The sequence below is a fragment of the Lepisma saccharinum genome, chromosome 24, assembly GCF_977018435.1.
Source record: "Lepisma saccharinum chromosome 24, izLepSacc3.1, whole genome shotgun sequence".
NCBI classification, from domain to species: domain Eukaryota; kingdom Metazoa; phylum Arthropoda; class Insecta; order Zygentoma; family Lepismatidae; genus Lepisma; species Lepisma saccharinum.
The window spans coordinates 57,013,095-57,157,273 of record NC_139252.1 but is presented as its reverse complement, the minus strand read 5'-3'; the positions used below and the strand labels follow the sequence as shown (position 1 = coordinate 57,157,273).

The following is a 144,179-nucleotide window of genomic DNA, read 5'->3' as shown; positions in this document are numbered from 1 at the left end:
AGAGATTCATAAGCCAAATAATTGACTGATGTAAAAAGTTGAAGCCCTGATGTACCCTAACCCAGGGGTGCCCATCCCCCCCAAGGCCAATGGCGCAATCCCCCCCAAATCATGTGGTAATCCACATGAAGTATTTCATTACGATAGCGTGTTTACTGAAAGTAACGTTTTTTTAAGCTTTATTGAACACGATACTTGATCTGCCCGTTCTTATACAGAGGTTTCCATCCCCCAGCTAGACCGTGGATGCAAAATCAAAATATTTTGGGTGAATACGTAATAACTCTTTTTATTTGACTACAATAGCCTGTTAAACAGTCCATATTATTTAATGGTTCGAATTTTCGAAATAACGGAAAGCTCGCAATCTCAAATGTCATAATTACATAAATATGTATTTAAACAGTGTTTGTGGTTGGAGAACAAGATTTTAATAATCCACAATTTGGGTATTTAACACAAAGTCTTACACAACTTAAGGTCGAGAATTACAGAACCATAGCTAGAAATTCCTAGGGCCGGGACGAGAATATAATAATGTCTCTCCTTCAAAGAACTCAACCCCTCTGCTTGGGGTAACTACATTTTTTTTAGTAATCCATAGCAATAATTGCATGAATTTCATCTTCAGTGCAAATTTCACTTGTTAAAGCAAAATTACCCTGCAACAATAAGTTAGAAATGCGAATTTGATACTACTTATTTTCCTATTTTATCCAGTAATGTGCAAGGCGTTACTATGAAGTACACAGTTAGTACAACTATTGTAACATAGCCTACAGGGAATCAATAATATTGCTAATAGAACCATAACATCAAAATGACTCACCTGCTTTAAATTAAGCGGTATACCGACACTAAACATCATATTTTAAGAAATTATATTATTAATAAATATCGAGAATATTGTTTGTCTTGTAATGCAGGTACAGTATAATTCTTCACAATCGTCTCATCAAAATGCAAGACACGCACTTTTGTAACGCAAAATTTCGAGCGAAGCAAGCAAGAAAATTTTTATATCAATTTCTTTGCAGGCTTGCAAGAATATTAATTTAATGGGGCGTCAGTACTTTCATAGAATCCCTCGATATTTACTCTATTCCAGCTACTCTCTTCCCATGTTCAGCACTGAAGCGTGCGCATACCATATCGCTAAATATAGTTCCCAAATATAATGTTCGAACCCTAAAGAAATCCCTGACAATCTAAGATTTTACACTTTATTAAGAGCTCCATATCTCCTCGCCTCAAATTTAATATTCAATCCTCCAACCAAAATTTTGGACTTACTGTTTATGTTGAAGAATACCTAGATATTACCTCCTCCAAAAGAAAAATCTCCGTCCACAAACCACATTTAACGCTACAATATCAGACGTAATATTAATATACAAGAGTTGTACAGGGAGGTTATTGCAGCATGCCACCGCTTCAGCATCGGCCGCTTGCCGCCCCAGTCAGGCAACAGGTGCCGGCAAATTGCGTAACAGATAGCCCGTAACAGAAACCGCTTGTTTTGTAATGTTTCCACTTTTCACAATTACAGTTACAATTACAATTGAAATAAGCACGTACCTTGTCGCACGGATGCAGGAAAAGGTGTCCTCCCAAATACAAATATTTCTGGCACCTTATTTCTGACGTCTAATCTTAGATTAGTCATCGCTACTTTATTCTCAGTTGTCGCGACAGCGCCTGCAGCTTATCGGGGGTTGGGTGAGTTGTCAGCCGCGAGATGGCGCTTCATACTGCACGTGTCGGCAGTGATGCCAACCGTAGGGACATGTCCCTACGCATAGGGACTTTTCACTAAATTTCGCCCGCGTAGGAACGTAGGGACAGATTTTGCCAAATGAGGGAAAACGTAGGTACTTTTTTCAATCTTGGTAAATTACATTTTATGAATTAGTTTATCTGGATACTTTAGCGAGGAGGAGAAAAAAGAACTAACTAACAGATCTCCATCAGAATTTTGGAACATGTTATCGGTTACCAAAAACTTTCAAGGCAAGTTCCTTTTTGAAAACATTTCCACTCTCGCGAAAATAGTGCTAACATTGCCGCATTCTAACGCGGAAACGGAAAGAATATTTTCAATGTTAAGTGATACAAAAACAAAAAAGGGAAATAAAATGGGACCAAAATTGTTAAAGAATGCAGGAAATACAGCATCACCAACCAACATCTATCTCTTCACAGCAGCAGCATGTATGACTTCAAATAACATAATCAACAGTAAACGACTCAACGTTATTCATTAGGGGTGTGCTGGATTCTTTACTTTAAAAAGTCGTTAATTCTCGACGTTTTCTGCCTTGTAAGTTTCTGGAACTTATCGAAAGTTGTAAGTTTTTATTCTAGAAATGCAAAAACAATCACTTAAAGTGAAAATGACTTGTAAAATTCGAGATTTCCAGTGCTTCGGGAAATTTCGAACATTTCCCGTCCAGAAAATTTTCCGACTTGGTCGGGAAATTGCAAATTTTTCAGTCCCGAATGTCGGGATTTAAAAAAATTACCGTCCCGATCCCGTCCCGACCCAAAAAATTCTGTCCAGCACACCCCTATTATTCATTAAGGCAAGAATTTACAATACCGGACCCTTCTGTAATTTCTATGCTACGTCTTATACTCACGAAATAATTATTCGTGATTATTTATCTCAAGTTAACATGTTGGGGTGAGGGGGAAAAAATGTCCATTAACGTGTAGAAGTTGTAAAATAAGCTTTTCAATTCTCGCAATGATTTTCCGTATACAAGTATGGTAGCCATATTTGTTGATATGAACAAATTAAAATTAGTTACGCTGTCTACAGCGTTGCCACACTGTTGATTTCATACTTGGAGAGCATGGATCGTGTAAGAATGGCGGAAGAGAACAGTAAAAAAGTTGTTAATGTTGTACAGATTGTTAGGTGGAGTGTGCAGGAGGATGGCTGTGGGCTAATTAATAAACTTATGGATTTCAGTATATTGCCCAAAGAACGTGCTTACATGTGACAGCGACAATCACGATGTAGAAGAACTGATTTGATTACAGGTAAATTTGGCAACAGTACATCAATCATAAAATTGCAGGATACGAAAATGGCGTCTTCGATGATGAACGTTTGCCGTTAAAGTGCTACGAAAATAATATTTTTTATCGGTTCGTAATCACAATTACCGCAAAACCATTCAGGAATAGCCCCACTGACCATTCTCGGTAAGTTTAGGTTAAGTTAGGTTAGGCAAACATAGTTAAAATTTGGGCTCGAAAAAAACATGCACGGGTAGCCCAACAAACCATTGACGGATAGCCCCACGAACCATTCAGGTACGGTTAGGTTAGGTTAGGATAGGCAAACATAGTTAAAATTTGGGGTCGTAGTAATATCAGGAATGTATATTTCGTTTTTTAAGTATTGGAAACACAAAATCTTCCGGTAAATAATAAGCAATCGTGCCGATCGCGGACCACTCAATGTCACTTATTTTGCAATTTCTACACGTGACCCCCCAAATTTTAACTTCAAATTCGTGATTAGGAGGCCTCAATTAGTGAGTATGCGAAATATTACAAAAAATCGGGGAGAGGTCCTGTATTGTAAATTCGCTCCTTCATTAATTGTGGAAGCACCGAGCAGAAAGATTTGGTAAGTAAATGTGTATATTTTATCTTCTGTTTGCATGCTCATGAGGTGTTTTTTTTTTTAGTCACTTTACTTGGCGTAGGGACATTTGGTCAGTTGTAGGGACATTTTGACTACGTCTGTAGGGACATTGCCGAAAAATGGTTAGCAACACTGTCGGCTACCAGACAGTGAGTCTACGCTCATTCATGTTCACTTCTGTTCGCGTTTATCAGTACGCGTTTTGTTTATACTGTGTTATTGAGTTGGTGTGCTAGTGCTTTATTGTGTGTTAATTGTTATTCATTCATTACTTATGTCGTTAAACAAATATAGTCTTGAACATAGAGTTTTTATGTACGATAATTACGTGAAAACGAATTCTTGCAGAAAAGTGGTCAGGGATTACGATAGACAGGATCTCTTGAACCTAAGAAACGTGTTGTATTGCTGTTGAAGGAAGTCATTTTCAACATCTCTTATAACACAGGAGGTTAGTGATCATCATTATTATTACTTTTAAATATCATTTTACGCTTTCGGTTTGCTTTATGCGCCGGGATGCTGTCTTCCCTTTCTGTCAACTGAGGATAAAGTAGCGATGTCTAATCTAAGATTAGATGTCAGAAATAAGGTGCCGGAAATATTTGTATTTGGGAGGACACCTTTTCCTGCATCCGTGCGACAAGGTACGTGCTTATTTCAATTGTAATTGTAACTGTAATTGTGAAAAGTGGAAACATTACAAAACAAGCGGTTTCTGTTACGGGCTATCTGTTACGCAATTTGCCGGCACCTGTTGCCTGACTGGGGCGGCAAGCGGCCGATGCTGAAGCGGTGGCATGCTGCAATAACCTCCCTGTATATCCCCCAAATTTAATGCTCAGCCCCCTAACTAAAATTCGCAGGATAATCTAAGATTTAAAACTGATATTCAATAGTCTGATATTGCCCCCCTCCCCCAACGTTTAAAATCCTCAATCCCCCACCAGAATCCACGTGTCGATTTAAGACCCAAGGTGTAAGAGTTGGATATCCCCACTTCCTTAATAATAATATTACCCGTTACGATTTCCTTGGCAGTCTAGAAATTGCTATTTATGTAACAACAATGGATAGTAAATAACGTAATTCAACTTGTGACAAATGCTGTACTGTTTCACATCAAATTTCCATCGCAAAAATTCGTCCCACCCCCCCAAAAGAAATAAGTTGCTTGGATATAAAGAGTCCACAAACCCACCTGTGGGCATCGCTACCTCAAAATACTTCATTTTCTTCATCTAATGGATTAAATATGGTGTACCTAAGGTGTTTATATTTATTTTGGAAAAATATATAAATGTTAAATTTTATATTACAATAAGGAAAAAATCCCTCCCCCAAAATTTCGATGTCGCAGTCTGCGCCATAATCCCCCCCCCCCTGTGGACACCCCTGCCCTAACCAAACTAAACCTGTCCATATGCATTGATTTTGGGAAGAGTTTATACAGTGTATTTGTTGTAATCAAATTATAATTTTAATTTATTTATTTATGTTTTAGATAAGGATTTTAGCGCTTGTTCATTTATGAACAGGTTGGATACGAGAAACTATTCGTTAAAGGCGTCATTCGACTGGAAACTATAGGAAAATCAAATTCTCAAACCATAAATAATGGCTATGCATAGGTAAGAGATTATTGTTGCCCTATGTTGTGGAGTTTGTTACGAATGAATGTACAGTGATTGACAAAGTACGCATAACTTTTGTACGCCTGTTTTTCTGCCTACAACTGAAGATTGTCTTATCTTTATGTGGGTATATTCAGGAAAGTATGAACAAAAGATATGAAGCTTTTTAAATATGAAATTGCAGGGGAAATTTGCTCCAAATGCAGAATTAAGTTGGGAGAATGGACGATCTTTCACATCGTAAGTTACGCTTCGCAGAGAGAAACAGCTTCCTATGCCGCTTGCTGTTGCTTAACTTCTCTAAAAAATGTCACAGTTGCGTAATCTTTTCGCTTCCAACTTTGCATTTTTCTCTGAATTCATGCTCTTATTGCTCTGGGAAGTGGAAACTTACGTCAGATGCTGCAAAAATGCACCAGAACAATTTGCAGTCGTCTGTCCAAGTTTGTTTTATCACGAATTTTCGTGTGACATACCTGAGTTCCGTCAACCGCCCGTTCACTTAGTACAACCTGGGCTGCATTTTGCAGGCTAGCGAGGCTCTGGTGTCTGGACTCAGCCAGTAGAATGTGGTTGCGTCGTCCCTATATATTTGTAATCATCCCTTTGTCCATCTAATGTTATCGCTAGCCATCCTCATCTTCGCGATTAGAAGTATTTTCTACTGTTACGGCGGGCGCCCTATGCTGGCAAGGGAAATGTAGAGCGGGGAATACGCAGAGACCAACCTGTCAACAGCAGTGGCACCGAGAGTTAAGATGTCGAGGGGAAGAACTACTACGTGCACCTCGTTCTACAGGCTGCTGCGTTTCTTATCGCGCTGTATTGGTCGCTTCCCCGCTCCCCACTTCCCTTGCCAGCATATAGGGTGCCCGCCGTAAGACTGGTTAAGATCTAACTTAACTCACTCGGTGATCGGTTAGTTCGTATGAACTTTACAGCCTGATCACTACCAGTGCGTAGTTAGGAATCGGCTAGTTCATTGAACTCCCCAGCCTAATTATTGCCTATTTTTGTGGTAGCAGGAAAAGGTTTATTATCCATTTTGCCTTGACTCATCTCACTCAACAGGTAGCTAGGTGCCGGGGCGTTGATAGCTTCCTGAAGATGAGGCCTTGCTCGAAAAGGTTTTTTTTATCCATATCCTGGTAAAGATCTATAGTCAGAAACTGACAGATAAGCGAAGTAAAATTAACTAAATTAATCAACTGCTGTGGCATCTAACTGTTTGTAAATAGTTTATAAACCACCAATCATTCGATCGTATAGAACTTTTCAAGTACTTGTACACCCAACGGCGAAAGAAACAGTAGGCGAATTGTCCACCACCATTTTAATTCGGTCTGTATCACACAATGTGATTACAATGAATTGAAATAAAGACGTCAATAAGCAGAGAACAATGCCAGCTTCGAACCAACATAGTTTCATTCCTTGAAACAACACAGCATGTAGAATAAAAAAGTAATAAAAATAGCGGTGGTCAATTTGCCTACCATTATCTTTGCTGTTGACTGTACAAGTGCGTCACTCTTTTTCTCTGTATGAGAAACTCAAGCGTAGATTGTAATATGCATCTAAAGTATAGGTGGGGTATAAGTAGAGACCTTCTGATAAGGCGCCCAAAAGTCAACCTCTCTTCTACGTAGTACACCCCCTGGATAGGTCAGGGGATGCTTGTATGGATCAACATGAAGAAGGCAGGGGGATTCTAACTAGGGGATGCTTTTTGAACATTTTCTTAAGTGTGGGAAACGTTGAGATGGTAAAGGTAAAGTGCTCCCCTCTGCTTTGCACTACGCCATGAAGGCGTATAGGGGATGTGGAGTTAGGGCCCCACACTTTCTTGATCACGGTAAGGGTGATGTGATCAGCACCACGCTCCTGGCCGCCTTTACCCCACAGAGCTTCCTCCAGGTACCCACTTTATACGACGCTGAGTGGGCGCCGAACCAGCTTGAATAGGTGGAAAAAATCCCGGTTCTCCCCCGCCGGGGATCGAACCCGGGTCTCTCGCATGGCAGTCACACGACGTTGAGATGACCTAAAGGCAATCGATAAGGATTGAAAAGATTGGATTGATTTTGCCCAGGATAAGGACAGATGGAAGGCTTGTGTTGCTGCAGCCATAAACCTTCGGGTTTAAGAGAGTTAGTTAGTTATCGGTAATTCCTAACCCTAATATAATCATTGTTTCATATCGATATTTCTCACATAACACACTCCACGTAGTACATACACCACACTAACAAGGCAGTGGCGTCTGGGCCCACGACCAGGATTATTCTCTGTGGGACTTATAGGCTGTCCATGTGTATTTGTGTTTGTCGCTTCATCTATTTCATCTCATCACCATTCAGCATCTTCGCAATTAGCCAAAAATAGCAGAAACGCGAAGCACAATAAATCCATTCATTCATTCATGTGACACACAACGACCAACCAACTACGGAGGGGTTGGAAGGTGCATTATTTACTATCCAACTTCGTTTTCTAGCAAATGTCTTGTTATTAACACTCCAACACACTTTATTGGTAAATTTATGTTACTCTATGTGTTTGCAGAATAAATTGCCCATACACTTGAAATCAATATCTGGGATTGGTGGGGGAGATTGGGCAAGGATAGTTATTTTTTCTCTGTAGACAAGGCTTAGCATTAAGAGGCCATAAAGCGGGGGCAAAAAGAGTGGGGGGGGCAACTGCCCCCACCCTCCTCATCGCCGCAACTGTTGGAAATGAATAAATTATGTGTAGTTGTTTTGAATCAGCTGTACGAAACCATGTTTATATGTAAAATAGTCTCTGAACCACAGAGAGGAGAAATAAAGGAAAGAACACGGAAGTTTGAATTCTTCTACAGCGATTTTCGGCGGGTCCGGATATTCTCTATATATACGCCCCTGTCTCATACCCATCAATACAATAAAACAGATGAAATGAGTTTTTTTCTCTCCGATCGAACATGTATCAAGGCTTTTGTCCCCTAATCAGAGGGTCTACGCACGCCTATGACAACGACACTATATTCCAGCCGTTTTTTTCAGGACAGTGAACACAGAGAATAAGTGTTTGTACCAAACATGGCGTTTCCTCATGACTATAGCTCGGATTTTGATGACCTTAAAATTGCCAAAAAAAAGATCTTTAAAAGATGCAGTCATGACCTAATACATGCAAGAAAATGCCCTATAAACTTAGAAAAATGACCTAAAAATTCTGAAAGATTTGTAGAACAAATTTATAAACTACCAAGAGAAATTCAAAATACAAATTAACGTTACAGTATCTATCACATGTTCATTGCGTATGGTAGTACAAGTAAGAAAGTTCACTTTTTGTCATCTTTTACACTTTAAGTACTGAGTTGCAGTACACAATGAAAATCATATGCAAATTTTCAAAAGTGAATGATTGTCGGTTGTTTGACAAGAGAATTGAATTGTTACACAACAGCTTGTATCAACAATATTGGACAGAATTTATTTGTTTCTTTAAACACAGATGTTCAGAACTGCGCTGAAGGCAATGAGACGAAAGTCGGGAACCTCTCTACTTCAAAGGGTTACATTTGCATGTAAAATGCCCCTTCTTTCACCAAAATGTAGAAAAATGCAAAAGATGACTTCTAAAAGACCGTAAAATGACTTAATCGGTTAAAAAAGTTTAAAAAATGACCTTTACTTCAAAAATGGTCAAAAAATGCAAAAAAATGTCCTAACAAAGGCATCCCAATTTATTCAGTTACGTGTTTATACACGTTCCTATCTACTTATGCAACGTTTCTGCCTTACCAAAAAAAAATATGCATTTGCATCAAAATCCTAGCCCTGTTCATGACAGAGAACATTCAATGCATCTATTCGGGTGTGACTCTCGGAACACAAGGCTAAACCAAAAAATCTTAGGAGTTAATAACAAAAGTGAAAGCGAGCTTTATTGTATTCAGGAGACGAAGGACGCCCAATGACCACTTCCCATTGGGAATTAAAATGCCAGCCCAGGGTGTTCCCTTGTGCCTGCCAGTCGGGGTGGCACTATCTGCTCGCTTGGCTCTCACTGCAGGCACATTCGCCAAGATAATTGACGCCGCAGAAACATGTCATTACGTAACAAAGGAGAAATTCTCCGATCTTGCTGCCAGTTCCTACAATTTGTGGCTTCGGAATCGATGCAACCTCAGTTTTCCGTCTTTTAGAAAGTCGTTCCTGAGTGCAACTGTAGCCCTTTGCATTTGCACCATAGGATTGTAATTGTAATGTTTTCTCGTTCTGTGGACTACATTGTTGATATTTCTATCTACAGTAGTATAGAACACGTCATCTCGTTACTTGTAACATATTTCAGTATGGTTGCAGTACAAATATATCCACTTGATTACATATATGGGATGCAGATTCAGCATAATTAAAGTTACAATATGGACCGATGGCGCAGCGGTATCGTCGTCGCCTTGTAGTCAAGGGGTCCCGGGTTCGATTCCCGGTGGAGGAAGATAGTGGTTCGGATCACACTTTAAACTGTAGGTCCAGTCCCGCCTTAAAACACCAACCCAATCAAATAAAGTTACAATATACTGTATATGTATTATGTATATATATTGCATTGTTTTGGTAACTAAGCAAATATACAATTACTAAAATAATTTGGTTCTTCTGGAGAGCATTTATTTGTCTGTTGCCTCTTTAAACAAATATTTGGTTAGGAGGAACTATTTTTTTGTTATTCCAAAAAACTTTTCTCTGTGTAACGAGGATCTGGCGCCTGGAGTCACAGTCAGTATAATCCTGTGCGGGGCTTGTGATGTGTGTCGTCCATGTAAGGTGAAGTTCCCATGAAGGCACATTTAGGGGATGTGGGGGTAGGACCTCATATATTCATCATATCGGCCATTTTGAAGGTGATGTGATCAGCACCTTGCTCCGGCCGCCGTTACCCATGGTTGCGCACAGGTAATAAGCAATGATTTGAGGCTGAGTGAGCCTCAGAGCCGCTTTATGAGGGGACAAGACCGGAAAAATTCCGACCGTAGATCACCCACCCCGGGTCTCCCGTCTCCCGGGTTCACCCTATCGACTACACCACCGCAGTCCCGTCCATGTGTGTTTGTGATTGTTCTTTCATCCATTCCATCTTACTACTTTTCATCCTCATCTTCGCGATTATCCAAGTGTCAGAGAATAAAACAAATAAATCAATCAAGACTCTGGTTGCGAAAAGAAAGCTAGAAAGGCAAACTCTGCTTCAAGTAATTATGCCAGTCTCTTTTCGGGGTGTAAGGGTTGCACCTTTCTGAAGATACCTAAATGTCAACCTCTTTTTCACATACTACACCCCCGGACTGCATTGTTGCAGACTAACAAGGCTCTGGCGCAAGGGCGTAACTTGATGCCTAATTTTGGGTGGATAGAATCGAACTTTGGGCTTAACTTTGAGGGGGCCGAATGAAAAAGTTATCCATCCCATAAAAAAAAGCATCCAGGATTATTTGCTAGATAAATGTTACATTTGCGAAGTCATAAATATTACTATTTATTTGCTTCTCGGTCTCACGGCGTTAACAAAAATACCGCTAACTTGTAATAAACCTGGATTTTTTACGGGGAGTGTCCCCCTTACCCCCGCCAAGTTACGCCTAGACTCTGGCGTCTAGACGCACGGCCAGTAGTATAATTCTCTATGATATTTGTGTGTTTCTAATTGTTCTTTCAACATTTTAATCCTAATCTTCGGGATTAGCCAAAAGTGGCAGAAAGGCAGTTAGGTAAATCAACCACCTAAATCAATCAAAGCCAATCCTTTTCATTTTGGTAGGAAATGAAAGGTAATATTGATTTCGTTTTCCTTAATAGACGGGGGAAAAGCAAAACCAAACGGAACTGTTTGCACAATGCACTGGCTTGTGAGTCATGGCACGAGCGTCGCTGCTGAGTTTAGTTAACTTTGTCAACCGTGGCGAATGGACATTCTTTTCTCTGCGAGCGAGGATTTCGATTCTTCAAATTTTATGCCTTTTTTTCTTTATCTGTCCGCAGGTAAGACACTCTCTCTTTTATTTTCTTTTTAAAGATCCATCCGCACGGCCTCCTTTCTCTTCACTTTCGAGACGACGCATGGCTAGGAATAAGGGAAGCTTCCTCTATCAAGACATGAGAGAAAGTCCACGTGACCTTCGAATACTGCGTACGGTCACAGATAAGTTATTAACTTATCTGTGGTACGATTCTCAAACAAGAAGGGTCAGTACCCTACGCAAGATTTTGTTTTGTGATGGGGCTGAATCTGAAGCCCAATATAACCTATGTAACGGTTGGCTAAGATTTTCGAGTACAAATCAATCTTCAACCCCATATATTAGTTGTGTGCACAGTGCCGTGCCCAAAAGGGGTTGGTAGTGGTCATACATCCTGCCCCTTTGGTCCAGTGTTCCTAAATATATAAAAGTACAAAAATACTAAAGATGGAACACCTGTGTTCAACAGTGATGATCTGTGAAGCACAAATAATCAGTTTCTTATATGGAAATATTGTAATTGCCGTTTGAGTGACATGAGATCGTTGCGATTTCGTTGCACATACAAATGCGCACCAAAAAGATTCTCAAAAAAGTATTAGATTGTGCTTTTTTTGCAAGCTGTCATGGAAAGCAAAATCAATCCTGATGCATTTTGCATTTAATACGACAGAAGTCTCCCAGAAAACAAATATACCTGTTTTTTGAAGGCCCGAATACAAAACAATGGAACAATAAGTAGGTATAGGAAGACGAGTTTATCAAAATAATACACGAAGCTTTAATACAGTTATTAGGGGTGTGCGGGATCCCTAAAAATGGATACGGGGATCGACCAATCAAATTCCCGTCCCGATCTCAACTTTTCAAGGTCCCGTACAGTCGAGAAGTCCCAAATGACTAATTCGCGTTGTTTTTTGCGTTATAAATGTCTGAAATATGTTGAACATTACTGTTTTTAATTCCAGAAATGCAAGAACAGTCGCCAAGATGGAAATAGTGTAGAATTCTAGACTTTTACAGTGTCAGGAAATTTCTAACACTTTCGGAAGGCGTTCAACGGTACAGGTTTTACATATTTTATTTTTTGCATGCTAAGTTGAACTTTTCCTGTGTAGACATCGAGAAATGCAATTCTGAAACACCAAGTGTATTTAATTTTGCACCACACCTTTTAAGAGTTACAGCGCTTGCGTCAGATTATCGAAACGAGAGGGATTGCATCCCAATTTAAAAGTGGGCCATGCATTTGCTGAGAGCATAACTCTCATTGCAACGGTTGATTCTACTTCCGGTATTCGTTAACCAGCATATTTATGTTTTTCCTTCTTTTTTTACCTCATTCTCTGCGTCTTCTTCCTTTTCTGCATTATCTAACGCCCCGTTCCCTCTTTACATTAGGTCATGAACTATAACTGGAGTTACGAGAGTTGAAATATCCAATTTGCTGCATCATGAATGACCTGAATGATGTTTCTTAGGCTTTGGTTTTTTGGAAAAGTTAAGCAAGCTGAATGGTGATACAAGTATGGCCCGAAGTCTGTCCTTGCAAATATCCTCTTCTCAATTACTAGTTGTCAATCGAGAAACTCATTGAAGACCAATTTCTACATCATAGGATATGATGTTCCTACTATTCTTAGGCCAGAGGCACCAGAGCCAGTACATCATATTTACACTACATACGGGGGAAAGAGCCCACCTTCACCCGTATGCTTTCGGAAGTATACGCGTATGCCCTGGTGCCTTTTATTAAAAAACCTGCACGCCATTTCCGCGAATTTGTTTCCCCGTTTTGTATGTACTTATTTATTGACTTAAGTAAGCCATTAGCCAACCTTGTTGTCAAATTGTTATACAATTTGACATTTGATACACAGACTTGTTCTGGTTTACAATGTTGGAATTTGTTGTGGGTTTGTAATGTTATTTGTTTAATAGATTACTCCTGGTGATTAGAAGATGTGAGAGATAGTGATGTAGAGTTTTAGATAGTTGTTTAGGTAATAGTGGTGTAGATTGTTAGATAGTTGTTTAGATTTAGGTAATCCACAATTGATAGCACCTTCACGGAAGAAATTTTGAAAGTGGTGGCATTTTACATTGGCATAGAGGTGGTGACGTGTGTGGCTTTGTTTATTCTCTGCAAAAATGTGTTGACTATGGATCTATCGTAAAAGAATGGAAGGAAACATTTCCATAACTCGAATTTTTCACTTTTTGTTGTGGAATAAATGGCATAAGTCTTCGCTTCTTAATCTAGATTTTCAGAAGCGATAAGAAATCAACCTACAATATGACAGGTAAAAACGTAACCGTCATCTTCATTCACACCAGCATTGTTCTGACATAAACAATAAATAATAACAGGCACAAGGCAGTGAGTGACATTAGCGAATGCAGAACTTGACAAGTTCGCCTCTTTCCTACCCATCGCATTTTCCACAGACTTCGCGGATGGGAAATTTGCACATTAGATTGCTATGTTCTGCAACAGCGCCGCGGTGGGAAGTATGGGAACCACACAATGAGACACGTTTGGTCAATGGACTGATTCGAATGGAAACAGAAGCCGAGCCGTGTTTGCTCCACATTTTCGGTGGTTTGCACGCCGAGAACAGCGAGAGAACATTCCTGTGGGTGTGTCGGGGTGTCTTCGCAGGGGAAATACGCAGTAATTTTTCCCACAAATCACGTCAAGTGGTTGATGTTCAGAGATTGTGATACAGTACGCAGTCCACATTACTGTGCGAAATCTTCCCATCGCAGCGATCGAGTTTAGAATATTACATAATACGTGCACACCTGAAACCCAGTGACCGACTCCTCTTCGACACTGCTACACGCACTTGGACCAGCTTCGAGACAATAATGCATAATTCTTTTCGCATCGTGTATGGCTGCTGGCAGGTGTGGTTGCCAAGGGCTACTGACCGGATTCCGGAACGACGAATGAGAAATCGTGACAGCTCACTGTGGGGAAACGAAGAAAACGTCTGTAATATCAATCACCTGAGCAGGTTGAACGACCTTTTTACCTGCCGACCCCACCTTCTAGTTTTCAGAAATCTCAACCGATTTCGCAAGCAATTTCTTAACGAATCTTTATGAAACAATCGTTTGCTGATTCAGTTACCATGATTCATGTAAAAAATATATATATTATTATTTTACGTTGCTTTTCTATTTGTTCAGGTTAATTGCGAAAACAATATATCGAAGCAATATTTTGAAAATTGACTTATAAGATAATCAACTTTTTTTCAGCTACTTAGTTTCAATTCCTCCCTACTGATATGTTTTACAATATCACACTGCCCATACCATCTTTTTTTTTTTAAAAAAAAAAGTAGCATTACATATATATTTGTATATATGTATGTATATACGAGGGGAGAGTGAAAAGTTTTGAGCCTCACATGGAAGGAGTGATGATGCTAGGTAGTTTAAATTTTGGAGGATGTAAAGTTTGAGTTTTGGGACACTCTGTGTGAACTCTTATGAAATTCACATGTTTTATTCTATTTTTTTGTCAGGTTGGAAATGAATGAAGTATCAGAGAAGAGAGTAGCCTACAGGACCGTGATTCGGTACCTCTGTCGGCAAGGCCTCACTGCACAGGCTGCTTTGGTCGAGTGTGGCTTCCCCGCACTTCCCAATCCACCTTATTACCCCGACCTGCCCCCGTCAAATTTTCATCTTTTCCCTGCTATGAAAACTTCGAGGACGTTACTTCCACACGGACGAAAGCGGTCATTCAGAGGTGTGAGACTGAGGACAAATCATTCTACCAGATAACTGTAAACAAATTGCATCACAGAATGCATAAGTGCATTGATCTGGGGGGTGATTATGTGCTTATGTAGAGAAATCATAAGGAGAAACTGTAGCTCAAACACCCCTTCCCTGTGAGGCTCAAAACTTTCCACTCTCCCCTGTATATATATACAGGGTGACTGGTAATTAGATGTATTCCCTGAAAGGGGTTAAAGTAGAGACAATTTGCAATAAATTTGACCATATGATACCCCGTCCGAAAATTAGTAGTTTTCGAGATAATCGAATTTCAATTGTTTTTTTAAAAAAATGACAATTTTCCACATAAAAAGATGAATTGAGAAAAAACTGCTTATTGTATGGAACTTATTTCAGGGTTTTCTGATAGCTAACAAATAAGTGGTTCGTTTAAAAGGAAGTTTTTCCCAAATAACAATCACATGTAAGTAACGGGTGGGTCTAAACTTACAAGTGATGATAAAAAAATGCACTCTTAGTTTATTTGGCAACGTATTAATAACAAAAATGGTATGACACGAAGCGTACAAATTACTTAAATTATTTCCTTGTGTCATCTGCTATCCAACAAGGTACAAATGTTGCTAACATTCACATTTGTGTACAAGAAATAATACTTCATTCATCTTCATGTGAAAGGAATCAATGAACAATACAATTAAAGAACATTACACTTCTTGATCAAAGTGGGCACCTCCATTACGAATGCAGGCACACAGGGTTTTAGGAACATTTGGTCTTTTAACTTGTGATGTGATGGTGTCTTTGATGTGTTGACCAGCTGTTGAGATCCTCTCCCTGAGCTTTTCTTGCGAGTTTACCGGTGTCTTGTCATGTGGCTCCAAATGTAAAAGTCGTAAGGCATCAAATCGATCGGAGGATCGAGCTGGGCAGTCATCATGCTGATAAATCATGTCACGTCTTGTAGCTAGAGGCACATCCTCCAACAACAGTGCCATCCCGTTCCTCAAAAAATGTTCATAAGTGATTAAGATTTAAGATTTAAGATTTGGGGCAGGAAAAATGGCTCGATCAAATGATTGTTGATTACGCCCATCCATACTTCTGCCTGGGTGTGCGACAGTGGCTGGGTGAATATTACCCAAATAAATGGATTGGCCGAGGCGGCCCGATTCCCTGGCCGGCTCGATCCCCCGATTTGTGCCCTTGCGACTTTTACATTTGGAGCCACATGACAAGACACCGGTAAACTCGCAAGAAGAACTCAGGGAGAGGATCTCAACAACTGGTAAACACATTAAGGACACCATTACATCACGAGTTAAGAGACCAAATGTCCGTAAAAACCTGCGTGCCTGCATTCGTAATGGAGGTGCCCACTTTGATCAAGAAGTGTAATGTTCTTTAATTGTATTGTTCATTGATTCCGTTCACATGACGTTGAATGAGGTATTATTTCTTGTACACAAATGTGAATGTTAGCAACATTTGTACCTTGTTGGATAGCAGATGACACAAGGAAGTAATTTAAGTAATTTGTACGCTTCGTGTCATACCATGTTTGTTATTAATACGTTGCCAAATAAACTAAGAGTGCATTTTTTTATCATCACTTGTAAGTTTAGACCCACCCGTTACTTACATATGATTGTTTTTTGGGAAAAACTTTTTTTTTAACGAACCACTTATTTGTTAGCTATCAGAAAACGCTGAAATAAGTTCCATACAATAAGCAGTTTTTTCTCAATTCATCTTTCTATGTGGAAAATTGTCATTTTTTAAAAAAACAATTGAAATTCGATTATCTTGAAAACTACTAATTTTCGGACGGGGTATCATATGGTCATATTTATTGCAAATTGTCTTTACTTTAACCCCTTTCAGGGAATACATCTAATTACCAGTCACCCTGTATATATATATATATATATATATATATATATATATATATATATATATATATATATATAATGACCCTTTCAGAAGTTTCCTAAATGTCAACCTCTCTTTTACATAGCATAACCTGCACAGCATTTTGCAGACTAATTAAGCTCTGGCGTCTGGACACACAGCCAATATTGTTGGCTTAATTGATTTGGTTTATTTTACTTCGGTTTTCTGCTACTGTTGGCTAATCGTGAAGATGAGGATGAGTGATGATATTTATTCAGGGACACTCACAAAGAACACTGATGCCCAGGTCGGGATTCGAACCCAGTATTGTTGACGTAGCCTGATTTTTAAAGTAATAAAACCAGCATGGCAGAGCTGTGTTCATGCACTATGACGAAAATTGTGTGTATCAATTATGAATTTACGTAACGCCTCAGGAAGGGCCAACGGGGTGACTTGACTCCCCCTTTTTTCAATACGGAAATTTGCTTACTTATTGTTCTCTTCTCTCTTTTATTTGACCTTTTTATCTTTCCTTGTACCTTCTTTCTAGCTTTCGATTTTCTTTTCTCAGTTTTATCATGTATGTATGCTTTCGTGCTTACTTCCTCTCTATTTGATCATTTCTTTATTTCTTCCTTTTTGTCTGTCATTTGTTTTTATCGCCAGTCTTTCTCTCTGTCTGTCTCATTTGTTTTTATCACGTTTCTCTCTCTCTCACTGCCTCATTTTTATCAACTTTCTCTGTCTGTCTCATTTGTTTCTATCATCTCCCTTTTTGTCTCTGTGTCACTGTATAAGTGTTCCGTTCTTTCCCTTTCCCCTCTCTCACTTGATATAGCTTTCTTTTGTTTCATTTTCATCTTCCACGTCTTTATTTCTCTCTTTCTCTCTCCCTCTCTCGGGATTTTTTTTTATTTCTCTGCCTCTATCTTTGTCCTCTCTTTACATTTTCTCATTCTCTCTCTTCCTTTCTATAATCCTCCTCTTGCTTCTTAAATATCTCGCCCTCTCTTTGAACCGTTTCTTCCTGACGTCGCTATATCCAACTTAGGTAAAGGTACGTTAAAACTCAACGCATCAAAGGCACTCGGCCATTTGTGAAGGTGATGTGATCAGCACTATGCTCCGACCGCCTTTACCCGCTAAGTTTGGCCCCACTTACCCATTTATTAGATGCTGAGTGAACCAAAGAGTCGCTCCTTGTACGTACATTGCTGGAGAAATCCCACCTGAAAACACCCACGTCGGGAATCGAAACCAAGTTTTCCGCGTGGCAGTCGGTCCCCTACAGATTGAAGCACCTAAGGACACAAATTTCGAATTTGACAACACTTGAAAAGTTTCCTCTGGCCGCCCACGTTCTTTATTTCTTATTATTATTTTTCATTATTTATATATGTACAGTGGGATCCATGAGTAATACCTTGCAAATTGTCCATCACCATGTTGGTGCACTTTATTTGACGCAATAAGAGCTTCAAGAATTAAAAGAAAACTCAAAACAAGCTGTTGACAACTTCTGCACCAGCATACATAAACATCCATAGCTTAAAAACACATAGGATGTAAGAGAAAAATTAATGAAAATAGTCATGGACAATTTGCACGGTAATACTCATGGATCCCACTGTACCGGTAATAGCACTGCATAGACAAATCGAAAATTCTGAATTGTATTGTATTAACATTGTAAATATGTATCGGCAACGTAACATTCCCCCATGCCATGTAGTACAGTATTTCACGACTCGGGTTACGTGGCAAAATAGCTTCTGACTGAACCTCGGCAAAGCAAATAAAGAATTCGAACTTGTATGACCATGTAGGCTAGTTCTTTCTTGAGCCAACACGGGGCGCACCTGTATACGGAAGAGCTTCATCTATCGAGGCAAGCCATCTTGATATTTGTAGTCTGTGGTGAAACAAGAGCCTGCGATTTAAACCAGTTCTCTTTCTCTTGTGGTTCGATTTTCGAGACACTGGGTTCACCGACAGAGAAAGTATCTTTCCAACGTCCAGTGCAAATAAACATGTGTGCTTTGGACGTAAGTGGAAAGAAAGTTACGTCGAAGAAACTGCATACCGCAAATTATCTGCACTAGAGAACCCGTTTTCTATTGACAAGGAGTTCCTTTGAGTAGTGCTTAAAGCAACGCTACGAGACTGTTTCACTTTTTCCCTCCACACACAGAGGTCGTTGACGTGCAAAAGAAAGCGAACGAGATTGGCGAAACATCAGTTATCAATCGTGGTATCGAGACACGCCTCAACAGGTGGCTGCACTGTTACGTAGATTTTGGAAAAAGAAAAATATCTACACTCCTCAGAAAAAGTTTGGAATATTTTTATATTAGGCAATAGGTGATAGGTAGGGGCATGCATATTTCGTTTTTAACAAAAAAACTAAATTTGAAACAACGTATTGTAGTGTTAATTTTTCATCTTTTTAAAAGGTGAGAGATGCATTTTGTGACCATATTTTGTCACGAAATAATGCGAAATGAACTGCAAAAAGCGAAATTAACTCTTAAACACGAAATTCAGGGTTTATTCACCGACGCGACACCTTCTGAGGTCTGAATTATCCTGAGAGTTATGCAATTCCCGGAAAATTAATTAATTCTGCTGTTAATATTGGAGAAGCAGAAATGGACTCCTTTACACAGAAATAAACTTAAAACTCTGATAACTACATAGATGTGCTATTAGAAGTGAAATGTTAATTCTGTGGAATAAGTGTAGTTTTTAAATCAAATTTAGGATTATATTCACAATTTTAAAACCAATACGTCTTTCTATATACCACTTTTCATCCATTTTTTCACCGCTATAACACCGATATTTTATTTTATTTACCGCTTTTGAACCCGAAATTGGCTCCGTTTTTGTACCGAAATTTTGCTTTTTTATTAACAAAAATATGTGCCTCTAGTGATAGGCAAGACCTTGGAATTCAACAACACATGGTATCTGTCTGCTGGACTTTCTCGTGCTTTCGCTCGCCGACATATATGCCATCCTGCCTATCACATATCGCCTAATCGTCGTCACCTTGTAATCAAGGGGTCTCAGGTTCGATTCGCGGTGGAGGCACATATCGTTCGGATCCCACTTTAAACTGCAGATTCAGTCCCAATTAGCTTTACTGTGCATCAAGTAGACTTAAATCACCAATCAATCCAAACCTGTCGCCTAATATAACAATATTCCAAGCTTTTTATGAGGAATGAAATTAATAGGCTTACGGTTGGTCTTGAATGTAATAAATGTGTGATATTTTTTTAAAAAATATACTGCCTTGAAAATAGTCTGGTTTCAGTGAAACTAGTATTCTAATTTTTTAAGAATTTGCGTCACTTACCCGCTACTTCAGCTAATTATTAAGATGAGGATGAACACTTACAAAGGAACAATCATGTCCAGAACTGGTATTCTGAAATTGCTTTATTTTTTGACAATATCGAAGTTAAAGTCGAAATTTTATTCAGGGTTCGAGTGCCACCTGGTGGAGGGCATGTGCCTGAATGTATGGAGAACAGATGAGAGAATAATGCATAATAGCTGGATTTAATTAGATTGTATTGAATTGAAATTCATTAAAATGTGTTCAAGAATCAAAGTTGTATGTATTTTACGCGCATATGCTCCACTGCGAGGCAGATTTTAGACCGAAGCGACATGGGGTTTCACACCGAAGTGACAAGCGACGCGGACGCCTTTAAGCAAGCGTTCACCGTGCATCCGCGAACGAGAGACTGAGGCGACATGACGCACGCCATTGAGGGAAAAGGCCAGGTCCGACACGTGCAACATGTCGTGTCGGTTCGGTTTGATAGGTTTATTAATGAGGTTCATTTCAAGGCGACACCTATCAGACCGAAGCGACATGTAACAGACGATAAGGGACAGGAGCTTTCTCACAGAAGCGGTAGGAACTTGGCGTATTAGTTGCTACAGAACGAGTGCAACTTTCAACCGAGATTTTTCGACTTTCCTCTGGCTCCTAACCCTCCCTCCCTAAGCTAAACTGGAATTTCACCGTCAAGCCAACGTCGTACTCTGGGCATTAGTCACTATGACCTCGTTATCCCCAAACCTAATAACAAAAAGTTGGTCGGAAGGGCAGAGGTCTTCAGAAACAGGCGACGAAGCATTTCAAGTGAATTTTGCAGCCGCATGGCAGATACAGAACCTCAACAACAAATCCTTCTTCCTTCACTTCGCAGTAGACTCTGCACCGCTCCTGCTAAAGGTTCAATGGTTGTCTTTTTCAAGAAGAATTGCATTAATTCTGGAGCAGGTGCCAGCTCTAGAGAGGGACAACTCGGGGACCCGCGTGAGACCCAGCGCTTCAGCGGTTTTGTTTATTACTAAATCGTATTTGCTGCAAGATTACCATGCACGGATTACTCGTGAATATAGGAAAATTGAATAATCCAAATGCATGCACATAATTTCTTCGTGGCAGTTCAGTGAACATTTTCCGGTCTAATAAGAAAGTTAACATTTTATTTGTTATCGATTTGTGTATTACAGTTAAAATATTATACCTGAGAAAATTTACTACAGTGTTGCGAAGTACGGACTGTCCGAAGATTTTGCGCCGCTCTCATTGGTTTCGTAATGTGACGCGCCGATTTCGCGATGAAAGGATATAAACCAGTTTTTAGATAAAAAATATAAACAGGGTGCGACGATTATACGGTGAAATACGGTAATTCTTTGTATACTGTTTATTACGTGTTTATGGGACGCTGGTGCTTTCAACAAAGTAACTAATCCGATTTGTACTAACTTCATGGAATGTTTTAACATACCCTACTTAAAAATAACTATCATTACTGAAATTACATTCTAAACAAAGTACGCTAGATAAGAATCGTGTTAAAAATTTATATCAATAATAGTTAATATGCACTATTCGTTTGATTATAGCCGACCTCCGTGGTGTAGTGGTTATTTCACCGCGCTAAGACGCCACGGACATGCTGTCCCAAAATGCAGGACTTTAAGTCAAAATGCAGGACACACAAGATTCACAATAAATAATACACATTTCCAGAACATATTAGAAAGTAATTTAACATTTTCAGCTTTTTTAAAAATATGATTTCTTAATGAATTCTTAAATGCAAAATTTCCAAACTTGCAATCAATACTACACAATACACTTCTTACTACTTGACTTAACTGACACTTTTCAAAGGAGCCAATTTTTACCAAATTTAGTCAGTATATATTTATGATAGACTGAACAGTCAAACTCTTTGAAATTAAGCTGAACCCCAGTACCAAACTTTTTACAGGCTTTTTGAAAATATTATTTCTCTCATGACTCCGTTGTTCTGATGGTAATGAAAGTACTCTCTCATTATGAGCAGAAATTGCAAATAAATATTCAGCAATTACCATAACTTGAAATGGTTCCATAAATTTCTTCTAGGCCCTACGGTAGCTTTTAGTTCAATAACTTTGTTCTCTATAACCCCTGCTTCACAATAAAGTCTTGAATACAAATGGGAAACACCTTGTTCTTGTTCCGTCAGTAATAAACCCCAAGACAAGAAATTCCACTCACGCACTGAACAGTGACATCATCAGAATGTGGTCCCAGTGTTCTAGCAGAAACCTTTATTTTCTTTTTGGGTTATGACTGAATCAAAATAAATTTCACTATTGAGTTTGGGAGTGCAGTCAATAGACACTAATTAATATTATGTAACTCCCAAAATGTAGGACATTTGTGATATTTTTCAAATTCCTCCCGGACGCTGGACATAAGGCTAAAATGTAGGACACGTCCGGGAAAACCCGGACGTCTGGTAATCCTAGGAGCCCCGAGTTGAAATCCCGGCCTGGGCAAGGGTGTTCTTTGACAGTGTCCCTTCATCAATTTCATCATATTATCACTCATCCTCATCTTCGCGATTATCCAAAAGCGGCAGAAAAGCGAAGTAAAATAAACCAAATCAATCAGTCAACCAATCAATGAGTTACGTTGAAACCAGGGTCTTTGGTTTGCCAAACACGCTATTTCAATCGCTAAGTCACAGAGGAAAGAGGAGTTTACAGGATTCTTGTTGGGAAACCTGATGGTAAGAGACCTGTAGGAAGGCCAAGACGAAGATGGAGGGACAACGTTGAGATGGACCTAAGGGAAATCGGTAGGGATGGAAAAGAGTATATAGAACTTGCTCAAGATAGGGAAAAATGGAAGGCCTGTGTTGCTGCAGCCATGAACCTTCGGGTTTAAGAAGGCTAGGGAGTTAGTTAGTTAAGTCACAGAGGACACACTTTGCCTTGCGTGTCTTAAGAGGGTAAAACGTTTTAGTCACACTTCCAATAGAACGCATAAGTTAACACTATATCACCTTCCGGCATTTTAAAACCAAACCACAACGCATTGCCTTGGGGTGCAATGAAAGTTTTGTGAAGCAGAATCGTCGACCTTGAATCATTGCACGAGAAGCAGCCTTATAATAGTAATCAGTCATACACTGGCTTCTTTCAGTCCCAATTCAGGGACCCTGCATTTGACCTTTCCTCAGGAATTTAATGTGAGGAGTTTCTAGTACATGACGTCACGATAGCCACAAGCTGTGGAATTCCTTTTCACCCAATGTGCTCGAAATTCCGTTAGAATTCTCCACCCGCTTCAAGGTAGCTTTCAAGCCGAAGCGACACCTGTATCTCAGAAACGAACCTTTAGAAATCAATGAAACCTTTCTTATCGAAATCACACAAACTGCACGGCGCTCGGACTGCGCCTCTTTCTCGATCTGTTGGGAGCGCATGCGCGGAGAATTCTTTACTACAGAATGGATGGGGATCGTGTCGCTTTTCGATTGGCGCTTCCTCTTGAAAGTTCGCTAGATCCACTCTCTGCTGATGCAGGCTAATCGGGACTGGTCCTACAGTTTAAAGTGGGATCCGAACTACTGTGAAATGTAAAGCTACCATATTTTCAGAACGTGAAATCGGGACGTTTTTATTACTCTATTCCTATGTGGCAATGCATGACCGCATGCGCCTGCACATAAATGATACATATGTTATTAAATAATCAAAATAAACAAATGTTATTACGCAAAATATGTAATGGAACAAGAACAAAAGCATATTACTGGAAATGAAGAAAAAAGGTATCCTGAAATTAGAATATGGAAATGTAAATGAAAAATTTAGAGAGCAATATTTTTACAAACTGTTCGTGTAGTTTAATTCCAGATTTCATTCGATATGTTTGAACAAATTAAAACTAGATGTAAAATGATTGTTAGTAGTGAATACATGGCACTTACATAATGACAGAGTTATGTTCAACATCTGATTGGCCAAACCTTGCACGCAGTAACCAAATCACAACTGCATATGCTCAACCTCTCTCTACCCCTCCGCCTGACTAACATACAAGAAACCGTTTCTTGCATGTTATCTTTTTCTTTATCTTTCGCAATCAACAATGTTTTGTGGAAAATATGCTTTTTTTCTGGGAAGAAAGGTTCCGATACTCTTCAACTTGGTTTGTTAATGTGTTGATCATAAGAATGCATGGGCTTCCGCAGGAATGGTCAAAGGAGGAGTCGCTTGAACCCTCTTGTTAGAAAAAGTGCTTACTTCCTCTTCCCCCCTCCCTTTTATTTGCAGCTCTATTGTCTCTATCTTTCCTTGTATCCTCCCAGCTTTCGATCTCTTCTCAGTTTTACTACCTATTCGTTCCTGTTTACTTCATCCCTTCTAAGTTTTCGCTTCCATGTTCTGTCTGCTTCTGCTTTATTCTTTTTCTGTATCAATCTTCTGTTATTTCTCTCCCTTCCCTTTGTGTTTGTTTCCCCTTAAATTTATCTTTTCCGTCTTTCTCGCTTTTCTCTAGCGTATTTTTTTTTTTTTTCTCTGGCTTATCTATTTCTTGCGTGTGTGTATTGTATCACTTCTTTATTATTTCTCTTTATCTGTTTCTAGCTTTCGTTTCCTTTCTCTTTCCTTTTCTCTCTGTGTGGCATCTTTAATTCTCTACCGCTACTTCTTTCATCTCTTTTTCTTACCTCCCTTAAAACATTTCTATGATGACATGTAAACGTGATGTCGATTTTGACACCACCGCCTTGTTCATAAATGATTGTGTATCCATGTAGCTACACGCTTGCGTGTGCACACACACGCACACGCATATTTCTTTCGTTAAAATAATACGTTATTAGAGTGTGCGTCAAATCTCCTGCATACGGCCTTGAACGGCTGAACAGCACCAGCGAATCGCAGACGTGCAGCGTTGCCGTGCTCTCCGTGACAAGGCGTTTCGCCCAACCACGCTGTCCCTTTTCCGTGTCAGATTTCGACATGGCACCGCTGCAGTGCGCTGCTATTGGCTATCGCCATATGCAAGAGATTTGACGCGTATTCTAGTTTTTAATCTCACCTATAAAAAATATACCTTTACGGCGTACTGTTGCGTACCGCCAGAAGAAAGTACTGCCTATTATGAAGGAGAATATTATTTAAGCAAGGCGATGATTAGATTGGAATCATGTGATCTTAACTACACTTATGCTAGATAATGAATACACGCAGTTATATCTCTATTCTTACACTGTCTTTTTACCTATTCATGTAATAATAATAACAAAATTAACATATGTTAATAATTAGACCTACAAATTATATCAACGTATTCATTATAAACATTTATATACTATTATTATTATTTCTGGGCCACTTGGTTCGAACTTTTCCCGAAATATATTTCTAGATAAGTTCCTGAGTAGTAGACGCACAGAAATATTTTGTTACTTTAGCTATACAAAATTTGTACTTCCTTTTAAAGGTATGATGGTATGTTAGGGTGTTTGAAGTGTTAGCTCATCAAAAATATTTATGTTAAATATTGTGTGTTTATAGAAGCAATGTCATTCATCTGCACTAAAGATGTTTTAAGAAGTAAATGAAATGATTTAATATTGGGTTTATAATTAATTAAATATATTTTGGTTAAGGAGTAAAATAAATTTATGTCTGTTTTGTATAGCGAATTTTTGAAGTTGGGATGATGTTGAATAAATGTACGAAGCCAATTAGGAGTTAAAATATAAGATAATATTTTTGAAGCTGTTTTTATAATTATAAAATTTAAATGTTTTATTATTTTTGAGGTGTGCAATAATGCAATTATGTTTTTTATTATAATTATAACAAAATTTAACAAGTATTTTTTTAAAATGCAAAAATTGATTGTTTTAAAATTACCAAAATTTCATTGACAATGTTGACAATTTTTAATTGATTTTGTTTTATATTTTGTATTTTTTGAATTATATGATGTTCATTGGCTGCTAAAGTTTTAACTGATTGCGATAAATGATTAATTGATATGGTATTGAAAATAGAAAGTGTTGCACTAAACAAATTTATTAAATTGAGATTTTTTTGTGAGTATTAGTAATGTTTGTAATAGCTACTTGTCAAGAAGTTCAGAAGCAGAAAAAGTTTAAGCAAATTGACGATTCTACTAGACCGTATTTTCTACGGCCTGCTGTAGTATACAGCATTTTAGAGGTAAGAATACGGACATGGAATAGCTAAATTCTACACTTGGGTGTACCTTCCTGACTCTAGATAACTGAAAGGGAAGCTCCTCCCCGAGTGATAGCCCTGACATATTGTCAATAGGACCATTTATGGCCTTCGGAGGGTCTAGCAGTGATAGAAAGTAACATTCTCTTGTTGGGTGTTTCAGGCGTAACCTACAAGCAAACAAAGAACGGAAGAACGTGTAGTAACATTAGGTTGCAAGTTCAATTGTAGATAGCAGACATCGTGGTTTCGCCCCCTGCCGTTCTATCTGGTAAATTCATCTCTCCCACGGCTGCAATCTTGCACTGAACAAATGACGTGCTGGGTTCTACGGATAATCTGGGACGACACACACCTTCTTAATGAGAACCTCACACCTTTATGAGATGCTATGGAATATTCATTCACTTTATATTTTCTCAGAGATTTATCCAAAATTTTCCATCGCAGATGGGGCGTAACTTCATAATTAGGAGGGGTGTATGGTGCTCGAAGTGCGGGGGTGCGGGGATAGTTTTGCCCCAGCTATAAAAATGTTCGCAAAGCATCCCCCCAGTTGTTTCATCGTCACCATGGTAAACAATAGGAGCATCAATCACCCCACCTAACTTCAAGGCTCGACCAAACATCCCCCCCCCCCCAGTTAACATTCCACTTCAGGCGCTGGCTGTGTAAAAAAAGAACCATAAATTTGACCTTTGTGAAAAAATTAAGGGTGTTCAGGAAATTTAGGTGTGTGTGGATAAATCACATTATTATACTTTTGCTGCTCTTCGCAATCTCTTCTTGAACTTCCATTGGTTATGGTCCAGTGTATTAATTTACGGGAGAGGGATATTGGAGGGACAACCTCCCAACCCCCAACTGCTACCTTAACACATCTCTGGCATATGTGGTAAATTCAGACCTTCACTTTCAACAACATATACAATAGAGAATTGCAAGAGCTGTCCATAGATCAAGTAAAAAGGTAAAGCTGTCCTTGTGTATTGCACATGCCTTGAAGGCGCATAGGGAAGGTGATGTGATCAGCACCACCCTTCGGCTTCCTTTACTCCAGGGTGATTTAGAGACTGAATAACATGCATTACATTGACAAAGCACAGTTTAAAATGCAAACGTTAGCAATATGTGATGAACAATTCATGTCTATTGAAATCCAACCTCACGCATTGTGCGAGTTGTTCAGTAAAACAGCACTGTTACTGTTGAACAAGATAGAGTACACAGAGAAATATTAGGAAAACCTAGAGGTTGCTGTGAAAATCCTGGGTAGAAAACAATGTGTGAATAAATTAATTATTTCACCATCAAAATGTCGCATTCTACAAAAAGGTCGAAAGGCCTTGATATCAAGGCTCATGCAAATTTCCTAAAAGCCTACCTTTTTCTTTTCTAAAGCCGACGGAATGATAGGTTTCAGAGAAGGGCAGAAGGTGCATGCCAACGCGGACAAAATGTTGGCTCTTCACTTTCACTTGGCCATCTGCACAAGCGAAAGTATTGTTGACAATCTTTGGGCGGTGAATACACAAGCACTCATTCTTGTATATCGACCATTGAAGGAGTGCAAAGATTTCACTTGTAGCTCAGGACACACAAGGAGCTGTCGTGTTGGATGAAAACGTGTTCTAAACGAAGGGCATTGACTGAAGTGAAGATGCGTTGCAAAACAGCTCGAAGCTAAACAGTACTTTCACGTTCGTTTAAGTGTTGCTCATTGATTGCCCACACTGTAAACTGATAATAGTAATAATAATAATAATAAAAGAGCACTCTACAAAATATTTTTTGGTAACTTTGTTGTCAGGAATATTCTTTGTAGCACAACAAGTTCTCTTGTTAATCAAGCTTCTTAACAAGAAAACATTCTACGTGGTTGCAATAAAGTTTCTAGATGACAAGGGGGTCCCTCCAATGACACCGTGGTAACGCCATCGCCTTGTAATCATAGGATCCCGCGTTCGATACCCGGTGGAGGCATATTCGGATACCACTTTAAACTGTAGGTCCAGTCTCAATTAGCCTATCTGTGCACTCGTCAACTTTATCTTCGCCCTCGGGAAGGATACCCGGTCGTCAGAAGGGTAAATAATTTACTTAAATTCTGGTTTAGAATCTTATTTTGATAGTTTGCATAATATATGATGAGCAGTTACCCATTATTAAACTTTTGTCTTCTCGTTTAATATCTAAGAAATTAAAAGTTAAACAAAACAGTAATTTTTCCTGTATTATTATATGGATGATGGCGCCCCCCGTGGCGGAGTGATTAGCACATCGCGCTACGATGCCAGGGGTCCCGGGTTCGAATCCCGGCCTGGGCATGGATGTTTGTGAGTGTCCAGTCATCAATTTCATCATGTCATCACTCATTCCCATCTTCGCAAATTAGCCAAAAGTGGCACAAAAAGCGAAGTAAAATAAGGCAAATAAATAAATAAAATAAATATTATATGGATGTGAAACGTGGTCCCTTACATTGAAAGAGGAACATAAATTGAGAGTATTTGAAAATGAGATCATTAGGAAATTATTTGGACTTAAAAGAGATGAGGAGACAGGTGAGTGGAGAAGGTTACATAATTTAGAACTACATAATTTGTATTCATGTCCAGATATTATTAGAATGATTAAATCTAAAACACTTAGGTGGGCAGGCCATGTGGCACGAATGGGAGAGGAAAGAGGAGTTTACAGGATTCTTGTTGGGAAACCTGACGGTAAGAGCCTGTAGGAAGGCCAAGACGAAGATGGAGGGATAACGTTGAGATGGACCTAAAGGAAATTGGCAGGGATGGAAAAGAGTATATAGATCTTGCTCAGGATAGGGCCAGATGGAAGGCCTGTGTTGCTGCAGTCATGAACATTCGGGTTTAAGAAGGCTAGAGAGTTAGTTAGTTACCCATATATTAAAGCTAAGTGTGTAAAATTATATGAAAAAAGTTGGTTTACCGACGGTAAACGCGGTAACATGAATAATACGCAACTGACTTACAGTTATACTTTCAAAGTGCTAGTAACTAAGTTACTTTTAAAAATTAGTAATCGTAACTGTCACTCAGCACATTTTTGAACTAACTGTAACTGAGTTACTTAAAAAAAATACTTTCCGAACACTTCAATATTATAGAGATGTGATAATCCATACACGTAAGTATTACTTCCGAGTGAAAAGAAAATGCACTCCAATTTAATTTGGAACCGTTTCAAGCCGGAACAAAAAAGAAGCGCATAAGGAATGTTTCCTATCCGCCAATAGTTTTTTTTTTTTTTTTTTTTTTTTTTTTTGTTTCCAAACGGACACCTTGAGGGAAGGCGCTGACACCCGGATTCTTGGCTTTCTCCAGTCTGGGCTCCTGACCCACAATCCTCCACTTTCGAGCTTATCCGACCGCAATGCGGGTAGGTGCAAGGGTTTTTGTGCCGACCACTTTACCCGCAATCAAGCCTTCAACAATAGATTGAAATCACGTAGTGCATGGTCGGTCAATAACCAGTTTCACTACCGGTTATTATGGTCGGAATTCAGGTAGAGGCAAGAAAAGTCATTGCGGTTATGCAGAACAGCGAAAGGAAGGAAAACTCAACCAATTTTCATTTATGAATGCCAAGTCAAAGGTAAAAAACCAATAAAGGCACCAGATAGTCTCGAATGTAGCTGTATTGCACAGATCAACGCCACAGATGATGCGCTTCAGGCAGGCACATGTCTAAAAATATATTTGGGGAGGTGGGTCCGAACCAAATGTCTATTAATAATAATATAATGATGATGACAATAATAATACAGTAAACCCTCGTTAACACGAATCCCAAGGAACCGAAAAATTAAGATTTCGTGTTAAAAAAAAATTCGTGCTAATCAGGGACTCAAATTTTATTGTTGCAACAGAGTTCTTTCTACACATTAACCATTTACAATACGTATTATGTATGTCATCATAGAAAACACTACTACAGTAGTACTAGTGTTGCCAACGAGACGAGACTTTGGCCTGTCTCGTCTCGTGGAGCCTCGTGGAAATGCTGTCTCGTCTCGAAAATATTCGTTTGTCTTATGACACATGGTCAATCTCGTCTCGTCTCGAATTTTTAAAAGCCTGTCCCGTCTCGTCCCGTGGGCAACACTAAGTAGTACAGCAATACTGTTCATCAATTGTCGTTTTGTTGAATGCACCACGGTCTACTTCCTCTAGGATTTTCAGTTTTGTTTGCAGATCTATATCTGTCTGCTTCCTCTTGGCCATGACTCCCATCATACTGCTTGCAACTATACCTGATGTTACTCGTATTGGCTATGTTTTAAAGAATAGAAAAACACATTTGAACACATTGTTGATCTGAATCTGTTGGTTAGAATACTGCATAAGGTGATTTTGACAAGATGAGAGAGATTGTTGACCGATTTCTTACACACCTAGCAGAGGAACAACAGAAACAAATTATGAAAAACTTTGAAAGTCCATGTTAAATGAGATCTAATGACGCAACGGACTAAAAAACAGTTCATAATTCGTGGTAACCGAAATTCGCTTTAACCGATAAAACTTTCTATAAGAAAGGGACCAACATTTTGTTCTTGTTAACCGAGTGTTCGTCTTAAGCGAGTTTGTGTTAACGAGTGTTTACTGTAATAATGATGAATAAATTAAAATAATTATATTTATATGCAATTAATTAAATAGTATTATTGAAAATATTCAAATTAATTAACATTATATTTTTATTGCATGAATAGGTAAAAAGACGGTATAAGGATAGTCATGTAACAGCACGTATTGACTATCTAGCTAGCGTGCAGTTAAGGTCGCCAAAATTTGAAAAAAAAATATCAACCTCTGTGAATATCAAAAAAGGATGTTAGATCCAGTTGACGAAACGTAAAGTTTCTGGTAGTATTTTATGCATGTTATTATAAGTAGTGATACATCTTGCATAAATCTTCTTTGATACTGTGCTTCAAAGTCGTATGATTCCAGTGTAATCCTTGTCTTTCAATTAGTTCGGCGGAAATAAATAACTGTTGATTAAACAACATAAACAACAAAAGTATATTTTCATTATTTAATTTTAGTTATTTTCATTACTTAAGTTTTGTAATTTTTAAGTCTTTCAAGGGAGGGGGTCCAGACTCTCTGGACCTCGTTCCCTAAATACGTCATTGGCTTTATGCTTTTTCCTAAGAAGTCTCTTTTGAAAGTGCGCCATCTAGTACGAAAGTGCAAAGTACGGCAACAGCGTATCTGCAGTCATGTGACTGAGACTCCACGTGGAGTAGACGAGCAGAATGACAGCTGCGCCCATTGGCTGAAGGTTGAGTGTGATTGGACGAAAACAACTCGCCTGCTGTTTATCCGCACCCACGTTCGTGGCGGCGGCTTTCTTCAGTTCTTCGACGTTAATGAAATAAACGCGTGGACTATAGAACCTTCCACCGGCGTCATTGGTGAACACGGGCAGAGACTGACCCAGTCTAGAGTTTCGGTACAGCGCCTTGAATAACGTAGTGTGGAAAACGACCCAAGTAACTGGTTCCCGCTACTGATGAGAACATAGATGGCAGTGCGATCAGAATCGGTGCTAATTTTCTTATGAAAGTAATGCAGCTTTGTTAGTTTTTGGAATATATTATGTAGATTTGTATGTCTTGAAAGGCGGTACGTGATTTGATGGAAACAGTTATATTTGTGGAGTGATTTGCAGTCACAAAATGGCATTAATTTGGAAAAAAAAGTAAAATAAAATAAAATGAATAAATAAATAGCATGCGTGCGTAACACAAGAAGAAACATCGCAATGTGATTCAGGACGTCAGGTCTTGGACTGTGTATTAGAGTTTATTTTTATATGTTATTAGAATATAAATAGTATCCCGAGAGATATTTCATACCGGGGGGACAAACCACCGCTTGAAAGCGAGCAGTCGGTAATCAATGCAGCCTTTCGAACCGTAGGAACACAAGCTCTGACTGCACCGTTTCCCCAAGGAGATTTTAGACCAAAGCGACACGCGACAAACGATACGAGGATTTCACACCAAAGCGACACGGGTTCCATCCTTCTTCCCATCTGGGCCTTCCCACTGATCATTTCCCTCCAAAACTTCCTTGCATCACCTTCTTCAGATCTTCGGCTTCCATCCATCCTGATTACGTGTTCTGCCCCAAAAAACTTGCACTTTTATTGGTCCAAATATTTTCCTCAATATTTTCCATTCAAACAAGTCCACCATTTGCGCTTTGATTAAAGGTCCATGTTTCACTCCTGTATATCATTATGCTGCGAATTAGGGTTTTATACAAAGTAACTTTGGCTCTATGGTTTACTCCATGATATTTAATCAATGGTAGTAATGAGAATTATGCTTTCTTGGCTCTTTGTAATCTATTTCTTACTTCTATCATCTCATCCTAATTCACTTGCTCAAAACTGAGTAACTTACTTTTCTAACATATCTAAAAAGGTTTTCTAAATTCATCACTCACCATGGCTGAGACTGCTCTTTTTATCTGCTTGGTGAAGTATAAAATTTGAGTTACACTTTCCAATATACAGTAAAACCTCGTTAATCAGGGCCTTGATAAGTCGAACTTCGCTTCACAGGCAAAAGAAAAAAAAAGCAGAATGCAAGGTTTTAAGTCTGTCGGGCACATCTTCATAATATGGGTATCGCGTATATACGTACTACATTGTTGTTTTACTTTACATTTTACTGTACTGTATAGTGTATTTAGGCCTATGCCCTTTAAATACACCATAATAAACGTGTTTGGTTGCTATAAACAGAGTTTTAATGCACTTTCTATGGTTCTTTTAGGTTATTTCAGTTAATTCTGACTTTAATTAAACCGGTCAACTTATCCCCGTCCGGATTAACGAGGTTTTACTGTAGAAGTATATTTTTTATTGTCTTTACAGTTTTTAACCAAGCTTGGAATGTAGAAAGACAAAGATGTACTCTTAGGTTCTACAGAAACACACACACACATATGTAACAAATAAAAAAGGAGAAAGATTCGTCCCATCTTTCTTTCTTCATCCGAGTGATGCATGGCTGCGAAAATTTTAATTCATCCAAAGTCTGGTGATTTTTCTGTTTCTTATTTGTTATTTAGCGCTTGTAGCCGCATTCCTTTCATCAACTATATATATAAGGAAATAAAAAACGCTCACCAGAACACTCCAAGTCTTCATACACCAGTCACCTGACACCCCAAACTCAAAAATATCCTGGTCCACAATACCCCACTCATGAGTTTCAACAAACCTGGTGAGAGAAGGGGTTCCCACACAGTAACGTAATGTCTCATGTGTAATAATAGTAATAATAAACTTTATCAAGAATGTTTATTTATATTATTATTATTACATGAAAAGAAAAATGCAGCCACTGATTATTACTTCTATGCATATTATTATTCAGTGGCGTATGCTGGGTTCAAAACCTGGGCTATCTCTTTTTATCATAATGTTCAAATGGGAGGCTCTTTTTCGTTCAATTTCTTGGATTTTAAGGTGATGTGACATTGCGATTAAAATACATACATTACAATTTACTAATAATTATAAAAATAACACTGTTCCATTAATATAAAAACAATAAGGAAAACATTTCAAATATTTCATGGTTATTTATAAAATATAGAGGCCCACATTGTGAAATATTTATGTAGGCCTATGTGTGAGAATAAAATATACGCGTATAATAAACTTCTTACCTTGAATATTTAATTTGGACAGGAACTCCATTCTTCTCTTAGCAACCTCTGTGGTAAAATGGTTATTAGCACAGTGCACTATGACACCAGGGGACCCAGGTTCAAATCCAGGCATGGACATGGGTATTCTTTGTGAATGACCCTTCATGAATTTCATCGTATCGTCACTCATTCTCATCGTCGCGATTAGCTAAAGTGGCAGAAGAGCAACTCAAAATAACAAATCAAATCCATTCTTCTCTTCTTTGCGATGCCCGAGGCCTGCATATCTTCATGATTTGAAGTTTATCCTCATGCAAAAGCTGAGTAAATTGTTTCGGCAATAGTTCGTTAATTATGTCATTCATTTTCGTTCACTACACGACGCAGCACAGATCATTCAAAACATATATGCGTAGTTCACTCACTCAATACACTTAAGAAAATCCACACAGTAAGAGACCTAATTTTCTTAAACTTCCTTCAACGTGATTTCCATTCGCAAAATGCCCTTTGTCATCTCCGGCCAGTCAGTCTACCCCAGCCAATCATAAACAAAGCAGCAGAGAGGTTGAAAACATCGTAAAGCGTGGTTTGTTGGTTGAAGTTCTCCATGTGTTCGATGGGACAGTGTTGTTTTGGCCTAGAGGACAAATTCCCTATCACATACCAGCCACTCTTTTCCCGTTCCTGTAATAGTAGTTTAGTTTCAAAATTTCCCTTACCTGGGAAAATCCCATGCTGGTTATCGCATTGGCATCGCTGTAAGGTTTTACCGCCGTTGTAAAACGAAGAGATCCCTGTCTAAGAAGCCACTACAAATACGTCACCGACCGCCTCCAGGCGCTGGTCGGGAAGAATTTAACCGCTGAAGCTTGGTGGTAGTTTTAAAGGAAAGGAGTCCATCCCCATGTATAGAGCGAGCACAAGGAAAACAAACCTTGGATGAAAAATCCTCTCCTCGCGGTAGTACGGTGCACAGGAGTCGCGGCTTTTATACTATCATTTTTTCCCGCGGTCGTTGTTTGAGAGTGAAGCATCAGTCACATTTGATAGTCGATTATTTCCTGTATTTAACCCTTAGTCCGCCCCCGTAACACATATGTTACAAAAAAAAAGTATGTCCCTTGTAGCCACTGTAACACATATGTTACAAACAGCTTTAGATACAATTATCGAGGGTTTGCCACACTTATATTTGTATATTGAGGTTGAAACACTGACAGTTCGTTCGGGAACATGTTTTCCAATCGTGTTTACGAAAATTCCAACTCTCCCCCCCCCCCTTTCTCGGAATATGTCACGTGTTTGGGCTTGGGCCCACGTGTTGGCTCTCGTCAGTTGACAGACACAATAAATGCTTGGTATTTACGATGCTGTTTTCCTGCAAGCTTCCAACGCTGTGATTTAGTACTGATAAGGCACACATTCTTCTTCGTGTTTAGACCTGGTGATCCAGCTGAAGTAGTGGCGGGGGGGGGGGGGGGGCAAGGAGAGAGGGGATTGGATGAGGTTTGGCGGTGTCAGCTTTCTGTCGCATCTATGTTAGAAATGCAATGAAGCTTGACGATAGCCAGAGGTGCCAGAAGCGTGAGTCTATCCAGAAGTAGAGACAAAACAAATGATTGCAAAGGCTCCCTTCCCTCCTCTGTTAGGAAAGGCCTCACCATAAACAGTTCGTATCATATAACAGCTCATCGATTTCCCTAAGGCACAATCGTTTCCTTCGGGACATATTTCCACAAAGAGCCGAATCAACAGGGAAGAAATAGATTGACAGTAGCTACACAAGATGCAAGTGCGAACGAAAAAAAGCAAAAGTTCGGGTTTTCTCCCCAAAGTAGCTGGAGAAGAGGGGGCAAACTCCACATTTTTATGATTTTTTCATTGAAATTCGGGGGATGCAGCCCCCGCCCGTAACCCCCCCCCCCCATGGTTGGGGCATCCAAATTTTACATGGTTGCATGCACTGATGTTCTACCTGCAAAACAAAAGTTATCCGAAGGAGATTGGTCCCATAGTCTCAGTTATATAACAATTTTATGAATAATATGCAAATTGGCTAAAATTCGCTAGAGTTTTACGTTTTGCCTTATTATTCAAATTGTATTGCACCCACGAACATGAATCAAGCTTCATTCTGTTGCGGAAGGTCCATTCTTTGAACAAAAAGCAAAAGTTCCGGTTTTCTCCCCAAAGTAGCTGGAGAAGAGGGGGCAAACTCCACATTTTTATGTTTTTTTCATTGAAATTCGGGGGATGCAGCCCCCGCCCGTAAGCCCCCCGCGGTTGGGGCATCCAAATTTTACTTGGTTACATGCACTGATGTTCTACCTGTAAAACAAAAGTTATCCGAAGTAGATTAGTCCCATAGTGTCAGAGTTATAACGATTTTATGAATAATATGCAAATTGGCTAAAATTCGCTGTTTTGAGGAAAAAAAACAGAGTTTTACGTTTTGCGTTATTATTCAAATTGTATTGCACCCACGAACATGAATCAAGTTTAATTCTGTTGTGGAAGGTCCATTCTTTGAAAAAAAAAGCAAAAGTTCCGGTTTTCTCCCCAAAGTAGCTGGAGAAGAGGGGGCAAACTCCACATTTTTATGTTTTTTCATTGAAATTCGGGGGATGCAGCCCCCGCCCGTAACCCCCCGCGGTTGGGCCATCCAAATTTTACTTGGTTGCATGCACCAATGTATTACCTGCAAAACAAAAGTTATCCTAAGTAGATTGGTCCCATAGTGCCAGAGTTATTACTATTTTTCTGCATTATGTATACAAATTCAAATTTCGCGCTCAAAGCCTCGGCGACACTGGGCTTACTTTCGTCAGACCGCACGGCGTACTAAGGGTTAATCTGGGCTTCGGCGATAGCCTAGGTAGCCTAGAATATACGCGCCTGTTATTATTGATTAATTTTCATAGACAGTATGATTACAAAACTGATTAATTCCAATCATGTGGAAACAGATCAACTTTACATTTACAACAAATTGAATGCATACAAGTATTTTGCATATTAGTACAAAAGGGGGAATAATAAAAAAAAAACTGTCATGTGGATGTGCAAAAAAGTCTTACATAAATCTCATCATGCATTTTGAATCGGAGGGTACAGACCGGCCTCTAGCATCACATGGCCCCAGCCTCCGAGCTAAAAATTGGCCTCTGGCCTCAGCCTCCAAATTTCCAATTTGGCCTCGGTCTCACAAGTCTCTTGGAGATGGAGGCCAGGCCTCATATCTCTGGTATATAGACAGGTTAATTTACCAATAATATACATATGCTTAGGTTCATCTTTAAATAATAAGCATTACGAGGATTTACAGTAACAATGATTTAATACATTATTTACATGCATGTCCCAAGGTGTCTGAACTTCCATTTTATGTACAAACAACTTTACAAACAAATGATAACCAATTATGACGGTTTACAATTCAAACATTTTTCATACTTAACTACAATTAAGTTTTTAAGGCTGAATATTCCAGGAACATGGAAATGTAAAGATTAACTTTTGTGGGATCTTATTAATAAATTAACAGTAAATTATCATGTAAAAAAAAGGTAAATCCAGTAAACAAAGTCTTGGTAGATGAAATTTACCCGCCATTACCATAACTGTTACTTTTGTTACCACAGCAACATCAGTGTTGCCAAATAACAAGTGTTATAAAATATTACAGAAAGAATCAAATAATGAACATGAACTAAATATACAAATTTTGGATTTGGAAGATAGTGTGTGGATAATACACATTAAGTGTACAAGGAAAGGACAAGAAAACATTTTTATTAATTTGTGCTGCCACAGAGAAGAGTCACAACAGCCACAGTACAATGTTTAACAAACATACAAGAAAAAAATGAGCACCCGTCTACAAGTAGTCTCCCTCATCAGAAATCAATGGGAGAAAGCCTACATGTGTGCCATCATTATGAACATATCCCAGGCTCCATGATTATTTTTGTAATTCTTGCTTTCATATTTATGTATTTATTTGAACACAACAGGCGAATGTCCAGTTACAGTTTTCAATATTTTCTACTAAACATAAAACATGTCAATACTAAAATAAATGTACACAACAGAAAGTATAGTTACTAAAATAATAATACAAGTTGCATTGAAAGAGTGACATGCATTCCACATTCATCTGGTACAGTAGCATTTCCATTAATCATTATTTGTACAAATATCCTCGCATCATTATGCAAGTGCACATACATATGATAAAAACATGTGAATGCATTTGCGATTCACTTCATCTCCTATGCTTTTTTGAAGGTAAAATATCTGATACACATCTCCAACACACTTACAAACATGCTTTAAAAAAATATTGCACATTTCATCTCCTTGCTATGCTTTTTTAGACATTAATTCACACAATGAGAACCATCCAAGAAGAACACTACTATTTTCTCCTAATTCCATTGAAACTTCCAAAATCCTTCCATTTATGTTTTCCACAAGGAAATGGCTGAAAATGAAAATTACACATGAGCTTTAAAATTTTTCAGTTTGTTTACATAGGGCTGAGCTTTGAACCAATACCAATGCTTGAAAATTGTAACAATTAAAAGTTGTTGGAAATATTGATAAACACTAGTGGGTGAATATTCCACTAGAATTATAAGCATTAATTTAACACAGTTTTGTTCTAAAATTTTCAAAAATGACATCAGAATATGAAAAATGCCTGTTATGCAAAATTTGAACTTCTTACTTAATTTGCACCAATATTGTCTGAAAAATCTTAGAAAATAGAATGAACCAAATAAAGAAACGTGTTACAAGAAAATTAAAAGATACAAGAAAACGAACAAGAATGAGAAGTCTGTTGCGAAGAAATTCATCTGTAATTCATTCCACAAGGATTATTCATATAAAATTTGCAAATTTTTGCACAAAATTAACTTGAAAATAGTTTTTAAATCACCAAGAAATTTAGAATGTACATTTAATGAATATAAATTGAGAAAACTAATGCCACAAATATATATAATTTGACAGTAGAAAACTTCTTATGTCACGTGCCGGCAACACATTTGTTAGAAACACTAAACAGCACACAAACAGCATGATAAAAAACACTTTAGGAGTTCTTCCAAGCTTTCGATTCCATCTTGGAATCATCATCAGGGTTGGTCGAGGGGCGACGGAAGGGACGCAGTTGAAGTTCCGCTGGCGCAACTCCATCGCCCCCTCGACCAGCCCTGATGATGATTCCGAGATGGAACTGAAAGCTCGGAAGAACTCCTAAAGTGTTTTTATCATGCTGTTTGTGAGCTCTTTAGTGTTTCTAACAAATATATAATTTGTTCATGTTCAAAATATTGTGTACAGCGAACATAAAAAAAAAATGGCAATAAGATGGCATGAACCATTACAAATTTAGACCCAAGAATAGGTTTGTCAGCTCACATCATCAGTAGAAATAAATTATTAAAAAGAGAAGAGTTTTTAAAAGAGTGACATAGAGACATAGATTTAAATGTTTGGAAGGCTTCATCCATTGCAGAAGAATGCTGGAAGAAATTATACCAAGAATGGCAATATAGACTCACTATGGAGTTCTCATTTTCACAAGTGGGGTAAGCAAACACCCACTGAAATTTAAACATACAGAAGAGATTAAGAATCTTTGTAGAAAGGTGGATGATTTTGAATTACCTGATGATGTTTTGGATCCATAATTAAAATTCCATAACATTTTCATTTATAATAATAATAATGCATTGAATGTTTCACAGTTAAGTTGTCATGTTCCAACAATGTAATATTATTGACAAGATTTATTGCATAACTGTTTCTTTATGCTTTCATTAAATTTACTCCATTGTTATTCCTGTATCATTAATTAAACTAGGAATAAATGCCTCATGAAGGGAGCATGTGTTCTTCTGAAACATTACAACAAAAATGGTGTTTATGTGCTTATACACCGTAAACTACAAGGGAAATAATTCTACAATGCAAGCAATACGTACATACAAGAAAAAATCAAATGATTCTAAAATAAGTAAAATTAAAAACACTAGAGTGCGCGTCAAATCTCCTGCATATGGCCTTGAACTGCTGAACAGCACCAGCGAATCATAGACGTGCGGCGTTGCCTAGTTCAGAACCTGTTTCACCTCGCTACTAAATCGTGTACCTGGCGCTCGGATATAAATAGGTCATTTCAAGTGTCAGTAGTTCAACAGATGGAAAGATAATGAATTTGCGAGTATGTACGAAAAACAAGCGTGATTGTAGCTTATACCGTTCCCTCTGTAGAAGCAATGTCATTATAAACGTATTTGCATTGTATCGTTTTTGTTCTCCCTTCGTTCCTGTTGCATTCCGAAACTTTCCGATTAGCGAAGGGAACAGGGCAGGTTCGTTCCCAGTGATGGTAGAAGGAGAAATTGACGAAGAGGATACCATCACTGTTCGTTTTTCCCACGTTTTTAGTGTGTGTGTGTGTGTGTGTGTGTGTGTGTGTGCAGCATGTCGTTGAGTAAACCAAGTGGTAGTGATAGCGAGAGAAGAGAGAACAATACAGTGTTGTACGAAGCCAGGCACGACGGGTGATTTTTCAGATGTACATTTTTTTTAAAAAAAAATGTTCGAGTGAAGAAGAGAGCAGTAAGATTGACTTTAAGAAGTGCCAGGCTCTAACAGCTCAAGCGTGTGGTGTGAATCAAGCTACCGTTTCTCGGATATGTTCGGGGGCAAAACAATGTGGATCGGGGCCTGCTCCAATGTTTCAATCACCTAGAAAGCACATTAACGTACCAAAAAAGAACGACAAACTTAGATAACTTTGAAAAAGACGTAGTTCGTAGAACCGTCTTTGAAATTTACGATTGTGGCGAATTTTCTACTGCCAAAAGGATAACGTACTCTTTACGGGACAAAATATCTTACAAAGGCTGTACAACTTCCACCTTGAGAATATTGAAACAATTATGCAGTCCCTCTGGCATAATCAGGTATGTTCTTTTCTTCCATTAAGTTTATTATATGTTATATTATCTAATGTTCCGTGCTCTCCGTGACAAGGCGTTTCGCTCAACCACGCTGTCTCTTTTCCGTGTGAGATTTCGACATGGCACCGCTGCAGTGCGCTGCTATTGGCTATCGCCATATGCAGGAGATTTGACGCGCACTATACACATTTTCTGCTATGATGCTCGTAGTGAACATAGAAGAAAAATAACCTACCATAGTTTCCAACCCTCAAATGCTTCACTGATCAGGCTGTTCACTTTATATTGCTCCTTCAGCCGGGCAACATCATTGGAACTGAGCACACTGGAGAGAACACCATCTTCTATGTCGGAATCAACTTTTCCTAATGTGAATTTCCTACAAGGACAATATAATGTATAATAATTTCTTTGAAGTTCCAAGAAATATGAACAGGATAACCAAAATTGAAACAGTTGATAACTTCAAATAAATTAGCATGTGGTTAATGTTTACTATTATAAGTGTCACATAATAACGGCCTTTTATATTAACTTATAATAAATATATTTATAACAATTTTTTTATATATTCAATAAATGATCCACATAATAATCTGGTATGATAAAATTCTGTGGCATGAATGTAGAAACAATAGAAAATGAAACAGTTTTTGGATATACTGAGTAGTGGTATTTAAGTGATTCATTGTATAAATATTGGGTTGATGCATAAGTTCTTGTTTCTTTAGTGGCTAAACGTCTTTAATCTGCTTGATGCCAACATACTGTATGTTTTCATAATTGGAAAAAGAGAGACGGGGTAGTATATAAATACGGAGAAACTAGTACTCACTTTATCCGCAAAACTGTTTTTTCTTCTTCGTTCTATTAATTTCAGTGGCCACTGCCACCATCCTCGTTGGAACTTGCTGTACTATTGCTTGGCGTGCATCTTTTGTTTGTAGTTCTCCGGCTGCCGCTATACTACTTTTCCGGATTCTCTGGAGTAGCGACGCACAGAGGGAAAAGCTTGTGGGCGGTGCCAGACTGGGTGGGGAAGGGTGCGGGATAAAAGCAACGAAGTGCTGCGCGGTATAACGGCCGTAAAGCTAAACGCTTTCTGCTGCCAATTTCTTCTCTTATTCTCAACAATGGCCAGTGTATTGTTTTACACAAATAACAATTAATATTGCACTTTTGTTGTCTTTTAAGAAAACAATGCAATGCAAGAAAGCCAGTAGTTGGCCTGTAAAGGGTCCATAACTTATGTGTTTACACATGTATTTTTCTTGCACAACTGCCACCCTAAAAACTCCACCCATATGAGTAAGCATGCCGTATTACGGTAGTTCTTCCAAGCCAGACATGTTACTGTCTGCGGAGTTGTTGTCACTGTCGCTGCTGCTGCTGACATCTCCCAAGTTTATAATAATCGCTTGACAGTAGGCTCATCCATGAGGCCATCGATTGTCCACATCCTACCCTCCACGCCCTTGACATGTGTGAGAAATGACTTCCAGTGGTCCTCCGTTACTTCGGCCACAGCATCATGCAATAACCGTTCCACATCAGCAAGCTTGAATGTTGTGTTCCTCCAGGCAATCTTCTCTTTTATATTGGCCCATGCAAGCTCAATTGGATTAAGCTCACAGTGATATGGTGGTAGATGCAGTACAGTGTGGCCATTTTCTTCTGCGGCTATATAGATGCGATATCCGCCGTACTGATCCCTCAACAGATCAACGAGGTCCAGCAGCTCTGGAATGATCATGTCATCCGTGTAAGGGATATCATGTTCTTCCAGCCATCCCTGAATTTCGGCTTTCTCCAACCCCCGTACAGGAACTCTATGAAGTTTGACAGAGTGGTACGGTGCGTTGTCCAAAACGATGACGCTATGTGGGGGAAGCTTCGGCAGAAATGTTTTAAGAAACCATTCCTCAAACACCTCACCATTCATCTCCTGGTGGTAGTCACCTGTGAAAATGAATATATATATGTGTTATATATATATATAAAACTCTGATTATGATATTAGTTCTGCAAAGAACAATAGCATGCGAATTTACAAATAAGGTTTTCATATACTATAAATATTATCATAAAAAGACAGCAAATATTGATACAAAACATTTTGTCAAATAGGATTGATAATGAATTCTTTATAAATACAATAGTATATAATGTTCCAAAATATAAAACAAGAAAGAATTCATAATTGTCTGTAAAATTGAAAAATGGTGGTGAGTTTATAAAAATATTAATCCATGATTTTAATTATGACCCCTTAAAATATTATATTTAGGTATAGGATGTGATTTGCTGTAAAAACATTATGAGTTAATCCTTTGATATTACTCTTTGTGACATAGTGCTGTACAAGGTTCCTTTTTAACTGTTCTCAGTACTTTAAATAAACTATTATTATTATTAACGTACCTGTTTTTCTCCCACGGAAGGCCAAAGGCAGCCGGGTATAAAACAATCTTCACTTCCAACGTGGAGGAATATCACTCTCTCCCCCTTTCCCTTCGGCTCCCGCATACCTGTTGTTAGGCCGCGTCTCCAGGCATCCTCGCTGCTTCAGTGGTGGTATCTGCCCACACCCGTGAAACAGTGTGTCCGCTGTTGACCCAAGATTCGTCAAGATAAAACACTTTGCGTCCTTCTTCATGAAATAGTCTGATCTTCCTCAGAAATCTATGACGCCACGCGACGATTCTATTGTCTTCGATCATGAGACTGTTTCTTCCCCTCCTTTGGAAACTGAAACCCAGTTTCTGGGTCAGGATTCTGTACAGCATGGTCATGGCAACCTTTGGAAATGTGTTATCTGATCGTACGATGTTTAGAATCTGAAATATTGGCAACAATTATTATTATTATTATTCTTATCTCAAGGTGTTCACGCACATGAAAAACTGGACATTATTTCATTTGTACATTACATTCAGGGTTGGCAAAATTTGTGTTTTTATTATAGAAGAACAAAACAAACATTTTATTTGTTTTAAACATGTTTTTTATGTTTTAAACAAGAACAGAAAAAAATTAAAACAAATTTAAACATACATTTTCAAAAAACATGCAAATAATCACAAGCTATGAAACATCATGTATCAAAATGTGTTTTAAACAAGTCTGAAAAACATGTTTAAAAAATTTTGTTTTAAACGTTTTAAACATTTGTAAAAAACAAAGCCATGTGTTTTAAACTTTTAAAACAAGTTGTTTAAAACACTTTTGTTTTAAACATGCCAACCCTGATTACATTACATTATTACGTTAAATATAGTTATATAATGAAATAAACGTTTAAAACTAACCTCCCTCAATGACGGTCGCAGCTGCTTGGCGAAAAATTCCCTGTGAATGAGCCTTCGTAATGCCTCTAGCGCAAACTCATCGAAGTCGGCAAATCATTGAGCTCGTTTCGGATGCTTCTTGCCCGGCGTTTCCAACAGGGGTGTTCCATCCTTTCCTCGCGATTGTTTCGCTTCCTTCCGGATATTATAGACGGAGGATTTCCCAATTCCCGTTAGGGCAGCTGTCTCCAAAACACATTCATGTACTGTTTTACCACCTCGTTCAAATAGGTTCTCGAACACATTCAAGACTATGCGGCGCTCTCCTGAATGCAGAGTTCCCCTAGACTTGCGAGCCGACATGTTTACTACAGAACTACTAGACCGCGAATGAGCAGTCGAGTCGCTCCCTCCCGTGGATGCCCCTCCCCTCCGCACGTTCACTGGACGAGGCACACACTCTTCAACATGCGCCGAGAACGCAGACGTGTTCTTTTACTCCAGAGAATCCAGGGAAGGAATATAGGTGCGCTGTTGTCAGCTGTGCATTAGGGTCCGTGTCGTCTGCTATTTCCGGGCGATAACTGTTGTAGTAGGGGAATCTAAGTGTGGTGCGCTTGTCCGCTATCAATGTTTAGCTTGTGTGGGAAGTGAAATGAAAGAATCCAACAGCACCTAACAGATGAGAAAAAAGCCCAACCCACTACTGGTCTTGCTAAACATATCAAATACAATAGCCATAAAATTCAAAAGGTTCAAGTCAAACACACTGCCCATACGCTCGTAGACACCAAAATCAAGGAAACGCAGGTCATAATGCACTTTCCGCATGAGCTAAACATCGATAGCGGGCAAGCGCACCATACTTGGATTCCCCTACTACAACAGTTATCGCCCGAAAATAGCAGACGACATGGACCCAGACGCACAGTTGACAACAGCGCACCTAGCGGCAGCCGAAGAACTACAAACAAAATATGCACGCCAAGCAACAGTACAGCAAGTTCCGAGGATGGTGGCAGTGGCCACTGAAATTAATAGAACAAATAAGAAAAAAACAGCTTCGCGGATAAAGTAAACTCAATAAAAATATTGAGTTTAGCCACTAAAGAAACAAAAAGTTTATATTGATAATATTATATTAACATGACTGTGGCTACACAGACAATTTGCACATTTAATTCTTTACTGTTAATAATGTGGTCGAACATTTTTTCCAATACAAAAATTCTCATATAAAATTTGTTGCTGCTGATAGCCTTAGTGATAGTGTCCCTACCTGATACAAATGAATATTAAATATTTTATGCAGAACTTACGTTATGTATTTATCTCATCCTCAATGATATATTTAGAACATTAATTACAAATATAATTATGAAAGTAAATTAAATGACTCACACAGGTATCAGATTTGTAAAATTATTGATGTATTTTTTTTTACCAAATAAACTGACGTGTTACTTAGCTAAAGCATGAACCAACATGATATAAAATAAATATAACTTTTGTGCCACATAATATCATTTATTTTATACCAGAACTGGGTCAATACCAGCAGTATCAGTATAGGAAAGTACCACTTAAAGACAAACAACTGGTGAACACATGATTGCTACATGCCCAAAGGAATACTTGCAACCACTGTTGCCAGTTACATTTTAAACCACCTGGCTCTTACTGTGAAGTGCACCTCCAACAACAAAATATTTTCTATATACAACTACTTACTTGTACTTTCCCTTGGCATCCTCGATTAACAAAACAGTATTGAACCCAGAATCCATCTTCTGTGCTTTGTAAGCAAATGATACAATCAGAGGAAAACAGCAGGAGAAACTACATAACAGAATTCTGAAAGCAAAAATATATAAAAAAAAATAGTTTCATAGATTTATATTTATATAACAGCTAATACCCACAGTATCATTATTGCAAAAGTGCAAAAAAACAAATGTTACATAGCAACTGTTTACTTAATGGGTAGTCCTTGAATGTTTGGCATAGTGGTTAGTGTAGTGTTCAGAAAAACCAGGTGGTCTTGGTGAATTGATGAATGAACAATAGAGTATTGTCCATGCCTTACCAATGATTCAAACCTAGGATCTCTTGTTTCGAAGCACACTTAATGGTTAGCTAGAGAGGCTATCATCATTCATATACAGGGTGTCTCATAAGTAATAGTGCAAACTGACACAGGTGAAAGTACACGATAATAGAAGCAAAAAAGTCTCAGTAAACATGGGTCTGCAAACGAGCAGTTTTCGAGATAATCGCAAATGTGTGATTACAAGCTGCCACTGACTTCATTGTTTGTAAATGTCACCTTAGTTGGTAAAATGCTAATAATGTGTGTGAATGTGTGGGTACAAGCCGTCTTTGATTTCATTTTGTAAACACTGAGTGCTTTACTCCTTGTGCGGTCCGAGGTTTGCTCTTTGTTTACAAAACAAGATTTCCGAGAGGTGGCGTTGTAATCAAACAGGATGGATACAATCAGTACACAGTCTAATCGTACTGTGGGAGTCACTTTTCTTACTGTATTATTAGCATTTTACCAACTAGGATGAAGTTTACAAACAATGAAGTCAGTGGCTGCTTGTAATCACACATTCGCAATTATCTCGAAAACGACTCGTTTGCAGACCCATGTTTACTGAGACTTTTTTGCTTCTATTATCGTGTACTTACACCTGTGTCAGTTTGCGCTATTACTTTTGAGACACCCTGTATATATGTTCTCTGTATGACGCCATTCATCTTAGACTATTAATTTAATTCGAATGCCAGAAATAATCACTGGATCACAAAGGAAGTTGAAATTCCTGATTGAAATGTTAAAAAAATGTGATTACACCCAGATTTGTATCTAGGATTTTAAAATGTACAACCTATTTTTTTTCTTTTTAACTCATGAGTTAACCTGGAACTAACATTTAACTACTTACTTCCCTCTCAACACAACAAAACTTACCTGAGAGAAAATACTTCAGACAAGGATACAGTACTTGGACGAGAGAGTTTCAAACAGCCGCCACCAAGAAATGCATCATCAATGTAATTCTGGAAGCATCCTATTTGATTGCAAGCTTTCTCTTTGGCATCTGTTTTAAACTGCAGGCAAGATGACACTGATGGCTGATGTTGTTGCTTCCTTAAGTTAATCCAAGGCACCTTAGACACAACCTATCAGAAGACAGATACCTAATTGAAATGTTAGTCTGCTGTGCATTCAAATGAAAATAAAGTTCATTACTGCATTTGATTGGTTGATTTTGTTTTTTAAGTCCACTTTATGCACAGTAAGGCTAATCGGGACTAGACCTACAGCTTAAAGTGGGATCCGAACCACTATGTGCCTCCACCAGGTATTGAACCTGGGACCCATTTATTACAAGGTGACGACACTACATTACTGCATTTGAAATAGTATTTCTTTGTAAGGGAGCTTTCAGACCAAAATGATAAGGGACTAGTGGCATATTATAAAACGAAACATTCACTAAACATGACATGTTATTGAGAAAACAAGCCCAGACCAATTAACATGTAAGTGACATTGTAGTTTGCCATTTCACTTGAGTTTGAATTGATGTTTTAAGTTCACTTTATGCACAGATAGGCTAATCGGGACTGGACCCATATTTTAAAGTGGGATTCGAAACACCGTGCAATGTGCCTCCACCAGGTATTGAACCTGGGACACCTTGATTACAAGGCGACAACATTACCGCTATGCCATCAGGGAGGCCCTGTTGTTTCACTTGAGTATGAAAGGTTGTTTTTATTTCCAAGTGGCAAGTTTTGCAATTTGCCAAAGGTGGCAGAAAAGTGGAGTAAAATAAAGCAAATGAATCAACAAGCCAGTCTAAAAGTTCTCTAAATTGATGACCAATTAACACATTGGGGTCTCACGACAGGCATAGCCCGCAGTGCACTTAAAGTCAATGTGGACGAACGACGGGCATAGCCCATCCTGTGGTATGCAATCGCTTTGCCGATTGAACTACGGGCTATGTTCGTACTTTGTCTCATGTGCGTGTTCATTCAAGCCCCTCTGTTGAAATTCCGACCGCTAGGTGACTCATGTGCTATTTATATCTCGCACCTGCGACTGTTTGTTGTGGGGTTGATGTACTGTACATTGTTTAGAATGGCGTCGGAAATTCTGCATGAGGATTCCGCCTCAGAGTTTGAAGTTAGCGACGATTTTGATGATGCAGATGAATTTGAAGATTTGGAAGGTAGGTTATATTCCTAATAATTAATTGTTGACAATATAAACAGTGTTGCAAACTCTAGTATTTTATGAATGAAGTGAGAAGAGGTAATTTTTTGGGTCTATTCATCTTGCCTCTTGCTTGATTCTCCTACATGCACTGATGTATTTTTAGTTTTGTATAGTGTATGTCAAATGAAAATTTATTTTATTTATTTATTTATTTGTTTAATTTTTACAGATGACGCAGAACCAACTGATACATCGTCTGGTCCTGTCCTGCAGCCACTTTTTCATACAAAAGATAATTACTTGTAATTTGTAATTATTTTTTGTTATGTGCACATAAGAAGTATTCTTATGCAAGATTCAAAAGATGTATTGATAGTTTATGTAGTTAATTATTGAAATTTCCAGATTACGAACTTAAAATATCTCTATATTAACATTTGTTACAATGTTGTATTTTTTTTCTTTACAAAGCTGAAAAAATATTCAAAAATGTCTAAATATGTAACAAATTTTTGTTCATTGAAAAGAGAAAGTTTTGTAGATTTAAGAAGTGTGTGGTAAATAAAAACAAATTAAAAATATTTTTTCTATGATTTTTTTAAAAACAACCAAAAACCGCAGACCAGAGGTAAAAATGCTGTATTATGAGGCCTGACCCGAATGTGTTAAGAATTCTGAACATGAAACAGCGAAGCTTGGTTAATACTAGTACTAAAACCCTGTGGTGCAACAGCCCCTTGCCTGCCAAACAGCTTTTCGTTGGGCGATATGTGCTCAGTGCATCAAATCCCATCTCTGGTGCTTTCTGCCTCTCAGGACCGGACCTGGCTACTTCTTGTTTTCAAGTAGCTCCCCAATTATACTCATGGCATTGGGTCAACACCAAAATATTTTAAGCTCCCACTGGGAAACGAACCTGGGACTGCATGAACCAAAGCGAGAGCATTAATCATTGCTACATGGGGCCCTTTCCACTGCAGTACATTAATGTTTTCTCTACTTACTGTTAATAAGAAAGGAAGTGCATTTCCTTGCAAATGTACACATTTCAATCCAGCAACGAGTGGCATCCTGGGGTTTCAGAACTTGGGAGACTCAAACACTTGCAATGAAATAGTTGCCAGTGAAAGTCAGGGGAAGCTCACGATAATTAGTTTTGAGTATTGAGTCTAACTTCAGTACCTAATTACATACAAATTGGCAAACTTACTACCAAAGAGAATTTCTTCATTGTATCTTTGAAAGAAAAAAATTCAATGTGGCAACCAAACATTTACACTTATCTAAAATTTATCTATTTAATTACATTCATACTACTGTATGTGATCATTATCATCACAAAATATATTATTTTCCTGTAGTTTACGGTTATTACAAGCATAAGAAAACAGTTTTTCGTTGTGACGTTTCAGGAGAACGCACGGTCCCTTCATCAGACATAATTTTTTTTTGATCACATTATTTTTTATTTAAAATTATGGATCCCAAATATCATCAGGTAATTGTTTTCACAAAGTCTCTTGGTGTTTTCTGTTACATTAAAGTCAAGAGACTTTGTGAAAACAATGACTTTGAATTACCTGATGATATTTTGGATTCATAATTTTAAATAAAAAATAATGTGATCAAAAAAAAATTATTTCTTATTTTTATCTGAAATAAAAGTGAAACAGACTGCTTCTTTACACAGTTAGGTTGCTATATTACAACAATGTAACATTGACAACATCCATTATATAACAGATTCTTTTTGTTTAAAAAATTGCTAACCATTGTTATAACTGTATCTTTAGTCAAAATGAAAATAAATGTCTCATGAAGGGAGCGTGCATTCTCCTGAAACGTCACAATGAAAAACTGTTTTCTTATGCTTGTAATAACCGTAAACTACAGGAAAATAATTCTACAATGCAAGCAATGCGTACTAACTAACTAACTCTCTAGCCTTCTTAAACCCGAAGGTTCATGGCTGCAGCAACACAGGCCTTCCATCTTTCCCTATCTTGAGCAAGATCTATATACTCTTTTCCATCCCTACCGATTTCCTTTAGGTCCATCTCAACGTTGTCCCTCCATCTTCGTCTTGGCCTTCCTACAGGTCTCTTACCATCTGGTTTCCCAACAAGAATCCTGTAAACTCCTCTTTCCTCTCCCATTCGTGCCACATGGCCTGAGCACCTAAGTATTCTTGATTTAATTATTCTAATAATATCTGGACATGAGTACAAATTATGTAGTTCTAAATTATGTAACCTCCTCCATTCACCTGTCTCCTCATCCCTTTTAGGTCCAAATATTTTCCTAAGGATCTTATTTTCAAATACTCTCAATTTATGTTCCTCTTTCAATGTAAGGGACCAAGTTTCACACCCATATAATACTACAGGCAAAATTACTGTTTTGTATATTTTAACTTTTAGTTTCTTAGATATTAAACGAGAAGACAAAAGTTTATGAAGAGAGAAGTAACATGCATTTCCTGAATTAAGTCTACTTTTTATTTCCTCTTTAATATAATTTTCATTTGTTAATATTACTCCTAAGTATTTGAATTTGGAAACTGGTTCAAACGAGTTGTTATCAATAATTAGATTTTGATTATTACCTAACACTTGGTTTCGGCCTGTAAGCATATATTTAGTTTTCTCTTTGTTAACTTCCAAACCTATCTCTTTAGCAGTTTTGAAAAATATTTTAGCATTATTCTTAATTGTATTCACATCAACCCCCAGTAAGTCTACATCATCTGCATATGCTAACAACTGAGTCACACCATTTAATTTTAGTCCTTCTTTAGTTTCTTTTACCTTCCTAACAGCATATTCTAAGGCAAAATTAAAGAGCAATGGGGATAATGCATCTCCTTGTTTTAACCCATCATGAATTGTAAATTTGTCAGACATATTAATACCCACACGAATTTTACTTTCTGTTTCACTGGTGCATATTTTTATCATACTAACAAGCTTCTTAGGTATTCCAAACTCTACTAATATATTATATAATTTATCTCTTTTGACCGAATCATATGCTTTTTTGAAATCAATGAATAGCTGATGGACATTTTGATTATATTCCCACTTTTTTTCAAGTGTCTGTCTGATGTGAAAAATTTGATCTGTAGTTGATCTGTTACGTTTAAATCCACATTGATAATCACCTATAATTTCATTAGCATATGGGGTTAGTCTTGTTAAAAGAATGTTAGACAATATTTTGTATGTTGTTGAGAGTAGAGAAATTCCATGGTAATTACTGCAGTTCATTTTATCACCTTTTTTAAACACAGGAACAATTATGGATTCTTTCCACTGTTGAGGGATTTCTTCTTTATTCCATATTAAACAAATTAATTTATGAATTTGACATATTAATGAATTTCCACCATATTTAATTAACTCAGCTGGTATTAAATCAATGCCAGGTGCTTTGTTATTCTTTAACCTTTTAATAGCATCTTTAACTTCAGTCAAGTTAGGTTCTGGAACTAAAGGTTCTGCTGTGTGTACTTCATGTACTTCTGATTTATCTCCTACATGGACATTTAAAAGGTCATTAAAGTAGTTCTTCCATCTATTTAGAATATCGCTTGGGTCAGCTAGAAAATCACCGTCTTTATCTTTTATCAAGTTTACTTTAGGTTGCCACCCCTTTCTAAATTCATTTACACCTTTATATAAATCTCTGATATTTTTATTTTTGCTGTTTGTTTCAATTTCATTAATTTTGCTTTTCAGGTAATCTCTTTTTTTACTTCTAAACGTGCGGTTAACTTCTCTCTTTATTCTATTATAATTGCTTAGATTTGTATCATCCGAGTTATTTAACCACCTAAGTCTAGCCTGATTTCTTATTTCTATTAGATTATGACATTCATTATCAAACCATGGCTTACTTTTTCTTGGTTTATGGTATCCTATACTTTCTTTAGCTGCTGTTTCTATTGCATTACGTATGTGCTCCCAATTCTTATTTACATCTGTTTCATTTATATTTTCATCATCATTTAAATCCTGCAAAACATCAAATCTATTTGACAGTTTAATTTGGTAATCTTTCTTAATTCTTTCATCAGTAAACTTTCCTGTATCAAATTTTATAACTTTTAGATTTTGTTGCTTATGATTTATCACTGAGAGTCTTTCTCTTAATTTAGCAATTACTAAATAATGGTCACTGGCACAGTCAGCACCTCTATGTGTACGAACGTCAATTATACTAGTATGCCTTCTCTTATCAATGAGAATATGATCTATCTGATTATGAGTTTTACCATCTGGAGAAGACCAGGTATATTTATGGATATCTTTATGTTTAAAAGTGGTACTTTTCACAATTAAATTCTTTGAGGTTGCAAAAGTAATCAATCTTATACCATTATCATTACTTAATTCATGAAGACTTTCTTTACCAATCGTGGGTTTAAATGTCTCTTCTTTGCCAATCTGTGCATTACAGTCACCTAACAGAATTTTCATATCATACTGAGAAAATTTATCAAAGACCTGTTCTAACTCTGTATAAAAATCATCTTTAGTATTATCATCTTTATCTTCCGTTGGTGCATGTATGTTTATTAAAATAATTTTACACCACCTACCCTGTAAAACTGCATATGATATCCTATCATTAATAAATTCTACTGTTTTAAGAGCTGAGATAATTCTATTATTTGTAAGCAATGCGTACATACAAGAAAAACAAAATATATTGTTGCCATGACGTATATCATGGTCATGATATATTTCAAGATGATACATCGCATGTAACGTGATATGAAAAGCATTGTATCGTATCATAAATGCTGATGACATATTACGATACTTCCTTTTTGCCAACTTCCCCCCACTTCTAGAATCATGCATATAACTTCACAGTTTATTAGTTATATTAATTTACTTTTTCATTTTTCCCCCCTCTGGATAAAATAATGTACCAGCTCAACAAAGACCACACACACATATGTGCTAAAAAAAAAAAGAAAACTATTGCTTGAAACTAAAATAAGGAGTGTAAAAACTGTGCAATATAACTTACTCTACCATTGTTGTATAGCCTTTCCCCATAACCTTGGCAGAAAGACGTTACAAAAGGCAACTCAGTTGGTCCATGTATGTACAGTTTAGGCCATAACTTTCTCCAAAATTTGCACTCGTTAATCTGAAATTTATCCTGCTCCAAACACTCATGCACCCAACCTGCTCCAAAAATTGCTGCTGATAAATTATATGAGCGAACTGCTTCCAATGCCTGAAAATACGAAAGGAAAAAAAACAAAACATTCTTACTGTGCACTTCAGCTCAACAGAAACATGCTGTATTGAATAAAAGAATGATATTGTCAGCCACTTTATTTTACCACAGCTGAAATAATTTATTTACGATACAATATGAATATGAAGGAACTTTCTATGAATACAAGGAAATGTGTGCAAGTAACGGAAAAAGGTCATGAAGTCTTTAAAATGTGCAAGACATAATGAAATCACAAAAATATCTTGCTGATGACATATTACGATACTTCCTTTTTTGCCAACTTCCCCCCACATCTACATTTAATTTCATTTAATTTTAATTTCTGTTAGACTTTTACTTTAGGGACTTACATATCAAAATAGATTATCAGGCATTACCTAACCTAAATCTAATATAACTCTGATTTTCATTGGTATCCCATTTTCAAATTTTGTACAGTGGCACATAAATTTTTGAAAAAATTAAAATACTTGTTCTTTAGAAAATGGCTACCCAAATTTTGATTTCATCACCTTCAAAATATCCCCCCCCCCCCCGACATAGGTATGTAGTATCACATGTGATAGAGAGTTTTTCAAGATATTTTCAATGGTGCCTGAATCACTTCTATAGGTGTGCTGATTAGTGAAATATTGCAATTTAAAATTAACAAGATGGCAAAAAAATTGGTTGAAATTCCACACCTTTCATCTCTCTAATTTTGGAAATACAAAAGATATAGATTTACAACTTTCCTACCTCAGGTGGATCTTTCAATATGCCAAATTTCAAATGAACAAAAAACTTTAAGGTTGAGGACCTTGTTGATTTGACATGGAATGACCCACTTACACAATTTTGAGCGAGTTCAACAAATACCCTCCCCCCTCCCATTGTTGAAGTATGGAAATAATTACAGTAGCCTTGATTTTAAGAATGTGTAATAAATTACCTCACATGTATTGAATCCACCACCACCAAGGCATCCCCTGCCAAACACATCAATGCCAACGAAAACATCCAGAAATCTAGGCCCAGCATTCTTCAGTGAATTAAGCAGATTCTCTGGCTTCCACGTGTAATTAAGGAAAATTCCATCACAGCCGTCAAAGAACTTCCTCGAAAACAAGAACAGAAAAATTAATGAAAAGTTGTTCCTAGAAATTTACAACTTAAATACAGGGGTGGAGGACAAGTCAAATGACCAAAATAATTTACTTAACTGGCAAATTGATAAGCGTAAATGGGTGTTCTAAAAGCGAAAATGGGATTTCACTTAAAAATACATCATTATCTGGCAACCAACATCTCCATAACAAGGGGCCTTCCCCGATGACGACGTTGTAACATCACTGCCTTGTAATCAAGGGGTCCTGGGTTCAGTGGAGGCACATGGCACAAAGGTTCGGATCCCACTTTAAACTGTAGGTCCAGTCCCGATTAGCCTTTCTGCACATAAAGTGGACCTAATAGTTTTTCTTGTATGTACGCATTGCTTGCATTATAGAATTATTTTCCTGTAGTTTACGGTTATTACAAGCATAAGAAAATAGTTTTTCTTTGTGACGTTTCAGGAGAACACACGCTCCTTTCATCAGACAGGTTTGTCAACTCATATCATCGAAGAGAAGCATTTGATTAAAAAGAGAAGGGTTTTAAAAAGATTAACAGGAAACACAGAGTTGAATGTCTGGGAAGCTTCGTTCATTGCAGAAGAACACTTGAATAAATTAAATAATGAAAATGGTAACATAGATCCAGTATGGAGTTTTCTTTTTCACAAATGGAGTAAGCCACCATCTTTAAAATTTAATGTAACAGAAAACATCAAGAGACTTTGTGAAAACAATGATGAATTTGAATTACCTGATGATATTTGGGATTCATAATTTAAAAAAAAAAATCTGAAATAAAAATAAAACAAGACTGCTTTCTTCACAGTTAAGTTGCTATATTACAACAATGTTACATTGACAACATCCATTATATAACAGATTATTTTTGTTTAAAAAAATACTAACCATTGTTATAACTGTATCTTTAGTCAAAATGAAAATAAATGTCTGATGAAAGGAGCGTGTGTTCTCCTGAAACATCTCAAAGAAAAACTGTTTTCTTATGCTTGTAATAACCGTAAACTACAGGAAAATAAAGTGGACCTAAAACAAGAATTCAAATTCTCCATAACCACTCATGACATGTCTTTTTATTGGACACAATAATATGATTATGAAAATAAAAACCAACCCTCTCTTCTCCTCACCTTACAACCCCCCCTAACCCATTCAAATCACACCCGACCACAATTTAATAATGAAATGCACAAAAAACAACAACACAGAAGCCTTTGAAGAGTAAAATAAAAAATACCTGTTATTGTTGTTCAGCTCGTTCTGCCATTTCAATTCCCCTGACTTTATCACACTGTCGTACCAAATGACCTCGGAATGGCTAATTGCGCTGTGCATACGCTTCGTGAGCTCTGAAACAAGCAACTCCAGGTTCCCAACTGCCTCTTCTGGGATTTCATTTTCTATGTTGAGCAGCCAGCCGTCAAATTGGTAGTGCTTGCAAATGCTCACCAGCTTTTCCACAAATTTATCTATTGTCTCTTTCGATTCCAGAATCTTTCCGCATATTTCATTCCCATCGCCCCATTCAGTAATGAAAGTCCCTGAGAAGAAGAGGAAGCAAGGCATAATAGCTGAAAACATTTCATGGCCAGATACAAATGATTTAGGTTAACCTGATTTAAGCGATCCTTGAGGTGGTGAGGTTCGATTTCGACCAATTCCACATTCTCCCAGGAGCTCAATGCGCCATTACCATCTTTCCGGTGCTATCCGTATTATCTCACGAAACCACTGTTTGGGGGGGGGGGGGGGGGGAGGTGTCTGACCTACTTGCTAACAGCAACATGTAAGGCTTTATGTTCTTGGAATTGGTGACCATGCACGATATTCTTTATCACATTGAAGAGGGCATAGTCATTTGGTGCCAGGTCAAGGAAATAGGATGGGTGTATAGCATATAGAGAACCCCAGTGACTGCAGTGCAGAACAAACATATCACAAAGAATCTGAATCATTCATTCACCTCCTTAATTAACGTGTGAGCCTATCCTTCAGTTGAGTTTCATCTTAGAAAAACAAAAAAAGCTGCATAATAAATATCATAAAAACAAAAACAAAGTAGTAGTTGCAATATTTTGCTCAGACTATGTAAACTACAATACACCTTATAAAGATTCATCACTTCAGTGGCTGAGTGTGTTGACTACTTGTCTCCACATTTTGACACTGAAGGTTATCTTTTTGATTCCAAGCCTGAGTAATGAATGCACTGGGCATTCTCTCATTGATTTCATCCACTCATTAATCATTCTCATTATTAAAAAAGCATCAGAACAGTGATGCAAATTGGAAGGAAAACAAAGATTTTTGATTTGCCCGCAGAAGTGTGCATAAAATCATATTGCAAAAGTTATTGGTGACTAAAATATTCATCCTCTTTGTCAGGATGAATAAGGATGGATCAAAATACAGTGTAAAATAACTAAATATAACAATGCCAAAGGTTTCCTGATGCTCACAAGAAATATTACAATGCACAAAAAACAAACTATGGACATCAAGCAAGTATGGCATTTATTAACTTAGTGTGAGTGCTATGCATTCATGAATGTATATACATCCAACTGTACTTTTGCTGATAATCAAATCTGGATTCATCACCTTATTGAGGACACTCTCACTGACATCATAATCAACCCTATTTGAAATATAATATGGATATGTGTGCCTCTGTGTTCAAACATAGATCCGCTGAAAATGCTTACCTAGCACCTTCACTCCGTGCAAATGTGCAGCTTCGATCCAGCAAGGAGGTGGAATCGTCACTAACTTGTGACTGAAATAAATGAAAATATCTATTCCAGTCCAGTGGAAAAATCTATATGATTCATGCTTGTCACAGCCATCTACAAATCTGTAAGCAAACAAATAAAATAAATACACACACAGGATGTCACCAAACAACACCAATAAGCTTTCACAAAATCTAGAGCGCCTGAAGGTGAATACATTTTCTTGATAACGTTTTACTCTTTGATGCCCGAACACCTTGCAAATTGGCGTTTTCCATTCTGTATGTAGGCAAAATGCATCACAAATTCATAGTTGAGACTGACATTTATTTTCCCACTCCGACAACATACTAAAAGTACAGACACATAGCCAAGTGGAGAGCTCTGAGGGCTAATAAAAAAATCTACAAATGTTTTGTTGGCTTATAAACCTGACACGTTTTATATTAGTTTTGTAGGCAGCTGCTGATAAGGGATGAGCCCCACCCTGAAAAAAAAATTCTCGTCATAGCCCTGAGAAAGTAATAGTTCATTATGGTTGATTGATATATTTTAAATTCTGGGCATGTCAGCACACATGTCCGTCACACAATACCAAATATAAAGAGGCTCCCAATGTTGTTGTGCTAGGTAACGTTTTCACCTTGTAAGCAAGGGGAGCCAGTTTCAATACTCAGTGGAGACACACACAGTGGTTCAGTACCAATTAGCCTATCTGTGCATAAACTTACAACAAACATCAAGTTCGCAAAATTTTAAGAATAAATTCGGTACCAGTTTCATAGATCGGAGACACATTAAAATCGAATATTTTGTATTTCTCATGGTTCGTACTTGCCAATTGTGTATTGCGGAACATAGTTGAAGGTGCCATTATGCTTTTTACACGAAAACAAAAGCAATTTTTCACATTTTGAGTGTTTTTTTTTTTATTCCTTGCTTCACTTGCGGAACACACAATATGGTGGGCACATCTTCACTCACGTTGTGGGTATGCAGTGTTTCAACCTTCTTCACTGAAAAATACCTACTCTCGTGTTCGTCACCGGTGGAAATTATACATTATGCACGGGTAGCCCCACGAACCATTCACGGATAGCCCACAAACCATTCACGGATAGTCACACAAAGCATTCACAGATGGCCCCATGAACCATTCACGGACAGCCCCACGAACCATTTCCGTTAAGGTTAGGTTAGGTTTGGTTACGTTAGGCAAGCACAGTAAAAAAAAAAAGGGAGTTGAAACACCGACAGGGGCTTACATCATCAAATGTATGCAGCATCCGGTTGTCATAGGGCAAGCAAATGAAAGCAATGGCAATTGTGCATCGGTGAGATATTTCTCTTGAAAAATACATGATTTCCTGGTCAAATATATTCCACGATGAAAGAAAATACCTCGACGAACGTTGTAAACCTTGGAGAAACTCATTTCCATAAGTAGTTTCTTGTGTAAAATTGAAGAAATGTGTCTCCGATATATGAAACTGTTACCATAAATTCTTGGTCGTATCATATGGACATATTCATGCTAGTTTTGTGACCATCGGTAATAATCTTTCAAAAATATCATAAAATTTACTTAAATAGGATAACAGAAAACTTGAAAATAATCTATAGTATATTCATCTGAATTTTTTCGGTTCTCTTCAGTATGTTCAAGTAGTGAATTTTTAATAAATCTAGTAGTATATTTTACCTGTCTTCTAAATATCCACCCTTCATATCATGACAAAATAAAGTTCTTGGTACACTCGTCCTTTCAAACCGTGGATGTACCAATAATTCCTTGTTGCTTGAATTGCAACATGATATACCAGCAACAGCAAAGGACGTTGATTGCTGCAAAGGCTTCACTATCCATATATTACTACATCTGTCACTCCATTCCCACACTTCTTTCAAATTAGTTAAAGGTGAGCAAACTCCACAATCCATGAGGGAAATCCTGAAAGCATATACATTACACCACATTAGCACTACGTAGATTTTTCAGCAAAAAATGCAGGCTCGACCAGGACTCAAACTCAGGTCTCTGGCAATTTGTGCCACTGTTCTACCGACCTGGCCTGGCTTCGCCTGATTTTTCGCTGTCGCTGTTTTACCCGTGTGGAATCGTCTCTGTCAGTGCTACCGCAACGGGATCTGTTGCCTTTGAAACACTGTAGACCTCGACGTTTCACAAATAAATAAACAAAAAAAACTATTTGCTCTTATAGAGGGTGTTATATGAAGGGGAATTAGGTGCAATTCACTTAGGTGCTACTTTTTGGCACACACACACACACACATAGAATAGAATATTCCAATGTCTCAAGAGCAATCAATGGATCCCCCTTCCTTACTGGAAATTCTTCAAATATACAACACTGCTCTTATATTTATTGTGAAATGTCAATGTTTTGATTCTTTACAACACGTACAACACACTGATTATTTTAACGCCAAAAATACTACGATTAAGGTTCTTTAATTTTTAAGAAATGCACATTAATATCTATTGCGATGTTTTAACCTTGCACTTGCATTGTACAAATGTACAAGGATAAACTTTTTTCAACATTTGAACACCTTTTATTTCCTTCATCTACACCAAAGAGCTTATATATACGCTCTTTGATCTACACAGTGTAAATTTTAAAGATCACTTGATTCTTCAGTCTAATAGAACGAAATATTAGTGAATGAATGAAATATAAAACCAAATAAATATATTAAGAAAAATAATGAAAAATCTGTTTATGTCGAGCCGTGCCAATAAATGGTCATTCTCGTATTTAATTTGTTATCACCAGTGCAATATAAGATAATAGCGAGCTCATAGTATCGACATATAATAAATTTAACCAAATTTATTGATAATTAAAGGTTAAATATACCAACAATCCGATCTTTTGTTGTTGTTGTTGAAAGCAGTTTATTGCAGTCTATGAGTTTATGCAATGTAGAACATTCGTGGACAATTTACCATTTTCTCATCCAATGGATGCCACATCACAGTACCCATCTTATCTGAAATTTAATACTGATTAGTCAAGAAAGTGGTTCAAAATAGAAAATTTTGTGCAGGGTAGCTTTTTGTCACCCCTGCACAAAAGAATATGTAAAAAAACAACTATTTTGTAAAACAATGAAGATGCCAAAAAGATAAATGTACATAATAGTTTATTCCTTTCGGAAGGCCACTCTACACATGGACAATTTTTCCTTTCCTCCCATGAAGCCAAAACAATAAACAATAATGGCGGAAGTTGATGGAGTGCAACAGCCTGTTGATTTTGCGTAAAAACAACCGTAACAACGTGTGTTTCGTTAGTTTATTTATTTTCAAGGTTTTAAGTTCTGTAATACAATTTTTATATTTTTTCAAAGAAATGTATGGCAAATAACTGGCTAAATACTGATAGTTGCTCCATGGATTAAAACTTAAAAAGAAATATTTTTATCTTGTTCTTTAGCTAGGTAGAATAAAATTGAACTCAAATTACCAAAGGGAAAATCTAACTTAATATCAGGTTATTGTGATTACTAATATCAACTACTTTGTTATGATATATTTTAGTTTAATTTGGAAAGAAAGCTATGTGTGACGTATTTGTTATGTCTGAGAGAAAGTTAATTTGTAAGTGTTCCAGTTTTCATTCATGAGTAAATTTTGATTCCTTGACGTTAAACATAAGAGTTACTTTCCAACACACGCGAACATAAGAACTGTAATTGAATTGTAGTGGTGCTGATATTGGTGGAACATAATATCGTCTATAATCAAAGTTCTATACTTTGTAGGAACTCATATTCAGATGTAGTGTGTCTTACCTTGCAAGATGGGATGGGTGCATGTTTAAGTCTAGACAGAGAGGAAGCAAAGGCAAGGCGTAGAAGTGAGGAGATCGATAGGCAGCTAGGTGAGCTAGCCAAACAAGAGCAAAATGTTATCAAGATTTTACTACTAGGTAAGAAAATATAAGTAATTTTGATATGTATTGTTTTGTAGAAATTTGTATCCAGTAGCCTTCTATACCTAACAGTTAGCCTATATGGGAATAAAGATGTCCACCACTTACATGAGACAGTATTTCAAGCATCAAATAGTTGAAATATGGTTCAAGATACATGCAAGTAACTACTGCTGTTCAGCAGTGATTCAAATTCTTATTTTAAGCTGTTATAGGATAAAGCATTATGACCATCCTTCATGAGATTGAGAAGTGTCATCAAATTGCCAAACCATTTAGAAGATGTTTATTCTTCAACAAAACACCCTCATTAAAAAAGTAGTACCTTGTTAGCAGAGTCTCATAGAACATTGGTGAATGTTAGTTCAATACACGAATTGAATTATATGTACATGAAAAGTTTTTTTCTTTTTCCTGGTAGCTGGAATATCGTATTGAAGTATTGTTCAATGGAACAGTATAAGTTTAAAGTTTAGAAAAAAAGATCTAATCAATATGCATATACTATTTGTTCGATTATAAGCAATTGTGCATATATATGAAATATTGTTAAACTATTTCAATAAGGTGGTTCTTATTTCGTTAAATATGTAGTATCGCCCGAACGGATTTCTTCATTTTTACAGGAGAAACTACTTACTTTAATCAATTTCTCTGACATTGTGGAAGTTCGTGAAGGTGTTTTCTTTGATCGTTTAAGCTTTCTGACCCGGAATTCCTTTTTTTTTCTTTCTGAGAAATATTTCCAACACACAGAGGCGATTGCTGCCATTTCCTTGCTATTTGCCTGCGTTCGATGATGTAACCCCGTGTCAGAGTTTTCAAACACGCTTTTTGTTTCCTGAAATCGAAAACCATCTGTTCGACACGTAGTGGCTGTTTATGTCGTAAATCCTTGTCAGTTTTTTTTAACTGTGTTTGCCTAACCTAACCTAACCTTATCGTGCATGGTTCGTGGAGCTAATCATGCAAGAATCATGGAAACATGTAAAAAAAAATCGTAATAGTACGTAATTTTCGGTCATTAAGGTTTGAAACACTGCTTGCGCACTGCAAATCGACAAAACACAAGCACGGCGTGCGATGATCCTTGCCGAGTGCACACCATATTGGAAGACAAATAACGACTCGTAATATGAAAATACACTGTTTTATGGAAAAAGGCATAATTTCACCTTAAAGAATGTTCCGCAATGTAGAATAGGTAAGTATCAATGCTAAAATTAACTAAATTAACCTTTTGGTGCCCAAGCGTCTCAAACGAGATACCCAAAAGTAACCCTCAGGACACCAAGCGTCTCGATCGAGACGCTGTGTCAAGGTCGTAGTTTTTACGTTATAACTTTTCTATTTTTGGCTAGAATTTCGATTTTATTTTTTTATATTGTTCCTAACACATGTATTTAACAGAAATGGTTTTTTGCATTTTTTTTGTCTTCATGAAAATGGAGGGGGAAAGGCGGGAAAAGGGACTTCTCTTTTGCCTCTCTTTTCAAGGTCAATTTTTTGCCGACAAAGGAAGACCGGCTTTGTTGTTCTAAAGCAATGCTTTTCACTCCCTCTTGCTAAGTGCATTCGAAGGAAGCTTGTTTATCAGTATCCGATGTTAAAATATAAGTTTTCTGTGAGGGTGCAAGCAGGGGGAGGGGGAAGACTGGTTGTTGAATCTGCGTTGTGAGTATGGAATTTCGAAGCGCGCTGAAGGAAACCTTTTGTTTTTTTTAGCACAAGTGGCAACAGGGGTTACCCAGCATTGTCTAAAAATAGAATTTCAAGCAGGTGCAAGAATTTGGGGCTCATTTGTCACTGCGTTCTAGCTTTTCGTCCGTGAATGTTGTGCGTAGGTGTCGTTTTGTGCCCAAGTGCGAGGACATTTTTTGGGTGAAGTGACAATTTTTTAAAAATAATTTTTGGGGGTTTTCTCCCTTCCCCCTCCATATATACACCAAATTTGCATAAATTTTGCATGTTGTGCATTTTGACATTTTTTTAAGAAAAGTATTTTTGAGGGGATTTCCCCCTCTATATGTACGCCGAATGTGCATAAATTATATATCATCTGAATCTGTGATTCATTCTGCGTACGACGGTATATCTTTCATATCTCTAGGGCATTTAGTTTCTGAGCTATAGTCATTTCAAGGTACCGCTGCATTTTGAAGCTTGAATCAGTGGCCATTCCTTTCGGGGGTACAACTCAAGTTACATTGGTCATACGACAATGATGCAAATATTTTTCTGTTTCTTACATGCCAGCGATAATTTCTATGTCCATTTTGAACTTTCCATATCCTTTTTTTCGGAGGGTGGGGGGGGGGGGGCGATACCCCATTTTTTAAAAAAGGATTTTCAGGGGATTTCCCCCCTTTCCCCCTCCATATATACGCTGAATGTGCATAAATTATATATCGTCTAAATCTGTGATTCATTCTGCGTACAACGGTATATCTTTCATATCTCTAGGGCATTTAGTTTCTGAGCTATAGTCATTTCAAGGTACCGCTGCATTTTGAAGCTTGAATCAGTGGCGTGCCGACCATTGCTTTTGGGGGTACATTGGTAATATGATAATAATGCAAATATTTTTTGTGTTCCTTACATGTCAGCGATCATTTCCATGTGCATGTCGACACTGTCATGTATTTTTTCTTGGGGGGAGGGTGGGGGAACCAAATTTTTTTTTCCGAAATTTTGGAATTTTGAGAGTTAGCCCCCTCCCCCCGCCATATATACGCCGAATTTTCAAAAATTTCATATAGTCTGAATCTCTGGTTCATTCCGCGTACAACGGTATATCACTCATCTCTCTAGGGCAATTAGCCTCCGATCTACACTCATTTAATTGAAACCATAGGCGTAGCTACGGGGTGTGCCTAGGCACACCCTAATGGGCTGCTTTATCAAAGAGAATTAAAGACAGATATATCAATAAGAGAGAAAATAAGCGGCAGTTTATAAGAAGTTGAAAATGTCATCGCTGATGAAACGAGTGTCTATAGATTTTCGATTTTTTGATGTCATTGGAGAAAGAAGATATTTACTGCATTCTACTCTGTACTACAGCGCTTTTCTTCTATACCTGTCAGAAACTGCACGTGTGAGAGAGCTTTCTCCAAGCTTACCCAAGTTAAAACTAAATTAAGAGCAACTCAGAAGCAGGATAGATTGGAAAGCCCTGCTCTTGCTATTTGTGGAACAGGAAAAAACTTAGTCTATTGATGTAAATGAAGTTATTGATGAGTTTAAGAACATTGTACCTTTTGACACGTCTCTTGTTATAGATGACGTGTATTTTAATGTATTTGTTTGTAACATTTATGAACATTTTGTGTGTGTGTAATTTCTATCCAATTTGATTTTTTTTACTAGGTACATATTTTCTGAAATTTTTAACACTGTCATTTAGTGAATTTATATTCCTTTACAAACATCAGTGCAGTTAAAGAGCCAAGTGATTGTGTTGCAAAATATGCTATTAAAAAGGTACAAGACCTCATTTTTTTCCTTTGTGCACATCCAAATATGAAGTTCTAGCTACGCCTATGATTGAAACTCTGCATTTTGCTCAAAATCGGCTCGGGCAATAGAGGCTTACTTGTAAAAAAGGCCTTGGGTGACAAAAGGTTAATGAGTGGGAGTTGTTCAGGCTATACTAGATAATTACCCTTATTTCTTAACTACTAGAAAATTGTATGTAAAAGTTTAAGGATCATGTTTTGCCAATTAATCTTGCTTGATGATGTTCATACCCATGTAATGAATGGGTCAATGCAAAAATGATGATCATTACTTTTATTGTGTAAAATAAAAAAAATATTTTATTCTGCCAATTGTACTATAATAAAATTTGTACATAAAATCCATGCTTTGTACATTATCTTTGTGCAGGCACTGTGTTGAAGTGTATGTATTGTTTCAGGTGCAGGGGAGAGTGGTAAAAGCACTCTAGTGAAGCAGATGAAAATCATCCACAGCGATGGCTTCACTAGAGACGAGCTTCACAGTTTCCGTCCCACAGTCATGGACAATTTGCTATCCTCAATGAAATATGTTCTAAATGGGATGGGGTTACTCCGGATCAATCTGCAGTCTGTCAAGAACAAGGTAAGCCCCTTGCTCAGGGAACACTCGAATGATGAAATTTTGCTTACATGGTATTTGTTCTAATGAGATGCTCCTCTAAGGCTTATTATGTTCCCTCAAAAGGTAAGGCTATTCCTGTCATTGCCTTACCAACAGAGCTACAGAGACAGCCTTGGTTTCGTCAGATTTTTTACCGGTGAACGGGGTCTGCGACAGTCGCACGCTACAGTCTGTTTTTTTCGCTCTCCCTGCCTTCGCTCTCTTTCCCTTTCTGTTGACATTGCAGACTGACGCCAGTATAATCCTCCCTCGGAAGTTGTGTTGTGTCGTGTCCGTGTGTTGAAGATTGTGGCTTAATATGGCACCACAAAAGTTTACATTACAACAAAGGAAAGAGGAATTGTGGAGAAGTGTGACGACGTTTCTCAACGAAATTTCCTGGTGTTCCCGTTCCACATAGGACCACTATATTAGACCTCGTAAAAAAGTTTAGAGTAACCGGGTCAGTTCTCAATAAAAGTGGAAAGAAACACCCACATGTACTTACTAATGAAAAACTCTATGAGATAGGACAAAGGTTAGAACAGTCTCCTTGGAAATCTATCCGCCGCCTCTCACAAGAAACGGGTGTTTCAAAAACCCTCTAGGTCCCCCGATTTGTCAGCCTGCGATTTTTATTTATGGGGAAGTCTAAAAAATAAAGTATACAAAGATAATCCGCACACAATCCGTGAGTTAAAAGAGAGTATTGTACGAGAAATCGGGAGAATTACAGTAGACGAACTTGTATGTGTAAATGCCAATTTCCTTCAAAGATGCCAGGAATCTGTTGCAGCAGAAGGACATCATTTTCAACACCTTCTTTAGTCAAGGTTAGTTCACAATATGAAAACTGTAATTTTAATAGCAGACTCTACTGACTGTACCCCGTTCACCAGAAAAGACAAGCGCTGACACCGGGCCGCTTGCCACCGAGTATCGTAGCGAATGTCAGGGAATGCTCTGTAGTAGCTTATGATTTGACACTCACAGTTGTACTTCATAGAAATTTAAGCAAAAAATGTAATTCTACGAGGACTTGGACCCAGGTCTCTGCTATTATGAAAATATTTTGGGGGATTTTTTTTTTCTTTTTTTAATAAAAGCACAAGATTTTGTTCAAATTTCATGGTTTACAATGAGCATCAATGGAAATTTTCAAACTTATTTCTTACAGGCACTTGTTTTTATTATATCACATGAAGCTTCATATGTTCATTCCTTGCAATTAACAGGCTCATGCACAGACTATTCTGGCAAGCAATAGCTGCTTCGATAAAGACTTCAACATGCTGCCTTACATTTCAACTGCCCTACGTACCTTGTGGAATGACCGTGGTGTCCGTCTGGCTGTTGCTCGTGGCTACGAGTACGAGCTCAACGATTCTGCTATTTAGTAAGTATTGTGCATCTTTATATGAAATTATCATTTTATGTAATGCTGTATGACCAGAAACATGTCTGATAAAACTATCCTATTCAGCAGTAATTGATTCCAAGGTTTCTGATTGTAGGAGTAAACACTCTTTTTGATTTTGTTTTTGAAATACTTTATCATCTTTTGAAGTTTCTTGGGTATAATTTAACAATACAGGGAATTTCTCCAATTTGTTTGAAATTTCGGATACTTACTATAGTGGAACCACAAGCAAAAAAACCTGCGCAGAAGCACATCGGGCCGGCGGGTGTAGGAAAGGGCAGGGGGAAGCAACATTCGCTGGCTCACGTCAGCGTTGCCAGGCCTATTGATTTCTCAGGAGAATTCCTTAATAAATTATTGCTATGGAACCTCCAACGGCCAGCTCAAAAACACGTTTCCTGCTCATCTTACTTGAACATGGAGGGGAGAGATAGAGTGGAACTCCACTCAGCCGTGAAAAGTGCTGTTTGAATTGTGAAATTATGTCAAACGCTACTCAATTGTGCTAGGACATTATTTTATTACTTTACTACATTACTATTTTTAGATGGTTGTATTTTATCCCACCCTAAACTCTATTTCTATTTTAGTTATTTTACGTCGCTTTTGTGCCTCTACGGATAAGTACGACAATATGGATGAATGAAAAACTGATGAAATGGATGATGTGACACAAACACAGTGAAACATCCTTGCCTTACGAGGTAGAAACACTGGCTACGTAGCGTGGGCAAATTATGTTATACTTGTATGTGTTTTTGGGTGTGTGTGTGTGTATTTCTAGCAGATGGGGAGGATGGGTGGCACCCTCGCATAAGCGTTGCTATCTTGAATTATTGAGGAAGACATGCTGTCTAATTCACCAAATATATTTCACATACGTAATGCATTTTCTCATTATGGTGCAGGACGCGTGCCCACCCCTATCGATAGCTGTACACCGAACACCAGCAGAAGACAAATTGATTTGTTATTGTTAACATTCGACTTGAAAGATTGTGGAAAATCGCCGACAACAAAAGGCGGCACGTTACCTGCATCTGTGAACACAACTTTCTACCATTTCCTGTCATAAAAATTCCTCGCGATAATAGAGGCATTGCAAACGGAAAATGCGGAAGAGATGAAAGATATTCCCTCGGGCGGTTTACTTTCTTTTGTTTGAAACATGTCCACTCCTGAAGTGGAGATCTTCGGTATATTTTCGCCAAACACAGGGTGCTGGGTTTAGCACCATTGTTACAAAAGTATCTGTGACGTTTACACCGTAAACAATGTACCCCACTCCCCTTCCCCCCCCCCAGTGTGCACGACTATGCCACCCCTCCGCCCCCAAGAACGTCATTCATCCTCTACTATTAGATCATCAGATTTTGTAGCAGATCTTCTGGTTTCCCAAGGAACAATCTCCAGAATTTTTCAAATCTGACCTGGCAACACTGGCCCGAACACCTTTAACGGCAGGGAAGTTGCGCAAACGCTTTGGGTGGAAGGTTTTTTTCCTTGTGGTCGAGCTATAATTTGGGTCTCCTAATCACGAATCTGCACTTAAAATTTGGCGCGTACGTATAGAAATTCCTGAATTATGGCTAGTCCCACGGACCATTGGCGCTAGCCCCACGAACCATTGGCATGTGGTTAGGTTAGGTTAGGAAACATAGTTAAATTTTAGGGTCGTAGTAATATCGGGAATATATAAACAGAAAATCTTGCGATAAATAATGAGCAATTGTGCATTGTCGGTTGCGATGACTGACCCTCTTATTTTGCAAGTTTGACACGTGAGTATATAGATTTTGCTCAAGATAGGGACGGATGGAAGGCCTGTGTTGCTGCAGCCATGAACCTTTGGGTTTAAGAAAGCTAGAGAGTTAGTTAGTTAGTTAATTTTATCATGTTTACTGCACTTCAGTTGGTAGTGCTTTTGTTTTCTCAAAACATAAATTAAACACATGCATTTCTATCATACATATGGTCTTTATGTTTAAGAATTTGTTTTTAAAGGTATTATTTCTTATTCTTGAATTTTAATGTTGTAACTTTTAAAATGACACTTGACATGATTTATTTTTGAAGTATCAACCGTATATGCCTGTGGATTGTCTTGCTAGTTTTATTTATCTAGAACAAGGATGTTAAACTTATAGTCAAATAATAGACTATAACTAGATGTTAAAATGATAAAGTGTAGTTATCTGTTTTATTGCATCGATGAGCATAAATATCATCTCCATAATATTTGTTGCTTTCATGCTGTTTCTTCTTCCTCTTTCCCCCTTTGGCCTCATAGCATCAAGGTTGCCTCTGTCCACTCCTCCCATATCTCCCATCACTTTGCCATCCTCTTCATTTCTCTTATTCCTTTTCTTTTATCCTCTTTCTTATTCCTTTTTCTTCCAGGGTCTACCTCTTGTTCTCCTGTTCTAGTTTCCATAAATTATTTTGCTTTTCTTTCTTCGTCCATTCTTCCCACATGTCCGAACCATTTTAAGGCTCGGCTGGACCTTTGGCATGCAAATGGGCGAATTTTTTTCAAATTTTCCTTTCCGTTCGAAAAACTTCTTGGATATTTCAAAATATGAAACATTACATCTGCTTAGAATTCCTTCTAGGGCACTGACATGAATTTTCATGTAGTTTTCTTTCACTGTTGTCTAGATATTATCAATAGTTTAATAGACTTATGTAATCACAAAACTATTGATAATATCTAGACAACAGTGAAAGAAAACTACACGAAAATTCATGTCAATGCTCTAGAAGGAATTCTAAGCTGACATAATGTTTCATATTTTGAAATATCCAAGAAGTTTTTGGAATGGAGAGGAAAATTTGAAAAAATTCACCCATTTGTATGCCAAAGGTCCAGCCGTGCCTTAACTGTCTTCGTGTCAGTTTTGTGTGCTTTCTTGCACTGAGTTAAATTAATTTTGCTTCTGCTAAGGAGCTTTTATCTGTGTGTTAGGGGAGGGGTGTAAATAACCTGTGCTGATGCAGCCATTGTGGATTGATCAATAAATGCCAAGCAATATTCTTAATATCTTTCAGTCTGTTTGAAAACATGGAAAGGATATGCAATGAGAAGTATATTCCAAGCCCCACTGATGTTCTTAGGGCACGAGTTCGGACGAATGGAATTATAGAAACGCATTTCAAGATAAATGACATCATTGTCAGGTAAGGACACATATTGTGTTTATAATTAAATTTATTGTGAAAATATACTTTATTGTAGTTGCCGTTTTCATAGATGGTGCAATATTTTCCAGAGATTGAACTTAGTGAAATTATGATTTCTCCTTCAAATGGAACCGTGCCACCCACAGGAAGGTGCATAATCTTTACCTATATTAAAATCAGGACAGCAACACTCACACTGCATACCACTATAAAGCCAAAAAGCTAAGTTGACATTTCAGGGTCATTGTGTAGTACTCAACATAGATGATATATTTCTGGTGCATTGACACCTTAGTGGGTAGTGAGCATTGGTGTTGTGGTGAGTATGTTTTTACCGATTTTAATACATGGAAAGTTCATTTACAAAAAGCAATCCAAATTTTACAGTTGGTAAAAGAGCTTTCAATGTACAATCTTGGAAGTAATTTTAACCTCTTGCTGTATGGAGGTCAGCATAAAGCATAAGTATCTACTTTATTAGTTTCCATATTTGTTTACAACAATTAAGCAACTGTTGTAATTAACGTAAAAGCAACCAACATACCCCTTACTTCAGTTTTCATGTGCGCTTTTTGAGTACCAATGATATTAATAATCATTCATCTTTATCATTTCAATTACCCTAAAAAAAAAGAAAGCAGCGTACGATAAGAAATATACAAAAAATACAATTTGTACCTAATCTCAGTCATTCTCTGAATTCATGGATATCCTAGATCCTTTATATTCTGAAGGATCTAGATAAATTTGATAGTTTGGAGCGAAAGGCTCTGAAGTAAAGTATGAGTTATTGGTGTTGTCCAGGTTGAGACTTCAACTTTTGACATCGTGTGCTGCAAAATCTAAGGTGGGATTTTTTTCTGACCTTATTCCTGCATTAAAATGCCTCTGTTGCTTTAAAAAAAATTGGTAAAGATGGCCAGAGCATGGTGCTGATTGCATCACCTCCAAAAGAAAATATCCAATACAGTAGATGGGGCCTTTGGCACAGTGCAATGAACACATATTTCCACTGTATAAATGAATGTAGTTTTACTTGCATATAGATGCAGATGCGTGATGATATCCAATTATTTTTTTACAGCATGTTTGATGTCGGTGGCCAGAGGTCGCAAAGGAGGAAGTGGATCTACTGTTTCGATGACGTTAAAGCAGTGTTGTTTGTTGTCTCTCTCAGTGGCTATGACATGACTCTGATAGTAAGTTTCCATACTTGCATTTTTGTGTGATAATGTCGAGCGTGTGGAATAACTTATTTCATAGTGAGACCGCAAGGTCCATATGGCATGGCATTGGTAGAATTTTGTTTAGGTGATCAAGGTGTAGTTGACTTAAAAAATTTGCAAGTTTGTTTTAAATATTTATTTGTTTTCACCTGTAGAGATGGATGAAAAACCCAACGATTTATAATGACGCAAATTGTTGATAAAAAACATTAAGGACCTATTTTGTGGCTACATCCTTAGGTGAATACAATGTTAGGGGTTTCATAGTTTATGGATCTTTTTATCAGACTTTTATTTCATGCCCGATCATTCCTGTAATTTTAGAACATGTTTTATCCATAATATGAGAATATATCAGTAAAATCTTATTTCTGGCAGTACCTTGAAAGCAAAACCAGACTGGTCTGAAAAGGCAAAAAACAGCTGCGATGGGATTTGATGTGCTGACCACGCTTCAACCAATGAAAATCCACTTATTTGTGTTATCTAAAAACTTGTCATTCTGGTGAATGCTCCCCCTTGTTTTTGTGGTGTTCATGCTATTGTGTTGCACGGTAGAGCTCTACATTTGGCCTCGCTAGATTTTCCTCCTCATTGTGCACATTTTGGAAATGCAAATCAATTATGCAATTACAAGTAAAACAGTAATGTTCTTACTGATAACTAGGTCCCGGGACTTTATGTCCTATAAAACTGTAAAATATGTATGTAATTATATCATATAAATTGGAAAATATGTCATGAAAAATTACAAATATGTCAGAAAAATGCAGAAATATTCCCAGGAAAGCCAAAAATATGCACAACAGTACTCACGAATTTCTCCCATACCGGAGAGAGTAGAGTAGGGGCTGTAATGTACCTAATGTTATTTTTACTTTTGACTGATATTTGTGAAAAGCGAAAAAGGCAAGGAAATGAGAACGAAACTTCTTTACTTCCCGTGCAACAATGAGAGAGAACATTTTTCCTCAATAATGTTTGCATGTTTGTCGACAGGATAAAAAAGTGTGGGGTATTTTTTGTTCTGTACTAACAAAAGACGGCACCTTTCTTCCTCCGTAATTTCCATATCCTGCCATCGACAATATGAACTAAACGTGCTAAAGCTACAAAGAAAAAATATGAAATAACCAATTATGTGCGAGAGCATTACGAAATTATGCAGAAATATGTTGTAAAAATGCGAAATTGGTGAAATATGTCAAAATATGCTTTGTCTATTTCGGCTGATTTTCATCAGATATGTAAAGATCTCACCCCAATAATAGATCCGAAGCCAATTGAAAAAAATGTTATAACATAAATTCCTGGGCCCTACTGATAACAAATTCCTTCACAGTCTACCAGTTTTTAATTTTCTGCCTGCTTTGGTTACAATTTGTAGTCACGAATGAGCATATACTCATAGGTGTAGATGGGGAGAGGGAATGTGCAGCTCTCTCTCCCCCAAATTTATCAACAATAGCAGATATTACATATGTTTACATACCAGGTAGTCAGAATTACTCAGAACCCTCTCGAAGTATCAGGTTGCGGTGAAACTTGGTATTGAAGCTATGGAGAACATGGGGAAGCGAATGATGATGAACAAATACAGTGAAACCTCGATTTTACATTTTCCCACATCATACATTCAATATTCATGGTCCCAATGGTCCCTACAAAATTTACCTTGATTTTTACATTTTCCTGCATTTTAAGATTTTTTGAGCTTGGTCCTCTCAAAAACGTAAAATCGAGGTTTCACTGTATTTCATATTTTCAACACCAGCTGAAAATGTGGTGCTCAAATAACATCAACCAGAAATTGGACATGAATTTTTATTTTTTAAAGACTTTGTCAGTACTGATGTGTTTAATTTGTGGTTTTCAATGTGAATGACCCTTTGGAAGAGTAAAGATTCAAGAGCAGGATGTTCACTGTGCATCAGATTTCAGCACCACATTTCCACCTGGTGGTGAGAATTTGAACTTTCTTTTCATCAGCATTTGCTTGCCAATGTTTTCCGTAGCCTCTATATCAAGTTTCACCACAATCCATTGCTTCAAACGGGCTCCAGAGAACTTGAATGATAACCACCTGGCACATAAAATATTGTTCATGTCAATCTTACTTCTCAAAACTCATATGGACTTGGAGCTGATGAGCATATTTCAGTGTTGTGGGTTAATTAAATTCAAAACAAAAAAGGAATAACTTAATTCTTGTTGTAGTTATCGCAGTACATGCAACATCACAATTTTAACAGCTATAGGTTCCTACTACTATCGCAACCACATGACTATTTTCAACCCCAAGAGGTGCCTGTTACAATAACATTAGACTTACATGTGACAGACTACTAACTACAGAAATGAGTGTGTTTCAAAGTGCCCCTGAATCACATTTTTTTAAATTAAATGCCATGCTGTAGCTTAATCAGGAGGCAGTGTTTCGTCTGTCCCACCATGAAATGGTTCACTTACAGCTATAAATCTGGGAAAGTATTGTAAGGGTAAATTATGTTTAATCAACAGTGTAAAGTTTCATATTTCATTGCACAGAAACTAAGAAAAATGTTCCCTAACTATCACTAGAATAATCACTTTAATAATGGAATACCCCTTCACTATTTTACGTAACTGCTGTGCTAGTTTTGAAATTCTTCCTACATAAAATTTGTAAAACTCTTTTCTTCCTTTTACCAGGAAGATCCAAATGTAAACAGATTGGAAGAGAGCCTGAAGCTGTTTTCACAGATAGTGAACAATAGGTTCTTCCGAGAGTCTTCATTCATCCTGTTCCTAAACAAGTATGACCTCTTTCGAGAGAAAGTCTTGTATTCAGGGAGACACTTGAGGTTGTATTTTCCCGACTATAAAGGTAAGTTGAAATGTTGTTATTATTATTATTGCAGCTGACTGTACTAGTGCCAATATTCTTGACAATTCCCACCAATACTTTAGCATTGTAACGATTTAAATGTGTCCAGAATATGTATAAATGTCTATGTAAAAGGTGTTTCATAAAGTGCGCAGTTTTTGAAAATGCAATAACTCAGCCAAAATTGCATGAAAGTTGACATTTTTATTTTTATTATTTTACACATTCACTACGATTTAATAATTGAAAAGTGAAAAGTGTCCAGCATATGCCCATATGCGATTTAAAAGTGAAAAATGATGTCTGGCATATTTATTCATTTCGCATGATCGGTTGCTTTGATCTCTTGCGTCAACTGAACCTTGTAAGGGTGCATATGAATGTCTTCTTTCAGTATTCGTTGCACTGAGGATACCGATATCCCCAACAGTTGTGAATGACAGCGACCAGACTTCGCGGGGCCAACATTCACACTGTCTGGAATACTGCAATGTTTTCATCTGTGCGACGACTACGTTTTCGCCCAGGTGAATTAATGGTTGTAACTGATCCGGATATCTCGAATTTCTTCACCAACCTCCTAACTGTTCTTGCAGTGGGGGCATTGTTACGTCCGAAGATCGCGCGAAGATTACAAACTGTCTGTGCATGAGACTCCCCGTTTCTGTAATGTGTTTTCAAGATAATGACGCGTTGCTCGATAGTGAACCGCTCCATGGCAACTAAACTGAACAAATGCCAAAAATTGCTCAAGTAATAATGGGTGTGATCAGAGATTACGAAAATGATAAGAACAGTGTTGCCAACGTTCAAACAAAAAATGACAAGCGATTTAAAAACTGCACACTTTATGAAACACCCTTTATGAATATTTCTGTGGCATCTGTATCATTTGAACAAGTGTTCTCGTGTTACCAGCCAAGTTAATTCAGCATTAGCATCTGTTTCAAGTGTATACATTGCTCTCGTCATTAGGTTATATCGACTGGAGATCTGGTGCGAGGTTATTTGCACTAGTCAATAAGTTCATGGACTGGGCACATAGTGTCACTGTGGTGCAGCAGATAGGTTGCACCGTGGGATGGTATTTCACATGTAGTAAATTAATAAATATTTTCCTTCCCACTCATATTATGCCAGGCCCTGACTTCAATGTTGACAGAGGAGCATTGTTCATCCAGTACAAATTCGCAACCCAGAACAAGAATGCTGCGAAAGTGGTCTACCCTCACTTCACAACGGCAACAGACACGTCAAACATCCAAGTTGTTTTCCAGGCTGTTATGGATATGGTTATTTGCAAGAATCTCCAGCAGATGACACTGCTGTAGTGGTCAGAAATTAATTGCAATAATTATGACAAATTTGTTCCTATAATTGGTAGTTTGAGAGTTTATTTTGAAGAGGTCAATCTAGGTTATTTATACTGTTTAGTGTCATGTTTCAATGTTGTTTACAATTAATTCCTATACTGTCAAACTGGAGTTAACTTCAACTATATTCTATACCTGGACTCTGTGGAGCAAGACCTTGCATAGCAGCAGAGAAGGGGAGAAATCGAATGGGCAGAGCTGGTAACTGCAGTCACTTTCCTCACCTCCATGCAATCCCATTCAATCTCACGTGTTTATGGTGGAGCCGTCTTGTGTCACTACTTGCGTTGAGACTTGTTTTCGGTCCCTTGCTCAAGAGACATCCAGGACAGAGTATAATAATGGATGATATTCAACTTGTCATCACAGTGTATACCCTAGTGAGAATTTGGGCAAACAACTTCACATGTGTCAAGGAAAGCATAGAAGCCTTCTTACAACGAGAAAATTTGCATTTTACCTCTTTACACACTTTTCACTATTTATGTAGGGTTTCGGAAAAGGTAAAAAGTACACATTCCTCATATGATCAGGATAATCATACAATGAACCAGTTTGGCAAAGACCATGCACACAATGCTTACCTGGGATGTTTTCAACACAGGATCCGATCTGTTTACCTGAAATATGGTGCAATGAATTGTGGGGGAAGTTGGTCACTGAATATCATCCATTATTATTTGTAACACATGTGGCAGTGTTTTTTTTAGTAGAACTTGGTTAAAATACCAGTTTTGAAGTAATGCCACAAAAGGCTTTCAAAACACATAAAAAGTATAACAATGTTCATAATCTCACCTGTATTAAAATCGTAGACATATGCAGGACACAACACAGCATGAAAATATAAACCAACAAACAGCAATGCATTTTTGAGAGTGTTGCATATAGCATAATTCTATAGTTCAATTTCGAGCTATTTTTTTAAACAATAGAGCCCAACATAAGCATTATGCAGTTTGTGTTTTTGTTATTTTATGGTGCTTTGCTATCAGTTTTGGCTAATTGCAATGATCAAGTTGAAAGGATATCCACAAAGAACTTGCACAGGTAGGGATTCTAACTCTGGGACCTTTGGTAGCAGGATCAAGGTCACGAAGGCGACTGTTGCATAGTTTTCACAAAAGGAAAGGTAATATTTCATGCCACGTGTTGTTTATATATTGAAAACTGAGGTAAAATCATAGCACATGAATTCTCAGAGTGGTGTTGATCGTTTCTCAGGCATGGTAGAAAAGAATTGAGTTGTGAAAGAGTATAAAAAAACTTGATGTCTTCATCTTGTCACTGAAGAAGGATCAAAGTTGATCCAAAAATTTGAAGGTCAAAACAATGTTGTTATTTCCTTTGTGAAGTTTCATGTTTCTGCGTTGCACAATTGGATAGTTTTTTTTTTCTGATTTAATTTCGAAGGCTCACTGCCTTTATTCACTAAGGGTACGACGTACCTCCCAACGAAACACGTAACAACATTTATCACATCCATCATGGATGTTATTATTAATTATTATTATCTTAATAGGATTACAATTGATCCATACATTTCATTTAATACATTCTTAATACAAATAATGGCTTGATGCCCCATATAATAAAAATGCCTATACAAAAAAACTAACAAAAGTTAAATGATTTCAAATGTTTACATGATTTGTAGAATGTTCTGTAGTGGCATATATGTGTTGTAATTTTATTCCAGTTTTACAGAGTTTGCTATTTATTTGATTAACAGCATGATCAAGGACCACCAGCTTTCTTAGTGGCAGAAACATGTGTAAAATTTGCTCTCTAGGTCTGCATTGTGTGCAATAAAATTTTAATACTCTGTCGCCACAAATGTAAACTTGGTCTCATGAGAGTAAGAAGAAGGTCATGTTCGTTTGAACATGTGTCGGCATTGGGCCTGCCCGATGGCATAATGGTAATGTCGTCACCTTGTAATCAAGGATCCTGGGTTCAATATCCATTGGAAGCACATAGCACAGTGGTTTGGATTCCACTTTAAACTGTAGGACCAGTCCCAGTTTGCCGTTCTGTGTAAAGTTGGCTTAAAACAAAAAAAATCAAGTATTCAAATTCAAGTGTCTTGGCAAATTGGTTTTAGCATATCATGCATTGTCTCGATAATTTTAAGGGGGGTCCCAGGTTCGAATCCCAGCCTGGGCATGGGTGTTTTTTTTGTGTGTGTGTGTGGCTGTTAACCAGTTTCATCATATCATTACTTTTCCCAGGCACGTCGCCTGATAATGTTCGCATGAGCATGTGAACACTCATGTATCTTAAATTATGTACATGCACACACATATTTTTATTCGAAAAAATACTATGTTCGATGTACGAGTATATACACAAAATTTACTGACACGACTTCTTTCACGTCTGATAACTTCTGTAGATAGTTGGTAACACTGACTCCCATGGTGTTCCACAGAGGGCGTTGAACACAATTGCTGTGTGTGTTGCCTAGAGCTGACAGCTAAGGGACTGTTGGCCACTATACCCCAAAGATGTTCACTTCGCTGTGCAAACACTGATGCAAAGGACAATACTTCTTACATTCGGCACCAGAGTGCAGCATATACAAGGCATGTCTAGGGGGATTCGAAAAGGTTTGTGCTACATACGTAGTTGCAAACTTTAGAGATAATTTGCTAAACCTGGCAAATTTCCCCTAGGTCCTTCTTGTATTACTTCAAATATAGCGTGATTTTGGGGGGAAATTGTTGAAAATAAATTGAACTCTTATTCTCACTTTTTCAATTGAATATGAAGTTACCAAGGGAGAGGAGTAAATCTGCATTCAGTACAAAAACATTATTGTGAACACTTGTATGAGAACCGTATGCGACGCCACTGACTTTTCCTGATCTTTGCGATTAGCAGAAATACGAAGTAAAATAAAACAAATCAATAACATGCAGTTGTAACTTATGTACAGTAAGATTGTGAGCCATTACCACAGGTAGGTTTTAGACAATGAAAAAGAGAGAGTAAAATTTGGAAGATGTATAGATAAAAAACAAAACAAAAAAAACTGGTGGTCATGTGGAGAGAAAATACATTTTTAGGAATGACAGTAACTTAGATTGACCTCTTTGTGCAATATTAAATAGAACAAAATCATGTTCTGTGCCAAGATCTCATTTCCAAAACAATGTTGTTTGTAGAAACCTTTTCTAAGAACTTTTTTACACTTGTGTGTATTGTTTGTGCTTGTCTGTGATAGCTGTATCTAGGATAGAAATATATATATACAGATTATTTTTTACAGAAGTGATTACATATGAAATTCTATTTTTTAAAGTACAGTTAACTGCAGTATTTTTGTACATGAATTAAAAAGTACTTTTTTGAGAGATTTTTCTAAAGACTGGTGCTTGGCTTTTTTGTGCAGAAGCAAGATCTCATGCTGCTAATCATGAAAATATTCTGTTACAAACGAGTGGAATGACATTTATAAAAAGTGCATTGTTAAAATTCCACCTTTATTGTGTTTGAAGTAGAAAGTTTGTCTGTAATTATATTTACGTTAATTATTGTTGTGTTCTGTGGCTATGTGGATGTGAAATCTTTGAAAAATGCCTAACTTATTTGTTATTTTTTTCTTTGTTGAAGTTACCACCAGTTGTTACTTTGCTTTTTTCTTTGTAACGCAAAATAGATGGGACTTGCATATGTTGTGAAATGTCTAGATCATTTCAAGATGTATGGGATGTTAATGGAATTCCAGTGCATTGACTTATTAAAGTGTTTTGTACTGACGTTTTTTTTATATGTGGATCTGCTTTGTAGTTGTTGTTTTTTTAAATATTTTTCCTAAAATTTTATACCAAGATGGAACTATCGCCAGGGAATGGATTTATATGTACCAAAAAAAGGTCTTTGATATGTAAATATATATTTTGTTATTTTAACAGAAATGTGATAAATGGACTATTGCAAAATATGGCAATTTTCAAACAAGTGGTTGTAATGTGAAATTTAAATACAAAATGTGCCGAAATGTGGAAATTCTCATGTTGTCACTAGATTGATTTACAATTGACTGAAAAGGTTCAATACCATATGAAGTAGTGGGACTATATTTAAAATATGGAATGGATTTCACCACGAAAGCTTGATCTTGCATTCTCTTTTGTTGACAAGAATAGGATAACTGATCTACTGGCGTAACATAGCCCTTGAGGGCCAAAGCATACTTATCCACTGCCTGAGATCATCTAACCAGTTAGTGTGACGTGTGGTAAGCACAGCAAACCTCCAGTTGTCACGTAGGTTTCTATGACCAGGTTAAGCTACTCATTCGTAGCTACCTGTTTCTTAACAATTTTGTTGGCCACCGGTTGCATACGTAGGATGAAATCTCAGGAGAAAAGTTGTTATGCTTCCCTTGGGAGACTCAAACCTGCATGCATCCCGCAGTCAGAGACCATGCGGACATAGTTCACAGCAAAATTTAAAATAAACTATTGTACAAAATGAACAGAAAACCAACATGATTTTAGCTTAATATTCACACATGTACTTGTATATAAATCCATTCTCTGCTTATCTCATCAGCTTTCTTGACTAACATTTTACTGCTGACTATCTTTCATTACCCAGTATAGATGTTTTTAATAAATGAATGGTTCGGGTGTAAAATATGGTGACATTTTGGTCATTTCTTAGTTTATTAGAAGCCATAGTGTAGATAAATTGTTTTCATGTTGCGTTTACCAATTTCAGAAGGCTTCACCAAGTCCAATGCAAATTGTATGACATGGCAATTTCCCTCGAAAATTGAAGGATGGCACATTTTACTTTGTAACTCAAAAATTACAAAAATGTCACTTACCATGTTTTACACCCCGAGCCCTTCAAATGTTGAAAAGTTGTTCTTTCTGTGTGTCCACAGATGATAAGTACAGTGCCTTATTAAGGTAAAGTTTGGAAATTAAACAAAAAAAAATAAATTATAAATTTATTGGAATTATTGTTATTAATTTTCTTGCACTTGTGGATCAAGAGGTTAATTTTATCAAGTTACCATTATTATTATATTTTTTAATATTGAGTTTTGTTGTTTGCACATAAGTAGAAGTTTGAAGCTAGGGACTTTTAATAATATACATGGGTCTTGGAAGATTTTTTTATATATACAAATGGTGGAAAGAAATTTTTCAGCAGCATGGTTTTTTTTTTTTTGACAATTTTTCTTAAAAAAAAAAAGAAATAGCTAATAAACTAACACATAAATTAGTATTTAATTATTTTGTATCAGGCACTTGCTAAGTTTTTTTTTTATTATTTATGGTGTAATGTATTTTTAATTTGTGCACATTTTGATAGTTAAAATGTTAAACTTTGGCTGTACCTGATTGTAAAGCAAGTGTTCTAAGCCAAAATTATGTACAAAGCTTATAAGTTTGTTTGTATTTATACAGCTATAGTTCCTTAAATAAATGCATAATGCACATTCTTTTACACATTTTGTTTTTCGATTAGAAGCTCTCCTCTGTCTGCAATAAGAATGAAGGCTGTGCAGGAAACTTGCATGTACCAATCAATGTAGGTGCTATATTGAAGTGGTAGGACCTTGTACTATGAGAAGCAACACAGGAAAGAAACTATTTCTCAAGAGTTACATGGTTATGTTTACTTTAACTTCATACTTACAGTGGATAGAGAATACTGGATTAATCTTCGCGCTTGTGTGAAATGTAAGGTAGATTAACCTTTTCAATAAGTTACATTGCAGTTTCACTTTTTCTGTGTTGTGTATGGGGAACATTGTTTATCTCTGTCGAGGGTGAAGGAATAATGCCACTGCAGGACAATCCACGACTTCGACCATTGTCATTGTTGCACTGCCATCATTTGACGGTACATGTGTCTCATACTAGCACCTTCTACCAGGAAACTCATGACTGCTCTTCCTTACTGGCCTCCCATGATATGCCGGATGGCCAGTCCCTGCATGTCTGCACTTCGCACGAGCCTGCAACACAACTGCCATCTACTGGGCGACAACGGAACCCCCTTCCAGTGGCAGGAGTTGCATGGAGCCATGGCATCTACACATAGAGATATACGAGGTGGCCTGTTTTCCACTGACTGAACCCTTACAGAAGGATTTCTAATAGTACCGATGTCAATTTCCACTGACTGAACCCTTATAGAAGGATTTCTAATAGTACCGATGTCAATTTCCACTGACTGAACCCTTATAGAAGGATTTCTAATAGTACCGATGTCAATTTCCACTGACAACCCTTATAGAAGGATTTCATTTCCACTGACTGAACCCTTATAGAAGGATTTCTAATAGTACAGACGTCAATTTCCACTAACAACCCTTATAGAAGGATTTCATTTCCACTGACTGAACCCTTATAGAAGGATTTCTAATAGTACAGACGTCAATTTCCACTGACAACCCTTATAGAAGGATTTCTAATAGTACCTACAGATGTCAATTTCCACTGACTGAACCCTAATAGAAGGATTTCTAATAGTACCGATGTCAATTTCCACTGACTGAACCCTTATAGAAGGATTTCTAATAGTACCATATGTCAATTTCCACTAACAACCCTTATAGAAGGATTTCATTTCCACTGACTGAACCCTTATAGAAGGATTTCTAATAGTACAGACGTCAATTTCCACTAACAACCCTTATAGAAGGATTTCATTTCCACTGACTGAACCCTTATAGAAGGATTTCTAATAGTACAGACGTCAATTTCCACTGACAACCCTTATAGAAGGATTTCTAATAGTACCTACAGATGTCAATTTCCACTGACTGAACCCTAATAGAAGGATTTCTAATAGTACCGATGTCAATTTCCACTGACTGAACCCTTATAGAAGGATTTCTAATAGTACCACATGTCAATTTCCACTAACAACCCTTATAGAAGGATTTCATTTCCACTGACTGAACCCTTATAGAAGGATTTCTAATAGTACAGACGTCAATTTCCACTAACAACCCTTATAGAAGGATTTCATTTCCACTGACTGAACCCTTATAGAAGGATTTCTAATAGTACAGACGTCAATTTCCACTGACAACCCTTATAGAAGGATTTCTAATAGTACCTACAGATGTCAATTTCCACTGACTGAACCCTAATAGAAGGATTTCTAATAGTACCGATGTCAATTTCCACTGACTGAACCCTTATAGAAGGATTTCTAATAGTACCATATGTCAATTTCCACTAACAACCCTTATAGAAGGATTTCATTTCCACTGACTGAACCCTTATAGAAGGATTTCTAATAGTACAGACGTCAATTTCCACTAACAACCCTTATAGAAGGATTTCATTTCCACTGACTGAACCCTTATAGAAGGATTTCTAATAGTACAGACGTCAATTTCCACTGACAACCCTTATAGAAGGATTTCTAATAGTACCTACAGATGTCAATTTCCACTGACTGAACCCTAATAGAAGGATTTCTAATAGTACCGATGTCAATTTCCACTGACTGAACCCTTATAGAAGGATTTCTAATAGTACCATATGTCAATTTCCACTAACAACCCTTATAGAAGGATTTCATTTCCACTGACTGAACCCTTATAGAAGGATTTCTAATAGTACAGACGTCAATTTCCACTAACAACCCTTATAGAAGGATTTCATTTCCACTGACTGAACCCTTATAGAAGGATTTCTAATAGTACAGACGTCAATTTCCACTGACAACCCTTATAGAAGGATTTCTAATAGTACCTACAGATGTCAATTTCCACTGACTGAACCCTAATAGAAGGATTTCTAATAGTACCGATGTCAATTTCCACTGACTGAACCCTTATAGAAGGATTTCTAATAGTACCATATGTCAATTTCCACTAACAACCCTTATAGAAGGATTTCATTTCCACTGACTGAACCCTTATAGAAGGATTTCTAATAGTACAGACGTCAATTTCCACTGACAACCCTTATAGAAGGATTTCTAATAGTACCTACAGATGTCAATTTCCACTGACTGAACCCTAATAGAAGGATTTCTAATAGTACCGATGTCAATTTCCACTGACTGAACCCTTATAGAAGGATTTCTAATAGTACCGATGTCAATTTCCACTGACTGAACCCTTATAGAAGGATTTCTAATAGTACTGATGTCAATTTCCACTGACAACCCTTATAGAAGGATTTCATTTCCACTGACTGAACCCTTATAGAAGGATTTCTAATAGTACCGATGTCAATTTCCACTGACTGAACCCTTATAGAAGGATTTCTAATAGTACCGATGTCAATTTCCACTGACAACCCTTATAGAAGGATTTCATTTCCACTGACTGAACCCTTATAGAAGGATTTCTAATAGTACAGACGTCAATTTCCACTAACAACCCTTATAGAAGGATTTCATTTCCACTGACTGAACCCTTATAGAAGGATTTCTAATAGTACAGACGTCAATTTCCACTGACTGAACCCTAATAGAAGGATTTCTAATAGTACCGATGTCAATTTCCATTGACTGAACCCTTATAGAAGGATTTCTAATAGTACCGACGTCAATTCTACTCACTGCACAAACCTTTCCTTTTATGGGGTACAAGCTTAGAAGCGGACTGAATTGCATATCTTAAAAAATTAACAGAGGAACATATTCTGAAAACAATGTAAGAACAAACCATTTATTTTAACTTTAAATACTTCCAACCATGAAAATAGAAATAATTCCCCTTGCACCAGGTAACGAAAATAAATGGGCCCATGGTAGCAACAATATACTGGAATCCTATTATCACTATTAACAAGAATTTATTCATTACAGTGTTACAATACAAGGGTCTTGCATATAAAAAATCACCAACAATCATGCTTTAACTCACATTGGCCTTCTTCAAATTAACATTTCTAAAATTAACGTTCAGGTCAAATGAGAGAAGAAAAATACTATTAAAACTATAAGTTGTAGGTCGAACACAAAAGAAGGATGTAAACACTTATTTGCTTTATTATAATCACCTTTTTTCTGAGTGACATGGTACACAACACAATATGAGTACCACCAACATTTGCACAGCTCTTTTTTTTAATTTTTTATTATCAAATATCAACTTAATTACATATAGAGTAAGTATTTAATAACTATTTAACAAGACACAATCTTTCACCAGCCCTTAAATATCATTTATAATACTTCTTTTGAGGTATATGATGTACTCGCAAGTACCCCGATTTTATTTTCCTCTCCAAATAATCACAGGAAAAACTTTGCATGAAAATCTTACGAGAATGGGATATACATAAAATAAATCCCTATGACGTTATTGCTGTCTTTACTATTTTTTTTAAAAAGAAGAAATGTATATTTACAATCAACAGCAGTTTGTTTAAATCAGTTTGAGCTTGCAGGAAACGCTTTTCAGTAAAAAATTTATTTATTGTGTAAATTCTATTAAGGAGCCAAAGAATATTTTACATGCCTTTCGTTAAACCTTTCAGAGCATCAAAATTCGTTCTCCCCCTTCTTAATGGAGGAATAACAAATTTGTTACGTTTTTCTTAAACATGTTATGGCACAGTACTTGAGGGCACACCAGTTATGGTACTTATGTAACGAACAACTCGATCCTTTATTTCTTTTTAAAAAGAAAATGATAAGTGCGGCAACAGGAATTCTTCACTGTGCACAACCTATCACCTACTATGGTACTAAAACACGGCATAATGCCATGCACTAATATCAACCAATGTCAGCCGTTGAAACCTACAGCCTCCAAATTTTCCTGATTCAAACAAGAATGAAGTTATTTAGTTTGAGATGACATTACAAAGTTTTGCACTGTGTGTTATGTTCATAATATAATCTCTTTCTCTCTAGATATATACATATATAATATTTACATAATAAGTCAGATGCAAATAATCTTTGGCAAATAAATACTAAATCACAAAAGCTGAACATTTTTTTCCACATCATATACAGACTACATCCTATGAAGTTTGCCTATACAGTGATACGTTGCATGAAAATACTGGTTGTGCCTACGATCTTGATACTGAAATCCCCTACCAGCACATTCATATTTTTTTTGTAAGTTTTACATACAACATTAACAAAGACAAAAGGCCCAAAGCTTCTAGTGCTCAGAGCAAACTCCATTATTTGCCGTTGCACAATTGTTTGCAAGGGAACACAATATAGTGTGCAGCACACTCTATGCTGCGAGACTAGAAAGCACATCTTTTCTCTGGGTGAGGACCTCGTCGCCTTTCTATTACATCCTCACTCTCCAGACGAAACGAAATAGAAAAACACAGCATTATGAAAGATTTTTTCTTCCTTAAAATTCGTTTAGACCTATATGCATTATTGAAAGATGACATTAGAGTAACAAAATAGAAATTCTTCGTCATCTTGCTGCAAACGTATCAACAAGTGTTGGCAAGAGTAATGGAAAGGATGCAGCACGAGTGACGAAGAAGTCCCATTCGCTCGTAATACACCGGGTGCATCCTTTATTCGAAATCATCCCGTTTTAACGTCACACCAATATTTGCATTTTTGTTACGGAATTTTTTCTTGTCATTTATTTGCAAAGGGTCCCACTATTTTGCCGAAAAAAATCTTCAGCAAATATGAGCAACTCTCATATTGTTCTAACCTTTCATAATACTTGTTTACACACATGTGAAAATACACCCATACCTATAACTAGCTCTGAGGTGTAGAACAAAGGAACACAACCAGAGGCAACTTAAGGATAATCATCCACTTATGGCACATTTGGCCCCGTATACGGAGACTGACTGCCTTTTATATCCTGCTTACACCTGAAGATTGCATTGTAGATTAGTGCTAAAGTTGCTAATCCATTTCATAAATATGCAACAAAAGTATGAAATGTGATGCATTAAAACTGGCTACGGATATCCATCCTCGTTTTTAAAGTACATTGAATTTACTATTAAAATATTAGACTTTTCAAATCTTTGGTCAGAAGTTCTTTGAGATCATTGTACTAAGAATATTTACTAATAAAAGATCACTGGATTAGTTTTAGTTAATGTGCAATAAATATATATACATATATCTGTAGAAAAATCAAATGCACAAAAATCATGCATGTTTTTCTGTCCTTGAAATTTCTAGAAAGTCAAATTAGATTTGGTTTCTCTTCTTGTGAGGCAAAAAAATAGATATTTTGTTTGTACCTGCCTATATAAAATGAGATATGTGAGAATTCAGCCTGCTCTTCCACAAATGAAGTGTTTTCTAACGTTCCTCTTTAGGGGTAGATTCTTACAAGGAAAAATTAAGTACATTGTATTATTTTAGATAAAAGTGCAGTATTCAGCAACATTAAATGCTCTGGGACACTTAAGAGCAAACAATTATTATTATTATTTTACTTTTTTTAAATGTGTACTATTGTTTCATTAAAGGAAGCCTACATACGAGCAAGAACACACTCGTAAGGTAACGTATCACCACCTCACCTACTGGCATGCAATCCCTACAAGTTTTGCAGATCACATTTGTCAAACAAACCAAACAATCAGGTGTCATGAACAGAAAAATAAACAATTCTACACCTAGAGCACGTTGGAATAAACCAAAACCTGGAATGCTCTATGTCTTTGCAAGTCGCACCATGCCACACTCCATTGTATTGTGTGTGTGTGATTTCTGCAACTATTCTCAGGCGCTTAATACGCAGGAGCCTGAAATTCTGTTCCTACGGGACCTGAAACAAAAGTATGATTTAGAAAGGTGAGGTTACAGACTGTAATATTTAGGGGTGTGCGGGATCCTGAAAAGTCGGTACCAGGATCGGGGAAAAAATATTCTTTCCCGATCCAAATTCAGGAAATTCCAAATGGTTATTTTTTAAAGTGGTTAATTCTCGATGTTTTCTGCATTGTAAGTGCCTGAAACTTCTTGGAAATTGAAAGTTTTTATTTCGTCAATGCAGAAGCAGTTATTTAAAGGAAAAATGGCATTTAGAATTTGAGATTTACACAGTGTCGAGAAATTTCGAACATTTCCCATCCTGAACCTCTGAATTAAAAAAAAAATCACATCCTGACCAAACATCTCTGTCCTGCACACCCCTAGTAATATCATATCTAAATATGTTGGTTTGCAGGGTTAGAAGAATACAGGGTGCCTGAATTTTCAAATTCAGTTATAAAAAACAGGTTGTTTTTTTAAAAATATTTTGAGTTTTCTTATAGAAACCTCCATAACCTATCTTCACACAAAAACTAGTGCAGTACTTTTTTTTATGTCTGTGTGTTTTCTTCATTACATGTATCATTAAATTAGAATAAGAAACATGCAACCACAAATTTATGCACCATTGCTAGCCAAATTTTAGAAGCTGCTGTGATCTGGTAGAGTTGGCCATATATTAGAATGTATTGCATAGCCTGTGTGTATATATATATATTTAAAAAAAAAGGTGGCTCCCTAGGAAAAGAAGCTGCTGCCTGATTTTTTTTAGTTTTGTCTACCCTGTTGGTTTTTGGCAGATACATGGTAATCTATTCTGAACAACATCCATGCCCAGGCTGAGATTCGAACCTGGGACCCCTGCCATCGTAGTGCGATGTCCTAACCACACCGGCACGCTATCAGGGAGGACTGAAAGATGATAATCAGTGAACAAAATGAATTTTAATGAGAACTAGTGGAATTGTGTTTATGTGTATTTTCAGTGCAGCCCAACATTATTGTTCTTAAAGTGTTCATCTTTATGACAGTGACTATATCTTATCCTTGCATCTTGTGTATACAAACTGTGGTATTCGCATGCTGTTTTCAGGAGTTGAATGCAACCTAAATAAACAAGTAGGTACGTTGTAACATGCCACAAAGGCACGTAACATACACAAACTCGGCTACTTATGGAGGTGATGTGATCACCACCATGCTCTTGCACCTTTCAGGTACCTACTTATTAGACTGAGAGAACCCATAATGGAACCTAGGTCTCCTGCATGACCAGTCAGATGCCCCACTCCCACGGCTCTCTTACCAATAAATCTTGTATTCAATTACTTACCTTTCGTTTGATTCCCCGAGAATGGAGGCTCCTGATATCCTCCTTCCGGATCTGGTCCGCCTGGGTATGAGGAATAGGGAGTGCCGCCTGGAATAGCACCGGGATCTGCTTCATAACTCGGTGCAAATGCAGCATCAGCTCCCTGGCGAAAGCGTTGAAATGCAAACCAGGCACAGCCAGCCTGAAACAAAAATCAACAGCCATTAGAACAAAGAAAACAATGCACTAACAAATAACAAGGGCACCAATTAATTTTCGGAAAAAAATTACAAAACAGTAGTGCTTGAAGTCCATGGTTACAAAAACAAAATATTATGGTCACCTGAGGAATTTTACACTTATACGAGGGGATGCTGAAAAGTTCGTAGCCCGACGTAGAGGGAATGCACTTGGAATTATGAAACTTCATAGTTACTCAACATACTACCCTCGAAGCTCAATGCACTTTCTGGCCCAGTGCTCCAACATTTGCAACCCACTTTTAAAAAATGCTTAAGTTTTGTACTCGCACCAATGCTCTGTGGCAGTAATAACCTCATGACAATGCCTCTGCTCATTGAGCAGCAGCAACACAGCAGAAATTGTGAGACCTGGGCTTTCAGTGTCTTGATCATCCACCCTATTCCCCGATCTGACTCCATCGGACTACTTTCGGTTTCCTCAGCTCATAAAACACCTGCAGGGATGCCATTTTCCCTGAGATCAGACGGTGATTACTGCCACAGATGCGAGGAGCAAACTTCAGCACTTTTTAAAGTGGTTTGCAAAAGTTGGATCACCGGGCCAGAAAGTGCATTGAGCTTCGAGGAGAGTATATTGAGTAACTATGAAGTTCATCATTCCAAGTGCATTCCCTCTACGTCAGGCTATGAACTTTTCAACATACCCTCGCACTTTCATCAAGTGTTTCAAATCTATGAAAATATATTAGTTTGCAGCATACTTTATTTGTTCCGCAGCATTAAATTCTCTCTCCAGTGTTAAAAAAAACACTCATAACAAAATTTGATATGGAATTCATAGCTAGACTTAAGAGGAAAAAGGAGCTTCTCCTGGGTGTTAGTGTTATTTTCTTATATGAAAAGGCTCACTAAATATATCTATGTAGTACATGCATATCAGCATAGCTATAGTAGTTTAGTATATTTTTTTTGTAAATAGAATCTAATAGTATAATTTTCAACATTGGAATTGATATATTTTTTTTTAAAAATGTTACACTTTTTAATGCATTCACATAAACTCTCAATTATATAACTCTCTCTTGAACTATATCGACAAATATTTGTATAATTTCACTTAACGGTCACTAAACCTGATCCCAGAGCAAGCCATAATATATTTTGATTGCTTAGAGCAGTGATTCTCAACCTTCATGAGACAGTAGCCTGACTTTTGTTTTCAATTAATTACCTAAGGACAACAAGTTTACTGAAATACTTTTATAACTTTTTAAACTTTATACATTAATATACACCACTGAAATTAATTAATAATAAATTCTGACATAATAATAAAGAATAAAAGTTTGATCATGTCTTCCCTTCTTGACAAGTAAAAAATTAGGTATAAATTAATTGGCAATCAATGAATCTAATGGACCTTTCATAATATAATTGATGCCGGTGTGTAAAACTGGACCACAAAGTTGTCTAAAATTGAAAAAAAAAAAACACTGCAACAAGCATCATACAAGCTGAATGAAAACCACAAACTTTGCCATCACATAGTTTGATCTTCGTTTCTTGTGTGCAACTAAAGTTATTGACTGCATTGTCACGACATTATGCAGTACACAAAGTGTGCTGCTCAGGTCAGATAATCGGGACTGAACCTATAGTTTAAAAGGTATCAAACTCAAGCCCATGACCCTTAACATACGAGATGACATTGCTGTAGGGTAGGCCCATTTTGCAATTAATTCATACCTTGATTTTTTTTCTTTCTTTGTGGAAATGCTATCACTGTATCTTTCTCTTGCCTGGGACTAATTCGCTGCACTTTTTGACACCATGCGTAGCACATGTACATTCCATGCTAGGTTGGTGTAGTGAAATAATGCTGAACCAAGTAGATGCTGTACACAAAAGCGGTGCTCTAGTTTATCAACAAATCCCTGTCCGCTGCTTTTAACGTTCATTTCATTGATTAGCACATACCACGTGACATACACCACTCCAGAATTTGTGCGAACACCAAATCAATGAAGTAGACGACGACTGTGTTTCACTTTGTAACCAATCAGACACGTGAGTGCAAAGAGTGTCAAAAAGTGCAGCATTGAGTGTGTCATGGGAGGATGTTCTGAATATGTGTTTCAATCAGAAATATACGATGCAGCATTTAGCTACACTTACCCAAGTAAAGATGGAAAAGAAACAAAAAGCAATGGCACCCTGCACATTGTTCACACCAACTCCTCCTGGTGGATCCGCAGAATTACTCCACTGGTTCGTCAAATAGCAGAAACCAACAAAGTATAGGAATGCCCAAAATGCTAGATATATAAAAAAAAAATTACTGTACTAAAAAAATTAAATAATAAAATTAACTATATTAACCATTGTAAAATATTCATTTTTTGTGTGTGAATATAAATATGTACCTCACTTCGTACATTCTTTTGCAATCCCTCATGTGGTCCAACAAAGTTTATTACTCTGATTATAATACTGAAAAAGTAATTGATGAGCAGAAGTATGCTGCTTCATTATAGAGTTTATCAAATGTTTGAAATTAGTTTGTAAATGTGAATATGCAATTACAATGCTAAATGCCTAAGTTCAGCTTTGAAGCATGGAGTTTATGATCTGAGAAGAAATATAAACAAATATTTTGTGCATATAAAGTTCACTATTTTTTTTAATGTATCTATTTATTGTCTGAACTGTTCATACATATTATCACTTTAAACATACCCTGAAACTTATCTAGTTATTAATTCATCAATGCTAATAGCATTACCCTTTGGGAATTTTTCCATAAAATTACTGCAAATAACGTTCCTAATAGAGTGCTGCATTGAAGCCTTTTTGCTCGATCGTCTAATAGTTTGCACGGATGACGCTAGATCAGGGCGCGAAATTTCCGGTCGCCAGGTCGCCATTGGCGACCAAAAGTTTGAGCCTGGCGACTAAAATTTTGTTGTTTCAAATGTGTGTCAAACATGTCCGAACATCTCAATCCAATGTTCGTTCATGGTTTTGGAAAGTGAGCCGATTGAAAACCCCGTGTCCACTCAACGCCGACCCCATCTTACAAATTTATTTAATGTAGCAAACTATGTAGATAACATGAAAAGCCATTTAAGGACTTTGTAGATCTGCTGTGTTTGGCATGAAAATTAAGTGTGAGTGTTCTACCTAAGTAAGGCAATGAAAAGCAATGCAGAGAATTTATTCATTTCATAGCTGAAACTTTGAAGTTAGGTCTAGTGGAGAAAATAAATAAAAGTACATACATCAGCCTTCTGATGGATGGATCACAGATAGATCATCATTCGAGCATGCAAATGTGTACGTCTAATAAGACAATAGGTTCAAATAAATACAGAAACAAGTATTACATTGTAGGCTTGGCTTGGGTACTGATGGTGCAGCAAATATGGTCGGGCACAAATTAGGATTGGCTGTGCAAATGAAAGCAATTTGTAATAAAATGATAAATATTCACTGCCTTGCACACCGTTTGCAGTTAGCTGTGTTGGAGTTAAATATCGTAGAGGATTTGATTCCGTGATTAGGAATATTTTCAGTTTTATCATGGCTCTGCTAAAGACTTCACCTCTTGAGAGAAACGTCAGAAGTTATAGGAGAAGAAATTCTACAACTGAGTGACATCAACACTATTAGGTGGTTAGCCAGCAAAGAAAGTGCTGTAAGCGATCTCTTGCAATCATGGAAAGCTGTTGTGACCCATCTTGAACATGTGGCACATGGAAAAGACAATCAATGATGGCGCTAAAGCTAAGGGTTTGCTGAAAAGTATGAAGCAATTTAAATTTGTTAAGCTTCTGTAAACTGAACCCTTTAAGCGTGGCACTACAAAATAAGAATTTTTGATTTCATCTCTGAAAATAAGACTTGAACACTGGATGACCTACAATCTAATGTTGGACCAAGCAAACAAGATTTCTTGGACCATGTATCCATTTCAGGGAAGATCAGGGATGTGCAGCTCACAAACATTCAAAATGGAGAGCAAGAGTTTCAGACTGTTAGAGGAAACTTAATTAACAATGCGAAGGTGTAAATCACAGAAAGATTGCAATCTATATTAACAGATGTGATTGCATGTCTGCATGTTTTCGACACCTTGAGTTGGCCTCCCAAAGAAAATATTCTTCAGTAGCGCTACATGTACTTGAACCCGAGCCTCTATAATGAGAAAGTGGATGTTCTGTTAGCAGAGTGGACAGAATACAAACTTTTGTTTCCATCTCTGAATTTGAATCAGATGCTGGAGAAGATTCACAGTGAGGAGTGTTCAGCAAGATTCCACAATTTGTTCCAGATTTTGACATTTTGTGCTGTTCTACCAGTGAGAACAGCTTCATGTGAGAGAGGTTTCAACTGTCACAACAGACTTAAGACTACTTACTGGAACTCTCTGAAGATTGAGACCAGTGGCGTATGCTGGATTTAAAACCTGGGCTATCTCTCTTTAACATAATGTTCAAATGGGAGGCTCTTTTTCGTTCAATTTCTTGGATTTTAAGGTGATGTGACATTGTGATTAAAATACGTACATTACAATTTACTAATAATTATAAAAATATCACTGTTTCATTAATATAAAAACAATATGGAAAACATTTCAAATATTTCATGTCATTTCATGGTTATTTATAAAATATAGAGGCCCATATTGTGAAATATTTATGTAGGCCTACGTGCGAGATAAAATATACGCATATAATAAACTTCTTACCTTGAATATTTAATTTGGACAGGAACTCCATTCTTCTCTTGGCAACCTCTGCGGTAAAATGGTTATTAGCACATCGCACTACGACGCCAGGTGTCCCAGGCTCAAATCCAGGCATGGACATGGATATTCTTTGTGAATGACCCTTCACGAATTTCATCGTATCGTCACTCATTCTCATCGTCGCGATTAGCTAAAGTGGCAGAAGAGCAACGCAAAATAACAAATCAAATCCATTCTTCTCTTCTTTGCAATGCCAGAGGCCTGCATATCTTCACGATTTGAAATTTATCCTCATGCACGAGCAGAGTAAATTGTTTCGGCAATAGTTCGTTAATTATGTCATTCATTTTCGTTCACTACACGACGCAGCACAGACCATTCAAAACATATATACGTAATTCACTCATTCAATACACTTAAGAAAATCCACACAGTAAGAAACCTAATTTTCTTCAACTACCTTCAACGCGATTTCCATTTGCAAAATGCCCTTTGTCATCTCCGGCCAGTCCGTCTACCCCAGCCAGTCATAAACAAAGCAGCAGAGGGTTGCTGCTTGTAAAGCGTGGTTGGGTGAAGGTCAGCGGCCTGCGAGTTCTGCATGTGTTCGATGGGACAGTGTTGTTTTGGCCTACGGGACAAATTCCCTATCACATGCCAGCCACTCTTTTCCCGTTCCTGTAATAGTAGTTTAGTATCAAAATTTCCCTTACCTGGGAAAATCCCATGCTGGTTAGCGAATTGACATCGCTGTAAGGTTTTACCGCCGTTGTAAAACGAAGAGTTCCCTGTCTAAGAAGCCACTACAAATACGTCACCGACCACCTCCTGGCGCTGGTCGGGGAAGAATTTAACCGCTGAAGTCTGGTGGTAGTTTTAAAGGAAAGGAATCCATCCCCATGTATAGAGCGAGCAGAAGGAAAACAAACCTTGGACGAAAAATCCCCGCCCAGACTTTTCTTCCGTTTAGCTCGGGCCATAAGTACTCTCCTCGCGGGAGTACGGTGCAGAGGAGTCGCGGGATTTATACTATCATTTTTTTCCCGCGGTCGTTGTTTGAGAGTGAAGCATCAGTCACAGTTGATAGTTGATTATTTTCTGTATTTAATCTGGGCTTCGGCGATAGCCTAGGTAGCCTAGAATATACGCGCCTGATTGAGACACTGGATGATTTGATCTCAGTGTCTGGCCCAGCAGCTGTGATTAATAAGTGGTACTTCAGTGTAGAACTACAGCGCTACACAAACATTAATTCCTAACGTATGTTCTTTTTAATAATTGCTCATATTTTTATTATTTATCAGTAAAATAGTGGCGACCAAAGATTTTAGTCCGGCGACTGACTTCAAACTTGAAATTTCATGCCCTGCGCTAGATGGCTGACGGAATGGACAGTTTCTTTGCTCAAACAGGCAAAACTAGCGGTATACGCTCGAAGCCCAGTAGTACACTTAAAACCGTAATTTGTCTGTGGTAGCGGGCCCTCAAATATGGATCGTGAAGTGATAGATGAGTGAAATCGAAACTTAAGTGAACATAGTCATCATCTCTATGTTCAGATGTAATTTAGTCTATCTTACCAATACATAGCAATATATGTAAATAATTGATATGATTATGGGCTTAAACTACCAGGATGAATTTTTACATATATACGATTATTTTCCTATTGAAATTATATTTGATATTCTATTTACTTGAGAGTGGGAGATTCGATAAGAGTATTTTCGAGTGGTCCAATGCAGTACTCCAGTTCCTAATAAAAAGTTGCTTGGAATGTAAAAAAAAAAAAAAAACTGCAGGGACAGCAACAATATGAATAATTCCTCTAAAAACTTGAAAATATATTATGAGGTTCAACATTTTTTCAGCGACATATGATATATATTTATGTATCCTATTATTACTCTACATGAAAACATGGTAAGGATGAATGATGGACAATCAGGATTCAAATATAAAAATTATGGTTTTCTCAAGCAACAGAATAACCACTCAGCACAATGGAGTGTTAAATCCAGTGGTATGATCATCATTTACATTAGATTATGCAAATAATAATAGCAGAACTGTTACGTCTTAATCTTCCTGGCATAAACATAAATACACATCTCAAGAGCGGAACTTCAAAAATAAGTATATTTAAACTGATACCAACGTGAATTTAAATCTTAACACATTAAATCATACAAAGATTCACAAACAAGGTGCATAATAGTTGCTATGCCCAGACTATTACATTGGCCACAGCTGCCAGTTCACCATGCATAATAATGCATGTTATGGTATATAACAAGAACTCTTGCTCTTACAGACATTTCCAACAGCAGATATGTTTGCATACAAAACTCAACAAATGTATACACCTGAATACAATAAAAATTTAAACCAACCTGAAAATCCCAAGTCCAGGAGCACATAGTGTTTCCTTGTTTTTACAGATGACATCCGTTCAAACAGAAATTCCCCAGCCAGGAAACCTATAGATGCTACAAATGCAATGACTCCTATTCCTACGCCATAATTACAAGCATCTCTATCTTTATTGTAAAGACACTCCTCTTTCCCTTCCTCATTTCGCTGATATCCTTGAGATGAAATGCACCCAAACACTATAATGGAAAACAGCTGAAATAGGAGAAAAGTATGGAATGAACTTAAATTAAAATTTACATAAGGAATAAAACTGCAAGATAAGAACAATTCACCTCTGGAGCTGAAGATTGGAACATTAACCTTTAGTTTACATGAGGAAATACCTAGTTTTATCCAGAATCGATTTAAGGTTCTCACAGAGTTTCTTTATTATTATTATTCAACTTCCTTGTCATTCTTTAAGACATGAATAAGTATTTAAAATTAATTGCAACCAGGATATGAATAGCAGACATTTAAAATGTACAATATCTTCGGAACATAACATCTCTATCGAAAGCAAAATATAAAAGAGCAGTACATTGAAGCTATTTTATATAATACGTGTTGTCTCAACCAAAAATGTAGCGCCATTGTTCTATTACAAATAATATCGTACACTTCCATTACAGGAATCGATAATATAATTCAAAGAAACTGAATTAACATACTAGTACGACAGCGTTAGATTATACTGTTAACATTAATCACTATGCATTACGGGAATTTTAACGATTTAGAAAAGTATCAGTTAGGGCTATTTTCAATTCGTAATCTTCAATAACTAACTTGAGGAAAATAGCTAAAACACGTAAGAAACACATTAGTTTATTTATTCCATCTATCGAATTTCTGCAAAAGAAAGAGAATTATTAAGATTCCATTATTTTTTATTATATTCCAACAGCAGACAACGGAAAATCAATATCCCCTTCAATCGACATTCTACCCCTACTAAGCAAAATCATGGCGACCCTCTCATGAAATCAATGATCACTTTTGGTGTTTTCTTTGTAAACGTATCACACAAAATAAAACTCAATTTATATTTTTTGTGCAATACTAACAATACATACCCAGCACAATGCCCTTAAAATCACTGTTGGACGTTGGATAAATTGAAGAGGATCGAAAGGTGATCCTGCTTTCCCACCTCCGTACGCCCCACCTCCGTCCATTTTCTTGCAAACTACTTAAAAATCAAATGTGATATTATTTTCTACTGATGTGCACTTAAAGATATTTATAACGTATCAAATATATTACTAGTTATATTTATGTAATAATATTTTACATACACCACTATTTTAAGCGTGTATGATAACTTATATAGGAACAATTTCGTGTATTGTAGTAACTCTAAAATCAGCTGTATCATAGTGGGAGCTACAGGCGGGAGAAACCATATGATCAAGAATCATCTTCTTTATGTAAACTTTGATATTACGTCAAGACAGAGTTACGTTTTATCATAGAATAGTTTTATTGCACGGAATTCCATTTATGCGTAAATGTTTTTGGACACAGGGTCAATATCCTAGTACATGTCAAAAATAAGGAAAATATTGAAATTGTATATGACTTCGAGAAATGATTTCCCATACATCTTGTGATCCCTAATAGTCGGGAAATTAATAATGATCATGTATAAAAGTGTTGAATTCTCGTTGTTTTCTGGATTAAATGCCCGAAATGGCAACTTTTATTCCAGACATGTTATAACATTCACTTGAGAAGGAAACAGAGTGCAGAATTCGATATTTCCCGTCCAGAAAAGATTCCCTACTTAGTCGGCAAATGGTGCGTCCTTCCGCCCCAAAGAACGGAATTTTTAAAATTGCGCGCCACCAAAAAATGAAATAAAAACAAATGTTTCCTTTTTAAAGATCTATTATTTAAATACATTGAATATACCTAAATTTGGTGGCCCTGCAGATGGCAGAGAATTAATTTTTCACATCCCAGGCACGGCGAAGTGTACAATCTGTAGTTATTATAGAACCTTTGACACTCGTCATCCAGGAGATATTTGGCAAAGTATTGCTCGTGGGAGCTGCTTCGGTGAAAGCTGATTTTGCATTATTCGTAATGTCATCAAGAAGTAGTAGTGAAAACGCTGAAAACACATGTGTTGTGTGCTTTAAGAATGTTGAAATATATTCGGTAGGAGAATGTGATCATGCAGTTTGTTATGAATGTTCGACCAGGATGAGGGTTCTGTGTCGCCAGAATGAGTGTCCCATCTGCAGGCAAGACATGCCAAAGGTAAATAATTATAATGAGCATAAATTGATTTTACATTGGTAAGACGTTCGAAAAGTATATGTTTTATGTCCCGTATTGTTTCGTGTAATATGTCATAAACATTTGAAGTATACGTGTCCCATATATTGTGTAATTTGTCGTGCCTGTAGGGAAATGGAATTAGACTTTCCTTGTTTCCGGTTTAAAGGTTAACGAGCATACAAAATATTTCACACAGTTCAAGGCATACAACCAAAACATTATAAAGAATATTAATATTCATAATGGCATTTTGTAATCAACTTCATTTTAGAAGTAATCATCATTCGTAATCCTCGACAGCGTTATCCATTGCACGGTGTGGGATTCCCCTTATAAGCATGCAGTCTTATCGGCTGTCTATTCAGCAGTTTCGAAGTTAGCGAGGTTGCAAGTTAAAATTTTCATTTTAAAATGTTCGTACCGAACGTTTTTTAAGATTTTGGAAAGGTGGCGGATGGAGGGAAGTAGGTAAATGCAAGCTATGTGTGTTTTGATTTATTTGTCGTCCTGTGTAGCCTTTACTTTTTTCCCTTAACCCTCCAAACTGGGATTAAAATACATATATATACATACATTTTTTCTTCGTTTCAGGTTATTTTTACCTATGATGTCAGGCCATTTCGACTTCTAAAAAACAACAACTATCTTATGGATAAAAAGTTTAAGATATGTTTTGATGATGAATCTATACAAAAGGTATACAACAAATTACTTGAACATGTTTGCAATGTTTGCCATAATCGACCAGCTTTTAGAACCTTTCAAAATTTGAAAGATCACATGAGGAAAGAACATGAACGGCATTACTGTGATCTGTGTGTCGAGAATTTGAAGGTAAGGTCCCTATATAATAATATGACTTAACATTTTTAGATAATTTTCATTCTATGTGTGTGTGTGTAAGAGAGAGAGAGGGGGGGATAGTATTTTTAAAGCACAGGAGGTACAGGATGTAGCACCATTGAAATCCTATTGTGAAGTGCAAAATTTATTACCTGTTTGTTATGGGGAAAACACCTTTCACTCATTCATTTCGTCTTGTTTGTCATTGGTACTTACCTATTATGCATTGCCAAACATTCTCTAAGGTGGAATTTTGCTTTTCTCACGAAAATAATTTCAATTTTTCACATTACAAGTATTTATTCTTCCTTTTTTTTGCTTTCGTAAGGCACAATATGGCAGGCACAGCTTGGCACCTCGTGGATCATCAGTGGGTATGCAGTGTTTCCAACCTTCTTAACTGAAAAATGCTCCACAAACCATTCACGGATAGCCCCAGAAACCATTCACTGTAAGGTTAGGTTAGGTTAGGCAAACATAGTTAAAATTTGGGGTTTTAATCGAAAAATGCCCCACAAACCATTCACGCATAGCCCCAAAAACCATTCATGGAAGGTTAGGTTAGGCAAACAGTTAAAATTTGGGATCGTATTTGGTTTTTTCATCTTCTTGCAAAACAACGGTGTGGTTTGAAGCACTGGGGGTTACGTCATCAAACGTACGCAACAGAAGCAAGTAGAAGCAACGGCAAGTGTGCGTCAGAGATATATTTATTTCTCTTCAATAATACATGAATTCCCGTTCCAATAGATTCAACGATGAAAGAAAATACCTGCATGGACTTTGAAAATACAACAGAAACTCATTTCCGTAAGTAGTTTCTTCTGTAAAATTGAAGAAATGTGTTTTCCCCATATCAAACAGTTACCCAAAATTTAAGCAGACAAATTCCATTTATTTTGTCCTCACGTGGCAAGTAGCAGGGCAGGGATGCCATCTATGTATCAATGTTTTGACTTGTGTAGTATAGTGACAAGATGTAAGAATGCTTGTCAGATTCGCCAAAACAAGGTGAAAGGCCAATCGAAAAACAAGAAGCGTGTCAGATTGCAGTATCATTTGACTTCCAGTGTGTAGTGACATCCTTTAGTCACCCAGTGCCTTTTTCCCATTGTACCACCTTGGATTTCGATGTTTTATATATATATGTATATATAGAAGGTAAAAGGAAACACTCACCGGACAGTAGAAAAATTCAAAATTTTCACTAATTTCATAGCATCATCAGTGTGAGGAGAAATAGACGGAACCGATGATGCTATGAAATTAGCGAAAATTTTGAATTTTTCTACTGTCCGGTGAGTGTTTCCTTTTACCTTCTTTGATATTTACTTAGCCCTTTTGGCCCTCCTTGCTTTTATCCATTATATATATATATATATATATATATATATATATTGGTTCCAGTGAGCATAAAACCAAAATAAAGGAGATATTTTATTCCAAAGTTTGACCGCTGTAAGTAAAAAGCTGCCATATTGGAGTACTTTCGTTGCTATTAATTAGTAACAACCATTTGCATGCATGCTAAAAAAGTGAAAGAACATGGAAATTGCTATCAGCTCTAAACGTCCATCGTAGCCTAACAACCTAAAATTATAGCTGCTGATGTGAAATATCGTGTTGGGTGCTATATTCACTTTTGTGATGCCTTTGGGCTGTTCTGCTTCACGGTAATGTAACACGTACTTTACGAAAAACTAAACTTTAATGAGCACGTTACGAACACTACTAAAAGAGCAATGCGTCTTCTCGGTCTTCTGTACAGGTTCACTGAAATCCAAAACTAATCATCCATCAGCATATTTTACAAATCCCTTATCTCCCCCATTCTTGAATACTGCTCTCCTATCTGGACCATGGCTTCAAAAACGAATCTTTCCTGGATTGATTCTGTTATCAACTTTTTCCTCGCCATTGCTAGCCACAGAATACCTTCTCTGAGGCACCTTCACAAAACAGACATTATGTCCATCTTCAATATCCAACCACCACACATTCGTCGCGAATTAGCAGACATGAAATTCTTGCACAAAATCATGAATGGTAAAATTAAATCCGAATTTGTGCTCAACAAATTTCATCTACGTGTTCCCACACGGCCAACCCGCAATGTTAAGCTCTTCCACAATCCCACCACAAGGATCTCCCTTCTACAGCAGTCTCTTTTCTACAGGCTTCGTCACGCATATAATAACCTGCCTCCAAATGTGGACATTTAATAACCTGCCTCCAAATGTGGACATTTTCTTACCAGAACAAAGTTTTAGAAAATTGTTAACGATATATGTATAATTTTGATTTGTTTTCAGTGCTATCTTGTACTCTATTTTGTTATTGTTATTTTCCTGCTGTTACTGTTTCAGTGTAAAATGGTCATTCAGTACTGTATCTGAAACTTTAGGTAAAGTAAATAAATAAATAATACATTTCCATGAGCAAAAAGAAACTGAAAATGTTCATAAACAACGTAATCCTCATGCACCATGCAAAATATTTGTTTCTCGAAAGGGTGGGGGGGGGGGTGACTGGTAATGGCTTCTTCATGTCATCAAGCAAGAAGTCTTCCAAACATCCTAACCACAACTTGAAGAACCATATCAGTGACAATCACCAACATTTCTGGTGATATGTTATGCCAAGTAGTGAATAGCCCTCAACGCTGCTTGGCAGAATGTATGATACAATGCAGTCATCATTTTTGCCAGGGGTCATATTCAAACATTTTAGACGTCAATGGCATAGTTTGAGGACTCAGTAAATGTCTTTTCTTTTCTTACATTATGCATTTTAAAATATTATTAATGCTGCTGCATCATATATATGTAGATGCTCTTTTTTATCTGGAAAGTAGGTTTTTAGTACTCTTCAAAAGGAGGTTAAAATAATAATCAGGCGGAGTGGGGCTTCGATGACAATAATGCATCCTAGTAGAATACTGGAACCATTTTTGGTACCCTTGACCCTCTGTACCCCCTGGAGATTGTGAAATATTTTGCATGGTTTATGAAGATTTTGTTGTTCATAAACGTTCTCAGTTGATTTTAGCTCTTGGAAATGTTTTCTTGTGAAGTAAAGTACGGCTGTTACCTTAGCATGTTACTTTACCGTGCAGCAGAACAGCCCGAAGGCTGTGAATATAGCACCCAAAACTACTTTCCACAACAGCAGCTATAATTATACGTAGTTAGGTTAGGATTGTTAGGTTGGTACTGGTAGTTATTTTCGATGTGTTCTTTCACTATTTAAGTGTGTATACAAACATTTCTACTAACCAAAAGCAGCGAAAACACTGAAATTTCAGGTTTTAACTTAAGTGGGCCATTCTTTGGGATCAAATATCTGTTATTTGTGCTTTACTAAAGCTCTAACCACTTTTACATTGCGTAAAACAGTGAAATCTGTCAATTAAAAGAAAATTCGATGTAATTCTCGAGGGGGTACAGTGGGTAAACGGCCCACCATTTTTTATGTTCAATTTCTTAATTGTCTTTCTTTTTTTGTACTTCATTCATTTCAGTTGTGGAATTTAAACTGCCAACCAACCACCTTAACTGGCATAGGGTCTACTAAAAAATTGTTATTTCATACATGGATCATGTACACACATGTATTTGCTTTTCCTTTCTTCAGCTCAGAACTAAATGTGCCTGTGAGGTATACCATCTATCACAAGAGAAAAGGGCATGTCTAATTTTGTAATCTTTCGTGCATGGTTATGCTTTACAGATTAAATAAACTTTTGTAACAATATAATTTGAAAAGAAGAGTATCGGGCTGACACTTGAATACTATGTATATGAACGTGTTGATGAGATGAAGACACTACCGTTTGTAATCAGTCTACTTCTGTTTTTAATCAAGATATTTACAGGAGAGCGCAGGAGCTATACAAGATCAGATTTAGCCCAGCATAGACGAAAGGGGGACACGGATGACAGATCCCACAAAGGCCACCCCCTGTGTGTATTCTGTGATCAGAGGTATATGGACAATGATGAATTGTATAGGCATCTTCGACGAGATCATCTTTTCTGCCACTTTTGTGACGCAGATGGTTATCATCAATATTACAGGTAATTTTCCTTTGTTAATAATGCAACTTCTCTCGTATGAAGTGTATCAGAAATTGTATGATGAATATTTTGGTACGGTATGAACAAGGAAGACCTCTGTGACTGCAGTCTTGCTGGCTTGGGTACCTGGACCCACAGTGTAACCCTCTGTGGGATTATGGTGTCCTTATGTGTGCTGGGTGCCCTTTAACACCGTCAGCCCTTAACTGGGGTAAAGAGTTTGTATCCTCGGAGATAGTTTGGTTGTAGGTGTCTGTGACAACATTAGTTTTAGAAATGGAGTGAGGATGTTTTCAACGGACATATTTTCTTTTCTTTTTAAGGTCATGTTATTACAGGGTGGCTACTCACCAGTAATTCCTTGAATTCTGGGAATTATGTGTGATTTATTGTCTGGGAATTCTGCATGAATTTTTCTACATATACGTGAAAAAATGGCAACTATTATTAATCCAAATCCCATTAAATTATACATATTTATAAATGCCTGGAGGCAAGTTTTTCAGAGTTTAGTTTTTATTTTTATCGAAGGAAAAGGAAACTGCGTGGAACATAGAACCGAATTCTCTCAATCCGTTTCCTTTTTAGTGTCCTGTGCAGAACAATACATTACATAGACAGAAGATTATTGCAAGATTAGATATCTTGAAGTTGATTAGGTAAATTTGCGTTCGAAATTCTTATACAATTATTTTTTTTCGTCGATTAGAATATCCCGTAACATTCGTGACATTTGTTTGTAGATTATTTTGAGTCTTGAGTATGTGAAATGACAAATGTACACTCCGCAGCTTAAATTAAATATTTTAAATGTGTGTGTGTGTGTGTGTGTGTGTGTGTATATATATATATATATATATATATACAAATAATGAAGGAGACAGTAAACACTTACCACACGAATAGAAATAATTCAATATTTCGCGATCTGAGTCGCATTTTCAAGACGGTAGAAAAAAGATCGATGACACTTTGAGTAGAGGCACAGAATACTGACCGTAGCGTCTCTACGGTCAGTGTTGCCAGAAACAGTTGAAAGGAAACACGAAATACTTTAGCCAGTGTTTACTGTCAGGTGGGTGGGTAGTTTCGGGGAGGAGAGGAAAGAGTTACTGGTTGGCTAGGTTGAGTCCGGGGGGTATAGTGGCGTGCATGCCTGCTATATAGGCCCTTTCCCATCGCCTACGGAAAGATGTGTCAGAGCGGGGGGGTAAAAGGTGGATGATGGCGACACGGAAGCAGTTATTGAAGGTGGTGTTATGGCTGTTGGTGTGGATGGCAACTGTGAAATCGGAGTTTTGGGTGGAGGAACGGTGATTATTTATCCTTAGATTCAAGGGGGTGGAGGTTTCGCCTAGGTAGAAGTTGCCGCAGATTTGACAGATGAGGGTGTAAATTAGGTTAGATGAGTGGCAGGTGCCCTTAGGGTGAAGGGTGAACTCACCTGCCGCTGTAGGGATCAGGAGGGTGGGGGAGGTGATGAGTATGGGGCAGGTCTTGCATCTGGGTTTATTGCACCTGTGGGCTGGGGGAAGGGGTGCGGAAGGGGTGGGGGTGTTTCGGACCAAGATGTTTTGGAGGTTGGGGGGGCGACGGAAGACGACCCTGGGTTTTTCCGGAAAGATGTCTCTGGTCTCGGGATCGCTGTGCAGGATGGGGAGGAGGGAGTGGAGGGTATGTCTGATTTTCGTAATGTGAGGGTGGTATTGGGTGATCAGAGTTGGAGGGTTGGTTTTGGGTTGTTTGGTGCGGTTGTGGGAGTTAGCTCTAGTGATTTGTTTGTTGATGAGGGTGGAGGGGTAGCCACGGTTGGTTAGGGCTTGGTGCAGGCGTAGGTTGTAGTTTTGGCGGGATGAGGGGGATGAGTTGAGGCGCTGGCCTCTGAGGGCTAGGGAAAATGGGATGGCTTTTTTGGTGTGGTAGGGGTGTGAGCTGGAGTAGTGGAGATACTGGAGGTGGTTGGTTGGTTTGATATGTATGGATGTTTCCAAGTGGTCTCCCACAATGTGGATGTCCACATCGAGGAAGGTCACTTGGTCTTTGGAGTGGAACCAGGTGAATTTGAGGGTGCTGAACTCATTGAGTCGGTTTAGGAATGTTGTGAGGGAGGGTTCGCCATGTTGATGACATTTTTCTCCTCTGGACACATGGCGAACCCTCCCTCACAACATTCCTAAACCGACTCAATGAGTTCAGCACCCTCAAATTCACCTGGTTCCACTCCAAAGACCAAGTGACCTTCCTCGATGTGGACATCCACATTGTGGGAGACCACTTGGAAACATCCATACATATCAAACCAACCAACCACCTCCAGTATCTCCACTACTCCAGCTCACACCCCTACCACACCAAAAAAGCCATCCCATTTTCCCTAGCCCTCAGAGGCCAGCGCCTCAACTCATCCCCCTCATCCCGCCAAAACTACAACCTACGCCTGCACCAAGCCCTAACCAACCGTGGCTACCCCTCCACCCTCATCAACAAACAAATCACTAGAGCTAACTCCCACAACCGCACCAAACAACCCAAAACCAACCCTCCAACTCTGATCACCCAATACCACCCTCACATTACGAAAATCAGACATACCCTCCACTCCCTCCTCCCCATCCTGCACAGCGATCCCGAGACCAGAGACATCTTTCCGGAAAAACCCAGGGTCGTCTTCCGTCGCCCCCCCAACCTCCAAAACATCTTGGTCCGAAACACCCCCACCCCTTCTGCACCCCTTCCCCCAGCCCACAGGTGCAATAAACCCAGATGCAAGACCTGCCCCATACTCATCACCTCCCCCACCCTCCTGATCCCTACAGCGGCAGGTGAGTTCACCCTTCACCCTAAGGGCACCTGCCACTCATCTAACCTAATTTACACCCTCATCTGTCAAATCTGCGGCAACTTCTACCTAGGCGAAACCTCCACCCCCTTGAATCTAAGGATAAATAATCACCGTTCCTCCACCCAAAACTCCGATTTCACAGTTGCCATCCACACCAACAGCCATAACACCACCTTCAATAACTGCTTCCGTGTCGCCATCATCCACCTTTTACCCCCCCGCTCTGACACATCTTTCCGTAGGCGATGGGAAAGGGCCTATATAGCAGGCATGCACGCCACTATACCCCCCGGACTCAACCTAGCCAACCAGTAACTCTTTCCTCTCCTCCCCGAAACTACCCACCCACCTGACAGTAAACACTGGCTAAAGTATTTCGTGTTTCCTTTCAACTGTTTCTGGCAACACTGACCGTAGAGACGCTACGGTCAGTATTCTGTGCCTCTACTCAAAGTGTCATCGATCTTTTTTCTACCGTCTTGAAAATGCGACTCAGATCGCGAAATATTGAATTATTTCTATTCGTGTGGTAAGTGTTTACTGTCTCCTTCATTATTTGTATTTATCCACCCTTCTGGCACCATTTCTAACCCTATTCCTGTATATATATATATATATATATATATATATATATAATGGATAAAAGCAAGGAGGGCCAAAAGGGCTAAGTAAAAATCAAATAAGGTAAAAGGAAACACTCACCGGACAGTAGGAAAATTCAAAATTTTCGCTAATTTATAGCATCATCGGTGTGAGAAGAAACAGAAGACGGAACCGGAAGTTGGGGCCCTGCAGAGTTGCCAGGTCCCCATCGAAGAAGATGCGGTTCCGTCTATTTCTCCTCACACCGATGATGCTATGAAATTAGCGAAAATTTTGAATTTTTCTACTGTCCGGTGAGTGTTTCCTTTTACCTTCTTTGATTTATTTATATATATATATATATATATATATATAATGGATAAAAGCAAGGAGGGCCAAAAGGGCTAAGTAAAAATCAAATAAGGTAAAAGGAAACACTCACCGGACAGTAGAAAAATTCAAAATTTTCGCTAATTTATAGCATCATCGGTGTGAGAAGAAACAGAAGCTTCTGTTTCTTCTCACACCGATGATGCTATAAATTAGCGAAAATTTTGAATTTTTCTACTGTCCGGTGAGTGTTTCCTTTTACCTTATTTGATTTTTATATATATATATATATATATATATATATATATATATATATATATATATACTGTTTAATTGATGTGAATTTGAATTTTTTGATGCATTGGAATCGCACAGATTCTTCATATTGTTAATACATTTGTATTATGTGTGTGGTGAGTGACGGTAGTACTTAGGGTTGAAATAGAGAAAACGTCTGCTTGTACCTTGAATTTTTGGAAAGTTCGCCTTGAAAACTGGGAATTATTCCTGAATGTTATGATGTTCTCAGAGTGGTCACCCTGTATTAATTCTGTTCAGGTAAACAGCTAACAGCCTATGTGCTTTAAAAATCAGTTAATATATGATTTTCACTTCTTGCAGATACTGATAGGTCATAGTTTTTGTTTTTTTCGATTTAAAATAGCTGAAGAAATAATTGAATTGTAAGGAATTAATATAAAATTAAAGCAGCACAGTATATTTAATAAGAGGTGCTAAAGTATTGTGTGATCATAATTTGTAAAATTACTTGGCGTTTCAGCACTTACGATTACCTTCGAGAACATTTTCGAGCAGAGCACTTCCTCTGTGAGGAAGGGACCTGCAGGGAGGAAAAATTCACTTCAGTTTTCCGTACAGAGATAGATTTGAAAGGTAAGAAATCATTTATTATATTGCAGACATCTAAATGTGTGTATGATAGAGATACGGATTGGATTGGGATGGGAGTGTGAAAATCTTGGAAGTACACACGCTATTTATCCCTGAAGCGACTGTTTTGGCATTTTTGCCATCAAATCTACCATTCCCCAGAAATTTCCAACAATTATAATTCAGAGTACTTGGAGAAATAATTATTTTTTTAATGCACAACCCTGAAATGAATGATAAATCAAATAATTAGCTTCATCTTGTTTTTTGATAATTTCAGAACTTCAGTATGACTTTACAGGAAATAACCTTCCTTTCACCAGGTACTGAAAGTTCAAGCTTCATCCCGTAATTCTTTTTGTACAACAGGAAAGTATGACAATAAAAATAATGCATTGTCATAACAACATATGAAAATAGTTAGGCTAAGTCCAAAGTTCCACATTTGTGCAATATGTTGAATTCATATTCATAACAGTTATTTTTGACTGACAAAATGAAAAACAAATATTTTAAATCATATGTGTTCTTTCAGACAAGAAAGATATGATACATCAAATTTATAATTAAATTTATTGAAATTATGTACATTTGCATTGGCATCAAGGTTTATATACCATGGTCAACTCTTTAAAATTGTTCAATGTATAATATGATGTCATACTTGGTATTTTGTATCAACATTCAAAAAATGGTAATTGTAATCATTAGATAAGTATATTGTGATATACATAGTAAAATAGCTGTAACAGAGCAAATATGTACATTTACTACATAAACATTCAAGCTGTTAAGCACTTATGGACAAAAATATAAAACAAAAACAATTGAAGATAACTCATACTAAAAAATCTGGCTTGAACTAGTTGCTCTAATACTAGTTGTCTGTGACTTTAAAAAGATCTGAGGATGGAAAAAAGATAAGTACAGATTTAGCAATATGGAATGGTGATATATTTGTACAATAATTGTTGCTTTTAAAGCATTAAACTGGGCAATGTTATAATAACTTGGATGTTTAAGTTATATAGAAGCCTTTTATGACTCGAATGAACTTTGAATATGATATAATCTTATAAAGATTCGAAAGTTGTGGAATGACACTGATATGTATAATAGATGCCATGTTGAATTGGAAGCAGTGAATAGGTATCTGTTTTCATCTTCCTTAACGGGCAGGCTTGTAAATGTTACAGTTCCTCAAATGAGTGCTTGGAGGAAGGTCGCATAGAGTGACACTTATATGTTCTACGTTTGGAGGTGATTTGATCAGATGATGAATTTCGAAAACTGAAGCTCAGAATTGTAGATACAAAGACTTGCTTTATCCTGGAAGGAGATAACAAAGATATATTTTTTTTTATGTATAGCATTGATATCTTATAAATGTTCTTGTAAACATATGCATAATTTGATGCTATTGTAATTTTTGTTGTTTCTAGTTTTATTTTTTATTTTTATCAATATAATAATTATAAAGTTATCAGTATATGTAAATTTAAATTTCCTTTTCAATATAGCACCATAGCTACCTATTGTGCTGATACTGAGTTTGAATTATACTGACAAAGTCGTTATACAAGCATGATTTTTATAACAAGTATGATATTTACCCAGTTCATTCTGACTGAACATGGTTTGATTTTTAATAAAATGTCAGACCTTTGGCAAAAAATCTCAATAATAGACACCCATACATTTCAGGCTGATGGAATTTGCTTCAAAGAAACTGTTTATTTAAGGTATTTCTAAGAATACGAAGTTATGATTTGTATTTTCAAGTTATAGAATATTGTTAGAAATTTCAGAATGATGAAATTATTGCCCACAACCAACACAGTACAAATTAATTCCTCACTCATCCAGAGCATGTTTGAAGTGTATTTTCATTGTTTTATATGCAGATATCACTTATATCACAATTAATATTTGATTATTAATTTAATATTAAAGATAATCTTTAGAAATGCATCTGATTGTTTTTGTATTGCTGTTTGCATCAAAATTTATAAAACATAATTTGCGAAGAGATTTATTTGTTAAAAAGTTATGTAGTTCATCCTATTTATAATGAAATGTAAGTTTCTCTTACTACTTCTGTTTCTCTGTACAGCTCATAAATATTCTGCTCACGGCCGTATGCTTGGGAAAGCAGCAGCCAAACAGGCTCGTACCTTGGAGCTGGAGTTCACCCTGGCACCTCGACCAGATGGTGGACTGCGCGGTGGTCGAAGGGGACCAAGAGGTCGCATCAAACAAGAAAGGTACTAACTACATGCTGTACAGGAAAGATCTGAACCAAATTATATTATTTTTAGTCTTTAAAATTGTATTCACTAGTACAACTCCAGTGTGTGTATCTTTATTTATTGGTTTGTAGTTTATAGTAATAATTATAATGGTTATTAATTTGTAATATTGAAGAATTTTATGTGTGATTTTCCGTACTGGTGAAACTCATGAAAAGGATTAATGTCGGCGACATTCATCTTTTCTGTTCAATAACAGTTGTAAATTCCCCTATGTGTGTGATATTGTTCCACCAATGCCCAAACCACAAACGTGCAAATTTTGACTTTTCACTGAGTGGAGTTTTAGACTTATTTTTTTGTTGATATATTCCTATACATCACCTTATAAAAAGCCATATGTAGGTACATATTTTTACTAGGGCTGAGCTAATACCACTATTTGCTGATACCAATACCTGTATAATTCCAGTATAAAATAACAGACTAGTTACTGAGTCTTACTAACTTGTCACATCACCAGGTACATATCTAGAAATATAATTTGGGGAACCTATCCGAGCCAAGTGTCTCAGAAATATAATAATAAGTGTTTCTACTTAATACGTTAATATAATACATAGGTCTATTCGTAATAATTTGGAAATTAATTAATTCGTACTTAGTTACTGCGATTCCTATGGAGTAATGTTCTATATGTAACCACAGACTAAGGAACGGAAGAAAGACAACGGTAATACCTATTTTGTTTCTTGTCTAAAAATTTTGTTATTAGTATTATTACATGAATTGGTAAAAAGATGCATAAGAATGGAAATATAATAGCGCATATTCATTATCTAGTTCATGTCTAGTTAAGACCACTAAAATTTGTGTAAAAACAACTGTCCTGGCAAGGAAATGTAAAGAAAAAATGATGTTACGTCCAGTTCACGAAAAGTAAAGTTCCTGATTAATATTTTATGTGCATTATTATAAGTAGTTTTTACATAAATCTTTAGAGGGGCCTCCCTGATGGTGTAGTGGTAATGTCGTTGCCTTGTAACCAAAAATCCCAGGTTCGATACTCGGTGGTACATAATGGTTCGGATCCCACTTTAAACTGTAGGTCAAGTCCCGATGAGCCTATCTGTGCATAGACTTGAAACAAAAACTACTGTTCAAGCTCAATCTTCTTTAGTACCGTCATTCAAAGCCGTATAGTCCCAATCTAATCTCTGCGGAAATAAATGACCTTCATTGACTGATACCAGCAGTCACTCAAAAGACTGGCATAGAAGGGAAGAGGACAAGAAGAAATTGCTGAATCCACTTCCCGCTTTACCATAGATCAAACAATGCTAGTTTCACAGTGACCTTCATCCCTCTTTAGCAAGAACTCCGCAACTACCTGTCCCGGCATTAGTGTTGGTGTATGGTTTACTAAAAACATCCACTTATCTTACCTCTTACCCCCACGAGCTTTTAAGCAAGAATTCGTTATGAATGGTTTATTTTATTTCCACATCGTGAACTAAGCAGTTCCATGCCTTCATGGTCACATTTGGATTCAGCTTTCACTTAACCATGTCATCTGCTTCCCATGAGGGTGAGGGTTTATGATCCAGTGTTTCAAGGAAAATCTATGGAACTTCTTATGCTGGTGTCCCAGGGAAGGGTGAACAAACTTTTAAAAAGGACAAATGTTGAGACGAGTTGTTGCTTTTGCCCACTCTTCTAGCCGCTAAAAATGTGTGGTATAGGTAGAAAAAATTAAACCGATACTGGAATTGGCTCAACCCTATATTTTACCGATGACGAAATTTATCCAAAGGTAAAACTTTTTTTTCTTCCTTCCCAAAATGATTTGAAATATTAAAATTCTTTTATCTCAAAAGTAAGATTTAGCATATTCATGGTTTTGGCGTTAGTGGGGTCACATAACCTTGCTTTATTTGTAACAAAGCCTAGATATCAAAAATATCTCATTTAAAAGTATGATCAATTGTGCCAACCTCCAAATTGGAAAACAATTAAATTGTCCCCCCTATCTTCCTCCCACTTAATTGACCCTTCATATATGCCTAATTTGTATTTGCATCCTATAATCCTGTTTATTGATTGCAGGGAGGAGGAACTGGGTGCAGTGGGTGGTTCTGAAGAACTGGAGCAGATATGCCAGTCTCCAATGATAAACATGAACTGCACGCAGGAATTTCCTACACTTGGCACCAACCCTCAACCTGCTGTGAACTCGGCACCAGCGAGGAAGGTGCAGGTCAACAATGGCCTTACGATCAGGACGGCCAGACCCCAGCGGCCACTCGCAATAACAGACGAGAACTTTCCCGCTCTCGGTGGAGCAAGTGTGACGGTGACAACTCCACAATCTCCCAGCAGCAATGTCCGGAAAACACTGCATCTGAGTCTCAACAGCCAGGATCGAGTGAAGGAGTTGGGTTCCGGCAGCCAAACTTCGCAGAACAGAAAAGCTCCGAACGTTTCCATCCAAGTAAACCATTCGCAAAGTTTCGCGCCTTCAAACAGAGTGGTGAGCGTATCGAGTATCGCACGGTCCCAGCCACAAGTAACCAGACTTTCTAGCAGTCGAAATATCACCATTCGTCCCTCTGACAGTGATTTTCCTAGCTTGTCGTCATCATCTGCTGCATCTGCCTCTTCCGTTGTGTCCTGGACAGATAATGTAACCACCAAACCCTCTACTGCAGTACGAAATAGCCATCAAGCTGTTCGAGTAGAAGACGAGTACCCAGCAGTAAGTGCCAAATTAAGCAATGTCGGAAGTACGAGCAGCAAACCAAAAGCAAAAAAGGCTTCATCGGTTCTCATACCAGTTTCCAGTACGTGGACCACTTTGTCATCCACCAGCACGACTACATCTGTTAGCGACAGCAACAACAGTACTGTTAAAAATAAACCGTGTGACAGTGACGTGCCTCAGAATAGTGTAAGCAGCGTAGAAAACGTGAAGGTGAAATCCAAGAAGAAGAAAGCCAAAAGCGGAAACGCTTCCGGTGGTATGGAAAGCAACAAATCTTCAAGTTCCTCAAAGGATGCGACGCCAAATTTAGACAACAGCAAAAGGAAGAAAAAACAGGAACATCACGATCAAAGCCAGGACAACATTGACTCCGTCAAGAATCAAGAAAATGAGAGGCCAAGCTCAGCGGACAATATTTCTTCTGAACGCAAACGATGCGAGGTGAAGATAGACAGTCTAAAAAATGGAGAGTTGAATGAAAACAGAGAATCTGACAAATATGGGGATGACCGTGAGAACGAGTTCCTTCCTTTTTCTGGACTTAAGTCCGACAAACGTCCTCCAGGATTTGAATCCGTTAATGCATCCAACCCTCCTCCAGGTTTTAGCGTGATTGCAAGCAAGCCGCCTCCTGGATTTTCTGTGCGATTGAATTCCGTGGCCCGTCCTTCTAATGGTTTGCCTCTCAGCAACCTGACATTTACGAATAGCAGCGGTGAAAGCTTCCCAATTTCACCAAGTTCAGAGCAGAAATATGTATTTGTCGCTCCACCTGATTTTGCAAAGCGGAACCAAGTGTTGGTGGCAAAAGTTAAGGATGTCCTGGAAGAGAACACCCAGTCTCTGGAGGAGTTCAGGAAACTATCTTCGGAATTTCGGCAAGGGACTGTTTCCGGGAAAGAATACTACCAACACTGTCTGTCAACCATGGGTGCTGCAGCCTTTGCAGTGATCTTTCCCGAGCTGCTAGTCCTTCTTCCTGACATAAACAAACAACAGGCAAGTAAAAATTATTTTGTGTGATTCAAACCAACACGATGCTAACATCAGAAATTTGTGTGTGTTGGTCATAGTGGTTTCAGAAAGAAATTTTGCAATTTTTAAGAAACTACTATTTTATCCTACCTAATATATTATAATATTTTGAATTTCCCCGCATAGCTGTTTTCTGTAGTACGTCAAGATGTTATTCGAAAATTTAACATTAACACCTTCATGAAATGCATAATGAAAAAGATAACTTATTTACGGAGTCATCAGAGATTTGCTAGTAGCATGCAATCTAATAATAAAATAACAATACAAGTAAATTTCATGAAATCTATATTTTTCATACACCTTTTTCATAATGAGAGAGTATTCCAGAAAAACGTATTGGCCGTTATCATACCAATATTTTCTAACGAGGGAACCACCGTCAAATTGGTTATTTTCAATAACATAAGTAAAGTTAGTTCCGTGGGCTGTGATTGTGCATACAGGGGAATGTTGTTATAGAGCACCACATATTCTCGATCACGATCAAAACGGTAATGGAACTTGATGTGCTGATATGCTACACCCAGTCATAAGCTGGTTGATGGTTCTTGCCCCTTAAAAGGCTGTTCCACCATGAAATTTAATATATAAAACAGTGCAGAATAGAATTTGGAAAGCATGTGATACGTGTTGTGAGGACCAGTTGATAGTGTACTCAGGAAATATCCAATTTTGTAAAAGCAAAATTCGCTAACTTTTCCATGTTTTCCATACAAAGAACCAAAATTTTCCAGACCAAGTCAGGGCAATTCATGTACTTCAACATGTGTATAAGAAGGTCACTATATTTAAATAAACACCAGACTTAGATTCTCAATTAACAAAGTTTGTAGAATATTCACTTCACATGTTACAAGTAATACACAATAATAAAAGGGATGCGAACAGGAATTGACTGTTAGATAGGGGCAACAGGGGGTGAGCTTTTGAATATTACTTGCCACATTTTCATTAATGGTTAACAGAGAATTCTTAAGTTATGGCACAAATAATATATAATTGTAGTAAAATTTAATAATTAACCTTATCGGGCCTCCACGATGGCGCTGTGGTAGCGTTGTTGCCTTGCAATCAAGGGGTCGTGGATTATATACCCAGTGGAGGCACAAGTGGTTCGGATCCCACTTTAAACTGTAGGTCCAGTCCCAATTAGCCTTACTGTGCATAAAGTGGACTTAAAACACTAAATCAATCAATCACAATTAACCTTATCAACCAAACAACCCACTAGAGTGATAAATGCCAATAGCCTTTTACTGTTGTAAATTTCTACTTTAATATCGTTCAAAACATGAATTCTTTTTCTTGAGTATTTAATATGCATTTTCTACTTTAACTACCAGTAATACTCAGTAAACTAAACTGAAGTATAATTTAAAATTTTTTGCTTTCATTTTTTTTCTTTGTTCATAAAACTACTTTTCCAGTTCCAAGATTTCCATGACTTCCAGAAAAGTAAATTCCCTGTAGCTTTTCCAAACTGGAAAACACCCTGGTACTAAGAAGGTTGGCAACACCTGCTGCAGTGCCTGCTGAAACTGAGCAAGTGTTGATTCAGTGTTTATTTTCAGGAATTGTGGGAGGTGCATTCTGGAATCAAGGCCAAAGGTTCTCTACGAAAGCAGTTCGAGGTGTGCGCAACTTGCCAACAAGTCCTCGCAGTTTCTGACTTACGACAGCACATGAGCTCCCACGTCTTGGAGAATCACTTCCCAGCTTTGCCTGTGGCTTCATCCACCGAACCTCCAACGTGGGTCAGGAAATGATTATAATATGATGTAGAAGTACGTGTGTTTTGACTGGATGAACCACAGCTGTGCTGATGGAATTACCTGGTTAATGAAACGTATCTACTGCAAATGTGTTCCTTCATTGGTTACGAAAAATATATGATGACCTGAATATTTATGTATTTTTCTTCTTTCATATGGGAACTTAAATGTACATTTTGGGAGAGTTCTAAAGTTCCTGGAGTGTAATATCATTGCTCTTTGTAACTGGAAAAATAATAATGAGAGAAAACCCTGTGAGCTCATAGACATTATAGAAATTAATAACTAATGAGACAAAATGCTTTTGTTAATAGTTCTTAAGCAATTATATTATACTTACTTGCGAGAATTTGTAAGGAATGTGTTTTCTTTTCTATTTTGAAGTTCAAAGAACTAATTACTTAATGCAATTGATCGCGAATTTCCTTTTATGGTCCGTGGCCTACATTTGTGATTAGCAAAGATTGTGATAAAAAGTATAATTTGTTTCTGTAAGTAACAAAAGTTGAAATGGAAAAGAATAATAAAGTTAGTACATAGTGAAAAATAGTCAACCTTTTTTACAGTGCATGCAGGAAGTCACTGTGCTTGTGACCTAATGGAAGAAGTTTATGAGTATTTCAGAATGATGGTCATCACTAGTACGGAACCTAAGGTGCGTAATGCAAATTCTGTATAAGCACCTCCATGCAAAACTGTGCTGATTCTAAGATGACTGCCATTTTATTTTTGGTAGACAAGTGGCACATCTTAAAAGGATATTCTATAATGAAACTTAAATTGGCAAGCCACTAAAATATTGTGAGGTTGATAGCACATGGCTTCCAACTGCTGTATTAAGGTTTTGTCAATGTGTGTTATTGTGTAAACAGAATCTGGACCCATTGTTGAGTCCGTGCAAAACAATGAATGGCTTAAGGAACAACTAGTCCCATCCTGATATGGTTGGAAGGATCGGCTGAGTTTTCCCTATCCCATCACTCACCGCAAACTGTCAGCATAATCCACAGGAGCAGTTTTCTTCCTGTTTAACTAAAATTTCCCTTGAGATGCTGAAATTCCCTTTTCGGCCTTCAAATTCCCTGTGTTGTTGGGTAAGATATTTTAGCTCTTATCCTCATATTTAAAAAGGCTCTACAATGCTGAAGTTGCAGCGCACAAACTTTTGAATTTTAATGTTCCCCATATCTTGTACATTTTGTTTTTCGTTTCCCCTTTCCATATTTATATCTATACTATTTGTGAGATTGCAACACTATGAACTACATTGGCGCGGTATCTCAGTCGTTAAGGGCATCTGACTACCATGCGAGACACCCAGGATCGATCCCTAGAAAGGCAGCCAGGGGTATCGTGCTGATCACCACCCCCGCCTTCGGCCGTGATCAAGAAAGTGTGGGGCCCTAACTCCACATCCACATATGCCTTCATGGCATGGTGCAAAGCACAGGGGATCATTTTACTTTTTTATTATGAGTCCTTTTGTGTGGCTGCACATTCTTTCTTTTGTTCTAAGCACAGTTTGGCAGTTCTGCTGCACTTCTAAGTCACGTAATATTACAATGATAACTTCCGTTGCATGCTTGGTGTACAGTTGCCACTCAGAACATTGAAACACTTGTGGATCATATTCTTGTCTTCTGAACAGTATATTTGCATTTAGCAGTTTGTTCAACATGAGAGAGCTAAGTATCCTGCTCCGCACCAGGGTGGGCTGCTCGAAGTTTCAAACTCTGATCATGGTATCGATGTATCATTGTGTTAGTCCGGTTCATCCATTTCATCTGTTCGTCATTGTCGTGATTAGACCAGAAGGTAGAAAATGGACATAAAATAAACAATAGAAGTGGATGGAGATAGCTAGATAAACAATAGTCTACTTTCGATGTAAAAAAATAAGAGTTTCAAATTGTGGAGCATGGTATATTTTATGAATGCTTTACTTTGGTTTCTTTGTGGGCTGTTGTAGTCTGTGTTTGTGTCCATACAAAACAGCCGTTTCTTATTCTTAGATATATTTCTATCACACTAAAAAGGTTTTTATACTGTGTGAAGGAAGTTTATTATTGACACTTTTAAAGTTTCGTGAATTTCTGCTCCTCATTTACAATATCATAATCAGTGGTGTAGAGTTATAGTATGCCCGTACTCTCGGCGTTCCCAGATTTAAAAATTCAAAAATGCATAAATGCTGTAAATGTAAAGTAAATCTTGACTAATTCCATATATGTCTGACCTTCATGGCATTATAATAGCTATTTCTCACGATCCGCTTGCAACGCTCCACTAACAACACTCGTTCTAGCATTTTTTCAATGCCTTTCCTGGCCGGATGCCGAGCAAGTTCGGCGTACAGCACCCTATATTTCTTGCTGCCTTTCTGGAAGGAAAGCTTGGATCTCTAAAGCACGCACCCAAATGCTCTCTCGTACGCAGCGTATGGAGCAGAGGGCTACATGATTGGTTCACGTGACCCGTCGTGCCTTCTGAAGCAGACGACAGCGGTAGAATTCCTACCCGGTTCTTCGCGCTCGTGCCACTCGTTCTATGTGATGCTACAATACGCAATATTGACTGACGTAACTTTACCAAACTGAAATATATCACTTCTTAATGGCCACTGCATTGTATAATTTATCGCACGAACAGGGATGTGCATTAAAATCTAAAAGATCAACACAGTTTTTGTCAAATAAGTTGGTGAAGTCCTCGTGGTAGAAGTTCAGCCTGTGGCTGCTCTACCACTTAATAAAAAAAAAAATAGTTTTGCGGGTTTTATTTTTTTGTTATTATGTAACTGCTTAATATTGTGTCAATGGAAATGTTTAGCATTCATTTGAAAACTCTTAACATCGAATGGTCTCTGGACAAAATTATTTTGAAATGTTTATCAACATTCTCAAGACGTAATAAACAGTGGTCTGAATTACTAATCGCCACTGTTACGTTAGTAGAGTGTACGATAGTTGGATCATCTGCCCACCTCCGTGTCAGAGTGTTGTGCACAGCACGCCAAGATGACAGAGGCCCCTTATTCGAATCCCGGGCCGAGCACGGGTGTTCTTTGTGAGTGTCCCTTCATCAATATCATCACCACTCATATTCATATTCGCGATTAACCAAAAGTGGTAGAAAAGCGAAGTAAAATAAACCTAATCAATCATTAGTTGGATCATTCACAACAATGACATCTACTGTTGTCCAGGGGCTTGTGATTCAGGTAGGTTTTATAATGATTTGTGTCATGACTTGACTTGACTTAATTCCTTTAGTTCCTATTGGAACATAGGGCATCCACGAAGTGTCTCCATCTCACTCTGTTGCATGCGATCTTCTTCATTTCTTTCCAACTTTTACCCTGTTGTTTTCCTTCTTCTTCAACAGTACGTCTCCATGAACTTTTGGGTCTTCCCCTTTTTCTAGCCCCTTGAGGGTTCCAGTAAAGTGCTTGCTTTTCAATTGTGTTGTCTGCTTTCCTTAGTGTGTGTCCTATCCAGTTCCATTTTCTTCTTTTAATTTGGTTTTTGATCTGGTCTTCTGATGCTCGTATCCAAAGTTCTTGATTTGTGATTAATTCTGGCCAATGTACATTTAATATTCTCCTGAGACATCTGTTAATAAAAACTTGTAGTCTGTTTGTGATTTCAGTTGTGACTTTCCAGGATTCTGCTCCATACAGCAATACTGATTTAACATTACTTCTAAAAATCTTTAACTTTGTTTCTGTAGTTATAATCCTACTTTTCCATATTGGGTAAAGTTGTACAAAGGCCCCATTTGCTTTCTTGATGCGTTGTTTTACATCATGTTCTGCTCCTCCATTTGTTGCAACTACACATCCTAAGTAAGTAAAATTGTCTACATCCTCTAATATTTCATTTTGTAGTTGAATATAATCTTGGATTCGTGCATTTATTCGCATTGTTTTAGTCTTTGATTTATTTAATGTCGGTCCGAATTTTTTAGCTTCTACAACCAGATCTTCCAATTTAGTTCTTGCATCTCTAAAAGATTCTGACAACAGACACACATCATCGGCAAAATCTAAATCTTCTAATCTATCCATAAGGCCCCATTGCATTCCTCTTCTTTTTCCCTTTACGGTTTCCCTCATTACTGTATCTATTACGAGAAGAAAAATAAGAGGCGACAGAATACATCCCTGCCTCACTCCAGATTCTGTTTCAAAGGGTTCTGTAACATCTCCTTCATGAATAACTTGACTCTTGTATTGTCGATATGACTCCTGGATTATCCTTATTATCTTAAGTGGTATTTTTATTATAAGACCCCTTTTCCAATCTTCTGGCATTTTCTCTTTTTCCCAAACTGCCGCGAACACTTCATATAATATTTCTGCCATCAAGTTTACATTTACCTTCAAAATCTCTGGTGGAATTTGGTCTATTCCAGCTGCTTTCCCATTCTTTTGTTGCTTAAGTGCTAGTTTGATTTCCTTAATTGAAGGAGGAAGGTCTGAAATTCTCATCTCTGTACGCTCTTCAGTTTCTTCAGCCTCACTCTCTATTTCTCTCGTTCTGTCATTTTCTCTGATGTTCCTATTTAATACCTCTTCAAAGTGCTCTTTCCATCTCTTCATTTGTTCTTGTTTATCCGTTAACAGCCTGCCATTCTTATCCTTGACTGGTATATTTTTCTTAAATTGTCGCTTTGATAGTAAGCGTGCTGTTTGATAAAGTTGTTTTAAATCACCCTTACTTGCTGCTTCCTCTGCTACTCTTGCTTGCTGTTCTATCCAATTGCGTTTGTGTCATGCCGAAAGGTATAAAACACCAGAGTTCAAAACGTTTGTTGCATAGTGATACATCTAATTTTCTAGCTAAAAACTGCATGGATTATGATGCTTTATTGCAAACCCAGCTGACTTCCGGCAAATAAACAACACCTGTGGCGACTAAGACCTAAAAATCTTTTTAAAAAAAGGACGTAAAAACTGGAAAAAAAGACGTATAAATGTGATCCAAATTAATTAACTTCAGTTTTAACCTCCCCACCCCCTCCCTCTATGCGGCACCTTGAGATCTTCGCAGGCATGTGCTGTCTGGTCGTATACACAGTGCTGAAAGCTTCAAAACAAGAGAAAGTTGCCACTTACAGCACAACCTTCCAGACAAGTTATGGTTAAAAGACCTTGTACCATACCTGCTTCAGTCATCCAAAAATGTTTTTCTCTCGTTTGAGGGATCGTTTCAAATATATTTATTTCTCCTTTTTTTCTTTATTTCTTTACTACAGAAAGGATGTTTAAGAGGTGATGAACTGATGATGATTCGAATTCAGAATGGGCAGTAAAAACATAGTCGAAAGAAGATGAAGTTGCAAAAAAAAGCCGTTAAGACCTTAAAAAAAGTCTAAAAAAGGACCAATAAACCGAAAAAGGTCAAATAAAACCCACCTTTTTCTGGCCTAGATGAACATATATTATGTTGGGCCTAGTCTTCAGACACTAGGGAAAAAAAAATATTTTTCCTCAACTTCCGAGCCCTGCTTAATACATTACCCCAAAGTAACAAAAGTGACTCAAAAATTAGAATAAAAATATTTTTTAAATGATCAAATAACTAAGTGTGCAATATTTGCCTGTTTTTCGAGTGTTTGGTGACTTTAAATTTACACCTCTACTTATTACTCGAAAAACATTTATGTGCTTTGCACTATTGAGATGCTCGGAAGGCAGTTGGTTTCACCTTGTCATCAGAGAAACCCTGCCACAGTTGTAAACAGGAGGGATGGGAAAGAGCCCAGCAGACCATCAAGCCTTTGATGCTCACAGTCTATCCTTTTATCTTAATCGTCTCTCCAAAATCCAAGTTGCGGTGTGGCATGACCTCAAATTTGTCTTTGTCAGCTTCAACACAGAACTATCATGCTTGTACTCTTTCTAGAAATAGTTTGACAGGAAATCGATAGAAACTTGGTGTCACAAGGGGATGCCAAGAGGGCAGTGGCAAATTTCCAAAACAGGGTGCCCAATTGTGGGAAGTTGGGGAAACGAAGTTGCGCACGAGGATTTTGCTCGGTGGGCTAGTCTGGCCCTGAATAAGACAAATTTCCTACTGTTAACTGTCTGTCAATTTTAACTGATGGCTTGACACTTGGGGTGTGCGCGATCCTGAAAAGTTGGAGATGAATTCTTGATGTTTTTTGAGTTGTAAGTATGACACTGTTCGGAAATTGTTAGTTTTCATTCCATAAATGCAAAAAACAATCCCTTTCACAGTGTCGGGAGGTTTCTTACATTTCCCTAAAAAAAATGTCCTGCACCCTCCTACTTGACACACAAATTCCAAGAAAGGACACGGTTGTGCTTGTGTTTGCCGGCCACCGCTGCTACAGTATGTAACATTCTTTATCGTACACACAGATTTTCATAGAAAATGCTTTAATATCTGATAGGAAATACACTCTCTTGAAATTGTTTGTTTACAATTCAATAACTAGTATCATTAGGAACATAAAATCTTACCCAATTTCTGTATAACCAATGACAATAATAAATTAAACTGAGAGGGAAACATGCCATTCTTTGTACCACTTTTCTATTCGTACACTTAATAATATAAAAGAAAGTATATTCAGAGCAAATTGACTGACAGTTCTAATACTTTGATGCATATCCTTTGGCTTTAATTACTGCTTGGCACCTGTTCTTCATAGAATTATTATTGTCCTATTCTCAAACTGTCATGTTCAAAGCTAATATTATTTATGTTAGTGATGTTGTTTTTAACGTATCCATGTTTGTTTTATATATATATTGTTATAATCATCTTATCACGCTGTATAAAATACAAGAAATCAAATAAGCTCTGAAACATGTCGGAAACTGGTTAATACAAGAAATCAAATTGCTGTAACCATAGCAACGAGAAATAATAAGTACTAAAAAATGGTGATGGAAGTAGTGAGATTTTCTGCGCCTGTATTATATTTATTGTGGAAGCATGGATATCATGTTATCGTTAATTAACCAATTTTATTTGCATTGATAATCGTTCTGCAAGTTTAATCGCAGCGACGGTTATCAAAAGTGGCGACCCAGAAGCCAGGATTGTTCAAAAAGTGTGCAATCTTCTGACAGTGGTAGGAATGTCTGTTGTAATGGAACAGAATTTTTGTCATATGCTAAAGTAAGATTACCTCACAATCTTCAGTGTGCGTGTATAACGTAATTTCTTACGTGAATCGTCATATGTGTGAAGATCACAATGGCTGATAAGTTAAAACAAAGTAAATCTAAATCGTCGCGTAAAGAAACAAACATTCAGGCTAATACAATCACTACTTACTTTGATGCTGGTAATCCCGTAGTTGCTTCCAGTAATGCGAATACTACAGAACATGATGTTTGTTCTACAAAACCTGACAAATTATCTTGTTGTAATGATCCTGACAATGATTTGAGGTATGTTCAGTGTACACAGTGCTCGTCATGGCATCATATACAGGTAATGGACAAAATAATATGAACACCAATGCCATTGCAGAAAACTTGTATTAGTAGGGGGTTGGGCCCCTCCTTGCCTGAATGACAGCTTGTATCCTACGTGGGATAGACAAATAAAGGTCCTGTACAGTGTGAACTGGAATACGTAGCCACTACTCGCACAAAACAGTCTCAAGTTCCGAAAGTGTCATTGGAGGTGGAAACCGATTACGCACTTTGGCCTCCAAAATACCCCACAAAGGCTCAATGATGTTAAGATCGGGGGACTGTGGACACCAGATGAGATGTTCTACCTCATCACTGTGCTCATCAAACCATGCATCAACGCACCTAGCAGTGTGAATAGGGGCGTTGTCATCTTGGAAGATGGGGCATGCATCGAGAAACAAAGTCTGAACCATGGGATGGAGGTGGTCACCCAGGATGGTGCAGTACTTCTCTGCGTTGATTCTCCCACGTAGGACGACAAGTGGGCCAGATATAGCCCCCCAAACCATCATAGACCCCCCCCCCCCCACCATGTTTCACAGTAGGCACGAAGCAGTCAATATCAAATGCTTCAGCAGGAGTTCTCCACACATCAACACATCCTGTGGTCTGAAATAATGTGAAAGACGATTCGTCTGACCATATCACATGTTCCCATTGCTGCTGTGTCCAATTCTTGCGCTCTTGGCACCACCTTCTTCGTGTCACTGCATTACGTGGAGTCACCAACGATTTGGGGGTGGCAACTCTGCCATGAATGTTCACAGAATGCAGCTCCCTTTGAATGGTTTTCGTTGATACAGGGTCCTGGAGGTGATTGTTCATCTCTGCGGTTATCTGGGACAGTGTTGTCTTGTGCTTTCGAGTCACTATTCACTTCAACACACGTCGAACCCTGTTGGATAACTTTGTTTTTCGCCCACTATTCTCCTTTGCAGACGTTGTCTTTCCATGTTGTCTGTAGGCTGTCAGAACAGTTGACACTGTGCTCCGTGCTACACCAACAAGTGTAGCTGTTTTTGTCACAGATGCTCCAGCCAGGCGGGCTCCTATGATCATGCCTCTTTTGAAGTCTGAAAAGTCGGACATGCCTGCATTTGACGGATAGCTGACTGCTCGCATGCAACTCTCACACCAGCTTCTGATAGACTGATATGTATGCTTTCATCGCCACTAGATGGTTGAAATCTCTGCTGAGTGTTGTTCCTTTTCCACGACGGCGATATAGGCCTTTGCAAACCAAGGTGTTCATATTATTTTGTCCATTACCTGTACCTTGTCTCAAACTTACAGTCACTCACTGGACAATTTATTCGACTACACTAGAAAATTATTATTGTAAAAGTTGCAAACCAGATTATGATCCTTTTAGTTGCCAGCTTATCTAGAAACTCTTAACCCGAATTTTGGTGATTTGTTAAGTACTGTTAAGAGTATCCAATTGCTTATGGTCGCTTCTAATGAAGACCTCAAGATGCACTTAGAACAGTCTATGAAATCGCAGTTAGAACAGTCTAATGCTGATATGAAATCTCAGTTAGAACAGTCTAATGAAGAAATAAAACACGAATGGATCTTGCTAACCAAGATATGAAATTACAGTTACACAATCTAATCAAGAATTTGCAGAGTTTAATGAGAATATTAAGTCTCAGTTTGAACAATTGGAATTGGATATTTATAGTAACCTAGCTTCAAGATTTGAATTTGTTCATCAAGAAATTAATACTGTTAATCAAAGATTATACAACTTGACTTCCGATGTTAAAACACAACTTGATTCAATAGCTTCTGAATGTGTCAATAGTATTTTAAATAGCAATATTTCTCAAATCCGAACAGAACAAGACGTTCAAGGGCAACAAATTTTAATAAATAAAGATTTGATTAGTAAATACAATAAATCTATTACAGTATGTTCATCCAAAATAACTGATATTAATAATAGATTATCATCGGAAGTTGCTGGTAGGGAAAATGTACATTTTGGAACGTATATTGCTGATTGTAATAACAGGTTGCAACATATAGAATCTTGTGTTGATGTTTTACAAACTAATTATGCAAATTCTCAATGCAACACAAAAGGAAATTTGAAACCTCCCCTTGCACAAAATAGTTCTCAAACACAGACCATGTGAAAGGGCTAGAAATGCAGTTGACTCAGGGGTGACTAATTCATCTACTTATTCATCTATTGAATCTTCAACAACCCATGTGAAAACAACGTTCGATGAACCGCATGTTTCAGATCGTGTTAGCTGGAAGTGAAACAAGAGATTTATTCCAACCTGCAATGAACATTATCGAAATAATATGTCACCTAATAGTGTACAGTTTAGGGATACAAGTAATTATGCAATTAACAATATGCAGACAACTTCTAGATTGAATTCCACCGTTACAAATATTGATAAACATTCCAATGTTCAACAATGTTGTTCTGATGGTGAAAATAGTTTTTTCTCTTTCTCTCTTTCTCTCTCTCTCTACATAAATCAAATGTTTACATACTCTCAACAACCTAACCTTCCTGTCATTCATCGTAGTAATGTCCCTGGTGAAACGTGTGGGTTTTGTCATATTTCTTCCTTGCAGAATGAAGCTTGCAGACCATGGTTTCAAGGTGAAAGGCTTAATGCAAATTTAATGACTGGCAGAAGTTGTCCAAATGCTGAAATTGGTATTAATGAGCCAATACAAATAACAATTACTGTGATAATCCACAAAGTCAGTTTGATCGTTGTATTTCTCCAACGTCTTTACCTGTAATTACTGTTGGGGATAGAGGGAACAGATGTGTAAAGATAAATGAACTGTCTCATTTACCCAAATTTTCTGGGAAAATAGAAGACCACTTGGCTCGAGAATATCTAGAACATCTTAATTCTATGCTTGATCTTATGGGCATTCCAATTAACAAAAGGTTACAGAGTATTCAGCAGTGTTTCACCAACAAAGCTGCGTACTGGTATAGAACTCACAAAGGTATGTTTTTTTCATATGATAATTTTCAAAGGGAATTCATGAAACAATTTGCAAGTCCGGAAATAATACAGTCTCGGTTATCAGTATTAGGAACCGGAAGTACTATGATCCTACAGTGCATGGTGATTTAGAAAGTTTTGCATTGAAAACATATTCCAATTATTGCAATTTAGTTGAGAACCCAAACTAATTGGATGTTATTCAATTAGTTATTAGTCAGTTACCAAATAATATAGCTAATAACATAACTTGTCATGAGATACGTTCTATGGACCAGTTAACAACTATGTTAAGGAAATTGGATGATGTCCGAACTAGTAGAAGAGGACTTATTTTCCTACCGGAAGAAACCGATAATAGTAGTAAGGTTAAGCCCAACAAGAATCCTGACAGTATGAAATAAAAATTTAGTGTCAAGCAAATTAATGTTAAACACATCAAAAACACTTGCTCGTCTCCTACTCAGACTTCGTCGATGGATGCTCAAGTACCCTTTACTAATGAATTTGGCAATGCTAATTCAAGATATGGACGGTTTAGAGGTAGCAATGGTAGTTTTAGAGGATGTAGACATAATCGAGGCTATTCTGGATTTTCATATAATGACAGAAATAATTTCAGATTCCAAAGAAATAACGCATACTCTGGTACCTGTATTTCCAGTGACATTACAAATAGGAATTATAATCAGGATGATATAACTTCTCAGTTACCTAACAGTAGTCAGAATGGAAGGATTTTCTACAATAGGCAAGCGCAGTATTCAAGTGAGCCTGCTCTCGCTCCTACTTACAGTCAACCTGTTAATGTGACTTCATTACAACCACAAAATGCATCTACAACTTCTGGAATATCAAATTCTCCTCCTGGAAGTGTATCAAGGACCTTTACACGACAATCTGGTATTGGGAACATCTTACCAATCAACAAAAAAATTTAAATTAAAGGAGCGGATGGAAATGCCTCGTTCACTCTGCTTTCTTTCAGAGAGGCCAAATTTGAACAAACGAAATTCATTTCAAACACAGGAAATTATGAATGTACATGATGATAAAGACTTAATATCGGAACCACTACAAATGAATTTTTTATTGGAATGGTTTGAAGAAGAACCTGAATGGACTGTTAGTGATTATGATATTCCGGTTCCATTAACTGAAGGTCCAGTTATTCATGGAATTATTTGGCAAATACCTGTAGTTTGTATTATAGATTCTGGAAGTCAGGCAAATGTTCTAAATTTTGACGTTTGGTGTAAACTATCGTCTTTGATTGGCAACATTAAACTGGATAATGTGGAAGATGTAAAACTCACCGGTTTCGCTGGATCCAAGAAGTCTAAAGTTGTTGGTAGTAAAATTATTAATCTGCAGATAAAGCACGAATACTTTTCTATGGAATTTTTTGTTCTTAGAGAGTTGAATGCCGATGTCATTTTAGGAGTTCCATTTTTGAGGAAATATAAAGCTGTAATTGATTTTAAAGAAGGGAATGTAAGTTTGCTAAATGATAAAGGAAATGAGATTTCCTCTGTTTTAGCTTGGCAATATTGTTCTACAGAAGATTCAAAGTATTGTACAAATTCTAACTTTTGTTCCGAAGATATATTAAATGATAATGAAAGTTATTCATGTAGATTGTTACGGGATGCAAATAAATTGAAGATAGTCCCAGGTGATATTGTGTTAGTGAAAAATCATGAACATAGTAGTGCAATTAACAAGAAAATTCGTAAGTTTATGGAGTTATGGCTTGGACCCTATATAGTTGATGCTGTGAAAAACAATTGTACAATTTTGATGTCTATGGACAGAAAGAAGATAACAACAAGGCAGAACATGTCAAATATCAAGAAATTTAATTGTTCTGATGACAAAAAAGAAGAATTGCTTAAACTAATTTAATTGTTATGAAGTGATGCATAAGTAGCTGTAAATTCGAACACTAAGATGACATTTTCAGAACTTTAGTAAAAAGAGTATTGTAAATTTGTGAATTGGTTCATTGTGTCAAGTGAACTTTCTCATTATCCTGATGAGTGTATATTAAAAGCAGGACTCAAATCTTATATATTATATTTAAAAGAATGTTATCTTCATTTTTTTTCAGGAGAAGGGGAGAAATTGAGACTGTCCTATTCTCAAACTCTCATGTTCAAAGCTAATATTATTTATGTTATTGATGTTGTTTTTAACTTATGCATGTTTGTTTTATATATATATTGTTATAATCATCTTATCATGCTGTATAAAATGCAAGAAATCAAATTGCTGTAACGAAAGCAACGAGAAATAATAAGTACTAAAAAATGGTGATAGAAGTAGTCAGTGGTGTGCCCAAGGGGGGGTTGATGGGGGTTATAACCCCCCCTTGGCCCAGTATTCCTTAAAAGAAAATAATATCAGTGGCATAGAAAGATGGCAAAATGGGGCTGACAACTAAAAAAGTACACGTAAACCCCTCCCTTTCGAAAATCCTGGGCACGCCACTGGAAGTAGTAAGATTTTCTGCACCTGTATTGTATTTATTTTAAATATAACAGTTATCGTTAATTGCGCAATTTTATTTGCATTGATAATCGTTCTGCAAGTTTAAGCGCAGTGACGGTTATCACAGTTTCTGACATGTTTCAAAGCTTATTTTATTCCACTTGCCTTGCACAACAGTTTTCAACTCTTGTTTGGACTTGATGCCTGCTTTATGGACTCGCCTCTTCAAAATTGCCCATAAATGCTCAATGGGATTTAAGTCTGGACTTTGAGCTGGTGTTTGTAGTAGTTTGGGCACATTCCATATTAGCCAATTCATGTTAACTCGCTCCTTATGCTTACTGTCATTGTCTTGTTGCAATCAGTAGATAGGATGCATGTCCATTTTTTGGGAACTCTGCTTTACATTGTTCTTCAGTATGTCCAAATAGACATATGCATCCATGATACCATCAATAAACTGGATGATACCAACACCTTTGGACGACATACAGCCCCAAATCATTAATGACCCACCACCGTGTTTAACTGTTGGAACTGTGTTAATGTGATCATTAGCTTTATTTGATTTTCTCCAGACCCTATTTATCCCATCTGATTCGTCTGACCATATGACACTATCCCAAAATTCCTGGTCCTTGTGGATGTGCTCTTTCGCGAATGAAAGTCTATTCCTGCAATTCACCTTATTTACATATGGCCTCTTTCATTGTATTCTGCCATGATATCCATGCTTCCACAAGGCACGTCGGACATCATCTTGCCAGCAACATTTTCTACTAACGGTCGTAACTGAGGAACACTTAGTCAGGGGTTTTCAACCATCTCTCGTTTGGTTTTCTCTGCACATTCTGTGTTGAACCTTCCTCTCTAAATTTATTTACTATGTATTGAACTGTGGAGTGTGATTTATTGACTGTTTGTCCAATTTTTCTTAACGAATAACCTCTAAGGCCAAATTTATAACAACATCCTTCAGATCGGAACTACGTTCCTTCACCTTGTCCATTTAGAACACGCTGATAGATAGACGATAGGCCTACAACAATACCTACGCCAGCATTCCACTTGACGAGGAGCGCGCCTGCATGTTCAAACTCGTTACGAAGTTGCAAACTGCACGAAATGGCCCGAATAGCAGTGGCGCTGTATGCGAGGAAGATTGAAACTCTTGCCTGTACAAATAACAATGTTGCATGAAACAGCGTGTTTTTCTCTTTTCACACAAATTATATGCTCTGTTTATACACTTTGAACATACATTTTTATTGTCATTTGTCGGTGAAACCTTTATTAACATTAATTTCCAGGTACATATGAAAATTATTATATTTACTAGTAGATATGACATTTTTTCCTCGGAAATTCTATGTGTATGAATGACAATGTTACATACTGTATCTCCGATCACCTAATCAAAAACAATGATACTCAAGGGATGGGTAATTGGAAGCAACACCCTTACTGAGCGAAGTAACAGGGGTATTTTGGAAATATTTTTGGTATTATATCAGACATTTGCTACTAAATGGCACCACTTGTCTTTGCACTAAAATTCTGAAAAAGTTCTTGCTGATAGGATGATTCGATCCTTCGACCTCATGATTGCACAGCAGCTGCCTTAACCTTTACTCCCCCAATGATACCATATGGTATCATCAGAGTAAGGTCGTACTGGCCCAGTGATACCATATGGTATCATGGTGCTGATCCACTGGCGGTTTCAGGATTCGTGAACAAGAGGTACGATAAGCAAAACATCGCTCCCCTATATGAAATCTTTTCTAGCAATTTCATATGTAGTATCTGTTTTTTTGTATTTTTTTATGTTTAATAATACAGTACAATTAACGCAAGAACTTTTTGGAATACCATATTATACAGGCATATTTCTATATGCTTCTAACGAAACTATTAACGTTTAATTATTAATATTTAATAATTTAATAATATAATTATTCCCTCTATATTGTTAATGTCTTTTGTATTTATTATAATAAAACCTAGTACATGATACCAGGTATTACATACAATATTTTTGGAATAATGTGTTCCGAAAGACGAAAGTTAACTTATGAATGAACATTGATTTCTGTCCTCCTCTCCAAAATATTACCATCCACCTTACACTCTAAGCAGACGAAATCTACCTTTCTCTTGTGGCGCCAGTGCCGTAAGGTTTATTTAATTTTCCTCTATTTGTACTGAAACGTTTGTGCATGTTAAGAATACCAAGGTTAACGGTTGAGTTTACAAAATAAGCCTATGAGGGCTGTACGATCTATCAATGCGATGCAAAATATTAACATTTCTGCACAAGTTTTGTTCAACAAACATCATCAATAATTCCTCGAGTCGATCTTGTGTCATGGTCATTCTTATTTTTGATTTCACCAAAGTCAACTTCGAGAAATTTCTCTCTACGCTGGCTGTCGAAATTGGCATGCACAAACATGATCTAATGATTGACTTTACTGTAGAGTAAAGAACAGCTGTTGCTGCAGATCTGAAACACTCCACCAATAAGGGAATGGTCCTAGCTTCAGAAAACTGCGCAGAACTAAATTCCAAGTCAAGGTCTCACGTCTCGATTTTTCTCACATAACACATATTATCACAGATTACACTGGGGAACTAACTTTTTTTCTGGCACACTAGGGGAAAATAGCTGATCCTAATAGTACTTTTTGCACTGAATTCAAATGTGTAAGTAGTTTTTCTCCATCACTCTCAGTTTCTTTGTGACACCCATGTTTGTGCATCTTTACATACATACAACAATATACAACTTAGCTAATATGTGAGAGTTCTTGATTTTCTTCTGCATTTTGCACCTGGAATATCCCTCTTCAGTGTCCAACAGTAATCAGTAAGCATTCTAGCCTTCTATTGTCCCTGGTACATTTTTCCCACGAGAGAGATGTCTTGGTGGAAACGCTCCCCGTGTTTGTCACTTGATGGCACCAAGATTGTCAGGGAAGAAATCCAGGTGAGAGTCAAAGAAATGTATTTTGAGGGAGATATACCCCATATGTATGACTGGAACAGTTCACCCACAATATAATGTTAGTTCGGAACTTTTCAATTTCCTAAAACGTTTTTTACACAACACTTTTACATTAACTCCACACTGATCTTTCAATTTCTCTAAACAGACTTTTTAAATACTTTATTCGTTATCAAAGCTCTAATTTGGGAGCACTGCTACCTCTATTTGGTGCAAGGTGCATAAATCTTAATCCTAAACCTCAGCTAGCATATCATCAGGATTCAGGGTAGGGTTCTTTGTAGACAACGAAACCAGACAGGATGCCTTCCAATGGAGACGTTTAAACGAATATATTATATAAACAAGGATACATGGAAATAGAATATTTACATGATGAGCTATTTTTCTCTATAATTCTCATCTATAGTCAAGTTTTATCTCAATATGTTTTTTTATTGTTTCTTTTCTTCAATTTGTATATTCTTCCTTCTGGATTTCCTACGTGATCTTCCTTCTTAATGGACAGTCTGGATCTGGACTTCCTTCTTAATGGACAGATCTGGATCTGGACTTCCTTCTTAATGGACAGTCTGGATCTGGACTTCCTTCTTAATGGACAGATCTGGATCTGGACTTCCTTCTTAGTGGACAGATCTGGATCTGGACTTCCTTCTTAATGGACAGATCTGGATCTGGACTTCCTTCTTAATGGACAGATCTGGATCTGGACTTCCTTCTTAATGGACAGTCTGGATCTGGACTTCCTTCTTAGTGGACAGATCTGGATCTGGACTTCCTTCTTAATGGACAGATCTGGATCTGGACTTCCTTCTTAATGGACAGATCTGGATCTGGACTTCCTTCTTAGTGGACAGTCTGGATCTGGACTTCCTTCTTAATGGACAGATCTGGATCTGGACTTCCTTCTTAATGGACAGATCTGGATCTGGACTTCCTTCTTAATGGACAGATCTGGATCTGGACTTCCTTCTTTATGGACAGATCTGGATCTGGACTTCCTTCTTTATGGACAGATCTGGATCTGGACTTCCTTCTTAATGGACAGATCTGGATCCGGACTTCCTTCTTAATGTACAGTCTGGATCTAGACTTCCTTCTTAATGGACGGTCTGGATCTGGACTTCCTTCTTAGTGGATGGTCTGGATCTGGACTTCCTTCTTAATGGATGGTCTGGATCTGGACTTCCTTATTAATGGACAGATCTGGATCTGGATTTCCTTCTATTTTAGCTTTTTGACAATTTATGAATTCATATATCATTTTTCCAGCTTTTTCCCTTAAGCTTTGGGAAATATACTAATCTCCTCCCTTGCGGCTGTGATTGGAACGTGCCAACATTAACTGGGTACAACAGAGTGTATACTTGGTGCCAAACGACTGACATGCGCATCCAAGTAGATGCTACGGTTGAAACGCACAACCAAAAGTGCTGTGGGGCGTCGACTGGAACACGCCACCACTGATGTAAACAACATTTCCGCTATGGGAATGGTAAATCAATCAGACAGATGCAATATCTGTTCAAAGACACAAACTTGTATCAGTGCTTTGACTTCTTTAATTTTCATATTCACTTACATATTATCACTGATTTGATTTATTGAATATATATGTTAATTTATTTCTTTTATATTTATTCTTTGTCTTCTTATAATATATTCTATTGTTTTTCATCTTTCCAATTTGCTTTCTTCTTATTTATAAAGGTATTCACAATTCTTAATCTTGCACACCTGGTGCTGCCATCTCTATTCCTCTTTGGCAAACTATTTACATTACTTGGTTCTATTGGGCACGTAACAGCACACAAAAATTCCTTGCTTGGTTTTTAGCATCCTAACACGAGGAAATGTTTCCTTCAAATAATGAAAGCCAACACCATTTTTGTCCATCACCTTAATGAAGATTTTGAAAAACCCTCCCTAATAACTTGGTATGAAGTGGAGGAAGAAGAATCATAACAGAGTGGACTAGTGAGGGATGTACAAAATTTTGACTATCTGAGTATGTGATTCACGATTTGGCCATTTTTTCTTGTTGCAATGATTATTCTTGTCCCTGCCGTCCCATTTTGCACATGAAGCAGCAAAATTTTGTATAGCCGAGCTGCAAACCCTTTAACAACTTAATTACTTTTAAATCGAAGCTGTTGAGTTGGTGTTTTAAGTTCACTTTATGCACAGTAAGGCTACTGGACCTAGAGTTTAAAGTGGGATCCGAACCACTTGTGCCTCCAATGGGTATCGAACCCGGGACCCCTTGATTACAAGGCGGCAACGCAACCACTGCGCCATCGGGGAGGCCTTTTAAATCTAAGCATATGATCCACCAATACTTGTCATAATGATTTTTTTCTAACACCATTTTCATGTGTTTCCTTCATGTTAGTTGTACAAACTAACGGCACAGAAGGACATTTGTTCCCATTGTGCAAAAGAACAGCCTTCAAACTAGTTTTCGAGGAATCAGTGAACAGTCTCCGCTATATTGTTTCATATTCATGATCAAAGAAATCCATCACATCGCAAATTTCTCTGGAATTGAATTCTTCAAACCCTTCCTGTTGGTTACAAACGAAACACACTTTGGTGTCTTTCTGAAGGAGATTCCAGCCTTTCAGCCTCCTGTAAATACCAACAGTTCGGCCTATTTTTCCCAATTTCAAATCCCGAACAGGGTTCTTTACAGGGGTGCCTATCCCCCCAAGGCCCATGATGCACTCTCCCCCCAAAAAGGTAGAACATCCCCCCCATTTATGCTGAATTAATTAGTCAATTTATTTTTGTCACAAAATTTGCGGAAAAATATAATGTGATAATACCATAGGTGCAACCAAAAAAATTTGTCTGGGGGGGCAAGTACCAGGATAAACGTACCAATAATAAATAATAATAGCATTAATAATGGCTATTATTATTATTATTACTTAGGGTTACCAGATCGCTGTAAGGGAAATGTAGGACACAAGACATTCTCAATAAATAATACATATTTCTATAGAGCAGGTTAGAAAAATTACACTTTTCAGATTTAAAAAAATGAGTTCTTAATGAATTTTTAAATGCAAAATTTCAAGACTTGCAATCATACTAATCAATGCACCTCTTACTACATGATTCAAGTGGAGACAATTTTTATCATAATTTCAGGTTTAGTCAAACTATATTTATGTTAGATGGACAGTCAAACTCTTTCAAATTATAGGGATCAGTAACAGACATTTTACAGACTTTATGAAAAAATAATTTCTCTCATTAGTCTGTTGGGCTGATGGTAATAAAAGTACTCTCTGAACATTTGAATTATGACCTGTAATGTTAAACAAATATTCAGCAATTACCATAATTTAAAATTCGAGAAGTTTCATCTTGGGTAGTCCTTAGTTCAATAACAGGGTGTCTACCAAAATAACACATCCAGAATTCCTGACTTTTTGTGGACTTTTCTAGACCTTTTTCCCGTCTTTCTTAACTTAGGTAAAATTGGAAATTAGTAATTAAGAAAATAAATATTTATTTATTGAAAACCCCTACCAAAGGGCCAGTTAAGATGAAAACTGAAGCTGAATTTAAGAAGAGAATTAGATCTGCTTTCTCGTATTAATGCATCCTGAACTGTTTGGCAGAGGAGCAAGGCTTTGGCGTCTGGACTCAAGCCAGTATAATCTTATGTGGGGCTTGTGTCGGTTGTCCCTATATGTTTGCGACTGTCCTTCATCCATCTTACCTTACCGCCATTCATTATCATTTTCGCGATTAACCAAAGGGACAGAAAAAAGTTAAGTATAATAAACTAAATCAACCAGTCATTATGATAGCAAAAATTCTTGACCACAAGAATAATTTATTGCCTTTGTATTGACTTCTTGACCAATTTGTTGATTTCTTTACTTTTTCTTGACTGCCATGACTTTCTTTACTGGTAGACACCCTGAATAACTTTGTTCTCTATACCCCTGCTTTTCAATCAAATTACTGAATAAGAATGGGCAACACCTTGTTCCATCAGTATAATCCCTAATGCAAGAGATTCTGCTCAGGCATTGAACAGTGACGTTATCAGAAAGGGTCCCAAAACTTTGTTCATTAAGTGCTTCCGTTTTTCCGTATTTTTAATAGCAGGACAAACTTTTTTCTTTCTGGGCGACTGAATCAAAATAAATTTCACCATTGAGTTCGGAAGAGCAGTCCATAGACTTGAAACTAATAATGGAAATCAAGCACACAAACTGTATTTTTGAATGGCAGAAAATGAATGATAAATGCATTCCGAAGATACATGTGTAACTTTCATGTACAACATATGTTTTACAAATATGCAACATGGAGCGACATAAAATAGAAAATACATATGCAACAAGCTAACACTAAATTGTGTACGTATTCAAAGCTTATTCAATACAAATGTACAACACATATTATTTAAATACATTACATAACAGAAAAGAAGTAGAATGCGAACAAGAAAATTTTTAGATCCAATTTTTGCAATTGAAAACAATATTTGATTTAATAGGCTAGGACGCAAATAATTTCACGCTGTCAATGTTTTCCCCCTATTTGCCCCTGCGCAAATAATCACAGGGCGCCATGGCATTCTCTCTTTCATAACTTTTTTTTCATTTAGATCATTCGGCGCCCATGGCGTCCGACTCCCGCAGCCCCTAGCTACAGCTCTAAACTTGACGAAAACGAGAAAAGCAGATAATGCCAGCGAAGCAAACAAGAAAATTTTACAAAATTAATTTATATTTGCATAAAATTTGATTGATTGATTGATTTGGTGTTTTAAGTCCACTGTATGCACAATAAGGCTAATCGGGACTGGACCTACAGTTTAAAGTAGGATCCGAACCACTATGTGCCTCCACCGGGTATCCGGACCCCTTGATTACAAGGCGAAGACACTACCACTGCGCCATCGGGGAGGCTCTACATAAAATTTGAAATCGAAGGGGTAATTACTCTTCTGTGCCCCCCTGCAGGTGCCCTTGGCCGTCAATATTTCTCCCCCGTTGCTACCCTAGAATTGACTTCCGCAGAAGGTTGGGGAGGGGGCAATGACTCCCTGCCCCCTGTGGTTGCGTCACTGTATAATACAGACATATTTAATCAATATATGTTTACTTTAGATACTTTAGGCTCACTGCCATTGTTAGTCAACCTTATTCTGCACAGTTTGTCTGCTCGACTAACCTTGTATTAATGCGAATACCACGCCCCCCCTCCATCCAAACCGACTCTAAAGAAATAAGAGGTGGCGTTTCATTTCAACCCTACCGCCGCGATCACCCACAGGTAGGTGGAAAATCTGTACATAATAATCAAAAATAAAAACCAATAACAAGTGAATCAAACGAAACGACCCCCCTTCCCATTTTTGTGTGAAGATATGTAGAATTGGTATAAAATTGTGTCACCCCAAAAAATTCCCATGACGCAGGCGCGTCATGAACCCCCCCCCCCCCAATGGGCACCCCTGGTTCTTTAATTCACCTTGTGTTAGCAGATGAGGTTCACAGGAAGAGGCTTCGAAAGTAGAATGATCTTGCTTCTCATTTCGAACTTTGGTATCTGCCTCATGTTCCCATCCATCCACTACAGTTAGATGTGTACGGGGATGTGGTACAGGTACTGGCCTCACAGCAAATGGCAAATTTGGTTACTTTACTGTTTATTTGCATTTGCTACTTATTCCTTTTCCCTTTGTGAAACAGAAATAACAGTCTGATGAATAATCTCGTGGTTCAAACTACAACATTTAATTTCCATTGAAATCACGTCAAATACGACGTTCGCAAGCTACAACATTTAATTTCCATTGAAGTCGTATCAAATACCAGGTTCATTAGAAACGATAGAGATGTGAAATCGTAATCACTTTCTGACTTCATTAATCTCTGCATATAATCACATAGGATATACATGGCGATCATTTCTTTCTATCGCCTTTATCCTTCTCCATTATTAAGCTAAGTTCATAAGTTTAAGTAAACACAATTAGTTTCAGCGTTCCTAAACACTTTCATTCAATTCCCATGCCCATTGTTGCTTTAATCTGCGATCCTAATATTTCTTTCGCGTGCTGCCATCTATGATTCGTTATTTCAACCGTTCCCCGTATGTCCCACTCATGCGAGCACGTCACAACTATAGAATTAGGTACGACTACTTCATTCAAATATTCGCCCAAAACATATGATTTGGTTAACTATGGTTAAACTTTCATTATATTTAATTTGGACGCGCTGTGGTGAATTTACATTGCTTCATATAAATTAATATTACCACGTACTGATTTTATAATTAAATTAACAGTGCATATGAGCAACTTGTTTAAAATATAATTTCTATAATTTAGGATATTTTTAAGTGTGTCAAATGTGGCCGCGGTGGCTCAGTCGGTAACGCGTCTAACTACCATGCTAAAGGTCCCGGGGTCCCGGGTTCGAGCCCCGGCCGGTTCAAATCCGGGAACTTTTCTAACGATGGAAGCGGCCCCAGCGTCGAATAACATGGGTACCTGTGGGGTAAAGGCGGTCAGGGCCGTGATGCTGATCACATCACCCCCACTCACGGCCGGATCAAGAAAGTGTGGGGCGTTACCTCCACACCCCCTATACGCCTTCATGGCGTGGTGCTATGCACAGGGGAACACTTTACTTTTACTTTACTTTACTTACTTTACTTTTTAAGTGTGTCAAAAGAATCAATGTAGTTATGGAAAGTCCGATTAGTTGCTTCATTGGAACAACCAGGGACATATAAACCCACAATAAACTGTTCACAATCAATTACACTGATAAACAATGAAATACTCCTTTGAATAAAACTAAGTGATCTTTATGTATTCAGATGTGCTGATAACGAATATCGCATCCGTTTTCCTGTATCACCTAAATTTTTTGCAGAACACCCACATTTTATAGTTTTATGGTTTCAGGTCTCCGCAGCCTGCTCCGCATCCGGCTTAACGTTTGGATCCTAGCAAATGGATAAGAACCTTTTAGCGACCTTGTGTGTTTATGACTGGCACTTAATATTTCATGGAGGAAACATGTGGCAGTAGAGTAATTTCCTGTTTCTCTGTTAAAATTTGTTCTTTTGTGGGTTAGTCTAGTATTAACTTCCTTTCCGATAACTTTGCGAGTAGCCTATTTTATGTTTGTGTATGTTCGTGAAATTGTGAATGTAATATTGTGTATAGTGAAGTGAAGTGTAAGTTGTATTTTAACAAAACGATAAGAGCATTCATAATTGTTTTTTTTTAAAGAAATATATTATAAGTCAAGTAATGAGTTTGCCATGTCACGCAAATGTGTGAATAACCCGAACTTGTTTTTTTTATGTTTGCGGGGAATTTACTCCGAAGTCACAGAGAAATACGATCACTCCTATAGTGAAAAAAGCATATGAGTTGTATTTTGGAAGTAAAGTAGATGAGGGAGAAAGCTGGGTACCAGGTAAAATTTTTAGTAATTGTTCGCGAACTTTACATGGTTGGCTTAATGGTACTCACAAATCAATGCCCTTCGGAAACTCTGTAATAGGACAGAACAGAAAGATCATACTACGGATTGTTACTTCTGTTTAACAAACATAGTGGGATATAGTTCTAAATCAAAACATTCTACATTTTATCCTGATGTTCCTTCAGCCAAGAAACCTACGAGTCATGATTTTATACCAATTCCTAAGCCTCCTAAAGAATGGACAGTGGATGAAACAGAACCAAGCAGTGCTTCTCCAGATCACGAACCTGGATCCTCATATTCAAACAGCGATCCAAATATACCTCACTTTATTTCCCAATCCGAACTAAATGATCTAGTCAGAGACCTCAACCTTTCTAAAGTTCAAGCGCAATTATTAGGTTCTCGTCTCCGAGGGTGAAATTTATTACAAGATGGTGTTAAGGTGTCATATCGGAAACACCAACAATCACTGACACATTTTTTTTCTGTTAGTAATGAGTTAACTTACTGCAATGATGTAGAAGGCCTTCCGCAAGAACTTGGAAGGAGTCACAACCCAAACGAGTGGAGACTATATTTAGATTCATCGAAGAATAGTTTAAATGTGAATATATACCCATCAGTACCCCTTGCCTATTCTTCCGCCGTGAAGGAAACATATGAAAATATGGAAACAATATTAAAAGTGATAAATTATGAAAAATATGGTTGGCAGATATGCGGAGACCTCAATATGATTGGTATACTGTTAGGCATGCAGTTTGGGTTTACAAAATTTTGTTGCTTTTTTTGCGAATGGGACAGCCGGGCAAAAGATAAACATTACAACATTGTGGATTGGCCCATACGAAAAAACTTAATTCCTGGAGAGAAGAGTGTTAGGAATCACCCTCTACTTGAGAAAGACAAGATTTTGTTACCACCGTTGCATATAAAGTTAGGGCTGATGAAAAATTTTGTTAAGGCTTTGGATAAACACGGTGAGGGTTTTGGGTACTTGAGAAAAACATTTCCTAAACTCAGTGATAGTAAGTTAAAAGAAGGCATATTTATTGGGCCGCAAATCCGTGAGATCATTCATGATGACAACTTTGTGGAATTGCTAACAGAAAAAGAGAAATGCGCATGGTTAGCTTTCAGACAAGTATGCTGTAATTTTCTTGGAAATGTGAAAGCTGACAACTACATGGAACTTGTTGAAGTGTTATCAGCGCATGGGATGCAATATGTCCTTGAAAATTCACTTTTTAATATTCGCATTTGGACTTTATCCCCCTTAACTTAGGCACGGTTAGTGACGAATGCGGCGAGAGATTTCAGCAGGATATTTCTGTCATGGAGAAACGATATGCAGGAAAATCGGTACAGAACATGTTAGCAGACTACTGTTGGAACCTCAAGGAAAAGGTTTCTGGTGGCAGTTACAAACGGCAGAGTTCAAGAAAGAAATTTTGAAAATGCGAGTAAAAATGTGTTTTTTTCCAGTTTTTTTGCATGAAATTTCTTCACTGAACAGTCAAAATCGGTCCGATACATATATTTTAATTTTTTTATATTTCATAGTTATTCACTTCAATATTTAAATCTTATTTCATGAGCAAACAAACAAAAATAATTTCAAATTTCGATGTATTATTACAAAGGAAATAAATTTTTTATTAAAAACAAAAAATGGAAATCCAGGGAAAACCATAGGTGATACAGCATTTCTACTTTCAGATTTGGATTCAGCGGGGTCGAATTATAAATAATCACCTATTTTCATTCAAAGGAGCAAAAAAAAGTTTGAATTTGTTCATCAGTGTTATTTTTATCTGACACGGGCACGCTCTAGCGCTGGGCCTCGGGAGAGTGCCCGAGTTGTCTCTCGCCGGGTCAGCTCTGCCCCCGCAGCCCCATCCGCCCAAGAAAAGCCAGCGTGAGACGAAATGTGGTGCGGTGTGTTACCCTGCGATCAATTTTCAGTTTTAAATGTATACGTTCAAACAGGGGCAATTACCGTTGAATATGTAACAGATTTTTCCGTGAAGGAATCATGTATGTGCTTCATTTAAAATAGAACAAACACCTTGTTGTTAAGCTTTTAATTTTGGCGGCTTTACCTTTCCACAATAGCTTCATCTTATTTAAATGATCAAGAATAATTTTATTCTTCTAATGCTTACCTCCAAAAAGACGTCTTCTCTCTTCCCCTGCATCCACATTTTCAGAAACACATTTGATATGTTCATGTTAACAATGATACGACGCGGTGGTCGACAGATTCATTGTTATTCACAAGTTTTCCCGATGCACCCGGACCCGATAACTGACTACTGACCCCAGGGGCGTGCCGTGACCTTTCGTGATAGGCAAGCGATGGGTTAATTTTTCGTTTCGGTTAATTATAACAATTTCAAATATAATAAAGGCCTACACACATCCCTACTTACAATAATGTGCATAATGGTGAAGTATCGGGCTTGAGTGTGTGAAGTGCATACATACCGTAAAATCAAATCTTCGCTGCACGGTTTATAAAGAAGAAAAACAGTCTCTCGATATAAACTTGTAAATTTCAACCATGAAGAAAATAATGATTTACTTGATATTTGAGGGCAACTGTAAATTAAATTACGTTCTTTTTTAACCCTGAAAATAATAAACATCCTATTAGAATAAAGTTTCGATCTTAAATAAACGGACGGGTTTCGGTTTCTTACTTGGCTAGAATTATGAATCATGACTTGTCTTCAGTTGGATGCAAGCGCAGATGTGATTCTGGGAACGTTCATGTCATTGCACTGCATTATAAAAATTGCTCAAGTCACTGTAGCTTGTATAGTTCCATGTTCCTAAATTTGTATTGCGCGCCTTACAACGCAAGTCATCCGTGAAAAAGAGATGAATTACCAGGTATGGTGATCAATTTCGATGAATTCCTTGTGTCCAAAATCAAATTCTACAAAATATAAACTATCTTTTTCTTGTTACCTCAGTACATGTGTTCATCTAACCATATGTGTGTTACTTCTCCCGCATGAGTAACGAAGACTAACTTCAGAAAACGAATAACAACTTAGCAAATAATCTCTTCAATTCTTAACAGATTTTTCAATGTTACTTGATCATTACTTTTGGGTGATGTTTTGTCAAAATAGTCTTTCATAAGACTTGGGATACTATATGCAGAATGAAGACGTGTGTGTGTGTGTATATACATTCACAATAAGACATTAATTTTAATCCAAATATTCAGTGGCTTCGATTAGGAGGAGCAAGGGGGAAAGTTCTCCTCGCAACATTTTGCCACTTGGTGCACCCGCGCTATGGCCTCTTAATGCTAAGACTTTTCAACCAAAAAAGTAAACTGTCCTTGTCCCCAAGTTTTGGCACCCGATCGCCGTTACTGTAAACGTTCATTCAGATACATTTGTCAGTTGCAATAACCTTGCAAGCCACGAAAAGTGATCATTAACCCCCAAGTTTCAGTCAAAAACTCATATGATGAAAATAAAATGATCAGGAACATGCATTTAAATTACGAGAAAGTAATTTTATTCTTCACCATTGACATGAATGAAAGAATGTGATTAGAACGTATGGTTGCCCACACACAAAAACTTCCTTGAAATAATTGTGTCCATGGGAGACAAAGAAGTGGAACAAGATGTGTTTGTGCAAGTTAAGAGAAACATTTGAAAAATGGAACAAGTGAAAGGGAGAAAAAGGTAACAAGCTGAAAAAGTTATAAGAAGGCATTAAAGAGTAAAAAAGAAAAGATGAAAAGTAAAGGGAAAAGAAGTGTAGGGAAATTGGGAGTGTAAGAGAGGAGGGGATACATATACATATATTATATACATGTAAAATGGACGGACAAGGTAAGAAACGAAGTCGTACTAAAATAGTTGGTGAAAAAAGATCTATACTGGAGACCATCAAGAGGAGGAAAAGAAACTGGTTAGGACACTGTCTAAGAAGGAACTACCTGATAAGGGATGCCTTGGAGGCAATGGTAGGAGGAGGAAAAGTCCATGGAAGAAAGAGATATCAGCTTATGGATGATATTAAATTAACTGGGTCGTATGCTATTACGAAGCGTAAGGCAGAGAATAGGGAAAGTTTGAGACTGCAGTGAAAAACCTGCCAATTAGGCAGAAAACAATGAATGAATGAATGAAAACATACGTATATGTCATACATATATATGGCCTTACGTTTACAACTGCTCACCCTAATCTATCAATATACAGCTTCTGCCCACCCGATGAAAAATTTCTGGCGCCGCCCCTGAACTTAAGATATCAAAAGTGTTTTAAAAAAGTTCAAGAGAAAGATAGGGAAAACTTAATCATCTTCCGAAAAGCCCATCTGGACAAAGCTTTCCGGACAACGGGGTTGTGGACATGCAACAGCAGGAGGGAGGCCAGGAATTCTTCATAGGATATTTGGTTCCTCCCCAACACCTGTATCGCGGAAATATGTCGGCTTGGATCTATTTCGGAACTGCAGACCGTTCCTATCTGAGTGCACCGACCTCTTCCCCCCACACCTCCCTGGAGCATTGTTTCGAGGGAGTGTATCTGTAGAAAACCTGCTGGAACTGGAAACAGGAAGAGGGAATACCTAGGAGGGACAATTCACGTTTGCACTTGCTTTGAAATGACGAAAACTGCCACACCGACCTATACCTGAACACAGAGAGTTTTCACCATCCAGCGCAGTGATCAACAGTACTCTCAACATTGTTTCACC

General features: G+C 37.4%; 5 protein-coding genes across 7 annotated transcripts; 2 read left to right on the top strand and 3 right to left on the bottom strand.

Moving 5' to 3' along the window:
- Positions 1-37,581: 37,581 nt before the first annotated feature.
- On the bottom strand, positions 37,582-60,782 carry ENGase (cytosolic endo-beta-N-acetylglucosaminidase). Of its 2 annotated transcripts, none has more exons than XM_083110826.1 (10): positions 60,715-60,782; positions 59,531-59,779; positions 57,802-57,950; positions 56,334-56,637; positions 54,916-55,081; positions 53,766-53,978; positions 47,472-47,683; positions 46,229-46,351; positions 41,446-41,589; positions 37,582-38,716 (listed from the first exon to the last, which is right to left on the bottom strand). In XM_083110826.1, exons 2-10 carry the CDS (start codon positions 59,767-59,769, stop codon positions 38,596-38,598), a joined length of 1,671 nt encoding a protein of 556 aa, XP_082966952.1. In that variant the 5' UTR covers positions 59,770-59,779; positions 60,715-60,782; the 3' UTR covers positions 37,582-38,595. The 2 variants fall into 2 exon arrangements, with proteins under 2 accessions (XP_082966952.1, XP_082966951.1); XM_083110825.1 differs by having other exon boundaries at positions 60,711-60,768.
- Positions 60,783-61,061: 279 nt separating this feature from the next.
- On the top strand, positions 61,062-81,431 carry LOC145978294 (guanine nucleotide-binding protein G(o) subunit alpha-like). 2 transcript variants are annotated; one of them, XM_083110827.1, is made up of 8 exons: positions 61,062-61,133; positions 61,618-61,784; positions 65,707-65,891; positions 67,145-67,305; positions 70,378-70,506; positions 71,594-71,708; positions 74,427-74,601; positions 75,742-81,431. In XM_083110827.1, exons 2-8 carry the CDS (start codon positions 61,661-61,663, stop codon positions 75,930-75,932), a joined length of 1,080 nt encoding a protein of 359 aa, XP_082966953.1. In that variant the 5' UTR covers positions 61,062-61,133; positions 61,618-61,660; the 3' UTR covers positions 75,933-81,431. The 2 variants fall into 2 exon arrangements, with proteins under 2 accessions (XP_082966953.1, XP_082966954.1); XM_083110828.1 differs by having other exon boundaries at positions 61,068-61,142.
- A 3,172-nt stretch (positions 81,432-84,603) lies between these two features.
- Syngr (synaptogyrin) lies at positions 84,604-97,587 on the bottom strand. The gene is made up of 5 exons (XM_083110310.1): positions 97,434-97,587; positions 96,336-96,570; positions 91,371-91,510; positions 89,014-89,194; positions 84,604-87,693 (listed from the first exon to the last, which is right to left on the bottom strand). The coding sequence occupies exons 1-5, from the start codon at positions 97,533-97,535 to the stop codon at positions 87,656-87,658; spliced, it is 696 nt and encodes a 231-aa protein (XP_082966436.1). The 5' UTR covers positions 97,536-97,587; the 3' UTR covers positions 84,604-87,655.
- Positions 97,588-98,373: 786 nt separating this feature from the next.
- On the top strand, positions 98,374-116,574 carry LOC145978409 (E3 ubiquitin-protein ligase ZNF598). Its single transcript, XM_083111027.1, has 7 exons — positions 98,374-98,622; positions 99,235-99,477; positions 103,351-103,562; positions 108,098-108,210; positions 110,321-110,471; positions 112,563-114,216; positions 115,827-116,574. The coding sequence occupies exons 1-7, from the start codon at positions 98,446-98,448 to the stop codon at positions 116,019-116,021; spliced, it is 2,745 nt and encodes a 914-aa protein (XP_082967153.1). The 5' UTR covers positions 98,374-98,445; the 3' UTR covers positions 116,022-116,574.
- On the bottom strand, positions 116,215-120,627 carry LOC145978189 (uncharacterized). Its single transcript, XM_083110629.1, has 2 exons — positions 119,769-120,627; positions 116,215-116,252 (listed from the first exon to the last, which is right to left on the bottom strand). Exons 1-2 carry the CDS (start codon positions 120,625-120,627, stop codon positions 116,215-116,217), a joined length of 897 nt encoding a protein of 298 aa, XP_082966755.1.
- Positions 120,628-144,179: the final 23,552 nt, after the last annotated feature.

Excerpts from the sequence above, each read along its gene's own strand:
- LOC145978294 (XM_083110827.1), top strand. The coding sequence starts at position 61,661 with ATGGGTGCATGTTTAAGTCTAGACAGAGAGGAAGCAAAGGCAAGGCGT. Across the intron at positions 70,507-71,593 it reads ATAAATGACATCATTGTCAG|CATGTTTGATGTCGGTGGCC; the intron begins GTAAGGACACAT and ends ATTTTTTTACAG. Across the intron at positions 74,602-75,741 it reads GTATTTTCCCGACTATAAAG|GCCCTGACTTCAATGTTGAC; the intron begins GTAAGTTGAAAT and ends ATATTATGCCAG.
- Syngr (XM_083110310.1), bottom strand. The coding sequence starts at position 97,535 with ATGGACGGAGGTGGGGCGTACGGAGGTGGGAAAGCAGGATCACCTTTC. Across the intron at positions 96,571-97,433 it reads TTTTAAGGGCATTGTGCTGG|CTGTTTTCCATTATAGTGTT; the intron begins GTATGTATTGTT and ends CTCCTATTTCAG. Across the intron at positions 91,511-96,335 it reads CCTGGACTTGGGATTTTCAG|CATTTTGGGCATTCCTATAC; the intron begins GTTGGTTTAAAT and ends TTATATATCTAG.
- LOC145978409 (XM_083111027.1), top strand. The coding sequence starts at position 98,446 with ATGTCATCAAGAAGTAGTAGTGAAAACGCTGAAAACACATGTGTTGTG. Across the intron at positions 99,478-103,350 it reads TGTGTGTCGAGAATTTGAAG|ATATTTACAGGAGAGCGCAG; the intron begins GTAAGGTCCCTA and ends TTTTTAATCAAG. Across the intron at positions 110,472-112,562 it reads GGTCGCATCAAACAAGAAAG|GGAGGAGGAACTGGGTGCAG; the intron begins GTACTAACTACA and ends TATTGATTGCAG.
- LOC145978189 (XM_083110629.1), bottom strand. The coding sequence starts at position 120,627 with ATGAAGAGATGGAAAGAGCACTTTGAAGAGGTATTAAATAGGAACATC. Across the intron at positions 116,253-119,768 it reads ACTTTACCCAATATGGAAAA|TTACAAAGAGCAATGATATT; the intron begins GTAGGATTATAA and ends TTATTTTTCCAG.
- ENGase (XM_083110826.1), bottom strand. The coding sequence starts at position 59,769 with ATGGATTGTGGAGTTTGCTCACCTTTAACTAATTTGAAAGAAGTGTGG. Across the intron at positions 56,638-57,801 it reads GCACGGAGTGAAGGTGCTAG|GGACTTTCATTACTGAATGG; the intron begins GTAAGCATTTTC and ends TCTTCTTCTCAG. Across the intron at positions 53,979-54,915 it reads GTGGATTCAATACATGTGAG|GCATTGGAAGCAGTTCGCTC; the intron begins GTAATTTATTAC and ends TCGTATTTTCAG.